At 43.7% G+C, this 144,179-nt stretch overlaps 4 protein-coding genes across 5 annotated transcripts in view; 2 read left to right on the forward strand and 2 right to left on the reverse strand.

Annotated features, from left to right (window-relative positions):
- HMGN5 (high mobility group nucleosome binding domain 5) overlaps nucleotides 1-1,781 on the reverse strand; it is a 10,452-nt gene extending 8,671 nt beyond the window's left edge. The window contains exon 1 of one of the 2 annotated variants that reach the window (XM_065410840.1): nucleotides 1,519-1,781. In XM_065410840.1, coding sequence (XP_065266912.1) covers nucleotides 1,519-1,533 — 15 coding nt within the window. In that variant the 5' untranslated portion in view covers nucleotides 1,534-1,781. Of the gene's footprint in view, nucleotides 165-1,518 lie in introns of those variants that run through there. The other variant, XM_065410839.1, reaches the window with a different exon arrangement.
- A 28,756-nt stretch (nucleotides 1,782-30,537) lies between these two features.
- Nucleotides 30,538-102,526, forward strand: SH3BGRL (SH3 domain binding glutamate rich protein like). The gene is made up of 5 exons (XM_065410768.1): nucleotides 30,538-30,672; nucleotides 75,680-75,865; nucleotides 88,909-88,989; nucleotides 97,535-98,805; nucleotides 100,303-102,526. Exons 1-4 carry the CDS (start codon nucleotides 30,628-30,630, stop codon nucleotides 97,565-97,567), a joined length of 345 nt encoding a protein of 114 aa, XP_065266840.1. The 5' UTR covers nucleotides 30,538-30,627; the 3' UTR covers nucleotides 97,568-98,805; nucleotides 100,303-102,526.
- A 2,602-nt stretch (nucleotides 102,527-105,128) lies between these two features.
- LOC135883848 (SH3 domain-binding glutamic acid-rich-like protein 3) lies at nucleotides 105,129-107,920 on the reverse strand. The gene is made up of 3 exons (XM_065411106.1): nucleotides 107,827-107,920; nucleotides 106,774-106,941; nucleotides 105,129-105,660 (listed from the first exon to the last, which is right to left on the reverse strand). The coding sequence occupies exons 1-3, from the start codon at nucleotides 107,872-107,874 to the stop codon at nucleotides 105,559-105,561; spliced, it is 318 nt and encodes a 105-aa protein (XP_065267178.1). The 5' UTR covers nucleotides 107,875-107,920; the 3' UTR covers nucleotides 105,129-105,558.
- A 10,479-nt stretch (nucleotides 107,921-118,399) lies between these two features.
- LOC135883705 (TLR adapter interacting with SLC15A4 on the lysosome-like) lies at nucleotides 118,400-119,323 on the forward strand. Its single transcript, XM_065410941.1, has one exon. The coding sequence runs from the start codon at nucleotides 118,400-118,402 to the stop codon at nucleotides 119,321-119,323; it is 924 nt and encodes a 307-aa protein (XP_065267013.1).
- Nucleotides 119,324-144,179: the final 24,856 nt, after the last annotated feature.

The following is a 144,179-nucleotide window of genomic DNA, read 5'->3' on the forward strand; positions in this document are numbered from 1 at the left end:
CACAGTCAATTTTATCTTCATGTCTTAGTTCACCAGTTAAAACAGCTCTCCTTGGTTTCATATCCTTGCAGTTTCTCATATTTACCAGCTCTTCTCATTGCCCTTCTACCTTGTGCACTTTTTAGTCATACTATCCCTGGCAGTAAATAAAGTTTGCAAAGTGATCAAGCAAAAAAAAAAAAAAAAAAAAAATTGTGTAACTTCTCCTCCACCCCTCCCCCTTCCAACAGCTAAAAATGTGCAGCTGTGCTTACAAGTCAGATCAGTGCAAGAGCCTAAGCTCACTTCAAAGTTCCCAGACAAAAGACTACAAGTCCCAGAATGCCTCGGACTCCCACTTTTGTTTAACGTCATTGCGTCAAAGCGTCCCCACATTTAAAAAGTTCCCGCCAAATTACCTGCAACAACAAGGTCGTTGTCAGCGCTATGCAAGGACAAGGCTGTACTAGCTTCGCCCAGAGGCATCTCACTTACACTAGGGGGAAGAGACAGCAGCAGTTGGATGGATGGGGACCTGCTTTAGTGCCCTCAGGATTAGTGGGAGGAAGGGAGGCGTTTCAGACATTGCAGCACAGGCTACACCCAATTCCAGCACACCCAGGGAAATAAGAGCCCCCAGCAAGTGTATTTCTCAGAGGGCAGGAAATGCCCGTGTCGTCACTTAATAGCAGAATGCCTTCAAAATGCAAACATGCAACACAGATAAATGAAGGGGAGATGCTGAGATAACCAAGTGTTTGACCCTTAAAATGCACACCCAGGCAAAGCTGTACTGGCGTCTGCTAGGCAGCAGCATTTTAGCTGTTGGAATTTCGGGGGCAGGCTGCCCCTTTGCAAACAGCTCTGGGCTCGCTGAAGAGCGAGCTAGGAAAGACCAGCTGCTGAGCAGAGCCAAAGTTACTAATTCTGGTTGTGAATCCTTCCCAGCCCCTCTTCCCTTCAAGGACAGTTTCAAACTCTGCGCCGCCTAATGGCTCCAAATTACCATTGCACAACCATCTGGTATGACAAGAAGTGGGAGAGAAAAAAAAGGGAGAACAAAGGCAAACGCAGGAGAAAGAGGCACCGTTTAGACTCAAATTCTCCCAGGCAATGGCCCAATCAACACTAAAATGCCCCCGGCGATTAATGGGAAGGTTCTGGCTGTCCAGCCGTGCGCTTTTCGGGGCGCTTGGAGAAGCACAGCCTTCCGTGGCTAGCTCTGCCTGCCTGTATTCTCCATAGGGGCAGCAGCAGCACTATGGCTGTTTGTAATCCAGCATGGAGACACTGCTTAGCCTTCTCCTTGCAAACAAAACAGCCCAAAGTGAACTCAGACGCTCCCCTGCTCCCACAGATGAGCCCGACCGCACATTCTAATAATCGCCCTTCAGTTCCAGCTCCACTTTAGGACATGCACAAAAATTAATATGCAAAAACTCTACATACACACGCATAAATTATAGATATTTTTGCAAACGCTCCTCTAATCTCTCCCCTTCATTCCCCATTTCTCTCCCCCCTATTTTTTGTACTTACCTTTCTTTTGGGCATAGTTGCACCTTAATAGTTGATTGCAAAATAGATAAGAGATCTATTAAAAAATAAATGCAATCACAAAACAAAAAACTGTTTCAACCGTTCTGCAAAATTGCCAAAAAAATTTATAAGGGACCAAGAGTTAATTGCAGCAGAAACTGAACAAAAAAAAAATCCCCCCCTCTTTATTGCAAACAGTAAAATACACCAACACGCAACCAAACTGCATGAATGGGGAGCGCGAGATGGGTCCAGCCTGAGAGTGACGCACCAGCTGGCCAATGGGAGACTCAGGCAAGAGCAAGGGAGGCGGGGCCGGAGCCTTAGCCCGAGAGAGACTCGCAGCGCACGCAAGGGGAAGCTGCTGGCTTTACGCTGTCTGCGCAGGGGAGCCGGCCTAAAGCGCTCGCTGAATAAGGCTCCCGTCCCCAGCCCGGTGGGGGAAGTAGCGCAGTGGTGGCGTGCCTGCCTGTGCTGACGGGGGTGCCTGGTGTCGGCAGACAGGGGCTCGCTGGGCAGCGGGAAGGGGTCTCCAGGCCGTGTGCGCCGCGCTGGGCAGCCGCTGCGGGTCCCTTCCCTCCTCCCCCTCGCCCACATCCCCCCAGAGGCTGTGACAGAAACTTCCCTGAAAGTTACCACGGGCAGCAGGACTGTGTCTGCTCGTCCCTGAGCCCAACAACATGGCTGCCTAGCCAGCTGCACCTTCCCTCCCCCCGCAGGGCCTGGAGCCCAGCAGAGGGGGGGCAGCCAGGGAGAAAGCAGGGCCCCTCTCACTCCGTGCCATGGGCTTGGGAGTCATGGGGGGAAGAGAAATAATGGGCTGTCTCATGCCGTTGGTTTTGAGGCAGGGCTCCCTCCACACCAGCTCCCATGGGGGCTTCTGCTTCCACCCTCCTGGCACGACATGGCAGGACTCCCCTGCCAATTTGCAATACTCAACACAGCCCGTTTATGACTATTATGTGTTACTAGGATGGAGGCAGCCTGTGGCTTTGCACACGGTGCTTTATGCTGGTAGAATGAACCCTGGTGACCCTGCCCTGCCAGCCTAATAAGCCTACCTGTTGAAAAGCACTGTTACAGTTTAATTGCTGCATGAATAGGTATATAGTGCATGCCATACCCTCCTGCAGGTATGTTGAATCCTTTTCAGGTCCAGGACTGGCACCAGTTACATTAGTAAGGTGTTTGGGGGGGGATTAATTATATTTTAAGGTGTGCTTTCTAGATCACAAGAAATTGCATATTAAGTTGATAAGTGCCTATATTTGGGGTGTGGCAAGTCCCCTGCCTCTCCTCTGACTCCTGAAAAAAGCAGTCGCTTTCTTTAAGACATGCGAAATCTTTCTGTATCTTCCTCTAATGTTGGAGAGCATGGTAGAGCAGATGTTGTCCTGAAGGATTCAAAAGCAATTCACAAACTACTGAAATTTGGAATATTGTTCCAACCACACTTCTGGAGTGGGAGGGCCAGGTATTTAGGGTGGGTCCTGTGGTGAAGTCTCAGATACAGGTTGCTGCTGTGGTTAAATTCCACTGATTCCACAATAGCTAATTGACACCATTCACTTCAGGATTTCTGCCCATCCAACCTGCATCCTTCAATGGTAAAAGCACGCAGGCGCAGATCTTCAAATGTATTTAGGCTCCTAACTTCCATTGAAACCAACCTAAGATCCTCTGGGGTAGCTTGTGAACATCCTAATAACTTTAATCTGGGACCCAAGATCATATGAGGCTTCCTGTGAACATCTTTGTGTGGTTGAGTGTTTTAGAAACTATAACACATGGGGTTAGTTCCACAACTAACTTTTACATTATGTTTATTACGCTTTTCTTTTCACCTTGTTGTTTTACAAAAATATTTTGATTTTTCTGAAAATGTTCATGGAACAAATTGATTTTAATAATCACTAGGAAATTACTTTTTCCTAGATACTTCTGCAGTATATTGTTATGCTGGAACGTGTTAATGGCTGTCATGAAATGGGTCTTTGATCTATAGACAATCACAGACCTCATTAATGCTGATGGGTATGCTAAGCACCCTTCCTTCAAACTAAATAAAAAGAACAATTAAATATCTCTTGAAGATAGTGATAGCTGCAAACAATCAGAAGCCACCTCCCAAGGCAATGGACAGCATAAGCAGTGTGGGCTAAGGGGTTTCCCTGAGACTAGTTGCAAGTGCACAGGTGAGGGGATTGATTGGTAGTAGCAGTATGCATCTTTGTGTGCTAGAGACAGAAAGTGAGGCTATTGTAGTTGGAGTCGACGTACCTTAGCTCGAGTTACTGCGGGGGGGGGGGGTGTCGATGGGAGAAAATCTCCCATCGATTTACATTACTCTTCTCGTCGGGTAGAGTACAGGGGTCGACTGGAGAACAATCTGCACTCTATTTGGCGGGTCTTTACTAGAGCCACTAAATTGACTGCCGGTGGCTCAATCTTAGACCCTGGATCCCTTCTGTAGTGTAGATCTGCCCTGAGAGAAGCAATTGTGAGTGTTGTGACAGACATTGCAACCACATGCAATATCTTTGTGGATTGTATTGTATTAAGTGTATGAGTGTTTTTATGTATCACTGTGGGCCAGGGATTGTATACAGCTCTGGAGGGGTGGGGGGATTGCCACAGCTTTGCTAAGAGCCAAGAAAAATGGGGGGTGATTAAGATGAATCACTTGGATTATAAACAGAGAGGTATCACCTCTGGAGGAGGCTTTCATAAACTGATTTCTCCAGAAACCAACAGACCAAGAAAGGGCTTTTGATATAAAAACGCTGAGTTTAAGCTGACTTCAGTCTTCTCTCCGATCCAGCAAACAAATGGGATCTCCTTGCCAAGGGCCCCAAGCCTTGCCGTAAGGTTGGAAAGACTTTGTCTTACCAGGGTCCCGTAAGACTGATAGGTGACCTTTGGTAAGCTTTTAGCATGTGTATTGTTTTTATTTATTTGTGTATGTTTTCTCTTTGGTAATGCTTTTACCTTAAGAATAAATAGGCTTGCTTAGAAAGCGCTGTGTGGTAATTTGTAACTGCTGGCAATACACTGTTCATAGCCTTTTGAGAGAAAGTGCTGGCCTTTAGGCAGACTGGCTTGCTGGAGGTATTGCAGTATAAGGCAGGGAGCAGTGCAGGTGTAAAACCTACCAGTCAGAAGAGTCCCTGCCCAGAGACGGGTGACAGCTGGAGACCTGAGACCAAACTAGAAACTCCTGGAGTGGACCATGGAGGAAAGGGATACAGGTGCAATTACCCTGAAATTGTGACAAAGCGTGTCCCTGGGAGGAAGATGAGACAGAGCTTCTTTTGGACACACTACTTGTGGGAAAAGCAGACTTGGGCTGTCTGCTGTTATTTATTTCTATGATCATGGAAAGAGGACTTTCTGTACATTCTTTGTAAATAAACACATTTGCACCAAAGAAGTACCTGAGTTGTACTGTCAATTTCTCCTTCCAGTGGAAGCAGCCTGGCAAGTCCCCAAATATTGCCTGCCCACTTGGGCCAAAAGGGGCAACAATATGATTGTGCCATACTCAACGCATTTTGATTCAGCCATTGGCCAAAGACGGTTTCAGATTAAAGAGTGCTAGGTGTAAGAATAAGTGTCCCAACACACTCAGGCCCTGATTCACAAAGGGACTTTGGTGTTGTGACTCTCAGCATTGCAACGCCTAATTTTTAGGCATCCAAAAAATCACAGGAACAATTCTGTGATCCACAAAGGCACCCTATACAATGGAAAGAGATAGGTGTCTTACAATGTGATTCACAAAGCCAGCATATTAGGTGGGGAGCTAGCTAATGGGAGATGCCGATGACAGGAGCGTGTGCTAAGCTCTGCCCCTCTCTCATACGTGCTTCCCTGCAGTCCAACTTAGGTGCCTATCTCTGCTAACGATTCATGAACTGGGGAAAGATAGGTGCTACTCCATCTAACTCGTGTGTGGGGCCCAATCTGGTAGGCATGCTGTCAGACCAACTAACTCCACACGCAACAGCTGTGGCAGTGGTAGATCCCCCTTACAAACTTTAGTCTGGAGTAAGAGCTCTCAACCAGAATGCAGGAAACTACTGGTTTGAGTTCCCCCCTCTGATGATGAGGACGAAAGCATTTGAACAAGGATCTGCCACCTCTCAGGAGAGTGCCCTAACCCCTGAGCTAAAGAATGAACTGATGTGGGGTTCCCTCAATCTTGCCTATTGAAGATGTTTCACTTTAATTAAATGTTAATTGGGCCAGAAAGAATGAGACTGATTCTAATCAAGTGGTTAGAGCACTCTTCCAGGAGGTGGTAGATCCCTGTTCAAATCCCTTCTTCTCATGGGGAAGAGGAGGACTTGAAGCAGTGGTCTCCCACAGACTGGGTGAGTGCACAAACCCCAGGACTAAAGGAATGACTTGTTGTGGTGAGGAGTTAGCTTCTAAGCAAGCCTACCATATCAGGCCCCATATGTGAGACGAGTGTCTATCTTCACCTGGTTCGTGAATCGCTCTGGAGCATAGGCAGGAGCGAGGTGTTCGGGCGCCTACAGTGAGAGAGCAGTGTGTATGCTCAGAGGCAGAAACATGGGTGCCTTTGTTGCAAAAATTTAGGCTCTGACCAAGTTTAGGTGTCTGCAGAGTTAGGCCGCAACTGAACGGGAGTTTTACGAATCGCAGTGGTGCCCTAAGAATGAGATTTAGACACCTGATTGTAGAGATTAGTCATCAAAGTACTGTTGTGAATCTGTCCCTCAGAGATTGTTCATAGACTGTAGAGCCAGAAGGACCATTATGATTATAAAATCTAATCTGTCCTCCTGTATTTTAGGAATGTTGTGCTGCCCACATCTTCTTTCTGGCAAAGGCCCCTACTAAGTCTAGTCATTCCCGTAGACTGAGGACATACAGAGTTACATTCTGGGCCTCAGTACTTTGGTCATGCCAGGATTCTTGCGAGAGGTCTAAGAAACCCCTGGCCCTGGGCTGTCTCCCATATAGTAACTTGAATGGTGAGAACCCCATAGAAGATCGTGGGACTTCTCAGACTGCAAACAATAGGTACAATAGCATCTTATCCCAATTTCAGGATTCAGTAGTCACAAATGTTCATAGCATTCCCTTAAGTTCCCTGCTAAAGCATTCTACTATCCTGTCTGCCTGTGGGTGGTAAACAGAGGTTCTTACTAATCATATATTAAGGGGAGAACATACCTCCTGGATTAGCTGGGACATGAATGCACCCCCCATATGAATTAATATCATATACAGGATCCCTGATCTGGAAAATAATTTAAATAGCTCATTAGTTATGGCCTGTGACATTGCCAAGTGCAATGGCACAACTTCCAGGTATCAAGTGGCATTGTCCACAATTACTAAAATAAACCCACAGCTACTGGAATTTGGATCTCTGTGTCGCAACCAGCCCTACCTCAATCCATTTGATTAGAGCATCCAATAGCAGGAGAGGGACTAATGGAGACTTGTGACAGGCCTATAATTACCCAGATTGTCCCATTTACCCTTTTTAAATATTGGCACAACATTAGCTTTCTTCCAGTACCCAGGAACTCCCTCAGTGTTCCAAGACTCAACAAAATCAACATTAACAGTCCAGAAAGCTCCTCAGCCAGCTCTTGGAAAACTCTTGGATGCAAGTTATCTAGACCTGCTGATTTTAAAATGTCATTTTTTAGTCATTGCTGTTTAACATCCTTAGGGTATGTCTACACTACGAGGGTATTTCGATTTCACTTAAATCGAATATGTGGAATCGATATTGCAAATTCGAACGTGTGTGTCCACACTAAGGACAGTAATTCGACTTTGTGAGTCCACACTAACAGGGAAAGCGTCGACATTGGAAGCGGTGCACTGTGGGCAGCTATCCCACAGTTCCCGCAGTCCCCGCTGCCCATTGGAATTCTGGGTCGAGCCGCCAATGCCTTCTGGGTAAAAAAAAAGGGTCGAGGGTGCTTTTGGTAATTGTCGTCATCCGTCTGTCACTACCGCCCTCCCTCCCTCCCTGAAAGCGCCGGCGGGAAATCAGTTCGCGCACTTTTCGGGTCAGTGACAGCGCGGACCCCACAGCACTGCGAGCATGGATCCCGCTGCGACCATCGCTGCAGTTGTGGCCGTTGTCAACGCCTCGCAGGTTATCATCCACCTTTCCCAGAGGCAGATGCAGATAAACCAGGCGAGGAGGCTACGGCACCGCGGTGAGGGCCTGAAGTCTGAGAGTAGCACAGGCCTGTCAGAAAGTACGGGACCCAGCTCCGAGGACATCACGGTGACAATGGGTCATGTGGATGTTGTGGAACGGCGATTCTGGGCACGGGAAACAAGCACGGACTGGTGGGACCGCATAGTGCTGCAGGTCTGGGACGAATCCCAGTGGCTGCTAAACTTTCGCATGCGGAAGGGGACTTTCCTTGAACTTTGTGAGTTGCTGTCCCCTGCCCTGAAGCGCAATGACACCCGGATGCGAGCAGCCCTGACTGTCCAGAAGCGAGTGGCCATAGCCCTCTGGAAGCTTGCAACGCCGGACAGCTACCGGTCTGTCGCGAACCAGTTTGGCGTGGGCAAATCTACCGTGGGGGTTGTTGTGATGCAAGTAGCCAACGCAATCGTCAAGGTACTGCTCTCAAAGGTAGTGACCCTGGGAAACGTGGAGGTCATCATAGATGGCTTCGCCGCGATGGGATTCCCAAACTGCGGTGGGGCTATAGATGGAACTCACATCCCTATCCTGGGACCGGACCACCAGGCCAGCCAGTACATTAACGGAAAGGGATACTTTTCAATGGTGCTGCAAGCACTGGTGGACCATCGGGGACGTTTTACAAACATCAACGTCGGATGGCTGGGCAAGGTTCATGACGCTCGCGTCTTCAGGAACTCTGGTCTGTTTAGACGGCTGCAGGAAGGTATTTACTTCCCGGACCACAAAATAAGTCTTAGGGATGTGGAGATGCCTACAGTGATCCTTGGGGACCCAGCCTACCCGCTAATGCCCTGGCTCATGAAGTCCTACACTGGCGCCCTGGAGACTGAAAAAGAACTGTTCAACTACCGGCTGAGCAAGTGCAGAATGGTGGTGGAGTGTGCTTTTGGACGTCTGAAGGGGAGATGGAGAAGCTTACTGACTCGCTGTGATCTCAGTGAAACCAATATCCCCATTGTTATAGCTGCTTGCTGTGTGCTCCACAATCTGTGTGAGAGCAAGGGGGAAACCTTTTTGGCGGGGTGGGAGGTTGAGGCAAATAGCCTGGCATCTGATTACGCCCAGCCAGACAGCCGGGTGATTAGAAGAGCCCAGCGGGACGCGCTGTGCATCCGGGAGGCTTTGAAAGCTAGGTTCCACAGTGAGCAGGGTAACCAGTGACTTTTAAGTTTCTGTACAGAGAAGCTGAACCTGCCCCCGTTTCTTTACCCAGTTAAGGATGACTATCCTCTCCAGTTACAGACCCCCTCCACCCCCTTCCAAAAAAATAAAGTCAGTTTTATTTTGTTATTGAACACCATTGTCTTTAGTACTGTTTTCGCGGGAATGTTTGAAACCTGGGACGCAGACTGTGGTGGGGAGCGGGTGTAGTGTACTGATGCAAATGATCCTTCTAAACTCCAGGAATGACAGGATTCGCAGTGGCGGACTGGTTGTTTCAACGGAGCCTGCCAGCCCTCCTGAGCGGGACTGCGTGTATGTGGGGGCTATGTGACTTTATGGCAGGGGGAGGAGGGTTACAGATCCCCTGCTGCGTGGCTCTGTGATCCAGGACAAGGACCGCTGCATAAGATCTGTAACTGCCCTCCCCCGCCACAAAGTCACAGAGCAACCAACCCCCCCCCCCCGCCCCCCACAGAACATGAAAACCACCTCCCAGACTGACCAGGGTAACTAGTCACTGCACTGTGTATGTGCCCTGCTGCTGGACCTGCCCCCGCCTCTGTACCCTGCTAAAGGTGACTGTCCTGTCCAATTACCAAGCCCCTTCCCCCCCTTCAGACAGACTCTCCCTCAAAAGAACCTGACTGAAACAGTAATGAACAGAAACGTATTTTTTATTAACAACCAGACAGGAAACTGGGGGGTGAAAGTTGGACGGGGGCTTGGGTGAGGCGGGCAGGAAAGGACTTTTCAAATTTTGGGGAATGACAGCCTTCTGGTGCTTGAGCAGTCTGCAGGGGTGGAGTGAGAGTTTTCACGGACTCTGCCGCCCCTCCTTCTTTGGACTTTGGGCGAGGGGGGTATGGGACTTGGTGGCGGGGGAGTGCGGCTCCTGATAGACTGCAGCGGGGCTCTGTCCTCCTGCCTCCGTTCCTGCAGAACATCAACAAGGCGCCGGAGCGTGTCCGTTTGCTCCCTCAGAAGTCCAAGCAGTGTTTGAGTCGCCTGCTGGTCTTCCTGCCGCCACCTCTCCTCACGTTCCATGTGTGTCCGGTGCATTTGGGACAAATTCTCCCTCCACTGGTTCTGCTGTGCTGCCTGGGCTCGGGAGCAGCCCATTAGTTCTGAGAACATGTCCTCTCGCGTCTTCTTCTTCCTCTGCCTAATGTGCGCTAGCCTCTGGGAGTGTGATGCCAGGCTGGGTTGGGAGACAGTTGCAGATGTGGCTGTGGGAATGAGGAAAAGGCAGTGAATTCCTCCGAAAGATAAATGTAGTTGTGAACCAAGAACATAGTCTTTCTCTGTGAACAGGACCATGAACCACACCTATCACATGCGCACTCAGGACAAGGTCGAATTTTCGAACCTTGCCTTCAGTGCCTGGGCTTTTGCACTGCCGATCTGGGAAGCGGGGCAGGACACGGTACTCTCTGTAGCAGGCAAACATGGTAAGCCGTAGACTTGTGGCTGCTTAAAACTTTAGGAGTACCACTGGCCTCCTTTCACATTGAAAGCACTGCCAGTCTCTGCTGCCAGCAATCGGCCAAGCAGGAACTCTGGCCCTGTCCCACCCCCTCGCGGATGTCCCAGGGAAAGATCCCTGTATGCTGCCCCTCTCCCGCCCCCACCGCGTGGCTGTAAACCAGCGGTCACAGTTCTGTAAAGGAACTTGTTGCAAGCAGTCCCAATACTAACAGTCCCCTACCTAATTCAAAGCAGGTCATCATGAGCGACATAACTCTCATGAGGATCCCGGACACCGAGAAGCAACGGATGCTTCGAGAAAGCCTGCAGAGACCGGGGCCCTATGCCGCCATGCTATGCAAGGCAATGATACCGGAGTACTTGCTTGTCTCCTGGCGCGGGAACGTCTCGTACTTCGGAGGACCCAGTAAGACCGCTCTCCCCAGGAACCTGATGAACAGGCTTTCCCATTACCTGCAGGAGAGCTTTGTGGAGATGTCCGTGGAGGATTACTGCTCTATCCCCGGACATATAGACAGGATTCTAATATAGCTGCAGTAGCAGGGACTAAAGAGTGGAGCAGCTTGGGCAGCAGAATCATGCACAACCGGACACTGTTTGATTTTTTTTAAATAGTTGTTACTGATTACTTAAGCGCCCAGGGGGAAGAAATCATGAATCACACATTGTTCTTAGTGTTAATATTCCAGTTTTGTAAAAAATAAAGGTTTATATGTTTAAAGCACTTACCGCTTGATCCTTCCCCTGAATCTGTGTCCGGGTTACATGCTGGGGAGGGTTGGTAGGGGATCTCTGTAAGGGTGATGAAGAGCTCCTGGCTGTCGGGGAAATCAGCTTGGTAAGCGCTGTCGACTGCCTCATCCTCCTCATCTTCCCCGTCCGCTACCATGTCCGAGGAACCGGCCGTGGACAATATCCCATCCTCAGAGTCCACGGTCAGTGGTGGGGTAGTGGTGGCAGCCGCACCTAGGATGGAATGCAGTGCCTCGTAGAAACGGGATCTGTGGGGCTGGGATCCGGAGCGTCCGTTTGCCTCTTTGGTCTTCTGGTAGCCTTGTCTCAGCTCCTTGATTTTCACGCGGCACTGCGTTGCATCCCGGCTGTATCCTCTCTCTGCCATGGCTTTAGAGATCTTCTCATAGATCTTTGCGTTCCGTCTTTTGGAGTGCAGCTCGGAAAGCACGGACTCATCGCCCCACACAGCGATGAGATCCAAGACTTCCCGATCAGTCCATGCTGGGGCCCTCTTTCTATTCTGGGATTGCACGGCCATCTCTGCTGGAGAGCTCTGCATCGTTGCCAGTGCTGCTGAGCTCGCCACGCTGTCCAAACAGGAAATGAGATTCAAACTGCCCAGACAGGAAAAGGAATTCAAATTTTCCCGGGGCTTTTCCTGTGTGGCTGGTCAGAGCATCCGAACTCGGACTGCTGTCCAGAGCGTCAACAGAGTGGTGCACTGTGGGATAGCTCCCGGAGCTATTACCGTCGATTTCCATCCACACCAAGCCTAATTCGATATGGCCATGTCAAATTTAGCGCTACTCCCCTCGTTGGGGAGGAGTACAGAAGTCGAATTTAAGAGCCCTCTATGTCGAACTAAATAGCCTCGTGGTGTGGACGGGTGCAGGGTTAATTCAATTTAACGGCGCTAAATTCGACATAAACGCCTAGTGTAGACCAGGCCTTAGGTATTGTTGGAATGGAAAGTAATCAACATGATATGGCTGCATCGCCTGGGTTTATCCCAAATACAGAACAGAAATATTTTTGAATACTTCTGTCTTTTGTGCATTTTTATTGAGAATTGTACCATTTCCATCTATTAATGGACCAATACCATTGTTAGAATTCCTAATATATTTAAACTCCTTATTATTATCCTTAACTTTACTGACCACAGATTTCCTCTTGTGTCCTTTTACTTCCCTTATCAATTGTCTACAATCCCTAGCTTTTAATTTTATATTTATTACTATCAGCTTTCCATTTCTTACATTTGTTATATATATATTTATAGCTGTTTTCACTTCCCATCTAAGCCAGGTTGGGTTTTTTTAAATCAGTGTGGTCTTCTTTCTAGATTGTGGGCTTTTGGGCATCTACTAAAATGTTCCTAAACAGCAGGGCCGGCTCCAGGCACCAGCCTGGCAAGCAGGTGCTTGGGGCGGCCGCTCCGGAGGGGGGCGGCACCTCCAGGTATTCGGCGGCAATTCGGCGGATGGTCCCTCACTCCCGCTGGGTGCAAAGGACCTCCCGCCGAATTGCCGCTGCAGATCGCGATCGCGGCTTTTTTTTTTTTTTTTTTTTTTGGCTGCTTGGGGCGGCCAAAACCCTGGAGCCAGCCCTGCTAAACAGTTACTATTATCATTCACATTCTTCTGTTTAAAATTCTTTCTCCCAGCTCATTTGGCTCATAATTCTTTTCACCTTTGAGAAACTGGCTGTTTTAAAGTGCCAAGTACATATATTACTGTTTGTTTGCACACAACAAATGTAATCACATCATGATTATTGTATCTCATGTGAACTAGGAACATTAACCACATTTTCTGTTGACTAATACATGCTGGTTAGCATAATATCATATTACTAATATGTATTATCCACACACACACACTAATATATATATATATAAGTATGATTAAGCACCAATAACATTAAGCACAAATATTGTAACAGTAATATAGCCTAAACTGGCCTATACCATTACACAGACCTTTGACATAAATCATGTTCACTTATGCTATGTATCCCAACACCTTGCATTTTTTGAAGTAAACATTTGGCATAAACAGGAAACTTGTCAAAATCAAGATATGTTCATTCTATGACTTAACACAAATGAGGTAAGTATCTTCATGGACCAGTACCTGTAATGCTAGTATCCCAAACAAAGAAAAGGAAGATTAGGGAACTGGGACAAGCTGATGGGCTGGATGTTAATGATGTGTAAAGAGATGTGTAATTTGTTAAATCTCATAAATGATACCAGCTGAAGTGTGTAACTTTGGGAGCGCACATTCTGTGTAAGGTGAATGTAACATCGCTGTGTGAGACGACTTCCCAGAGACTGGTATCACATTGAACCTTTTTCCTGCACTATATTATTAAACCTGACTGACATTGATTATTTGGCCTCTTGAATATATTTCATAACAAACCAAAGTGTGGTCAGGCAACTGACTATACAATTTATCATCAAACCATTGTTTGAATAAACAATGGACAGGTCACGGATTATGTGCTTTTGTCCCACGTTTCAATGCATTTTCTCCTGAGCGGCTTGCTCTTTATCCAGCTCTAATTGACATCCTGGTCGTGACCCCTCATGGACATACACTTTGCAATGTCCACAAAAAGACCTTGATTCTGGTGGCTGGACACAGGAGTTTCATGAACCGATGCTTCTCCCCAGATGGTGATGAGATCCAGGGTCTCATCACTGCTCCAGGCGGCTGCATGAGGCATGTTGTGGGGCTTCCGGGATGCAATTGTGGTTGTATTGCAAAGAACGATGCACTGGGATCCAGAAGCAAATGGGAAAATCTGGCTCTGTGTCAGATTTTAAAGGGGTGAGGGTGTCATTCCGTAGTGATGACTCGAACCCAATCCATCAAACACATTTTTGTCAGCTTTCCATCTGAGCAGTTCTGAAGCTAAGAGGATGCAGAACGTAAACTTTTGTAGCAAGGCAATCGCCCACGATCCTAACCTCTGCTACCTAGGAGTCACCCTCAGTTGCATAAACAACATCTGAAGCAGGTGAGCCATAAAATAAAGAGTTGCATCAATATCATCCAAAAGCTAGCAAGCTCTAGCTGGGCTCAAATGCTATGAATGGCAACGTTGGCTTTAGTTTATTCCATGGCTGAGCACTGCACACCTATCTGGGGAAGAAGTTTGTACACTGTCCATTGATATTCAATTAATTGCAGTTTTTTGACTTTTGACTGGTACCCTGAAGTCCACTCCACTGCCTTGGCTTCCAGTCCTCGCAAACATCCTTCCTCCAACATCCTTGCTAACCAAAACCTCCCACGCCAAGAGAAACTTGTTAATCTGCCTTATACTCACCTTACGTTCCACTGACCTTTCTGGGCAGCTGGACAAGGTGTTTTGTCATCCAACTTCAACCCAGAAAACACTTACTGGATGCCTTATAGATTATCCCACCATCAAACTACCTGGTTTCTTGCTCTGCCGAAGACAGCGGATGACCATAACTGTATTAGGACATTACATGGAAGATGCATGCATTTAATGCACAAATGGAGAATCAAGGATTCACCACAGTGTGAAAATGGAGACCTCCAAACTTTCAAACATCTTATGAACAAGTACCCCATCTTTTCATTTTCATGAGCATAGCAAAGCTGACTGCTGCATCCTCCTGAAGCCCACAAATGGATTTCAAACCTTTCCATGAACCTGTAAATGTTGCTACTTCCATAGGAAAGAAGAAGGATATTGTATCTAATGAGAACATGGAAATTAGTTGTTTCAGTCAGAATACTATCTGTACTATATACATTGGAGTTTAATTATTTGACAATTGCTTAATATACCAGGCAAATGGGGCAAAAACATAGCTCCAATTCTGTCCAAGACACCTCAGCAAATCTCAAGGAAACAAGGATTAGTTCCATCTCTGGTAGGACTCCATACCAGTTATGAACAGCCAGGACAATGTCCATAGAAAAACTGACAAGCTGGTTTCTCACTTGAGCTGCCGTTTTCACTATCATGAGGCATAGTACCTGTTTATTTACAAAGAATGTACAAACTCCTGTTTCCGTGAATACAGGAGGAAACAAACACAGGAGATAGTTTCTTAGCTTGCAGCTTCAAGCCCCCTTCAGCCAACACACGGCCCAATAAGCTCTGTCTCTAGGCTTTCCTCAGGGCAATGTTACCTGTGCTTGTTCAGGCTGTGTCTGGTCCTTCTATCCTATTCTCAGTTCTTATACCGCACTCATCACCATAGTATCTGACCACCTTCCTTGCTGCATTGCCTCTCAGCATCTCTGGTCTTTCTACTGTCTCTCACAGACACATGAACCTTCACAAAACAATAGCTAGCAAAACCCGTCCTGAGATGGGGCTTTGTTTTTGGCAGTGACATGCCTGTGGTTGGGCTGGAGGCTGCTATTGTCTCACCACCTGGTTCCACAAAGAAGCTTAATGGCATCTTACAACTCTCTTAAATGAAGAGTGGTGGTTACACACTGTGAAGTGGTCAGATAGGCCATAGCAGTCTCCATTCTTTCCTGGTGCCCCCAATTGACAGTCATTCCGGCCCTGCAGTAGTCTGCCCTTTCCATGATTCAGCCCTACAACCAGGTCACACATTGATGTCCACCCCTTTCACGTTATATAAGAAGGCCAATAATGGGGTAGCCCTCTGGATTAGGTGAGGGGCTCTGGGCCTTCCTATGGTCAGAGGTCTCAGGATCTTGACCCTTCTGTTTTCAGGGCTTTCTCTCATCTACATTCCCCATATCATGGGTTGACTTATGCCTTTGGCAACCCTAGGGGCACATAGGGGGACCAGGGCCCACCCTCTCCACTAGGTTCCAATCTAGGGCCCAGTGGTAAGCAGCCACGTTTTGCACCCAAAGTGCTATACTTCTGCCTCCCTGGATCGTTTCCTACCAGTCCCTTCTTTTCACAATGGATAAAGTTAAGCCCTTAAATAACTGAAATCAAAGATAAACAGCCAGTCCTTCCGAGAGTCACCAGTCTCTTCTCTGTGGGTTTGGCGAAGTCACTATAGCCAGGTCTCAAGCAACAGGAGCTCCTGTAGTGCTCCTTCCCAGGGCTCAGAGTGTAGGTCAGTACGCGTACACTGTCTGTCAGCTACTCAGCTGTTCCGCTTTCCTTTTAAGCTCCTTCTCCATCCCATACATGCTTTGCAGGTGTGTCAGGATGAGACTGCCTGGGTCCAAAGTAACTATTTAACCCCTTCCTTTCTAGTTTGGGGTTTGTACACCCCATTTCTCTCTCTCTCTCTCTCTCTCTTTCTTTCTCTGTCTCTCTCACACATACCGGTTTCAAAGCAGTTTAATCCAACTCATACCTGTACCAGCACTGAATGGTGCTCAGTTGGCACCTCCCCCACAAAAAGAGAATCCCTCCACCTGTTGTGTTTAAAAGAATTCTGTTATTTTGAACTATGAAGAAGGGAATGCACCAGGCCAGCATGGCACAACTGGCCTCAAGTTGTGGTGGGTTTTTTTCAAATTTAAATGACCAAGCTCCAGATTAATAGCAACATAAGCCTCATGCCTCACAACGCATTCAAGGTATTCACCAATAATCTATTATTGCACACCAGAAAGTGCCCAGTTAAGGTCTCCCCATATATCCCCGAAAGGAATTTTAGTGTTACAAAAACAGGAAATGCATGGTTAAGGTGATGCTTCACACACAACACAGCAACATCCAGGTCTTGGCTAATGTGCTCAAGTGTGCCAATCAGTTTAGTGGGTAATCAAGCAAATTAATTAAACAATGATGTTATAAATATGCAGATTAAAATCTGTAAATCACCTTTGTGCAAAAAAAAAGTTATAATCTTGCAATTCTTCTAAAATGATAAAACTTTCTGACATTTTTAATGTACTTTGACAGTCGGTCCTGAATCTAGGCTAACACATAAATTCTTAAGAAAAACAGCCATGATGACTATCAAAAGGTAATGAGCACAGAGCGTAATAATGAATTAAAATACCAAAATGAAATTAAGTTCTGTCGGTATTTTCATTTTTTAAAAATTCAGTGACAATAACAAATTCATGGCTAGAAGACGCAAAGGTATACCTCAAAGCACTGAAAGGTGAAATGTTGCACCAGTGGTAAGCATGTCTATCGAAAGTCACAAAATGGTGGGTAGTCCAAGCAAGATGGCCTACTCAGAAGATTGTAGTGGTGAAGGGTAAAGAGGATAATTGGAGCAGAGACTCTGTTATTGCTTTATGAAGTACTAGCACTTTCTCAAGGAGAGTAGTTTGAAAAGGACTCTGTGATGAGTCAAGGAAATGAGATGGTGAAGTGACAAGGCTGCCCCAGCCTCTTTACAAGTCAATTAACATTGATAACCTCTTTCCACTCATTCAGTAACCTGAACTAGTCTTAAAATATTGTAAATTATAAAAAATAACTAGCTAAGTATATCCCACAGGTATTGTATTAATAATTATCGTTTCATACATTCAGCATAATTGCATATATATAATATATATAAAAATAAAATTACCCTGTCATATGTAGAGCTGAACAAATAAGTATTGTGAATTATTTATTTACATAATTGTACCTCTTTTCCTTATCTTGGATATTCCATAATCTTATAGTTTTCTAAAATTTATTTCACATTTGATCGTTTGCTCAATAATTCCTACAAATAATTCTTGTGGTCCACAGATTGTGTGTGAGCAGTTCATTATGAGTACAGTATTCAAAATTTGAGCTGTTTTGATTAGCTATTAGTTGGACATAGTCACATGGTTTGTTCCTGTTCCCAGATTGGATTAATTTAACTCTGAGAATCAGGAAGGATCCTTGCGTTTATGAATTCAGGATTCACTTTTGGTGAATATTTTCTGATATTGGCTTAAAATTAATTGTTTCCATGATCATCCCTGTAGTGTTAGGATATAAACACAAAGAAGAGCCATGCTTTAAGCCCCAAGTAGAGAACTCCCTAACCAGAAAGTTCCTATGTTTATTAAGCTTCCTGCTGCAACACATCCTGTTCTCTCCTTACTGATAATTGTAGAGGATCAGGAACTCTATAACCACTCCACATTTCCCTTTCTTTACAATAAAAGATTTAAACTTAAATTATAAACCAATGTATATAAGCACAACAGTTCAAAATACATTTCAAATTCCTTAGAACTATTTACAGTTTTTACACTATGTCTCCTTATCAAGTCTGTAGCCTTCCAAACCATGTTCTCATTTTTGCACTTCTGATACCATGTAGTGTGAAGACATAGACACAAAGAGCCATGCTGTAAGCAGCAACTTGAGAGCTCCCTAACCAGGAAGTTCCTTCGTTGATTAAGCTCCCCACTGCAACACTCTGGTAACTGTAGTTGACCAGGAACTCCATAACCACTCCACAATTCCTGTTAGTAAACTAATCTTCTAGTATATTTGTGGACATCAAACCCAAAATGGGAATGAACACATTTGGAGTAAATTTGTGTAAATATTAGAACAAGTATTTTCAGAATTTATTTGCAGTATTCACCTTGCTCTAGTATATTACACATTTTAAATAAAATTAGAGTTAAAAGAAGTCTTTCAACGTACAACTATTGATAATATCACAACTACAAAAAACAGTACAGGGAATACTGCAAAGGAGGTTCAGATGCCATGATTGTTTGAAGGATACAGACAAAATTTTGAACTCATATCTTGTCAGGCAAGAAACACAGAAATTGATTTTTTCTTTTTAAAAAATGTAATCATATAGTCATAATTCAGCACTTATAGGGCCAAAATTCAGCCCTGGTGCAATTACACTGGGAAGTAATTTGGCCTGTATGGATTATGGGCCAGTCCTATCCTTCTCTTGAGTTAGTCTACCTGGAGTGAAAGTGGCCGCACTGCAAAATAACATTATCAGCATGTCTGAAAATCATGAGCTCCCATTAATAATCACTGAAAAGTATGAAATTTCACCACAGTGTTCAGCTATGCAGTCATTTGACTCCCATTAACATTGGAACAGCAAGGGCTAAAAACTGCTTTGCATCTCTGGTCATCCAAGGGTAAGTCATGCCCACCTGTCGGCATGGAAGGGATAGGATTGGCCCATAACCGAATACAGGCCAAATTACCTCCGAGTGTGATTGCACCAAGGATGAACTCAAGTCTTGGCAGATAAGTGAAGGAGGAAGTGCTTTTTAAATATATTTTAAATGTCCTTGTGATTTTTACCTTGGCATGCCCATTCTATTAGCTGTGTGGGTTTTTTTCTCTTTTTCTTTTTCTTTGTAAAACCTTTGCAGTTCACCTTCAGTGTCAGCTGTCTGGCTGAAACTCTGTGCAGCAAGTCAAAAATATTCCCATCATAATTTGTAGGAACTCAAGATAGGCTGAAGTCGACCCTGGCTAGCAAAATGATGGCTTGATACTAGTTGCAATGAAGACTCATCAGTTTTTAAGAGTATACTACCTAGCTTTTCTATTTTGAATTAAAGTGCAATTAAACTGTTTTCCTTGCCTAGAAGTTTTTGAAGGTCTCTATCTGCTCCAGTAGGTGTCTCTGTTTAGTTGTAAAGTTTTTCCTCTACTGTAATGATCAAATCCACAAATTTCTGACTTCAACTATTCACAATTTTATTTCACTCCAAACTAGATATTGCGGCCTGATTCACTCCTTGGGCTGTGACAGACCATCAACCTTTCCCTCTAGTCCCTTTAAAAGATTTAGAATAGAGGCAGAACTTCATTCTGCTTTCCTCAACTATCAACCTGCCAGCCAAGAGTGACAGTTCAGTGATCCTTTCTGCTTCTTTATTACAGTAAGGGGAGAGAAACGTAAATTAGTATATTGGGTCATCAACTTCAAAGGAACTACTCTAGTGTACATCAGGATTTCTGGTCAGCTTTCTATATTAGCTGCTTGCACCAGTGACTCCGGTTAAACCACTGTTTAATAAAATTTGAACATACTTTACAACAGCTTTAAAATTCTCCTTTATGCCAATGTGTTTTGAATTCCCTGAGTTCTGCTCTACATCATGAGATTGGGCCTCTTGCTCAGAAGACACAGAAGTGACAACTTCAGCTGAGAGACCATGCATATTAGTAGAGGTCTGAAACAATGACAGGGATATCTCAAAACTGATTTGAATATTAATTTGAACATATATTTATTTTTATGTAATAAATGCTTAATTATCTAATGTATTCATACTGGGTCACTGCAGTTTTCATGAGTATTTGGAATTAACTTATTTTGGGAGGAAAAAGGAATTGTCACAAAAGCCACAAAAAGCTATTTCTCCAAGATTTTTTCTCATATGGTCTGCTTCATTTCCAAAGAGAGCACTTCCTTCTCTTTAGAGGTGTGACCAAGTTTTGCAAAGGTGTCTGATATTGGTCTCCCCCTTAAACTCTTAGGGCAAATATCATGCCCTTCAGTGGAGTGGCATTAGAGATGAATTTGGCACAGTAAACTTGTTATATAAATTCATACTAGCTCAGGTTGTAACACAATATTATTTATGGTACTTTTGTTGGTTTTATGTCATATCTAAATCCAGCTTTATATTCCGAAGAGTCAAATTCAGACCCACTGTAAGCAGGGCTAACTCCTTTTATCCTATGATTGTAAAACAAATAATCAGAGGCAAGGAAACACAAAATGAAGATAGCACTCTGTTCTGCATGGTTCCCAACCTCATATAGGGACAGGCTGTGAGCTGTCTTACCCAGCCACACAAGGGAATAAAGGGATATAAAGAACTTCCTTATTTCTTTGCTCCAGCTACATGAAATGCAGACAGCAGTGCAGGGGGGAGAGCCTAACCTTTTGTACAAGATGAAGTCCACCGGTGTTCAAACAAATATTTAGTCCCCAGATCTTAATACATCTGTTTTTTAGATAGAGACGCAGTTTAACTGGTCTGTGCTCAGAGACCATCACCACTCTCTAGCTTCAGAAAAGGGAAGATTTTTTCTTCTGTCTCTCACTAGATGCAAAATTCTTCTCTGAGGCCTGCCTAGATTCACAAACCTACTTCAGCACCTAACTTCCTTTGAAATCAATGAGAGTTAAGCACCTAAGTTGCTGTGTGAATCTGGCCTTTAGATTCACAGGCAACCAGCAAACCATATAGGAAGAGCAAAAGATTTATGTCAAGATCCAGGGCACACTTAAAACCACTCCTGCTCCCACAGAAGGCAGTGGGAGTGTTGCCATTGACCTTAATGAGAGTAAGGGTACGTCTATACCCAGCCGCTAGTTCGGTGGCTGGCAATCGAACTTCTGGGTTCGACTTATCGCGTCTTGTCTGGACGCGATAAGTCGAACCCGGAAGTGCTCGCCGTCGACTGCGGTACTCCTGCTCGGCGAGAGGAGTACCGCGGAGTCGACGGGGGAGCCTGCCTGCCGCGTGTGGACCGAGGTAAGATCGAACTAAGGTACTTCGAACTTCAGCTACGTTATTCACGTAGCTGAAGTTGCGTACCTTAGTTCGATTTGGGGGGTTAGTGTAGACCAAGCCTAAGATCAAGTCCTTGGTTTATGATTATAGACCTACATATATATAACATAAACGAAAACTGAATGCAACTATTTTAATTTTCCTTTATTTTGTGTCTGCAGTTTGTTGTGAAATGCACAGTAAATGATGAAGGGAGGGAAATAGCCTAACATGAAGACCCCATATGTATATATATGACATTAGCAGCACAGAGATAACTCTTAGCTCTGAGCGCTTTATACAAATAAAATAGGTGTTGCTTTGGTGGCAGCATAAAACATTTACCTTCCCCCCTAGAATGAAAATACTGATTCCCTTGTTTTGGCTGCGGTTTTGGTCTTCCGTGAGAAGGATAATTAAGCACTTCAACAACTGATTAGTAGTGAAAACAAAAATAGCATGGATTTTAGATGAATGATATGGGAATAGATAATAGGTAATATTCTGCCAACAGTTGTAGAAAATTTAGTATTATGAGTCAGGAAAACTTAGTTATTATAATAATACCCAGCACATTTATTGCTGTTAACTTAATACATTTTCCTTCATGAAGCTAAACTGCTTGTTAAAGTGCACTTTGGAGATTGATGATTAGAATAGGTTTTTTAGTAGGCAAGGAAGAGAGGGTACAGCTTGAGTCACTAGAGTGTCAACACAGAAAAATCACAGTTTTTATGAGGGAGAGAAGAGCTGATGAATAGATATTCAACTAACTCTCTCCTTATGTTCCATTCAAAACTGCCAACTTCCATCTTGTCTCTGCTTCACTTTCTTCTGCCACTCTTTGGTCTCCTAGCCCATTGAGAATGGTTTATTTCAGTGTTTCGCTGTGAGTACAAGTGCTAGCTGTTAGAATTGGAGCAAAAGGTCTAAAGGAAACCTACAGGCTATAATGTGTCACAATTTAACTGCATAGTACTTAATACTTACCTTAAAAAGAACAGGAGTACTTGTGGCACCTTAGAGACTAACAAATTTATTAGAGCATAAGCTTTCATGCATATGCATCCGAAGAAGTGGGCTGTAGCCCACGAAAGCTTATGCTCTAATAAATTTGTTAGTCTCTAAGGTGCCACAAGTACTCCTGTTCTTTTTGCGGATACAGACTAACACGGCTGCTACTCTGAATACTTACCTTGTTATTTTGATTATTTCCATTGCAGTAGTATCCAGAGGCCTCTTCTCCTGCTAGACAAATATATAATCAAAGACAATCCCTGCCCCAAAGAGCTTACAACGTACGACCCCCATGCAAGGTAGTCCATGTGGCTGTAGTGTTCTGTCCATGTAGATGGAGCTCCTTGCATGATTGGTGCCTAATTTAACAACTCAAAGCAAACTGTGTTGTAGCTAAAAAGTTTCCATAATGCAGACACTTTTAATGGTGACTGGCTTACACAATAAATCTCCATGTTCCCAGTGAGCTAGAATCTTGAAATTTGGAACATTTACTCATTATGGAACTGAAATTTGAATTTTCTATAATAAATCAGCAAAAAGTTATCAGACTAACCATTTAATAAATTATATTAATTTCTTCTATGAGGTGGCCATATTGGGTATGTGTCCTCAGATGACGGAAATTAAGGTAATCTGAGGTCATCAGGGCCGGATTAACTTTTTGTGGGCCCCGTTTTTTCATTCTTTTTTTCTTCATCCACCTCCTATAAGTAATAGCAAGTAAATGAAAATAAAGTAAGGTACCTTGATTGTTCTTGTAGTCTAACTTATGTTTCCACAGACCACTTGAAAATTGCGGAGGGTCTCGACGGACCACTTAATGATCTTTCCAAATATTGTAAAAAAAGTTGGGGTGCGGGGTCTGGCCAGGAGCTAGGGTCAGGGAGGGGGCTCAGGGCTGGGCAGGAGGTTGGGGTGTGGAGCGCTTACCTGGGGCAGCTCCTGTTTGGTGCAAGGGGTGCAGGTGGGAATGTGGGGGGTGCAGGAGCTCATGTTTGGTGCTCAGGATGGGGGTGGGGATGTGGGGCGGTTCAGGAGTCAGGGCATGGGATGTGGGGGGGCCTGGGGATGTGTGGGGGGTGCAGGAGTCAGGGCAGGGGGCTGGATGTGTGGGGGGAGGTGCAGGGGGCTGGGTGTGTGGGGGGTGCAGGGGTCAGGGCAGGGAGCTGGATGTGTGTGTGAGGGGGTGCAGGAGTCAGGACGGGGCTGGGTGTGTGTATGAGGGGGGTGCAGGGGTCAGGGTGGGCAGAGGGCTGTGGGTGTGGGCTGGGGTCGTGGGGGTGCTCACGGCAGGGGGCTGGAGGGGGTATGCCCTGATTCCAGCCCCTTCCCCAAGGCCCCGCCCCTGCCTCTGCTCCTCCTCCCAGGAGCAGCGAGCCTGCTGAGGCTCCGCTCCTCCTCCTCCCTCCTGCCGGCAAACAGCTGATCCAGCTGATCCGCAGCGGGGGGGGGGGGGGAGGAAGGTAGCACACTGGGGAAAGAGGCGGGGGAGGAGCTTGGCTGCCGGCAGCACTAAGCTTCTGCCCCCATGGGGGGGCGGAGAAGAGCGGGCCGGGCCGGGGTCCCTTTGGACCGTGGGCCCGGCGCCATGGTAAATCCAGTACTGGAGGTCATCAGTTCTGTTTATCAGATTTTAGCTATGAACGTTGTTGATGCTGATAGACACATTCTCCCAATGGGTGGACTGCTCCCAAATAGTATTTTCATATTGATGCATTACTTGTTGGGATTTGTACTCATTCTGTACATTCCACTCACCTCTTTGAAAATGTACAACTAAAGTTATTATTTCATACCATCTGGAATACATTTTGTTATTAGATATTGTAGCAACTCCATGGTTAATGTAAGACAGTTACCATTATAAACATTATGAGCCTCAATTTTCCTCCTCCCTCAAGTTAAAGAACATCTTTTTGGGCTGATTGGGAAATAAATTTTTCAGGGAGTGTTTCTTCAGATGTGTTTGTACAGATCCCTTCACAATGGGACCCTGACTTGGATTGGGGCTTTGAGTATTCCTGCAATAATAATAATAATTAATCATAATTAATAACAACAATAATAAATTAATAATTACAGTTTCTGCAGAGTCCTGGTAAAGCACCATGGTATTGGATGGCATTATATAAACTACTGATTATTAATAACAACAATAATAATAATTAATAAGCATACAGCCCTTAGAAAGAATGTGAAAGAACAGGTAGAGAACCTGTGATATGTGTTTCCCTGAACACTGGGATTAAGTGATTGCCATTAACTCTGTACAGAGCAGCTGTTGGGTGGGAGGCCCTAGGAACAGCTATGAAGAAAGAGAATGAATTCCTTTGTAGTACAATTGTTTAGATTGATATTCTATCATTTTAAAACTGTTTATACAGAACTTCTTTAATTGGCTTGATGTATTTTTCCAGAGGGTGATTGTTTTAGTGGCATTGATGTGTATTCTATTGATATTTAATTGTGTATAAACTACATTCATATAACTGAGAGTAGCCTAAGGATGGGGGCCTTTTAACTCTTTATGAAATATGCAAGTAGCAAGTATATTTTTGACCAGGAGCAACATCTGTTAATTTAAAAAGAAACTGTCACACTGGAGTACATTTTAAAAGAAAGCACTTACAAGGTGTAAATCCTGTTGCTTCTTCCTTTGCAACATCCGTAAAATCCCCACTTTCTTTTCCATCCCTCCTGCTGAAATCCTCATCCATTCTTTAGTTCTATCTCCTCTCAACTCCTGTAACTTCTTCCTGTCTGGACTCCCCAGTTCTTTCCCCTCCATTCTAATCTCAATACTACTGCCAAGAGCAGCTTTCAGTCTTTCTGCCCTACCGATCTTCCTTCATTTCTCATTCCCCATTGCCATTCCTCAAATCTCTGCTCTGGGATACTTTCAGTCAGCATCAGATTTAAGCCGTCTTTATGTACCCAGCTTGTAGGATCTGCACCACTACATCTCTGTTCCCGTCTGTTACTGGACACCCCAGCCCACTCCTTATGCTCTCTTTGAGTTTTTTGGGGTCTGATCCTGCTCCATAGAAATCAATGGGAGTTTTTGCCATTAACTGAAATGGAAATAGGAGTAGAAGGCCCTTTATCTCCCTCACCCATTCCTGAATTTGTGCCTTCTTTTATGCCATGTCTTATGGTTGAAAGAGCCACCTCATTCACCTTTCCCAGTCTCCTTTCTTAAAAAGTTCTGGAGACCCATCTGTTCATGAAACATTCCTAATACAGAGATGAGCCCTGCTGTGCGTCTGTTCTGTATTTTATTTTCCTCTCTTTACACCTGTGCTTTATTGTAAGTTGTTTGGAGCCGGGAGCCCCCTTTGAATAGCACTTATCAATTAGCAATTATCTTCAACAACAGCAAAGGGGAAACAGAAAATTACTGACTGCAAAACTGATGTAATGCAATGCAACAACTGTATACAAAAGCAGTGTAACACAATGACTGTATACAAAAGAAATACACACTCTCTCCCTTCTTGTTGTTGAAGATATATGTGCCTGAGTAAGAGCCCATTCCTGCAAGGTGCTGCGCATCAAAGGGGCGGGGGCAGGGGGGGAGGCGAGCCTCCTAACTCCTATTGGCTTCAATTTGGAGCTGAGGGCACTCAGCCCTTCCCAAGAAGAACTAGTATCTTGCAGAATCGGGTCCTAGGATTCTTCCTCTCACAGCTCTTCTTTCAGCTGAACACTGTAATTAATTTATAATTCAATGTTGATTGTGCTGTATTACTGGGCGTTGTGAAACGATTACAATGTAACAAGTCCTGACTTTACTTAAGGATGATGAAGTAGGAGTGGCTGTAAAGAAGAAAGACCTATTTAAACAAGCATATATACTTAAAAATGAATCCACTTGGGGTTCAGTTTTCATTTCTGTTACTCACACGTGCATCATGGTGCATTTTACAAAATCTGCTCCTGTGCATCCAAAGCTAGGAATTGTAGTGGTTAGGTTTCAAGATTCATGCCATATTTTTAAAAAGGATGTGGTCTCAATTTAGAAAATATGTCTGTGGGTTTTGTTCTTTTTTTGAGTTTTGTTTACAAGTAGGGCTGGGGCACTGGGGATTTGTCCTATTTTGTGGCTGCTGCATTGTTAATTAGTGGGGGTAATTTGTGGCTGCAACAAAGGGTTTAGATTTTTTTTTAAACATGGTCTCTGCGTGCAAAATGTGCCCGGTTATCACTGCTAGTTGGCAGGGCTGATTGCCTGGCATTAATGCTGTTGCCTGATGCCATGTTTGCCTTAGTGCATGTCAGTTCCTTTCCACAGTTTCTGGAACGTGCTCTCAGGTCTAAGTATCCAGGAGCTGTTAGCAAACCCTGGACTGATTTTTATACCAGTTTCTGTTTACAGAATGGAGAGGGCTTCAGGTATCCTCCTAGGTACATTACTGATCCTACTAGCAACTAGACATCACCCTTCCAGGAGACAAGCTGCAGGAAAACATACCGCCATGGCTTTTCTTTTCCTTATTTGTTACTTAGGTGTGGCATTTTAATAGCTAACCCTTAATGGGCTTGGAGGATTGTTTCCTGTACGATCCTGTGCTGAAAGGTGCAGAGGGCAGGGAAGAGGCACACCTCAGCCACCCATCTCTCCACATATCTTGCAGTGCTAGTCGAGAATTCCCTGCACCTTTTCACCATTTACACACTATGAAAATCTCCTTGCCTCTTCCAGGATCTGGAGCGCTGAGTGCCACACTGCCTGGCCAGTGAGAGAAAGCGAGCTGACTGATATAGTGTTAAAAGCCCACTACCGACACATTTTGCTATAAAACCTGCATTACGATGCAATCCCACCAGTTGGAGGTTGTTTCTCGGGCCCAGAACTGGTACTCCACCATCTGCAGCTGCTCCATGAATGCCACCAACAGTTTTGAATTGGTTGTCGCTATGTCCCACAGCAATCTGTTCTGCATGGAATCATTATGCCCCAGGGGTGAAAGTAACTTAAAGGACTTACCGGTATGCCGGAGTCCGGAGCAGGGGACGTGGCCTCAACCGGAAGGGGCGTAGCCTCAACCAGAAGGGGCGGGGCCTTTAGAGCCCTGGGCCCTTTAAATCGAGATTTAAAGGGCCCCAGGCTCTGGCTGCAGTAGTGGCAGCTGGAAGCCCCGGGCCCTTTAAATCACTGCCAAAGCTACCGGCAGCAGAGGCGGCTGGGAGCCTGGGGACTCAGGGGCCATTTAAAGGGACCAGGGCTCCGGCCGCCGCTACCACAGTGGAACCCCGGGCCCTTTAAATCGCCGCCTGAGCCCTGCTGCCAGAGCCCTGGGGTAGCAGCGGAGGCTGGGGGCTCCAGCGGTGATTTAAAGGGCCAGGGGCTCCCAGCCGCCGCTACCGCAGTGGAACCCCGGGCCCTTTAAATTGCCGAAGGAGTCCCGGGGGTCCCGGCTGCCGCCACTACCCCGGGGCTCCAGCAGCGGGGCTCGGGCGGCGAATTAAAGGGCCCGGGGCGCCCAGCCGCCGCTACCGCAGCGGGGCCCTGGGCCCTTTAAATAGCCGCCGGAGCCCCGGGGGTCCTGGCCACCTCCGCTACCCAGGGGCTCTGGCAGCAGGGCTCTGGCGGCAATTTAAAGGGCCTGGGGCTCCAGCCGCTGCTGAGAGCCCCACGCTCTTTAAATTGCCGCCTGGGGAAGCTGGTCCGGTACACCGTACCGGCTTACTTTCACCTCTGTCATGCCCCCACTTCTATTCTGCAGCTCTGCAAATACAGCAGGATTGTGTACCCTGGGCTTGCAATGCTAGTCATGACAATAGTGCAGAGCCATGCAGACTCCATGCTTCTGTCAGAGATGGCAGACAGTGAGAAGGACCATACGGGTTTGTGAGATTTAGGAAAAAAGTGCAAAAATTATGTATAATTTTACATTTGGGATACGTATAAAATTAGGGGAGGGTGAACACTGCACTATGTGAAGTTGATTCCTGTGCATCCCATTTTAACCTCAGCAAAAATACAGTATGGTGGACGGTGGCAAGTTGCACAGTGGGATACCCCTCCATGGTGCACCACACTCTGGATCGATACAAGCATTTCTGGTGAGTACGCTCAGCACCGACACAAGGAGTCTAGTAGGCATGTGCACATGACATACTAACTGTGGTGATTTCTATGATGACATAACTTGAATTAACATAAGTTTGAAGTGTAGATATGGCCTTAGGTATATGAAATGTGTCATAGTGGTAACAGGAAAAGTATGAGAATAGGCCAAGATTCATACAGGTGTTTAGGCTCCTGTTTTTGTGGAACCAGGCCTACTACACTCTAAAGGCTCAGGAACAAATTAGCACATAAGAAGAACCCAATATCATTTATTTATTTTTTAAAAAATTCATGACTTGAGGGTGTATAACTCATGATTTTGGAATTCTTGTGGTTGTCAATCTTGGGATTGTAGATGTGTGTTCATTATGTTGTGAAGGCCAAAACAATAATTTAGTTCAAAAAAGAATTAGATAAGTTCATGGAGGATAGGTCCATCAATGGCTATTAGCCAAGATGATCAGGGATGCAATCCTTGGTCTGGATGTTCCTAAACTTCTGACTGCCAGATGCTGGGAGTGGACAGCAGGGGACGGATCACTGAAAGATTTCCTGTTCTGTTCATTCCCTCTGAAGCACCTGGCACTGGCCAGTGTTGGAAGATGGGATACTGGGCTAGATGGACCATTGGTCTGACCCACTATGGCTATTCTTATGTTCAGCAAAAATTACAGAAGATTTTTGCCCTTGAGAAGGATGTAATATGAGATAGTACACTGCCCTTATTGAATATTTGAGAATCAAGTTCTACGCACAATCAATGACATGTGAAAAATCACTAAGGGCTGGATTGAGAGGCAAAATAACAGTTGCAAAAGGCAATCCCCATTGGTGGATCAAATGCAAACGAAGTTTTGACACCAGGCTAGGAAATCAGTCAGACTGGAAGTCACATGAGCCAACAGAATAAACGTGTACTATAAAAATAAGAAGAAAAAAGTTAGAATTAAAAATTCCAAATTAAAAATCACAGTAAAAAACATAGCAAGTGCGCTACTAGAAACACGTCATTGCTAAAACTACTAGCAACTATTTACTTATAAATATTTGATGAGTGTTTGTTATTAAAATAGAAATTAAATGGCACAATAATATGCATCTGCACAATGATAACAAAGGCAAATGATGAAGTGGAAAGAGTAATAAAAGTAACATTTTAAAAGGAGCAAAACGGTGTTTAAATGGATTACATTTAAGGAAGGGAGTGCAACTCAGGGACTCACAGCAGCTGATAAGGCAAATTTGTGAACTGTTATGAGACTTTGTGTAGATTTATAATCTCATAAGGGATTCTTTTAAATACCCAAAATGTGTGACACATAGTTCTTGAGGGGGAATATGTAAAATATTTTGCTGGCTCAAGTCTCCTGTAGCCCCTCAGCACGTTATAACAGATAGAGAGGAGCTGCCATGCCTAGAGAGTGGCATGCCTTTAAGAACCCAGTCCTGGGAAGCCCATGCTGAGAGGTACTGTCCTGTGAGAGGGGAAATAAAAAAGCCCCTCTGCACCCCCCCTTTTTTTTGCAAACTCGGCACCGGATAACTGTTACCCCCTCCCTGTGCCCCTGGGCTTAACCCCAGCTCCTACCCCCCATCCCTGATTTTGCCCCTCAGCTGCCTCTGCCTTCAGCTGCTTGACCCCCCCCAGTAAATTTCCGCCCCCTGCTCAGACCCTGCCCACCCCCCGTCCGATTTGCCACCTTTGAACCCCTCTAAAGCAGCAGAATCTGATTCCAAGGAAGGGCAGAGTGAGGGCAGCGGCTTCAGCAGATGTTACTGAGCATGCCCAGTGGTGTGAGCATGCCCAGTACACCCTAAGCGGCACATTGGGACAGGGATCAGTTTCTGACGCTAGCCGGGTAGGCGGGGCTGAGCGGCCCCTCCCCCTCGCGCTGCCCGGGGGCCGGGCTGCCTGTGCTCACTACTCCGGCTGCTCCGCCAGCGCACACCCAGCACGAGGCGCCCGCGTCCCAGCAGCTCCGCTCAGGATGGTCATCCGCGTCTACATCGCCTCCTCCTCCGGCTCCACGGCGGTAAGGAGCAGCCCGCGGGGAGCCGTGCCCGGTGCCCCTCGCTGTCCCCGGCCGCGGGGGGCGGCGGAGGAGCCGGGCGAAGTTGCAAATGTTCCTTCAGCAAAATCCCTCTTCGCTCCCCTCCGCAAGGGCGGCGAGTTGGGGCACTGCGGGCAGTTTGGGGACGTTTTCTGCTGGTGGTGTTAGTGCCTGTGGGTTGAGCCCGGATTGTACATCTGTCTGCAGGGGCGGGGAGGCGAGGAGAGGGTTATACATCTGGCTGGGGGTAGGGGGTTATTACACATCTGTACAGGGGTGTTGGAAAAAATTGTATGGGGGGGGTGTGGAGAGCCATTGAACCAAACTGTAAAGCCTGTATATGATGGAAACAACTTCAAGTCGGGGGCGGGCGGCAGCAGCAGCACCCCCAGCACCTATGCAGGCTGGGGGGAAGAGGAGAGGGTTACACATCTGGCTGGGGGAAGTGGAGAGGAGAGGATTACACATGTGTCTGCGGTCTGCGGAGGGAGGAGAGGGTTACACATCTGGCTGGGGGGAGGAGGAGAGGGTTCTATTTTGAGACTGGGGGCCAAATCATGAGAAACCCACAGCAAAACTCCAGTTGGCTTCAGTGGGACCAGGGTTTGGTCTATGTGTGCCCAACTTCTGCTGCGGAGGTGGCCCTGAGTCTTTGTGATGCCTGAGTTCCTTTCTCTCTGGTTGCTTGCTCTGGGTGTTTTCCTCTTCTAGAGAGATCCGAAGACTTGCAATCCAAATGCGTCAGTGAAAGAGGAAACACAGTTGCACAAGTGGCTTCCGTGTTTGTTTGTGTATGTGTGAGAGGGAGGGAGGGAGAGAGAGAGAGATGAAGCTGTTGCTGAAAGTGCTCTCGATATTTTAATACATACTAACAGCTTAGGGTGACCAGACAGCAAGTGTGAAAAATGGGGACAGGGGTGGGGGGTAATAGGAGCCTATATAAGAAAAATACCCCAAAAGTGGGACTGTCCCTATAAAATTGGGACATCTGGTCACCCTATAACAGCTACTTCAAGCTGCTCATCTGGAAACATGATAAAGAGGGTGAAACCTGAATGGTGGCTATGATAAATGTGCAAATGTATGTTACCTTCCCTGAGAGGCAGAGTTGGGAAAGCTGAGGTCTTATAAGGGTAAATACCTACTTCCCGGTTTCTTTCTCTACCCTCCCAGCCATCCATCTGTGTTTGCTTCCTCATTCATCTCACTGGACCTTTCCTCACAAGCCCCAGGCCAGTGGCAGCACATCTCCTGTTTTATACCTGAAAAAAGATCCTGGGTGAAGTTGATACCTTTGTTTTTTGAAAGTGCTGTTACTTCCTAAAACTAAATCCTTTCCATCTTAAAAGAGATGTATTTTTTTTCCGTTTATGGAGAGAGAATCTAAAAGGTTAGTGGATTTTATCAAAGAGATAAAATTATACACATTTAGCAATATTTCCCCCTTTTCTTCTCTCAACCTTCCTAGGAAATCCAAATATCTGCTGCTTAGTCCAGCAGCAGTTTTGCATTGTTGAAATTCCTGTAATGTAATCATAGTGGAGCTTCTAAGTCCTTTTAAGCATTATAATAAACTCTGTATGAGACTCGAGGAGAGAGAGGGGGATCAGACAGTGGATTGTTTTTTTATTCTGGCCATGAAATGGAATACTCCTTTCCCCTTTTCTGCCACATTCCAGGCTTATCCCTCAGGACAAGTCCAGTTATTTATAAGTGGGTAAACTATGCCTGCAGGCAGGTCCCCTTCTAAGCAGGAGTCACCTCACTCACCACTCTGGAGTATGGAATGCTTGATTAATAATTAAACATTTTCAGACCACCACCACCCCAGGTATTGTTCTAAATGGGAGGAGCACCCTGTGCTTGAAGGTGTCCTGTGTTTACTGTTGCTGGTCACTGACAATAAAGCATTATTTCCTTTGCGATTTAGGAGTTTGCTACATGACTTTTAATCTGACTTTCCACCACTCGCTCCCAAATACTCTTCTTAAAGAATTTCAGTGGAATAGCACATTTTCACAGGCAGCCTCCTGCTGCTGGAATGTTTAGGCAAACCACAATGTTTATTCCTAAAGCTAGAGACAGTTGATCGTGTCAGCGTTCTGTTTCAATTACTTTATTTCTGCTATGCCAAGTGATTAATGCTGATGCTGGAAATATGTCTGGCTGCTGCTGTAGTGGTTTGAGTTTATTACTGTACTACTATGGAAACATTGCATTTTGAATCCTACACACTGAAACTTGTTCTATGATCAATCGCAAACAAACAAAGTTTAAAAACAAATACACAAAACTTTTTGTGCTTTGGGATGGGTAGTTATTGGTTCAAATCTTCCTGAAGCTGGTAGTGACTAAAAGATGTGGACACTGTTTTGATTGTCTCTGTTAAAGATAGCCTGTCTCAGTCCAGATCATAATGGACTTCACAAAAATGATCAACATACTTAGGCCTGATCTACACTTGGAAGGTTTTGCCGGTATATCTATACCAGTATACTGTACTGGCAAAGCGCTCCTAGTGTGGATGCAGTTTATACAAGCAAACCTGTGCTTTTGCTGGTATGGCTTATTCCAGCTCCCCCTCCCCTCTCTTCTCCCGCCCCCCCCCCCCCCCCAGTGCAGCTAAAGCACAGTTGTGCTGGTATAACTGCATCTACACAAGAGGCCTTGGTGACTTTTGCAGTCTGATGATTGAAGCCAAAAGGCAAGGAGACTAAACTAAACTAATCTTTCCTTGTCATTGTTGGGCAGTGTAGTTTGGTTTGCAGTGCTGTCAAGCTAGATGGAAATCATTTTCAGAGGAGGACTATGCAAAATATACAGTATATGTGGAAATAACATCCCTGTTCCACTGAATTTTGCCTCTCCAGTTCCATGGATTATATACAAATACTAGAAATCTAAATACTAAGATGGGTGAACTAGAGCAGTGCTTCTCAACCAGGGGTGCATGTACTCCTGGGGGAACACTAAGGTCTTCCAGGAGGCACATCAACTCATCTAGACATTTGCCTAGTTTTACAACAGGCTACATAAAAAGCATTAGCGAAGTCAGTACAACCTAAAATGTCATACAATCACTTGTTTATACTGCTCTGTATAGTATACACTGAAATATATGTACAGTATTTATATTCCAATTGATTTATTTTATAATTATATGGGACAAATGAGAAAGTAAGCAATTTTTTAGTAATCGTGTGTAGTGACACTTGTGTATTTTTGTCTGATTTTGAAAGCAAGTAGTTTTTAAGTGAGGTGAAACTTGGGGGTACTCAAGACAAATCAGACTCCTGAAAGGGGTACAGTAGCCTGGAAAAGTTGAGAGCCATTGAACGAGAGAGCCTGGCATTAAATGAGGATATTGATATAACAGGCATCATGGAAACTGGGAATGAGGATATTCGATGGGACATAGTAACACCAGGGTACAAAATACACCGCTACCTCAATATAACGCGACCCGATATAACATGAATTCGGATATAACGCGGTAAAGCAGTGCTCCGAGGGGGCGGGGCTCTGCACTCCGGTGGATCAAAGCAAGTTCAATATAACGCGGTTTCACCTATAACGCGGCAAGATTTTTTGGCTCCCGAGGACAGCGTTATATCGAGGTAGAGGTGTATATAGCAGAGGTGGCCAAGCTTACAGCTCTGAGCCGCATATGACAATCTTCAGAAGTTCAAAAGTTGAGGGGCACTTGCCAGGGCTCGGGGCTTCTGCCCCATGGGAGGCACTTGCTGGGGCTCGGGGCTTCAGCCCGGCTCCGGCTGAAGCCCTGAACCCCAGCAGGTGCACCCTGCGGGGCTGAATCCCTGAGGACTCCCCCCCCCCCCCCCTCCCATTGGGCAGAAGCCCCTCCCCCATCGCCCCACTGCAAGGCAGAGGTCCTGAGCCCTCCTCTCCCCCCCCCCCCCCCAGTGTGGTAGGTGGAGAATGGGAAGGGTTGTGGGGGGCTCCGCGAGCTGCACTTTAACTGTAAAAGAGTCACGTGCGGCTTGTGAGTCAGTTTGGCCACACTTGATATATAGGAATGACACAGTAGGGTGTGCTGTTGGGGGTTTGGCACTGTATGTTAAAAAAAGCATAGAATCAAATAAAGTGAAAGTTTTAAATGAACAAAACTGTACTGTGGAATTTCTATCCATAGAGATTCTATGCTTGAATAAAGGGGGTAGAGCAGTACGAGTATGCTACTGAACACCTGACCAGGATGGTGACTGTAATGCTAAGGGATGTTAGAGAAATGCAATAATAATGGGTGATTTTAACTATCCTCATACTGACTGGGTAAATGTCAAGGCATGATACAGAGATAACATTTCTAGATGCCATAAATGCCTGATTCTTGGAGCTAGTTTTGGAACCCATAAGGGGAGAGGCAATTTGTGATTTAGTCCTAAATGGAGCACAGGATCTGGTCCAAGAGGAACTTATAGTTGAACCACTCGGTAATAATGACCATAATGTAATTAAATGTAGCATCCTTGCAAGGGGGAAGATACTAAAAAAATCCCACCACAGTAACATTTAACTTGAAAAGGGGGAGCTACACAAGAATGAGGACACTAGTTAGACTGAAAGTAAAAAGAGCAGGCCCAAGGCTGAAGGGCCTACAAGCAGCATGGAGACTACTTAAAAACAGCAGAATAGAGGCTTAGACTTTAATGTATAAACCAAATAAAAAAAGACAGTCAAAGGACCAAATGAATGCCACCATGTCTAAACAGCAGAGTAAATAGGTCATTAGAGGCACAGAGGCATCTTTTTAAAATTTGGAAGTAGATGCTAATGTGGAATGTAGAAAGATGCACAAACTCTGTCAAGTAAAATGTAAAATAATAAGGCAGGCCAGGAAAGAATTTGAGAAGCAACTTAAAGATGCAAAAACTAACAGTAAAATATTTTTAAGTACATCAGAAGCAAGAAACTTGACAGGCAGGGGAGACTCTAGATGACAAAGGTACTAAAGGAGCACTCAAGGCAGATAAGACCATTGCGGAGAAGATAAATGAATTATTTTTGTTGGTCTTCACTGCAGAGGATGGCTGGAAGATACCCACATCAGATCTATTCTTTTTGGGTGACAAACCTGAAGTACTGTCCCAAATGGATGCCTCAGTAGAAGAGGTTTTAGAACAAATTGATAACTTAAACAGTAGTAAGTTACCAGGACTTGATAGTATTCACCCAAGAGTTCTGAAGGAATTCAAATATGAAATTGCAGAACTACAAACTGTACTGTGTAACCTATCACTGAAATCAGCCTCTGTACCAGATGACTTGAAGGCAGCTAATGTAATGACAATTTTTAAAAAGAGCGCCAGAGGAGATCCTAGCAATTACAGGCCAATAAGCCTAACTTCAGAACTGGGCAATTTGGTAGAAAGTACACCTCTACCCTGATATAATGCTGTCCTCGGGAGCCAAAAAATCTTACCACGTTATAGGTGAAACCGCGTTATATCGAACTTGCTTTGATCCGCCGGAGTGCGTAGCCCTGCCCCCCCGGAGCGCTGCTTTACTGCGTTCTATCCGAATTCGTGTTATATCGGGTCATGTTATATCGGGGTAGAGGTGTATAGTAAAGAACAGAATGATCAGTCACATAGATAAACAAGAGTTTTTAGGGGAAGAGTCAGCTCAGCTTTTGTAAAGGGAAATCATGCCTCACCAATCTATTAGAATTTTTTGAGGGAGTCAGCAAGCATGTGGATAAGGGTGATCTAGTGGATATAGTGTACTTCAGTGGTTCTCAAGCTTTTGTACTGGTGATCCCTTTCACATAGCAAGCCTCTGAGTGTGACCTCCCCCCCTTATAAATTAAAAACACTTTTAAATATATTTAACACCATTATAAATGCTGGAGGCAAAGCAGAGTTTGGAGTGGAGGCTGACAGCTCGTGACTCCCCATGTAATAACCTCCTGACCCCCAGTTTGAGAACCCCTGGTGTACTTGAATTTTCAGAAAGCCTTTGACTAGGTACCTCACAAAAGGGTCTTAAGGAAACTAAGTAGCTATGGTATAAGAGGGAGGGTCCTCTCATGGATTGGTTCTAAATTGGCTATTACCATGGTAAGTGTTATGGACTTCAAATGACTGTACTGAACAATGTGCCATGCAAGAATGGACTTTTGGAACAAACAGTGTCAAGCGATTTGCTTGGGGGCTCTCTAGAGGAAAGTGAATGTAAATTTCTCCCCGCCCCCTGGTTATGCAAAAATCCAGCCTTTTGAAGCTATGTCCTGAGGAGGAGGGGACCATTGTCTTCTGATTACCTGTTCCAGGAGTCTGAAGATCAAAGGCCCAAGCAGTATAAAAGAAAGACTAGACTGTGCATGGGTTTGCTTGTTTTGGGCTAAGGCTCTTAGGAACTTGTAACCCCAGAAAAACCTCTTTGTGGAGTTTGAAGGACTGACTGCTGGAATTAGCGGGTATCTCTGGTAAACTTATTAGTGTGTGTAGGTTCTTTTATTGTTTTTAACATGTTTTCTCTGTAATGCTTTTTTCACCTTAAGAATACATGTATATAATTACCTTATAATTGCTGGCAGTTGTATTGTTCATAGCCTTCAAAGAGAATGCAAAGTGCAGACACTGGCTTGTCTAAGCAGTCTGGCTTGCTGAAAGTATCGCAGTATAGGCAGGGAACTTTGCAGCCTGGAAAAACCTCAGTCAGGAGCGAGAGAAACGTAGTCTCCACCCAAGAGAGGTGATGGTTGAGGAACCGTGACTCGAGTGGTTCTCGGTGGATAACGGAGGGGTTATACAGGTGCAATTTCTGGGACAACGTTGATCTCTTGTGAAAGGAAATTCTATAGGTGTGAGCCAGCCACACAGGAAACCGGTGTCCCTACTTCTGAGAGTCCAGACTGTTTCTGACAATTGAACGGTTCCTGATAACAAAAGCCTTGTCTTCACTAGTGAATTGCACTGTTGCAACTTGCACCTGAGTATCTGAATCAATGCAAGTTGAAAGGGTGCAGTGTGTTGGTGTTTCTTATCTTATTTTAGGTGCAGATGGTGCACTAAGTCCTCCCAGAACACTGCCTGCCAGCATTGGAGGGCATTTGGAATCATTGCCTCTATCCTACAATGCCCAGCAGAGTTCTCTCAAGCCAGGTGTTATGTAGCACCAGAGGCGGATTAAGATTTATTGGGGCCCTGGGCACCAAGTAGGGTTGCCAACTTTCTAATTTCAGAAAACTGAACACCCTTGCCCTGCCCCCAGTCCTGGTCCTTCCCTGAGACCCTGCCCCTTCTACAAGGCCATAGCCCCATTCACTCCATCTGCTCTCCCTCCATCACTCATTCTCCCCCACCCTCCCTCACTTGCTCATTTTCACCGGGCTGTGGCAGGGAGTTGGGGTGCAGGCTCCAGGATGGGACCAGAAATGAGGGGTTCAGGGTGCAGGAGAAGGCTGGGGGTTGGGGCCGAGCAGTTTGGAGTGTGGGAGGGGCTCTGGGCTGGGACGGGGATTGGGGTTTGGGAGGGAGGGAGTACGGGCTCTGAGCTGGGGGTGTCGGCTCCGGAGTGAGGCCAGAAATGTGGGGTTCAGGGTGCGGGACGGGGTGGAGGCTCTGGGAGGGAGTTTGGGTGTGGGAGGGGGTTTAGGGCTGGGGCAGGGGTGTGGGGGGAGAGGGATGCAGTCTCCGGGCAGTGCTTACCTCAGGCAGCTCCTGGGAAGCGGCTGGCATGTCCCTCTGGCTCCTAGGAGCTCAGTAGGGACCCTGCCAGCCCTGCTGCGCCACCAACCGGACGTTTAACGGCCCCGTCAGCAGTGCTGACCAGAGCCGCCAGGGTCCCTTTTTGACCGGGTGTTCCGGTCAAAAACCGGACACCTGGCAACCTTAGCATCAAGAACATTTGGGTCCCCCACATACCCCTCGCCACAGGGCTCCACTCCCTGCTCCTCCCCTTCCCCCCAAAGCCCCACATCCCTGGCCAGGTCTAGAAGCTGGAGCTGGGTCATGGTAAGGGCTGCCCAGGAACCCTGGGCTGCTATGGGGCGGGGACATGTGGTGGCCCGTGCATTGATCTGCCACTGTGTAGCACACATTTCCACCTCTTCACATTTTTTTGTTTGTTCCGACGGATTCTTGGAATAGTTCTTTTGCAGGATGATGTGCACATGTGCCATGAGGTGCAAGTGATATGCCCTGTTATGCCCTCATGCTACCAGTGCCGATGCCATGGTAGAGAATGACAAGCCTTCGCCTGAGCCAGTGCCAGATACACTGTGTGCTGGCATATCTGGCTATTAGGAAGAGCCCGTCACCATTTTAAGGGTGGATCTCAAGGAGGTGAGGACCTAGATTTCATTATTTTCACTTATATATTCAGTGTTTTATTAAAAACAGAGTTTTTGTTTTTTGCTGCTCTTTTTGGTTTGGAGCGGAACTAATTCTTTCCTCCTTTCCCCTTTAGGAGCCAGACATAGGATTTAGTCCTGGTCTGGAGAGAGGACATCTCTAGTGAGTAACCCCATCTCTCTCCCCCCACATAATGTAGTGGAGTTCACAGGGGAATATATTGCGTCTTGGTGATGGCTGGAGGAAGGAGACAGCAGCAAGTGGCTTCTGGAGCAACACGGGATGGTAAGTGGATTTACTTTGGTAAAGGGGCATGAGAGCTAAGGGGTGGGTAGACTTGCTCTGATTCCTGTAACTCATGGTCCTTTTCTGTATTCTCTTTTCCGCATATTAGGGCTGTGGGAGAGGCTGATGAGGCATCAGCCAGACTTGTGATAGCAATCCCAATAAAGTAAGTAGATTAGTGGAGTTTGTGTGTCTACCAAGTAACCATGATTCTTGCGTTTTGTATTTTTGCAAGTGAATTCCTGTAGGACATTCCTTCGCCTGACCCCATCCCCCCCAAATTAGAAAGTGTTAGCTTAAAAGAAAAAAACGAATAAACTTTTTTTCCCCATTCTATTTGTGTGTCCTGCTGTGTTCCTTTTAGGTTTTGGTGGAGGTTTGGGTGGTTCTGTCTGCACAAGCAATGCAGAGTGACACAGCATAAGGTGACATGGTGCTTAGCCTTGCTGAGCAAATGTAGTGACACTTTGGTCTGTGGATTTACAGTGTTTTACAGGCATCCTTCGAGATGCAATGGTGGAAGTAAAGCCAAAATGCACTGGTGTGGACAAAGCTGAATAGTATTCACTGACGCTTGTAATTCCAAAAGCCTTAAATAGATGAAGCATCCCTATCTGAACTGTGTATATCTTCTTTTCTAATTGTGTTTAGTACAAATCAGTCCTGCAAAATATATATGAAGAAGGAAATACTGGTAGACATCTCATTTTATTTTTAGTCTTACTGTGACTAATCTGGTGCAGGCTTCCATTGAACTGCATAATTTGGGGGAAATCAGATGGATGTGTAGTTTAAGAACAAACATTCATTTTTGAAAATATATTTATATTTTATTGAACATATACAACCTAATATGATTGAGCGGTGACTTTTTAATGGCCACAATACTGAGTTTAGTTGCACATCTTCTGTAAACAAGATCTGCATGAAGTGTTCCTTTATATTTTTAGTAGCTCCCACGCTGTCTCTCTTGATAGAATAATATTAATTATACTAAATAAGGGCTTTCAGATGGTGGAAAATGAAATGTTACATGAATATGTCTGAATGGTTAACCTGGGATGCATACTCCTTTTTTTTTTTTTTTTAATTTATTTATTTTTTAAATAGCTCTTCTGATTTCTTAAAACAAAACAAAAAACCACAAACCACTATTCCAAACCCTGGAAGGGAAGATGGAATGATTTAAAACATTACATTCAGATTTTCAATGGAAATCCAAAGATTAAACTGATTGCAGTTGTTGCAAAAGCTAATCACAACAAATTCAAATAAAAACCACAGTGGCAGGCATTCTACTGTTTTTAAATAGAAAGGATTTACTAAATAAATGAGTAATATATACACAGATATGGGGAATTATACTGCAGAAAGAAGGTTGAAAAGGACTTTCTGTTAAGAGTATTTATATACTGCATGTATAATTATAGGAAATACCTGCTTTACAGGGTGTATGTTTTCATAGTGCTTTGATGAAGTAGGGCCCAATCCTGCAAGGAAATGAGTGGATGCCACTCACTTTGACTTCAATTAACAGTAGATGCTCACCACTTTGCACGCTCTGACCCATACATCGGCATGTAAGTGCTAAGTATTTATTGTATTAATAAATATTTACAGAGTTAAAGCAAATACATTTATTTTCCCTGAGGCAGTGACTGAAGTATTAAGATTACACTCGCCAAACTCCCATAGAAATTAGTGGAGCTGCACATATGAATGAGGGTGGAGGGTGCCAAAAACAGGGCTGCATGCAAGGTTGGTGTAGCAATTTATTATGTTGCTTGTCCCAGTTTCTCCTTTTTTCTTTTTCTTTCTTTCTTTCTTTTTTTGTTTTTTGTTTTGTTTAGGGTCGTGTGTGTGGGGGAAGAGAATCACGATTGAGACCAGCACTGTAAGGAAAACACAGAGCTAGCAGAAATGTCTCCCTGTATTTTAAGTGGGAAATTCAAGACTTTGACTCTGATTATAGCAAGGATATTTATTATCCTTACCATAGCCTTATGAGGTTACTGCTCTTTTTCCAGGTGCATTATCTAGATTAGTGATGGTTTTCCATAGATTCTGAGGCCAGAAGAGACCATTGTGATCATTTAGCTTGACTTCCTGTGTAATACAGGACAGAGAACTTGCCCCAAATAATTCGTAGAGCAGATTTAACACAATTTTAAAATCAAGATTGGATTTTTTTTTTTTAAGTGATGGAGAATCCACCACAACTCTGGGCAAATTGTTCCAATGATAATTGCTCTCACTGTTAAAACATTTATGCCTTATTTCCAGTCTGAATTTGTCTAGCTTCAACTCACAGCCAGTGTTACTTTCCTAGATGACTGTATTAGTCAGTGAGCTGGAAAATTAAATTATCTCTAGAACCTATAGAACTGTTACATTATTAAAAAATGTTTATACTTAAACACGAAGATGTTTCAAGAATGTTATTTGCAGCACTGGATATAGTCCTGTTTGCGGTGCGTGCACCAATATTTTGGACAAAGGCTAAAAGAGAAGGCTTAAAAAAGGCTGTAGGACCTAGCTGAACGTATCAGAAGAATACCAACAGTGAAGAGTAAAACACAAAGGAGTTATATCAAGAAGTCTTGGATACCGAATGCACCTCGGCCCTGATTCAGGAAAGGTCTTAACTCCATCCCTGTTCAAGTCTGCCACTTCAGAGCATGCTTGGTCTCATGGACTTAAATGGGACTTCAGTGCATGCTTACGTGTTGTCCTGAATAGGGGTGTGTTTTTGAATTGTCTCTGGTGCTGGAACATTTAAAGGTCTGTCAGCATTACCATTAGAAACACAGTTTTTCATCATGGCTTTGTGATTGTAAAAATTAACTAAGACTGAAACTTGGCAGATACTTCTTGGTTTAGGAATATTTAAAAAGCTGCCAAGCAATTTAAATTTATACAGTTCACTTGACAACCTGGAGAACTTAAACAGCTTCTATTTTCATATGTAATAAATAAATTACAGGTAGAAGGAATCATGGTTTAAACCACCAGAAAACTTAATGGGGGAAAAGTCAAGTGTTTTACTCCCACAATTGCAATAAGAGTATTTTTAGGCAATACTTAAACATGAAACTTAAACACAGCAGTTTTCTACCAGGGATACTCTGAATGTGGCTCATTGCTGTGCTTAGAATCACAGTAGAAATGTTCACAGCAGCTAAGTTTTCCGGAAAGTTGTTTGAGCATGCTCTCCCATAGTGAGAAAAATTAGGAATGCAGAAAATAGAGCTGGAATTGATTACTCTTGATATCATAATTCAGAGGTCATTCTACAAGAAACACTCTAATCTATAAGAAATGGGTGTGATGGTGCTTTTAAAAGGCCATCAGAAGTATTTGGTTTTAATGGACTTCTTTTACTTAAAGTGAAGTAGCTAGTTGCACTAATAAAATTGTGATGTTGATCCAAGTTAAAATGGTTCATAACTAACATACTGGCCTGAAAAGAAACCAGGAAAGACATTAGTTCCCCAAGATATTTATAACTTGTATAACAGATTAAACATTTTCTTGACACCTGTTAAACTTGCCTGAAATTTTGATCAGCTGTGTGGAGCTGACTTTTCTGGGAGAATTCTAGCTGGAAGTTAGATTTTATAGAACATATGGAGTCAAAAATACTTTTTTGCTTTTTATCCTATTTTCAGCAGATGACTAAATTTTCCGGTAATCAATCAAACGTAGAGTCTCTTGGCTTTTTGTCCCCCAGATTCACTAGCGCCGCAGTAATGTTGCAGATCTTACTTTCTTCTTTTCTTTTGCAAACCCCACCCATTGCTTTGAGAAGCAGCAGAGGAGGAAAATGGGGTGGACGTGGGGAGTGGGAGGAGCCATTGACTGTACTTACTGTATTTTAGGAATCAGCAATAGAAAATATCAGTTAATAATAATCTGTCCTCCTGGTTTCCATCCCAACAGCAGCAGCTCAGTTCTGAAGCTGAGAGCAAAACTAAGGGGTGATGGTTCAATTTTTTCACTAATACATGGAAGTTACTTATATAATAGGAACTGATAGACCCCCCAAATAGACCCTCAGAACTTTTGGTGGCAGATAAGATCTTAAATCTCAGGAGAAATTGATTTGATCTACCTAATCCAAAAGCAGATTGATCTTTAGAGCTTTTGTTCTACAGTTATAGTGTAGTACTAATCCTTAGGGGCCAGGATCCTGGCTTCGGTTATGGCCCTGAGGGGCAAGACAGCAGGTCTAGCTGTCCAGCTGAGGGTTTCTGCAATATGGTGGGATCCCTAGGTGGCATAGAATTAGCAGGCCCTATGCCAGGGGTGGGCAAACTAAGGCCTGCGGGCTGGATTCGGCCCATGCTTTGGATCCGGCCCATGGGACTGCTACCCCCGTGGCGCCGCGGGGCCCTGGCCACTCTCAGAAGCGGCTGGCACCATGTCCCTGCGGCCCCTGGGGGAGGGAGGGCAGAGGGCTTCGCGTGCTGCCCTCGCCTGCAGGCACCACCCCCCGCAGCTCCCATTGGCCGGGAACAGGGAACCGTGGCCAACGGGTGCTTCGGGGGAGGTACCCACGGGCTAGGGCAGCTCGTGGAGCCCTCTGCCCCCGCCCCCACGCCCCTGCAGAGACACGGTGCAGGCCACTTCTGGGAGTGGCACGAGGCCAGGGCAGGCAGGGAGCCCGCCTTAGCGCCGCTGCCGCCACGGAGCTGCTCTAGGGAAGTGGCGCCGGGCCGGAGCCCGCACCCCAAACCCCTCCTGCACCCCACACCCCTCCTGCCCTGAGCCTCCTCCCGCACTTCGCACACCTCCCTGCACCCCTGCCCTGAGCCCCCTCCTGCACACCGCACCCCAAACCCCTGCCCAGCCCTACATTCATGGCCCTGCATCCAATTTCCCCACCCAGATGTGACCTTCGGGCCAAAAAGTTTGTCCCCCTCCGCCCTATGCTATCCTTCTCACAACATCCAGCATAGACAGTTTTGCTGGGGGAAAAGGGAAAATACTGGAGCACTACTGCAATTTGCCATTCCCTGATGTAATGGCCTCTTGGAGACTGTTACCAGCCGGTAAGACTCGTAGAAACCTCAGGCGTCTCCACGTTGAACCAGGTTACAAAGTGGTTCCAAGCTGACTCCAGGATTGGGACTGTGCAAAGGAGGCATACTTTTGCCTTTGCTCCAGCACTTGGGTCCTGCACAGAGTACAGCTGATCTAGACCCACGGACTGCATCCTCCATGTCTAACATTGGTGATAGTGCTGCTAGATTACTGGGATCTAGCTGTTTACCTACAAAACTGAAATTTCAAACTTGTGTCTGCTTTGATCTTGGATGGCAATGAGGTGGAGGGATAAGTGTGTATATCACATTCAGACATCAGACCTAGACACTACAGTAGGTTTATTGAAAACATCCATTGCCTTAAACTTAAGTCAAAATAAATTGGCAGAAGCCTCATAGAAACACAAAAAAAGCAGCCTCAAGGGAAAAATAACAATAGTTTTCACCTAATAGCACATTTGTATGCGTTTAATGGTTTCCAGGCTGCATTAAATTCCTGGGATGAGCTCCCAGCCCCACTGAAGTCAATGGGAATTTTGCCATTGACTCAGTGAGGCCGAAATTTCATAGTGGTATGCAGGACTTCGTCATGCCATTGATCTATACTTACATATTGTAGGCCAGAGCATCTGACAATGTGACCACAGCTGCAAATGTATTTAGAAGAACAGAGTAAATGTAAGGGGAAAATCCAGACTTTCTCAGCTGGCTTGAATGGCAGCAAAGCTCATGTTAACTTGTTCCTTCAGGAAGAATGACCACAGATTTTTCCAGATAGGAAATAGAGGCAACATAAGTGACTAGAAATAAATATGGTGAACAAGCTACTCTGAGAGTGTTGGTGAATCACTTCTTGTTAATGTGTATTGAAAGTCCTGATTATATTCTGGAATCACCTTTCTGGCCTATATGGCAGATATGCAAGTAGTCTGGGGGCATAAATTCATATACAACCTTTGTACTTGATTCGTTTTTTCTTATCTCTGCTTCCTTTCATCTTGGTAGCTTGCTCAGGAGTTAGCAGGCAGATGCCCATGTATTACACACAGAGGACTGAGGTTTGTGTGTGTGCATGCTGTGTGAAGATCAAACAAACTCCATAAAGCCATTGTGGTGTATGTTTCTTCTAGCAAGTAAATGGAGAAGGGATTGTATTGAACACAGGATGCCTAAATATGCGTCAAAGAAAATGATGTTTTGGGGCCATAATTAGCAGCAAGGAAACTAGAACAGCCAATACTTGATGCTACTAATAGAGTCAAACCAGCAGGGTGAGACTTGTGAGCATGGGGGACTGGACTTTCTTGGCTGCTGGCTCACTTCTACAATGAATAAGAGTGGCTATGGGCCATAGTTCTTTAAGAGCAAAATGCAGAACTCAACGTGGCTTAGCTAATGCACATGAAGTACATAATCATTTTTAAACTGGGGGGGCGTGGGAGAAAAACATAAGTAATAGAATAAAATCAAGTATTGAAATGGTGAAGAGCATGGTCTAAAAATATGGAAGAGATGGGAGCGGAGCTTCAGAAGTGACCCTCAGATTGCAGCATTGTCCTTGATCTTGTCGGCAGTTTGAGTCATCATGGGACACCAATAATGGCGTGTTATTCGGGACAGGGTAGAAATTAGCTGTTATGCTAAAGGCATGAATAGATGCAGAAAGAAAATGATGGAAATGGATGAGAGACCACTGCTCTTGCATTATTGGTGAGGACGACTCTGCTGTACAGGCCAAATGCTTCTTGCCTTATTCATGCAAATAGTGACTTCAGGGGAACTGTTTGTGGGCCAAGTACTTCAAATGGAATAAGAACCTCAGAGGTTTTGTCCCTGTGTGACTAGGGTAAGCAGGATTTGGCCATATGACTGTGGCTATAGAAAATAGTTATTCTAAAACTTGCAGTGTTGCCTGCTCTCACAAGTCTTAATGCTAGTTGGTGTTTTTCTTAAAGCCCCAGCGCCTCAATTCATGCTATGTCATAAGAATCTTTTTCATTTTTAAAAAATAAGTTTTTCTAGCCCTCATGATTATCAAGAAAAGAGCTGAAGATATCCTATAGATTAAAAATCCAGAACACAATTAAAAGACAATTTAAAAAAAAAACAAGGATTTTTGAAAGCCTGGGGTTCGCTATACTGGACTCGAAGTTTCAACAATATTGATTTTGTCTAGAATGACTTCTTTGTATTACTTTCTTGGTTATCTCTTCAAACCATTTACTCTTTAAATTGAGCTAGTCCTGTATCTCCATTTAAAAAAATAAAAAGTAACTTTCTTTTCTGGATATTTATAGAGAAAAATGGCTAATACAGGCTCACATTGGTGACTTTTCAATACTGAAGACGTTATTTTAAGTCCTATATAATATGAATGCGTTAAAGATGGAAAGTAACAGATCAGCAACAGTTTGATTTACATTAGGTTCCTATAGGTTATATTACACTTTTCCTTAAAAGAGATTCAATTTTAAAGATGAGTTAAATACAAATATGTTCAGTAAAGCAAAAATTAGTATTGTAAACTGCAGATCTTTCAGTCTTACTGGAACATTCATTCTCTGTGTTTACTTGCTCTAAAAATATCCTTTTTCTTACTTAGCACTTGTGGTTTGTAAGAAACTTGGCTACATTTTTTTAACTCCATTGTTAACCATAGCAAAGTTATTCTTTCATCACGTCCCCCAAAAACAAACATCCCAATCCCTTTCTGTCCCCCTGAACACAAAGCTCATCATCACCACTGCAAAGTCACAGATACCACATTCTTTGCAGCTGTTTCCAATAAATAAATCTAAACTTTAGCCTCCTACTGTCAATCTGTTTATGGAGACTCCTGATTTAAGGTTGACTGCTGCAGCTGCTTTTCAAGGAAGCAATAGCCATCGCTGTGCAGTCTGGGGTAACTGAAATTTCAGAGTGGAGTGAATTTGACCTACTCCTATGTTTTTACTACGGCTCCAACATTATGGCAGTTAACCCTCTCCCAGATTTCAGCTGCTACCAATTTTTCATAGGCTCAGATTCAATCTAAGAGCCTTCTTGGAGACCCTTGCCGAATGTAAATGTATGGAAAGAAAGATAATCTTGGCTTTCAGAATTAGACTCACTGAAATCATGATTTTGAAAAGTGCTCGACAGCCACAATCTAGTCCAGATTTTCAGAAACTCAATTCCCACTTAGGCATGTAAATAAAGTGGCTGTGTTTTCACTAATGCACAGCACCTAAATCACTCCCATTGCTCTCAGTAGGAGCTGCTGGGTGCTGAGCACTTTTGAATATCTAAACCTTAATTTTTGTCATGTCCCAAAAGAATCTTGGCTCTGGGAGGTGGCTAAAATCCCACAGCACCTAAGTGTCTGCCCCTGAGCATGAGCATTGCTGCCTTGGTCTAGGTGCATGGGCGCCTATCTCTCAACTGATAATCCCCAGAGTGATTCTCACACCAGGTGAAACTAGGCATGGGCCCACCTGTCTCATCTGCAGGGCCCAATCCAGTTAGGTCTTCTCAGAGCACGCCTAACTCTACACAAACTCCTCCCCCCTCGACCTTTTAGTTAGGCATGGACCGCTGTCATTCTTGCAAGAAACAACTTAGGCATCTGGCTACAGGAGAGGGTTGCCAGCTGTGAGTCGGCAGCAGAGATATTCACCTCCCTCCAGCATGGATTTAGATGCCTAAGTCCCGGACGGAGGGGGAGAGCCTTAGGATCTGCTCAGCATCTGCTATTGGCTAGCTTAAGCGGCCCCTCGCCTAATGTGCTGGCTTTTGTGAACCCTATTCTTAGGCGCCTGACTCTCCTCAGGCATTGTATAGGGAGCCTGGGTGCCTAATTCAGGGTTGTAAATTCACTAGGCTGCTGCATGCCTAAAAACTAGGCACAGCAATACTCACCATTGCTGCACCTAAGAGTCTCTGTGAATATAGTCCTAAGTGACTTGTTCTAAATCACAGGAAACCTGTGGGTAATAGAGGTGGGTTGGGAGCTCAGGAGCTGCTTGCCCTGTGTTCACTCCATTAGACTGCATTGCCTCTCCCATATAACAAACATTCACTACTTAAGCCTTGCAATCCCCCCTGTGAGGTAGTTAAATATTATGCTTATTTCAGAAGATGGGAGGAGGAGAAACTGAGGCATGAAAGGGGGTCTTTTACCTGGGCCAGATACTGAGTCACTAGATGAGAACCAGTCTTAGAACTCTGAACTTCCTGACCATCAGCATTTATTCTGCACAGCCATGGCACCTCCCACAGAATAATAATCAGAAAAATTTGACCATGATAAAATCTGAAATGCAGTACAAAGGCTTAGGGTACGTCTTCACTACCCACCGGATTGGCGGGTAGTAATCGATCTATCGGGGATCGATTTATCGCGTCTCATCTAGACGCGATAAATCGATCCCCGATCGCGCTCCCCGACTCCGGAACTCCACCAGAGTGAGAGGCGGAAGCGGAGTCAACGGGGGAGCCGCGGCCGTCGATCCCGCGCCGTGAGGACGCGAGGTAAATTGATCTAAGAGACGTCGACTTCAGCTATGCTATTCTCGTAGCTGAAGTTGTGTATCTTAGATCGATTCTCCCCCCCCCCCCCCCCGTGTAGACCAGCCCTTAGAGTTGAAAAGTGTAGTGCAATTCACTGATCCAGGTTTTAAGCTTAGAGCAACAGACAACAAAATCTAAGAACCAAATGATGAAGAGTGAAAATTCAGAGGAGGTTGTTGCACCAGTTTTCCTATACGTCTGGCTAAAGGGCTCCCGTGAATTCAATTAAGGGGCTACTCCTGGAACCCCTGCCTTTCTTGCTTGCCTTACATCCTGTACTGGCAGTTAAGACTGGCTAGGGTGTTTGCAGTCAGTACCTGGAATTGAGCTCTCCTGGCTTGTGGCAGAGCTATTTCAGCTGTGGGCCCCTGACTTGCCAGCTTGTTCTCCTTGGCAGTCTGCCACGGTCTGGCAGCCTTGGGAGCATGGCAGTCTTCAAAGCATAATGTAGTGTGTATATATTTAGTTAAATGTATGTGTTGTTCCTGGCATTCTGATGGCTTCTTATATTCTGACTTACAGCAATTAAGGTAGTTTTGTGCTACTTGCGGGAAGCTGGCATAATTTGTTCTTAATTTAATGTGATATAGTACTTAGATGCTATGACAAGAAGTGCTTTAAAAATAAGTAAAATAAAATGTACCTAGCCAAAATGGAAGTAGGTCTGTGTGTGTGTGTGTGTGTGTGTGTGTGTGTGTGTGTGACACAAGAACAGCTGTAAGTGTGGACGTGATTGGGTTCATATTCTTCTACTGGCTGCGTTTGTTAGTTGATAGTCCCACAATGGGGAGGTTTCCTCTGTGTTAGTTTTGGACCAGACAAAGGCAGTTTTGAGGCTTGTAAAAGTCAAATGTCACTCGGCTGATTTGTGAAAGGGGACAGGCTCTTTCATACTGTAAGGAAGTAATTTGTGTTTGACCGTGATAAGTTTGGGTGTTGCTCTGTTCTGTCAAAAGGCAGAACACAGACGCCGGAAGGCATGGTTTGGCAATCTGACAGTATTTGTTTGGGTTCTAGTCTTAACCGACATTGTCAGAGTTTTAGGCCCGGAAGTTTGGTTAGTAAAATGTATGTATATTTTTATAAAAACTAATAGGAATAGAAACCTTACAAAGGGCTCTTTTGTTTTGTATTTCAGTATTCCCTTCCCCCCCACAGAGCTCACCCACAGGCTGTGTGAGGAAAAGAACACAAATGGGAGAGGTGACTGCATGTAGCAGAGGAAGAGTGACACTGACTCTGTACAAAGTGCTGTCAAATGCACAAAATAAACAGTGGAAGGAGAAAGTAACTTTAGTCCGTCAGTTTTAGCAATTTTAGGGGTTACTTGTAATAGAAGGTAAATACATTCAGACTGGAGTGTGCATTGTTTTTAAGGTGAACACTATCCCTTGAACACAAGCAAAACAAAAACCCAGTTACAGACAACTCCCTCAAAGCCTGTGGACCATTCCACAGGTAGTCTTTCTCCTCTCTGTCTGCCAAACATTTGGCCCTGGTCTACACTATGAGTTTAGGTCGAATTTAGCAGCGTTAGATCGATTTAACCCTGCACCCGTCCACATGACGAAGCCATTTTTGTCGACTTAAAGGGCTCTTAAAATCGATTTCTGTACTCCTCCCCGACGAGGGGATTAGCGCTGAAATCGACATCGCCGGGTCGAATTTGGGGTAGTGTGGATGCAATTCGACGATATTGGCCTCCAGGAGCTATCCCAGAGTGCTCCATTGTGACCGCTCTGGACAGCACTTTGAACTCAGATTCACTAGCCAGGTACATAGGAAAAGCCCCGGGAACTTCTGAATTTCATTTCCTGTTTGGCCAGCGTGGCAAACTCAGCAGCACAGGTGACATTGCATTAGGTAGCTTCTGTAGCTAGAGAAAATATTCCTGTGCATTCGGCAAAGTCTGTGGCAAAAAAAGAGAAGCCCTGTAGTGTAGTGGTTATCACGTTCACCTAACATGCAAAACGTCCCCGGTTCGAAACTGGGTGGAAACAGGTCACTGTTCCTTTTTCTGACTCCCCTCCTGCATTTTTAGTCTTAGAACAGACTGCGCTGTGAAATTTTACTTTGAATTATATCAATTATGAGTTAAATAATATGGAAGCTCTCTCTGTTATAGTCCTGGGTTCCTTACCCTTTCAGCTGCTCTGATAAATTAACATTTTTGTTATGGGGCGGGGGGAAATTTTCATGAAGCCTTTTATAGGGACTAAATGCTATCTAGGACTCTGAAATAATCTTAACGTGGCCCATAGAGTGCAATCCTTCGTTCTGGATTTGTCATTCCACAAGTTGAACTGCTCCTTACTACTGTCCAGGCTTCATGAGCCGTGGGAGCAAGGGGCAGGCTGGGGTAGGTGCGACCGCGCGGTGCTGCCGGCTGGGAGAGCAGCCTGAGGCAGAAGCCTCCAACTCGCATGATATTCCAGGCAGGACTGAATCTCCTTGAGATGAAACTTAAAGAAGAGAATGACCTGGAGTCACTCCCATTCAGTGCTCTAAGAGGAGGATAGCCCTGATTGTCCTCACCGAGGTCTGCCAGCTGAGCGGGAGCCAGCGGACAGAGCCCCAGACCGGCAGCGGGCTAAGCCGCTCAGCCCGCTGCCGGTCTGGGGCTCCGTCCGCCAGCCCCCCTCAGCCCTCTGCCTGCTTGGGGTTCCGATCATCCAGGCAGGCAGCGGGCTGAGCGGGTCCGGCGGACGGGACCCCGGAAAAAAGGTGCGAAACGATTGTCTGCCGTTGCTTTCACGGAAGGAGGGAGGGAGGGGGGCCTGACGACATGTACCCAAAACCACCCTCGACAAAGTTTTTGCCCCATCAGGCATTGGGAACTTAACCCAGTATTCCAATGGAGACTGCAGGAACTGTGGGATAGCTACCCACAGTGCACCACTCTGTAAGTCGATGCTAGCCGCAGTAGTGAGGACGCACTCCGCCGACTTAATGCGCTTTGGACATAGGCAATAGACTATAAAATCGACTTCTAAAAAATCGACTTCTATAAAATCGACCTAATTTCGTCGTGTAGACATACCCTTAGTTTATAATCTTTCTTTTGGTCACCTGTGCAAGGGGAGAAGAAACTAAAGCTGGGGTTAGCCCTCTTGCACTCTTATCACAGGAGTACTTAGATTTCATTACTTCATGTTGATATTTGCAGTTTGGAAACACCCCGGCTTCTCAAATAATCATCTTTGGTACTAAGAGGCAATAGGCTCTATTAAAGTATAAAGTTCAGACTAATAGAACAGTGGTCCCCCTGAGGTTGTTTGCAGGAGTCACAAAATGGGAGGTGTGGAAAGAAGGGCTAATGCTGCCAATCTCATTTCACAAGATGATACTTGAAGCTCATGAAGTTATAACCCACGTAATTAGCGCAAGCGACACATTTGTTTTCTCTACATGAATTAGTTCTTAAATCATTCTCTCTGGCTAGGAAAAGGAGAAGTTGCATGTTTAGAAAGAGTTGGCTATGTAACTCCAAGGGGAAGATACAGATAGTCTGGAAGCTATTTTTTTGTACTTTACTCCAATTTTTGCTTGTTAATGTCTATAAAACTTTGGTGAATTGTTTTACATTGCCCTGACACCTTTCTGACTGACCTTCAGCCTCCCGTCCCACAAAATAAGTGTAAAGTCACCTCAATCCTTGGTAACGTGATAAGAGCTGAAGAAGATATCATTAGACTTTTAAGGAGAATACTGGGGACTGAAATTTATAACAGTCTTAGTAACATCCATGACCACGTGGTATCCCTCCCTCCTACCCCACTGCCAATTCAACCTTTAAAAGGTTGCATATGTTTAAATTATGCTGCTAGTGCAGGGGGGAGCAAACTTTTTGGCCCGAGGGCCACATCTGGGTATGGAAATGGTATAGCGGGCCATGAAGGCTCACGAAATTGGGGGTTGGGGTGTGGGAGGGGGTGAGGGCTCCGCCTGGGGATATGGGCTCTGGGGTGAGGCCAGAAATGAGGAGTTCAGGGTGTGGGATGGGGCTCTGGGCTAGGGCAGGGGGTTGGGGTGTGTGTGTGGGGGGGGTGAGGGCTCTGGGGTGGGGCTGGGGATGAGGGGTTGGGGGTGCAGGAGGGTGCTCTGGGCTGGGACAGAGGGGTTTGGAGGGTGGGAGGGGGATCAGGGTTGGGTCAGGGGGTTGGGGTGCAGGAGGGGGTCAGGGATGCAGGCTCCGGGCGGTGCCTACCTCAAGCGGCTCCCAGAAGCAGCGGCATGTCCCCCTTCTGGCTCCTACGCAGAGGCGCGGCCAGGCGGCTCTGCGTGCTGCCCTGTCCGCGGGAGCTGCGGGGGCGGCGCTTGGGGCGGGGGCAGCGTGCGGAACACGTAGGAGCCGGAGGAGGGACATGCCACTGCTTCTGGGAGCCTCGCGGAGCGGGGCAAGCCCCCAACCCCGCTCCCCGGTGGGAGCTCGAGGGCCGGATTAAAATGTCTGGAGGGCCAGATGCAGCCCCCGGGCCGTACTTTGCCCACCCCTGTGCTAGTGTGAAAGGTGTATAATAAAATATCTGACATGCACAGATCCTTACTTGAAAGGGGAAATGTGGGTCCAGCAGTTTTCAACAGTCATCAGGACGGAAGGCCCAATATGTATGTGATTTTAAATGTTTGGTTGTATTTCTTGTTTTTGCCCTCAAACATGTTTAGACCGCTATGTTTGCTATAAAAAGTGTGTGTGTAATGATATTTACTGTTATCTGTAGCAGTAATTCTAATGTTAACATACCTTACTTTCGTGGATTTAAGTCTTTATTATGGCTTCTGGTAGGGTTTTAACTTCTCACTATTGCATGGGTATGAGATCACTGAGGGACCTGATGTATTGTGTGTCGTAAAATACATAGCACAACTGGGTGAGCTACCATCCTGAGACCAAATTTCTGTATCATTAACCCAAAATATATATTTAAAGTTCTGCATTTAGATCCCTGAAAATAATTTTTTGACGTCTGGACCCTAAACTATAACAGTCCCATCAGGCACTGCTGTCTTTATCTGCATGACAAAAAGTGTCTTTCTTGATACATGGAAGGAATATATGTTAGAGCTGTGACTTATGGGCCCCATGTGCACTGTACGTCAACCACGGCTATAAAGTGTACTGGAATATTGATGTATCAGGAACATCAGTGCTTAAAAATCCAGATTATTTACTGTCAATGCATTCACTGTCTAAACCACACCTCTGGGAATATTTGTTCTTATTCAAACATATGGCAGTTCTGGGATTATTTGTTGCATTTTAGTGATTAATATCTGATGTTTGCCAACCTAGAACCTGTAGATTGAATTCCATTTAAAAATCAGTTTAGCAATGGGGCCTAATGCAGGCTTTCTGTCAATAAGGATTTGACCCTGCAAGGTTTTGAGCAGTCTTGTGAAATGCGGAGCATCCTCAAGTCCCATTGTCTGCAAGGGCGCTCAGCTCCTTGCAGGATTGAGCCCTTAATTAACAATCCTGAAAGTGTACCTCAGAAGCCCCACAGGGATCTTCATTGCTGATGCCATTCCTCTCCAGTTCAATTTCATTTCATTTTTTGAGGCAGGACTCCCTTGTCCCCGCCACATACACCTATCATATAAATCTTTCTGCAATGTCTGTTTCAGCTTCTAAAGCTGCTTGACTCCCAGCTAACCTCGGGGGCTTGATTCTGTGTGTTGAATGTGCACGAAGCTTGAAACTTGTCAGCTGGGAGTCTCAGCTAACATCTTTGCCTCCCTGAAGAAAACCAGCTACCTCTTATTTTACCTTTCATTCGGTCATCAGAAAAAATGTGGTATTTTGGTCTGTGATTGATGGACTAAACGGGGCGGCTACTTTTTTCGCCCCCTTGGCTCTAGAAATAAATCATATCTGAATGTTAAACAATTTGTCCATTATAATTAACAATCTTATTGTGAAGGGCTCATTGTTTTTAGTTTATTAATGTTGGACATGATGTTTAAAAGCATGGAGCCAAGAATAGTTGAATATAATGAATAGAGAGTTGAGCCTCTTGAGTGTTTATCCAGACTACCACCCAAATTAATCTCTTTGTTGGGCCTCAGGCTGTTTAGCAATTCAACTCTTTCCTACAGAGTAGTCTGACCATATCACTTATGGACCCCCAGCCTGAATGCAGGGAAGCCATTATTTTTTGTACCCTGGGCTCTTGGAGAAATGTGTGTGTAATGATAGTGAGCCTTTGCCTGTTTTGGTAATAAAACACTGAAATAAAATAAAATTTTTATGTTTGTGATCTTTTAATTAATGTTATGGCACTTTGAGCTGCTACAGAGAGGAGCGTTTAGTAATTAGAAAATGCAATGAATAAATATTACTACTGTTTTGCTGTGAGAGGCCTGGTCCACACTACCCCCCCACTTCGGACTAAGGTACGCAAATTCAGCTACGTTAATAACGTAGCTGAATTCGAAGTACCTTAGTCCGAACTTACCGCGGGTCCAGACGCGGCAGGCAGGCTCCCCCGTCGATGCCGCGTACTCCTCTCGCTGAGCTGGAGTACCGGCGTCGACGGCGAGCACTTCCGGGATCGATCCCAGAACATCGATTGCCTGCCGTCGGACCCGGAGGTAAGTGTAGACGTACCCTAAGGCATAGGAGGAGAACCAAATCCATCCAGAATGTTACATTATAAGCGCATGCTGTAGAATTCTGGTTCTACACCCTTGGCTTCTGTTTCCTTCTCAGTTTTTGGCAGGCACTTGTTAATTCTTTAGTCTGCATATTTTTTCAGCAAAGAAACAGGAGCGTACATGAAGAAATTCTCACTGAAGAGAAGGCACCAGAGTAGTCATGCACAACTTACAGCATGCAGACTGCATCTAGTCTGGATGGCCATATGTGTTCCTTTCATGGGTTTTGTGCACCTGACTGGCACACTGCTCAGTGAATCTGAGTGTTGCGCAAAGCAGACAGAACGCTGTTCTTGTGAATTGGCAGCTTAGGGAATATTGTGCGAGTGGAGTTGCCTCAGTGCTCACATAAGAGGGGCAGGCAAAGGGATGGGAAAAGGAGTAAACAGGAACTTCAGCAGGTGAGAAAGGAGCATCCCCTCTTTTTCTCTGCAGCCAGGAGCAGGGCTGCAAGAGAGGGAGTAAACAAAATACAAACAAACAAAAGTCTTCCCAAACTGGCTTGAGTTGAGAAAGAACTTGCTGTTGAGTTGTGATGATGCATTATTGTCATGTCGTGTATCAGAGCAACACCAGGAATTTAGTAAACAGCTCTGTTTATTGAAAAAATGCCTCTCTGTATGTTAAAAGCCCCGTACCTCTGCAATAGCCTTTTGAAAGACTAGTATCAAAGGACAAATTCTTCTCTCAGTTGGACTGCTGCATCTCCCATTGACTTAGGGTGGGTTTTGTGCATGTGTTTAAGGGCAGAATTTGGCCCAAGCTTTAGTTGTGTACTGAACCTGAAGGAAGATGCCTTCATATTCAGTAGATTTAAAATATATTAAAAATGAACTCAACCTTAATTATGCAGGTGCTGCCACAATTAAAGTTCTGCTTTTGTACTTTAGAAGCACTGTAAATATAAATACTGATCAACCTTACATATGTTTAAAATTTGAGTTTGAAACTGTAACAGCGGCAATAACTTTTTAAAATATGTGGTATGTACATTATCTGTGAATGTCTCCAAGAGAGCCTGTTTCCTTAGCTTTAAAGAGGTAATGGGCACAAATTGCAGCTAAAAGAGGCTAGGCAGTGAGATTTTGATTCTGCTTATTAATTAATGGACTGTCAAAGGAAGCAACACTAAATGCAGCTGAACATAATCAGAAATGAATTGGACTGGAAAATGCTACGGGCAGGGGGACAGAGGGAGACATGAAAGCTTGCAGGGATAAGTAGACTAAACTCGATACAGATGGATCTTGACCCATTGGAAGCCTTTTAGATTATGTCCACGTTATTGAATTGGTGCTAGGAGAGCCAATGGTGTGATGTGTTTTCAGTGTTGCATCCCAGTAAGGAGCTGGTTTGCTGCACAGTGCATAGGCTGGAGCACCTTTTTTGCTTCCACCTTAAATCCCAGACAAAGCATATGGCAGTAATGCAGCATGGAGGTGACAATTGCTCGGATCACGGTGGCACGATCAACATTGAAAATACATGATCCAGAAAAAAAAAAAAAGGGCATTTGAAAGCAGCTTCTTTGCTAGCAGAGGACAACTTCAACAAGATTTCATTACTGTAGCAGGTATGCAGGATACTTGTCAATGTGCCTTAGACTTCCAGAAGAGCCATGGAGGGAAAAAATGGGTGCATATGGTATCCATCTGAACACTGACTATCATGCAGAAATAAGAACAAATGTATGCAGCTTCTGCAGCTCTGCTGAGATGAGCTTTTCAAATCCTCAGCACTTGGTTTAGTTCACGTGCTTTCTTTCGTGGTTGCCTAGAAGGTTGTACCTTATGGCAGTGAAACCAAGCATTAGAGGAGATAAGGGTAGCACTGGTATGTGTAATAGTTGTCTTAAAATAGCCATTCCAAAGAAGTAGTTAAAGTTCTGTAATGATAATTGTCCAGTTCTAAAAATAGCTGTGTGTTCTATCAGACAGTGAAATAGAATACTGAGATTTATGGAATAATGGGCTAGACCTGCTGGGGCCAGTCCTGCAAAGTTCTGAGCTCCTCCTTGGGGGCTAACGAGGACCTGCTGCACCGCTTTCATTCATGGAAGTTGTGGGTGGTCAGCATCTGCAAAATTGTGGTCCTTATGTTTGAGAACTACATTGTAAATATTTCATGGTATCTGGCATAGATGTTGTATATAAAAGCTGGTTCTTCGAGTGATTGCTCATGTCCATTCAACTTAGGTGTGTGTGCTCGCCACATGCACCGGTGCCAGAAGTTTTTTTTCCTCAGCAGTATCCATAGGGGACTGGCTCTGGCGCCCCCTGGAGTGGCACACATATGCCGCAGCATATAGGGTGCTGCCGCCGCCGCGCCCCCCCCCCCCACCCTCAGTAGCTTCTTGCCGCCAGTGACAGTGCATGGAACTGTTGCTGCTTCAGCTAGCGCTGTTTCTCGTTCGTTCAAAGTCATTTACCTCTTGTATATTATTGTATATAGTGTCCCTTTAGTTTTAGTTTCCCTATCTGTTATTTAGGTCCCAAACTGGACTTTGCCTCGGGATGGGGCATGCCCCGGTCCCCAGGCTTTAAGCCCTGTGATCGCTGTAAAAGGCCCATTAGCGATCCACATAACAGTTGTTTACCATGCGTGGGCAAAGGTCACATTACTGATAAGTGCAGAATTTGCAAGTCCTTCAAGCCCAGGATGAAGGAGTGTGACATTCGCTTGAAAGCGCTCCTTATGAAGTCTGGCCTTACCCTGATGCCTGAGCAGCGCTCCGATTTAGTGCCGAGCACCGTGACCTAAGTGCACAGTGTCCTGCTGGTGCCATCTGCGAGCTGGCACCAGTACCCTTCCATGGCTCCAGCCAAGGAGCCCAGGAAGATGGGGTGAGGAAGGTTTCCAGCTTCCCGCAAGGGAAAGAACGAGTCTGGGGTGGACCAAGGCCTATCTCAGGCACCTTTTCACCCCTTTCGGGATCTTGGACCCCAGCTCAGGTTGAGCAGTATAGCCCAGCCTGCTCCCCACTGGCTGCCCTGGATAGTGACAGAGGTCCTCGTCAGCTCCGGGAACCGTCCACGCCGAAGGCCCTGCAAGCAGCGCAAGAGATGATGTCCCTCCCAGTGCTGCCTATTCCGGCCCCTGAGAGGTCCCAGTCATGGGATAAACCCGTGTTTGGACCACCACAGTCTCCACCTCTACGGCAATGCTCCTCGTCGCGGGGGAAGTCCCACCAACGATCACCCTCTCGCAGCCGACCTGCTTCTGACCAGGATAGGCAGAAGCTTCACAGCCCCATCTGGTCTCTGGACCTCGGACAAGGGCAGAGAGGCCTGAGGCGCGGCTTGCTAGTGACTGGGCGCAGACCTCTGGAGGCATGCGCCCCCCAGCAGGAGTTTCGGAGTCAGCGCCTGGAATTTCTGTGGCACTAGTACCGCTCCAGGGACAGGTCGAGGGACCGATGGTACTGTTCTCCGGACCGTTGCCGATCTCCCAGGACGGCATCACCGCATGCGGGTGCATCTTCGCTACACCAAGCCCGCTCTGGTTCCCAGTCCCGCTCCACATCCCGGTACCGCCTGTCAAGCATGAGGCGTAGATCGCTGGCCTGGGGCCATCGCGGATCCGCCGAGCGCTGTCGGTCGCCGAGACCCTGATCCAGGCGCATGTCGAGGTCATTCAGATCCAACTCCAGGAGGAGCAATGGGTACTGATTGGAACAGAGCTACCACTCAGCCCCGTCTTGCTCGCAGGGGAGCGATGTTCTCTGCCCTGTAGCCCCAGCCAGGGTAGCTTTGCCCCTACATGAGGGGAAGAAGAAAAGACAGTTACCTGTTTCCGTAACTGGTGTTCTTCAAGATGTGTTGCTCATGTCCATTCAACGACCCACCCTCCTTCCCACTGTCAGAGTTTCCGACAAGAAGGAACTGAGGATGCGGGGGGCTGGCGGCGCCCTATATGCTGCGGCATATGCACGCCACTCCAGGGGGCGCCAGAGCTGGTCCCCTACGGATACTGATGAGGGAAAAACTTCTGGCACTGGTGCATGTGGCTAGCGCACACACCTAAGTTGAATGGACATGAGCAACATATCTCGAAGAACACCAGTTACGGAAACAGGTAACTGTCTTTTCCTTGACTATTATAGCAATAAAGTGGAGAAAATTGTAATGCAGCCAAGGAATGGATTCTGCTTACAAATATTCCGTCTCAGAAGGGAGTCTCAGAGTTATGTTATCACTGGTGGAGGACAGACTTGAGGGGACCTCTAGGAATCCATGACCTTTAATTGCTTAACTTAGTTGCCATGCTACTGAACTCTCACACTTGTGAGACAAAATTATAAATTTCCATCTACCTTTTCAGCAACTGATTTGCAAGTATTAGCTTCTGCTTTAGCAACCCACATGATGGGAGCAGGAGGACACTAGTGTATCAGAAACAGGATGCAAAGCACAAAAAGCAGATTTTTTTCCCTATCGAAATATGGGTTTGAATAGTCATGTTGCTAACTAGTTAGAGCAGCATTCACTGTGCAACATGGGCAGCCAAATCTGACAAATTGTCGCCAGTGACACTAGAAAATCAGTATGAACTTCTTTAATAAGAATATTTGGCTTTATTGGTTATTGTCATGCTGCTTAACTTCTTGGACTACGTAGTGCTGCCCTTGTTTAACCATTGAAGTAAGACTGAAACACAGCAGTTGTTCTCAGCTGGACAGTTTGCAGTGTGTATTATTGACTTGGATCTGTAAGTACATTTGTAGTGTTCTTTGGAATGTTAGTCTAATGCACAACACACAGTTAAAACCTCAGTCTGGCAGGATTCCCTGTGGCAGATTAATTTGTCTTGGCACTGGTACAGTATTCTTTGTATCATAATTTTCCTTTTCAAGGAACAGGGTTTTTCAGTATTATCACCTCAATTGCAGCGATTGAAAGGGCAGTGCTGTAGCACGGAGGATTTACTTGAAGATCTTTTCTTGCTGTAATTTCCCTTCTTATATGTTGAAATAAATGGGTTCACTTATTTTATATATTTTAGAGCTGTCGATTAATCACAGTTAACTCACTTTTAATTTTAATTTTTTAAATCGTGATTAATTGCAGTCTTAATAGCACTGTTAAACAATAGAATACGGATTGAAATTTAATACATATTTTGGATGTTTTTCTACATTTTCATAGATATTGTATTCTGTTTTGTAATTGAAATCAGTGTATATTTATTACAAATATTTGCACAGTAATAATAAACAAAAGAAATAGTAGTTTTCAATTCACCTCATACAAATACTGTAGTTCAGTCTTTGTCATGAAAGTGTAACTCACAAATGTACATTTTTTTTTGTTACATAACTACACTCAAAAGCAAAACAATGTAAAACTTTTGAGCAAACAAGTCCACTCAGTCCTACTTCTTGTTCAGTCAATTGCTAAGACAAACAGGTTTGTTTACATTTACAGGAGACAATGCTGCCCTCTTCTTATTTACAATGTCACCAGAAAGTGAGAACAGGCATTTGCATGGGACTTTTGTAGCGAGCATTGCAAGGTATTTACGTGCTAGATACGCTAAACATTCATATGCCCCTTCATGCTTCAGCCACCATTCCAGAAGACATGCTTCCATGCTGATGATGCTCGTTAAAAAAATAATGCGTTAATTACATTTGTGACTGAACTCCTTGGAGGAGAATTGTATGTCCCCTGCTCTGTTTTGCCCATATTCTGCCGTATATTTCATGTTATAGCAGTCTCCGATGATGACCCAGCACATGTTCATGTTGTCCGCACTGCTTTGGATTGTTATCGAGCAGAACTCGTCATCAGCATGGACGCATGTACCCTGGAATGGTGGTTAAAGCATGAAGGGACATATGAATCTTTAGTACATCAGGCATGTAAATATCTTGCGACGCCGGCTACAACAGTGCCATGAGAACGCCTGTTCTCACTTTCAGGTGGCACTGTAAACGAGAAGCAGGCAGCATTATCTCCTGCAAATGTAAACAAACTTGTTTGTCTAAGCTATTGGCTGAACAAGAAGTAGGACTGAGTGGACTTGCAGGCTCTAAAATTTTACACTGTTTTATTTTTGACTGCAGTTTTTTTGTACATAATTCTACATTTGTAAGTTCAATTTCATGATAAAGAGATTGCACTATAGTACTTGTATTGAAATACTATTTCTTTTGTTTTTTTTACAGTGCAAATATTTGTAATAAAAAATAAAGTGAGCACTGTACACTTTGTATTCTGTTGTAATTTAAATCAATATATTTGAAAATGTAGAAAACATCCAAAATATTTAAATAAATGGTATTCTATTATTGTTTAACAGTGCAATTAATCGCTTGACAGCCCTTATATAAAAATTTAAAGGATCAACAGTTGGGAGCTATTGAATTTTGTATAAATGTTAACTTCATCTGACGACTTTTTTGCCTTCCTATATAAATCAGATCTCATGCTATTTAAAACCTCTTTATCAAAAAAATGTTCTAAAATATTATCAAATCCTACAGGAGGCATCATTCATTAAAAATATGACACTGAAAAAGCTGAATGAGTGACATGTTTCAAGTTATCAGTGATGATAAAATTAAAATCAAATGTATTACATTAGAGGGTCTTGCATGTAGTTATGGATGAACCTTTTAAGGTTTTGGAGTGCATGGGAATCTGCAATTTTAGAAGCCTATTCAAGTCCCTGTGCTCCTGAAACACTGGTCTACAATTTTTGAGAAGTCGTCTGCTTCGGAAATAAAATGTGCTATTTATTATGTATTTTGATGTGCTGAATTCAAATATGACAATTAAAACAACTGATTGGCTACTGTTTCTAAGATATTTAAATTTTTACATTTTATGTCTATGTATATTGTGTAGATAGTGGAGTTTTAATCATAAATTGTAAACCTAGGTCATTTCATGTGTTTATGGTTGCTTTACATGATAATATTTCACCTGTCCTGTTTATGTAACACTTTAAAAATCAGCCAAAGGGTTATATAAATAAAATTTATTATGAAACAAAAGGCAAAAAACTATTATGTACATAGTTTAGTCCTATTCAGTGTCTACTCGGCGCTTCTTGGCTTGTCGCTTGTATTCATTAAATGGAGCATCTCTTGTCACTGTCCAGCAATAGTCTGCAAGCATTGATGGGCTCCATTTGCCCTGATAGCGTTTCTCCATTGTTGCAATGTCCTGGTGAAATCGCTCTCCGTGCTCGTCGCTCACTGCTCCGCAGTTCGGTGGGAAAAAATCTAGACGAGAGTGCAAAAAATGTATCTTTAGTGACATGTTGCAACCAAGGCTTTTGTATGCCTTGAGGAGGTTTTCCACCAACAACCTGTAGTTGTCTGCCTTGTTGTTTCCGAGAAAATTGATTGCCACTAACTGGAAGGCTTTCCATGCCATCTTTTCCTTGCCATGCAGTGCATGGTCAAATGCATCATCTCAAAGAAGTTCACGAATCTGAGGACCAACAAAGACACCTTCCTTTATCTTAGCTTCACTTAACCTTGGAAATTTTCCACGGAGGTACTTGAAAGCTGCTTGTGTTTTGTCAGTGGCCTTGACAAAGTTCTTCATCAGACCCAGCTTGATGTGTAAGGGTGGTAACAAAATCTTCCTTGATTCAACAAGTGGTGGATGCTGAACACTTTTCCTCCCAGGCTCCAATGACTGTCGGAGTGGCCAGTCTTTCTTGATGTAGTGGGAATCTCTTGCACGACTATCCCATTCGCAGAGAAAACAGCAGTACTTTGTGTATCCAGTCTGCAGACCAAGCAAGAGAGCAACAACCTTCAAATCGCCACAAAGCTGCCACTGATGTTGGTCATAGTTTATGCACCTCAAAAGTTGTTTCATCTTGTCATAGGTTTCCTTCATATGGACTGCATGACCAACTGGAATTGATGGCAAAACATTGCCATTATGCAGTAAAACAGCTTTAAGACTCGTCTTCGATGAATCAATGAACAGTCTCCACGCATCTGGATCATGAACGATGTTGAGGGCTGCCATCACACCATCAATGTTGTTGCAGGCTACAAGATCACCTTCCATGAAGAAGAATGGGACAAGATCCTTTTGACGGTCACGGAACATGGAAACCCTAACATCACCTGCCAGGAGATTCCACTGCTGTAGTCTGGAGCCGAACAGCTCTGCCTTACTCTTGGGTAGTTCCAAATCCCTGACAAGGTCATTCAGTTCACCTTGTGTTATGAGGTGTGGTTCAGAGGAGGAGGATGGGAGAAAATGTGGGTCCTGTGACATCGATGGTTCAGGACCAGAAGTTTCATCCTTTTCCTCTTCCTCGTCTGACTCAAGTGAGAATGATTCTGGTGCATCAGGAACCGGCAGTCCTTCTCTGTGGGGTACTGGGCGTATAGCTGATGGGATGTTTGGATAATGCACAGTCCTCTTTTTCTTCTTTGACACACCTTTCCCAACTGGAGGCACCATGCAGAAGTAACAATTGCTGGTATGATCTGTTGGCTCTCTCCAAATCATTGGCACTGCAAAAGGCATAGATTTCCTTTTCCTGTTCAACCACTGGCGAAGATTGGTTGCACAAGTGTTGCAGCATATGTGTGGGGCCCACCTCATGTCCTGATCTCCAATTTTGCAGCCAAAAGAAAGGTGATAGGCTTTCTTAACCATAGTGGTTATACTGCGCTTTTGTGATGCAAAAGTCACTTCACCACAAACATAGCAGAAGTTATCTGCACTGTTCACACAAGTACGAGGCATCTCTGCTCACTTTGGCTAAACAGAAATGTGTCCCTTTGCAAAATCAAACACTGACAAATAAGAGAGCACGACACTGTATGATTTCTAGAGCTGATATAGGGCAATTTGTTCAGCAGAGTGATGTAAGCTTCGTTATGATTGCATCATCCATGACTTCTAGGAATAACATGATGCAATTCATATCATGTATGACGCAATACTAGCTTCAGATTGCATCATTGATTGTTTTGCCTAAAAAGCAAGTACTGTCCAAACCCAGTCATAGATTTATTCATAGATCCAGTCAAAATGTATTTTAGTCATTTCTGGTTTAAATTGAGATCCCTTCCCTTTATAACTCACTTATCCTCCGCCATTCCCAAGTCAAGGGTCGTATATACTGACCCAATAGCATATCTTGAAAACTAGAGCCAATCAACAATTTTAAGCATCATTTTCGTTCTCAGTGACCCAGAATTAGTAAAGTTTGACTACATTTATTTCAGAAGCATTTTGGCTGTAGAGCAGTGAAATCAGTCGGGGAATTGTGTGAATTCAGAGCAGTGTATCCAGTTCTATATCCTCTGTTTCATGATGCTTGCAGAAAAGTAATAAAATGTAGGATGCTGTCAAATGTATTGGGTAGAAGAAAATGGAGTTAATCATGAGACATTCTAGGCCAGATTCTTAGAGCCCTGCAAATCCACGGCTATCTGCTGTATATTCGTGGACCATTTTTGCGGCTCATGGATGGATGTGGATCCAGATTTTATATCTAAAGCCCTGCAAATCCATGGATCATTTTTGCGGATCATGGTTTGGATGCGGACACAAATTTTGTATCAATGCAGAGCTCTACAGATCTTCATCTGGTGTAAATTGACAAAGTGCCAAAGTGGCACAGAAGTGGAAGGTTAATTTTCAGTGTTAATTTTATATGTATGTAATCTTTTTCTAATCAAATTATTTTAAATCCTCACACAAGGTGAGCCAATTTTATCAATAGTTACAAATATGGCCTTGGGTCACTTCCATTCACAGAGATCGGGATACATCACCCTTAACTAATGGAACAGAATAATGTATGCTAACTGCACCTGATATAACCAAAGCTCCAATCCTGCAGATACTTATGCATGAGAGGAACTTTATGGACATAAGCGGTCTCATTGAGTTATCCAAACCTGAGTTCAGTGGCACCACTCAATCCAGAAAATTACTCAAGGTTCGGCTAGCTCAGTGGTTTGAGCATTGGCCTGCTAAACCCAGGGTTGAGTTCAATCCTTGAGGGGGCCATTTAGGGAATTGGTTTTTTTAAAAAAAAATTGTCTGGGGATTTGTTCTGCTTTGAGCAGGGAGTTGGACTAGATGATCTCCTGAGGTCCCTTCCAACCCTGATATTCTATGATTGTTTCATGAATTGATTTACAGTGTGTGCTGTGAATTGGTTTATAAACAGAGAAATAGGGAGACTTGAAAAAAATGGAATCCTTATACAAAGGTACAAAATAGACTGTTCTTTTCTTCGTATTCCCTGGATGTGTCAAAGTCCTACTAGATATAACAGGAATCTCTCTCAAGCTCTCTTCAATAAATGAATAATTAACAAATAGAAAATAAACCTTTTCTTGCAGCAAAATACTGTTAGGAATGGCCCCCTGTTCCTTCCAGGGAACAAAACTGGTTGTGGAATTGTAATCCATCATTTTCCCATTTGCTAAACAGAAATATTCTGCAGTCATTCCTTTGCTATTCTGGGGCTGTGCTCCTTCATAGTTATGGTTTTCCTGTGGCTTTGACAGCATCTGCAGTGGTGTAAAGGTGACCAGAACTGAGCAGTCCTAAACAGTGTCAGACTGTAGCTATCCCCCAAGGTCATCATCTCTCCTCTGTACTGGCAAATGTACCCCTAATACATGGATTTATCACAGGCCAAGGGAACTTTTTTGTGTGGAGGCAGCACGACAGTGCTTTGTTCCAACTCTTTCAAGTCTGCCACTTCGCCCAGCTCTTTCAAACAGAGGTGCTTCTCTCCAATGAACTGCAATACTTGCTTCACTTGACAAATGACTGATCAAATATAGGTGTAGACTTAAATTGTGAATAAATCCATTTACAAGATGGTCTTGTCAGGCTTTTTGCCTGCTGAAATCTGGGTTTTTCTTGCTTCAATGAAATCAGCTGTTGCAGAGTAAAATTCAGAATCATTAGTTTAGGGCAGGGGTCGGCAACCTCTGGCACGCGGCTCGCCAGGGTAAATACCCTGGCGGGCCGGGCCAGTTTGTTTACCTGCCGCGTCCACAGGTTCGGCTGATAGCGGCTCCCACTGGCTGCGGTTCGCCGTCCCAGGCCAATGGGGGTGGCAGGAAGCGGCGCGGGCCGAGGGATGTGCTGGCTGCGGCTTCCCGCCGCCCCCATTGGCCTGGAGCGGCAAACCGCGGCCAGTGGGAGCCGCGATCGGCTGAACCTGCGGACAGGGCAGGTAAACAAACTGGCCCGACCCACCAGGGTGCTTACCCTAGTGAGCCGCATGCCAGAGGTTGCCTACCCCTGGTTTAGGGTCTTGCAAGTAGTCAAATGAGGGGCTGGTATTTTCATAGTGAATAGCTCTCAAACGTAATGTTTGTCTATGCATGTGTTATGTTAAAAGCTTAAGATGTCTTAACCAGTTTTTAGTATGTATATCATTTTAATTTCACTCTGTGTGTGAGTGTGTGTATTCATCACAGGAATGAGATTATAGTAGATTACCAAATCATAAAAAATGCTCTGGAGAAGTATGAAGTTTTTTTTTTTTTTTTTTTTTAAAGTGAATTAGAGAACAGGCTATTTAAACATCATCCCGGAGCACAGTAACAAAGGGTCCTTGTGCTCCAAAAACTCTCATTAACTTGAGTGAGTGGTCTGAATGGACTAGGAATGAAGAATTGGTGGGACCCTCGCTTGTAATGTTTTTAATGCAGATTTTGATTTCCAAAGGTTCCAATTTCATAATAACAGTAGTTTGCTTAGCATCCAACTATTTTTAAATAAGACCTAATGTAAGGGTATTTCGTTCATTAGAATGGAAAATGAAAGATAAATTAATGTGGTTAAATTATTCCTTTCAACACTGTCAAGGCTGCTTCCCCACTTTGAACTTTAGGGTACAAATGTGGGGGCCTGCATGAAAACTTCTTAGCTTAACTACCAGCTTAGATCTGGTCCGCTGCCACCACTCCCAAAGCTAATTCCCTTCCCTGGGTAGCCTTGAGAGACTCTTCACCAATTCCCTGGTGAATACAGATCCAAACCCCTTGGATCTTAAAACAAGGAGAAATTAACCATCCCCCCTCCTTCCTCCCACCAACTCCTGGTGGATCAAGATCCAACCCCCTTGGATCTAAAAACAAGGAAAAATCAATCAGGTTCTTAAAAAGAAGGCTTTTAATTAAAGAAAAAGGTAAAAATCATCTCTGTAAAATCAGGATGGAAAATAACTTTACAGGGTAATCAAACTTAAAGAGCTCAGAGGACCCCCCTCTAGCCTTAGGTTCAAAGTACAGCAAACAGAGATAAACACTCTAGCAAAAGGTACATTTACAAGTTGAGAAAACAAAGGTAAACTAACACGCCTTGCCTGGCTGTTTACTTACAAGTTTGAAATATGAGAGACTTGTTCAGAAAGATGTGGAGAGCCTGGATTGATGTCTGGTCCCTCTTAGTCCCAAGAGCGAACAACCCCCAAAACAAAGAGCACAAACAAAAGCCTCCCCCCCCCCCCAAGATTTGAAAGTATCTTGTCCCCTTATTGGTCCTTTGGGTCAGGTGTCAGCCAGATTACCTGAGCTTCTTAACCCTTTACAGGTAAAAGGATTTTGGAGTCTCTGGCCAGGAGGGATTTTATAGTACTGTACACAGGAGAGCTGTTACCCTTCCCTTTATAGTTATGACAAACACTGTCTTAGGAACATGAGCAACAAGTGTAGGATCTCCTCTAAGTTCTGTAATTCTAGATATTTTGCAGAATGAATGGCACACTGAAAAGCAGAAGCAGTGGTGTTTTTCAGATCAGGCAACTACGTGTTTTAATGGGGAAGAAAAGTAAAATCACCTAGATAGGAAATACTAAGGAAAAAACATGGCTTTTGTGAGAGCAGTATTGTCAGCAGTCATTAACTGTGAGTCTGGCTTAAAAATGGAGATTAAAAAAGCATAATAAATCACTTTTCATTCTGTTCTGCCCAGTGACTGTTTGATTGTTTCGGCAAAGACCACTGCCCCCACTTTGTGATAATTTAAATTGACTATTCATCCTTCAGGAGCATACACAAATGCAGGCTTTCCTCATGGCTACTTCAGATGGGGACTTCAGTTACTGTCATTTTTCCTCTCCACATCAATTTTCTGTGTCCAACTTGCATGCAACATTCACTCAGCCCCCACCTTTACTCCAGCTTCACCTTCCGCTTTCCCCCCCATGACTGTCCCACAATCTCCCTCCCACCTTATATTTCTCTTATCTCCTCAGTCTCTGTGCTCCTGCCCCACATTTATCTCTCCTCAGCCTCCCTCTTCCACTCCATGTTTTCACGGCCACCCCATCGCTTTAGTATCTCTCTTCAGTCTCTACTGTCTCTACCTTTCCACACCCATTCCCATGCATCCTCTGGGTTGGGAAAGTGTAAACATGTCTTCACACTCGTTTTAGACAAGGACAGTTGTGTTTAAAATCATATTAGCAGGTTGTGCTTAACCATGACATCTAACACGATTTAAAACATGACAGCCATTGACTATACTAAGCCCAACAATTTCAAAAGTGACAGGTGATTTTGGGTGCCTCAATTTTTTGCATGTCCAACTTGAAACACCTGGAAAAAGAGCTGATTTTCAGAGTGTATTTTCCCAGTGCCTCAGGCTTTTGTCTCCTGCGTGGTCCACATGTGGATATTAGGACTGTCATCTTTATTGAAGGAAACCTGTCTTTTGGCCTACTGAAAACAATAGAAGACTGTAGCCCTTTAGAATAAGTAAAAACTTGGTGCAGTGGTATATTGGTATAGCTAGGTGATTACATTGCTGTAGTATTTGAGCATCTGAAATCAAGAGAATCTTCTTCTTTTTTTAAAGCACATAAAATGATGTGATAACATAATGAAAGTTGGCAGCTCTGCAAAACTGTACCCAGCCATTGAGATGATCTCGATCAGGAATAATTCTGGCATTCATACAGTTGTGCAAACATCCTGTCACTGTGGTTGAAATGTTTGTTTTAGGAACTGAGAAGAAGGTGTTAACTGTTCTGATCAGACAGAGTAAAATGAGTTGGGTCCTGACAGCTTAGATTACACCCTAATATTCCACAGTGGCAAACCACCAACCACTCCAGCACCAGTCACTTGCTTTTGTTTAAGGGGAACTCTTATGGTCAGCTGCCTTGGAAATAGAACTGCTTCCCATCTCAAGAGGGGTGACTGACAGCAGTGCTGAGCCTATTACTCTCTGACTACCTTCACCACCACACCTGACCTAGCCTAATAGACACTTTTCCCCCTCCCAGCAGCTGCAATTTTTTAACCTTCATAGATAAGGCAAAAGAAATCAGAGTATTGTTGTTTTTGTATTGCAGTAACACCTGTGAGCCTCAGCCATGGACCAAGACTCTATTGTGCTAGGTGCGGTACAAACACAGAATAAAGAGATAGTCCCTGCCCTAAAGAGTTTACAATCTAAGTATAGGATGAGAGACAACAGGTGAATACAGACAGACATGGGAGCACAAGGAAACACTGAGACAATAGACAGGGAAGCAGACAGGTGTATCTCACAGACACATAATATGAATAAAATCTTCCCCTTAAATATTGGAAACATGTCATCTTTATGGGCCAGGTACTGCGGGGTGCTGGGCACCTACAACTTCCATTGACTTCAATGGGTGATTCATAGCTGAACTTTGAAGTCGGTGGGAGCTGTAGGCATTTAGCACCTCTGCCGATTGTGCTGTCTATATGATTTACAGATCTAGTGAAGAGTATTGGATGCCTAATATAAAGAATGGTACTTAGGGACAATTGGAGGACATTTTATTATTTATATTGCATATCCTTGATGGCCCCAGGCAGGGATCAAGACCCCATTATGCTAGGCACTGTACAAAAGAGTTAAAGACAGTCCCCGTGCCAGAGAGCTCACAATCTAGGATTGTGACAAGATACTACTGGGGGGTAAACCGGCAAAGCGGGGTTTTGGGGTGATGAGGTAATCATACAGGTGGGCATGATTGCATAAACCAGAGGTAGCAGTTTGTCACAATCTTAAAAGCCTCCAGATGGTAAAGATTTGTTGTCATTTATGGCAGAGGTAGGTTTTAACAGGAGATTGGTAAGAGGGTAGGGTGGTGGCTTTGTGAATTTTTACTGAAAGATTTTAAAGTTCTCCAATTAGGGTCTGTTTATATTCGTTCTTGTTGAAGATGAAGGAACTGAGGCTATTGGAAATTATCTAGATCAGTTTTTGTAAGCTGTTAATGGCTAAGCCTATGAAGAATCCAGGGTTTTTTGTTTTTGTTAAAGTAAGCAAATGCCCTGATCTTCCACCCAGGCCAGTACAGTGCATTAGGTACTCTTCTCAGCCCACAGTTATAAAGACCACTCTCCTGTTCATGGTTGGCATTTGTCAAGATTCCCTTCAGAACAGAGGTGGCTAAACTACGGCCCGGGTGTCACATCCAGCCCTCCAGATGTTTTAATGCAGCCCTCGAGCTCCCACTGGGGAGCAGGGTTGGGGGCTAGCCCCGCTCCGGTGCTCCAGCCGGGAGCAGGGTTGGGGGCTTGCCCCGCTCCGCACGGCTCCTGGAAGCAGCGGCATATCCCCCCTCCGGCTCCTACGGGTAGGGCACCCAGGGGGCTCTGCATGCTGCCCCTGCCCCAAGCGCCACCCCTGCAGCTCCCATTGGCCAGGAAACGCGGCCAATAGGAGCTGCAGAGGCGGCGCCTGCAGACGGGGCAGCATGCAGAGCTGCCTGGCCACGCCTCCGTGTAGGAGCCGGAGGGGGGGACATTGCCGTTGCTTCTGGGAGCTGCTTGAGGTAGGCGCTGCCTGGAGCCTGCACCCGTGACCGCGTCCTGCGCCCCAACCCCTGCCCTAGCCCTGATTCCCCTCCCGCCCTCCAAACCCCTCGGTCCCAGCCCAGAGCACCCTCCTGCACCCCCAACCCCTCCACGCCAGAGCCCGCACCCCCAGCCAGAGCCCTCACCCACTCCTACACCCCAACCCCTATTTCGTGAGCATTCATGGCCCGCCATAAAATTTCCATACCCAGATGTGGCCCTTGCCCACCCCTGCTTTAGAACATTTATGGAGAAAGTGCATCACTTAAAAACTTTTTTTTAGGCCTTTATAACTTGGCTGAGAAGAATCTCCTCTCTGCCTCCCTTTTTCCCCTTCCATTATCTTCTAGAGGCAGATGCGAGCCTGGTGAAAAATGCTTTTGTGCTTAGCCTATAATGTGAACTACTTCCGCCAGGTGGTATTAACCTGTCCATTTTATTTATTTTTTAGCAGTGATTTTTCAGCTAATGCACAGCAACATTCTCATATTTAGTCTTCGCATCCGGATTTTAATCCTGTCTATGAACTACTCCACTGACTCAATATTCTGAGCCATAATTATTGCTTTCGATCTTGCAGTCTCCAGGCAAGCTGCTCTCCTGATGAAGTCAGGGTAACATTATTGCCTTCTTCAAGACTACCGCAGTGGGCGCCCTAACACTAAGCCCTCTGATGATTTTAAAGTGATGTTATAAATAAACTGTTGGGATTTTTAAATGATATCTAGCTAAACATAGAACTGCACCATATTATGGATTGACATACAATGAATTTTAATGGCTACAAAGGAACCACTAAAATCTGAGTAAATAGATGCTTTAGAATTGTCTAGATATGAATTTACACAACAGAGTTCAATGGCATCTTTTGAGATGCTGTATTCTGATGGCTAGACTTCTATATATTTCGGTGGTAGCTATTTTCCCTTTAAATACCTCAGAAACTCAACCCTGTGCGCTTAAAGGGTCAAACTTTTACTCCCCAAAGCAAACTATAAAATGTACAAACCCTGCTCTAAAGTAAATGGTCTAATAGGCATTATGTTCTGATCTGAGATCTTACAGTCAGCTAGGGTTTGTGGCTGTTGCTTTCTTTTTAAACGTCCTATTGCAAGCCGGGGAGCTCAGCTACCATATTTGGAGCTCATATGCCTGTCCACTGACCTCATATCTGCTTGTTTGAGGGTTTGTGTGTTTTTACTTGTCCATATATGGAAAGGCTGCTTGGGGAGTCTGGTATCTGACCTGAATTAGAAGTAATTCAACATCTATATGGAGTTCAGCTTTTGTCAGGATGCACTAATTAGGCTAAAGTCAGGACTTCAGCTGCTTTCACTGGGAAGGAGGCAGTCTGAAGAAAGCAAATTTACTGTTGAATCCTGCTTTTTCATTATAAACCATACCTACCCTTGCAAACAATCTCCTTCATCCTGGTATAGTCATAAAGAAGCAAACCAGAGTGTAAACAGAAGACGTCTCTCGATCAGGAAACTAATATTTTATGAATGACAATAATCAAAGCCAACTTTCATGTGAAGCCATCAAAATCTTTTGCAGTAGAGATCCCTGTTTCCACTTGGTGTCATGTGGGAGCATAGAGGAGGCACTGGATTGAATGTGAATGGGTCTTGTTCACTCCATACACTTCCTTTAAGGTTTTCCCTTGAAATGAAGGTGGGGATGAAAAGCCCAGCTCTGATTAAATCACAACAGACAGACGGAAAAAATAATTGTGAAAAGTAGTGGAAGTTTGTAACCCTCTTCCCCCACCACGTACATGGACGTGCTCCCATTGCTTGTGTGGATGCAATATCAGTATATTTCCTGGGAATAAGGACTATTGTAGAATACTTGAACAATGATGATAAACATGGTGGGTAAAATCGTGGCTTCACTGAAGTCCATGGAAAACTTCCACTGATTTCCCTAAGGCCAGGATTTCGCCGAGTATCTGATGTGTAGCACCGCTCATTCTAATGTGTGTCACAAAGCCCTTCCCAATTGACACCTTTATAGCACTGCTGAAACTTGGCCAACTCTGGGGTGGAGGGACAGCAGCCAGTCATCACACTGCACAGAAGTGGTGGGAGGAGAGGTTTTAGGCCAAAAACAATTGAGCAAGCCTCATATCTTATGGAAATTGCCAAGAGGTCTTCAGTGTAACCGCTGAGCAAACAGGACCCCTATGTTGTAGGGTCTTAGCTGAAAGATCCACACATAGTAAGCTGTATGGCCCTCAGTTTGTCTGTTTCAGAAGGATGAAAGACTGAGTCAGTCCTTCTGGAACTTGAACCTATGATTCCCATGGGTGTATGTATTTTAAGTCAGAGGTTTGCACCATGAACTACTTCCTCCAGCAAACTTAACTGTAGTTAATAAACTACAGTTACCTGGATAATCGTTAGACATATAGGTATGGCCTCCGCAAGACCACTGACCTCCCTTTGTCTTTGAACAGATATAATTGACTAAAATGTGAAATAAAAAAGTCATTCTCAGTGTAACCTCCTAATTTAAGAATATGCCTTGGTATATTGGTGCATACATCTTTTACAGTAAGAATCTCTTCTAGCTCAAGAGCCAGAGGGAATATTTTGGTTGTCCGTTTGTGTTTAGAATACTCACGTGTGTACATGTACAATGCCTTTTAAAGTATGTCTTGTAAATCATATGGGGAGTCAAACCAAGTAATTTCTTTGAAAGAGACTCAACTCTTGGTGTAACAGGCAAGGGGCTTAATCAGGCTTGCTGGGAAGCAACTCTTCACTATAGGCAATGATTGTTAAATCACTCTGCATTATGTGATGGTGAGGCGTATATCTTGAGTCTGCAACTTTTGAAGTACAGAAGAAAAATGGGTTTTGAATTTTCTGAGCTTGTGGCCCTTTGAAAGCCTTGTTTGATTTACATTCCAGTAATCCTCCATGTTGACTCAAACACACGTGTGTTGAATACAATACAAATATCTAGCATTTGGATTCAGCTCTTCTTTGGACAATATTTGATTTCTCTGAGGGACTATTCTGATTCCTGTCTGTAATCCCTGGAGTGTTAGAAACAATAGGTTACAATTTTGTAGTGCTCCATTTATTTTCAAGGGAATTAAGAGGAAATTCAAATGATACCTGCTTTTGAAGGATGGGTATGATATACCTGTGCCTACAGATATAGCAGTGGGCTGCACACATGCACCATTTAGTCCTGAGGGAATTCTGCGCCAAAAAAATAAAAATTATGCGCACAATATTTTAAAATTCTTCAAATTTTATTTATCAATAAATGTTGCTCCAGCATGGCAGTGGGAGCACAGGCCCCTGGCTGCATTGAGGTGGGAGATCACCCTAACTCCCTCACATCCTCCCGGTACAGGAACTCGACAGGAAGGCTGCACCCGACCCTGACACAGTGCAAGGGCTGGGCCTACCCCAGAAACACCCGGGGGCCCTGCCTCTGCACCAGGTGTGGGCAGGCAGGCTCAGCTCAGCAGGATCCAAGTGTGGAGGGGGCTTAGTGTGGGGTGAGAGGTTTCTGTGTGGGGCAGTTTGGGTGCGGGTGGCTCAGTGGTAGATTTGGATGCACAGGAGTTCGTTGTGGGGTTCCGGGTGCAGGGGCAATAGGACTCTGCAGGGGATCCAGGTGAAGGTGTGTGGGGGGGGTCTGATGGCCACTCACTGCTGTATGTGAAATGGTTTGGTGAGTGGAGAGAAGTCGCAGCGTTCTTCCTAGAGGGCAGGTGTCCACAATACACGTAGCTTGCATCTGAAGAAGTGAGGTTCTTACCCACGAAAGCTTATGCTCCCAATACTTCTGTTAGTCTTAAAGGTGCCACAGGACCCTCTGTTGCTTTTTACAGATTCAGACTAACACGGCTACCCCTCTGATACTTGACACAATACACAAGTTACCATCACATTTGGAACACTAATAGGCAGCCTCATCAGAGGAGTTGCAGATTCAGTGGACATAGAGACTAAACTGCTCTGCCTCCACTAGAAGTTGTCCCTCTACTACAGGGCTTGCAGCACCATGCTGGGCACTAGGGAATGTTTGAGTAGCAGTTACCCACATTTTACATTTTCTGTGCAGGATCTGGTCTCCTGGGTTGTCATTGTGGCACTTTGTACTAATTAATGTACACCAAAAAGAATATTAAGGGGGAGTGAGAGATGTACAATGGACTATTTCTCTTAAAGGCAGTAACCAGGCCTAGAGAGAGAATTTGTAACAGCGCTGAGTGACCTGCACCCTTGGACTTGCACAGATAGATTGCTCTGCCTTTGAGCTTCTATTTGATCACTGACTGGTTTATTTCCCTCTCTTCCTTCGCACATCTTTTATTGTAGATCAAAAAACAGCAGCAAGATGTGTTAGGCTTCTTGGAAGTCAACAAGATTGAATTTGAAGAAAAAGATATTGCAGCCAATGAGGAGAACCGGAAATGGATGAGAGAGAATGTCCCGGAAGAGAGCCGACCAGTGAGTGGAAACCCATTGCCCCCTCGAATCTTCAATGATAGCCGATATCTTGGGGTAAGAAACCATTTTAAGCTTCTCCTTGGCCTCCTCTTTCTGACTTTCCTAGACTTTATCCTGCTGCCAACTACAATATTGCTCTGATGATGGCATATGCCAGATGCAACAGAAAAGGCATAGGTTATCAATTATGTGGTGACTGTGAGAGGTGGCTTTTTGTCTATGAAGAGAAAGGGAATTTCCTTGTAACTAAGGCCTGGTCTACACTAACCCCCAACTTCGAACTAAAGTATGCAACTTCAGCTACGTGAATAACGTAGCTGAAGTCGACATACCTTAGTTCGAACTTAGCGCGGTTCAGACGCGGTCCACACGCGGCAGGCAGGCTCCCCGTCGACTCCGCGGTACTCCTCTCGCCGAGCTGGAGTACCGCAGTCGACGGCGAGCGCTTCCGGGATCGATATATCGCGTCCAGACCAGACGCGATAAATCGAACCCGGAACTTCGATTCCCAGCCGCCGAACTAGCGGCTGGGTGTAGACATACCCTAAGTCAAAATTTGAACCTAAATCTTCAGTATACTAACTATGTGCCATGTGGCCCTCAGACAGAACATGAAAAACGTTCTGCACTGTGTTGCATGAAATGATTAATAACTGAGGGACTGATGGTTGAGAAAGAGCTAGTAATGAAGAGGTGCATGTATCTAGTAACTAACTATTGACATATATATGGATAACTCTTGTAGAAACAACGAGGAGTCCTCGAGGCACCTAAGCCCTGGTCTACACTACAGGGTTAGGTCGAATATTGATAGTACCCTGTAGAAACAGCCAACGTAACCTGGAGGAAAAAATCCATTTGCTTTAATTTCTTCACACACTGGTCTACACTACGGGGTTAGGTCAAATTTAGCCGCGTTAGGTCAATTTAAAAATGAATGTGTCCACACAACCAACCCCGTTCCATCGACTTACAGGGCTCTTAAAATCGACTGCTGTACTCCTCCCTGGTGAGGGGAGTAGTGCTAAAATCGACCTTGCTGGGTTGAATTTGGGGTAGTGCGGCTGCAAATCGATGGTATTGGCCTCCGGGAGCTATCCCAGAGTGCTCCATTGTGACCGCTCTGGACAGCACTTTGAACTCCGATGCACTAGCCAGGTACACAGGAAAAGCCCCGGGAACTTTTGAATTTCATTTCATGTTTGGTCAGCGTGGCAAACTCAGCAGCACAGGTGACCATGCAGTCCCCCCAGAATCGTAGAGCGTAGAATGTTTCTACGCTCTCCCTATCATCTCCATCCCTGAGGTTATCGCAGATTAGAAGGCGAAAAAAATGCACTCGCGATGACATGTTTTCTGAGCTCATGCAGTCCTCCTGCACTGATAGGGCACAGCTTAATGCATGGAGGCATTCAGTGGCAGAGGCCAGGAATGAATGAAATGAGCACGAAGAGCGGAGGCAGGACACGATGCTGAGGCTAATGGGGGAGCAAATGGACATGATGAAGCGTCTGTTGGGGGAGCAAATGGACATGATGAAGCGTCTGTTGGGGGAGCAAAAGGACATGATGAAGCGTCTGTTGGAGCTGCAGGAAAGCCAACAAGAGCACAGACCCCCGCTGCATCCCCTGTATAACCGCCTACCCTCCTCCCCATGTTCCATAGCCTCCTCACCCAGACGTCCAAGAACATGAGGGAGGAGAGGGGGGGCAGGGCTCCGGGCAGCCAGCTGCTCCACTCCAGAGGATGGCCCAAGCAACAGAAGGCTGTCATTCAAACAGTTTGATTTTTAGTGTGGCTACAATAAGCAATGTGGCCTTGTCCTCCCCTCCTCCAACACCCCACCCGGGCTACCTTGTCCGTTATCTCATTTTTTTTTTAAATTAATAATGAAAGAATGCATGGTTTTAAAACAATAGTTACTTTATTTCAAAGGGTGGAGGGTGGTTGGCTTACAGGGAATTAAAATCAACAAAGGGGGCGGGTTTGCATCAAGGGGAAACACACACAACTGTCACACCGAAGCCTGGCCAGTCATGAAACTGGTTTTCAAAGCCTCTCTGATGCGCAGCACGCCTTGCTGTGTTCTTCTAATCGCCCTGGTGTCTGGCTGCTCAAAATCGGACACCAGGCGATTTGCCACAATCTCCCACCCCGCCATAAACGTCTCCCCCTTACTCTCTCAGATATTATGGAGCACACAGCAAGCAGCAGTAACGATGGGAATGTTGGTTGCGCTGAACTCTGACCAACAGCATCAGTGAGCTTTTAAACGTCCAAAGGCACATTCTACCACCATTCTGCACTTGCTCATGCTTGCTGTGGTATGGCGTCTGCATGGGTAACCCAGGAAAAAAGGCGCGAAATGATTCTGCCGTTGCTTTCACGGAGGGAGGGTCGACTGATGACATGTACCCAAAACCACCTGCAACAATGTTTTTGCCCCATCAGGCATTGGGAGCTTAACCCAGAATTCCAATGGGTGGCGGAGACTGGAGGAACTGTGGGATAGCTACCCACAGTGCACTGCTCCGTAAGTCAATGCTAGCCACGGTAGTGAGGACGTACTCCGCCGACTTAATGTGCTTAGTGTGGACATACGGAATCGACTGTATAAAATCGACCTAATTTCATAGTGTAGACATACCATTAGAGACTAACAAATGTATTTGGGCATAAGCTTTCGTGGGCTATAACCCACTTCATCAGATGCATGGAGTGAAAAATAAATAGGCAGGTATAAATATACAGCACATGAAAAGATGGGAGTTGCCTTACCAAGTGGGGGGTCAGTGCTAATGAGGCCAATTCAATCAGGGTGGATGTGGCCTATCCCCAACAGTTGACAAGAAGGTGTGAGTATCAACAGAGGGAAAATTACTTTTTGTAGAGACCCAGCCACTCCCAGTCTTTATTCAGGCCTAATTTGATGGTGTCAAGTTTGCAAATAAGTTCCAGTTCTGCAGTTTCTCGTTAAAGTCTGTTTTTCAAATGTTTTTTTTGTTGAAGAATGGCCACTTTTAAGTCTGTTACTGAGTGTCCAAGGAGATTGAAGTGCTCTCCTACTGGTTTTTGAATGTTACAATTCTTGATGTCTGATTTGTGTCCATTTATTCTTTTGTGTAGAGACTGTCCAGTTTGGCCAATGTTTATGGCAGAGGGGCATTGCTGGCACATGATGGCATATATCACATTGGTAGATGTGCAGATGAATGAGCCCCTGATGGTGTGGCTGATGTGGTTAGGTCCTATGATGGTGTCTCTTGAACAGATATGCGGACAGAGTTGGCAACGGGGTTTGTTGCAGGATTTGGTTCCTGGGTTGGTGTTTTTGTTGTGTGGTGTGTGGTTGCTGGTGAGTATTTGCTTCAGCTTGGGGGGCTGTCTATAAGCGAGGACTGGCCTGTCTCCTAAGGTCTGTGAGAGTGAGGTATCATCCTCCAGGATAGGTTGTAGATCCTTGATGATGCACTGGAGAGGTTTTAGTTGGGGACTGTAGGTGATGGCTAGTGGCGTTCTGTTACTTTCTTTGTTGGGCCTGTCCTGGAGTAGGTGACCTCTGGGTACCCTTCTGGCTCTATCAATCTGTTTCTTCACTTCCCCAGATGGGTATTGTAGTTTTAAGAACGCTTGATAGAGATCCTGTAGGTGTTTGTCTCTGTCTGAGGGATTAGAGTAAATGCCCAAATAAATTCATTAGTCTCTAAGGTGCCACAAGGACTCCTCGTTGTTTTTGCTGATACGGACTAACACGGCTACCCCTCTGAAATATTTTTTGTAGAGCTCTCCTATAACATTCATAATAGCATTCAATTATATACAGTGTCACCTTCTTTCCTACAGCACTCCAGAGCCCATGTGTATACCTGCAGGGTCACTTCACAGATGTCCTTTACCAATTAAATGCAGCCACCTTTACATTGCAGAGCTGTAGCTGTCAAATGAAGCATGACAATGTTACACAGTGGTTTAGCACAGGGAATGAAGAAAACTGTGCAACTGTAATGACAGGGGATGCCTCTCTATCATACGTTTTTCTAGGGCACCCATCACCATAGAATTGGAGTTCCATATACAGTAATAAGGATTAGCACAGAATTATAGAGTAGTTGATAATAGACTGTTCTTTGCTTCTCCCTGGTTTGGTGGCATTTGCTTATATTGTATTTTGTTGTAATTTGTTGGTGTGACGGGTTGGATCACAGAAACCCCCTTGGGGCTGCCAACTGATGTGCGAAGACTACTTCTGCTCCTGCTTTCCTGCCCTGTCAGCTTGAGACTCCAGAGCCCTGCCTGGTTTGAGCCAGACCCACTAGCCTGCTGCAAACCCAGACCCAGGTCTGAACCACATTCCCTAACAGCTGTAGGCTTAATTGAAAACAGCTTAAGAAGTGTTCCTGTCTCCAACACTCAGATGCCCAACTCCCAATGGGGTCCAAACCCCAAATAAATCCGTTTTACCCTGTATAAAGCTTTTACAGGGTAAACTCATAAATTGTTCACCCTCTATAACACTGATAGAGAGGTATGCACAGCTGTTTGCCCCCTCAGGTATTAATACATACCCTGGGTTAATTAATAAGTAAAAAATGATTTTATTAAATACAGAAAGTAGGACTTAAGTGGTTCCAAGTAGTAACAGACAGAATAAAGTGAATTACCAAGCAAAATAAAATAAAACGCACAAGTCTGAGCCTAATACAGTAAGAAAACTGAATACAGATAAAACCTCACCCTCAGTGGTGTTCCAGTAAGCTTCTTTTTACAGACTAGTCTCCTCTAGTCTGGGTCCAGCAATCACTCATATCCCCTGTAGTTACTGTCCTTCATTCTAGTTTCTTGAAGGTAGCCTCTCTACTCCCCAAGGATATCTTTTGAGCCAGCTGAAGACAAAATGGAGGGGTCTCCAAGGGGTTTAAATAGACTTTCTCTTGTGGGTGGATACCCCCTCCTCTCTCCTATGCAAAGTCCAGCTCCAAGATGGAGTTTTGGAGTCACATGGGTAAGTCACATGTCCATGCATGACTCAGAACTTACAGGTAGCAGCCATGGTTCACATGCTGCCTTGAACGTCATCAAGTAGACTTCTTATGTGGATTGGAGCCTTCCAAGATCCCTTAAGTGCTTCTTGATTGGGCACTTAACTTGCACATTTCTTTCTTAAGAAGCTGACCAAATGCTTTGCTAAGGCTACTTAGAAATCAAGCAAGTACACAGCCAATATTCATAACTTCGAACACAAAAATGAGACATGCATACAAATAGGATGAATAGATTCAGTAGATCATAACCTTTACATAGATATGTTACATGGTATATGTAGCATAAAACATATTCCTGTTATGTCATATATACATTCATAAGCATATTTCCATAAAGCCTTATGGGGTGCAATGTCACAGTTGGGTACTGAGCAAAGGTTTTTTCAGGACACTGAGTCTGTCAGTGTCCTCTGCAAATGACCAGCTGAGCGTTCTGTTCTCTCTCTTCTGATAAGTTGCCCATAGTTGAGCTTTGGATCTGCCACAGGAGCACAGCCGTGCTGAGTCCAGTTTGGTCTTTAGCTGCCAGAACCTTGGAGAGAAGGACTGAAGAAAAGTGTGATATATGTAGCCTGAAGAGAGCAAGAGTGAGCCTGAAACAACAAGGGAGAAGGCGTTACTGGCAACTACATGGATTGCTCTAGAAAAAATATTAAATAAAAAACAAAACCCCATCTCCAAGAGAATAGGAGGAGATTCCCCTCCAGGCTAGAATGAAATTAAAGCCCTCAGCCATCTCTTCCTTAACCTTTAATTGCTAGTCCTCCTGAATAACTGGTTGCCTGGATCCTAAAACCTCAGGGATATCACAACATGAGTTTTTCCTCTTTCATCACTTCTGTGGCAGGCAATGGAAATACTACATTAGAGGGACTCTCTGGCTGGGAGCGCCCAAACTGACAGGGGTGTGTGTGCTGCACTGAAGTTGTACAGTGTTTGATACATGCAAGGGCCCTGACCCTTGAGGCTCTCAAGTTTTGTAATGCAATGAGAAGTCTGGGAACTATGGACCTGCTCCTTCAAGGTGCTGAGCTCTCCTGGAACTGTTGAGTGCCCTCAGCTCCCACTGAGCGAGATGAGTTCACTTGGCACCTTACAGTATAGGCCCCTATGTTCTCCAGGAGAAATGGTTTCAAATATCATTGTGTATAGGACTAAGCTGAAGATCCCAGAGATTGCTCCTCCTTACAAGGAGATTTTTAAAGCTTTGTAGCACAGCCGTGCAAAGCAGTTATGTGTATGTGTCCTTCTTCTTAGTTCATTACTAATTAGATTTTAGAGGCACCTGCTGACGTAGCTTTCGGTGTATGTGAATGCAGCAGATCAAGAAGAAAGTGGTATGTTATCCAGAGAGGCTCTGGCATTGCTGCATTCCTCAGTCAGTCCTATATTTAGGGACATAGGACTGGAAGGGACTGCGTGGGTCATCACTTCCCATCCCGCTCCTATCGCAGGCAACACAGTCGTATAAACACCTTCATAAATGTATCAAGCTCCATCTTAAAACTAGGTTGGTTCTTTATCCTCACTATTCTCTTTGGGAGGCTGTTCCAGAACCTCACTCCTCTGATGGTTAGAAACCTTTTTCTAAAGTCCAGCCTAAATTTATTCATGGTCAGTTTATACTCATTTGTTCTCATGCCAATGTTGTCCTTGAGCTTAAATAAGCTCCTCTTCTTCCCTAGTGTTTACCCCCCTGATGTATTTATAGAGAGCCATTGTATTCTCTCTCAGCCTTCATTTTGCTGGGTCAAACAAGTCAAGCTCTCCATTCCCCTGATCATCCTAGTAGCTTTCTTTGACCCTGTTCTACTTTGAATTCATCTTTCTTGAACATGGGTGACCAGAATTGTAGATAGTTTTCCAGATGAGGGCTTACCAGTGACCTGTGTAATGGCATTAATACTTGCCTATCACTACTGAAAATAGCTTGCCTGGTACATCCAAGGATTGCATCACATTGGTTGTTCATAGTCATCCTGTGGTCAACTAATATACCCAGATCTTTCTCCTACTCTATCATTTCCAACTGATGAGCACCCAGCTTATATTAGAAGTTCTTATTAGTCCCTAAGTGCATGGCCTTGTACTTTGTACTATTAAATTTCATCCTATTTCTGTTACTCAAGCGCTCAAAGGTCTTCCTGTATAATATTCCGATCCTCCTCTGTGTTGACGACACCTCCCAACTTTTTGTCATCTGCAGATTTCATTAGCACACGTTTACTTTTTGTGCCATGATCATTCCTGAAAATATTAAATAAGATCAGTCTCAAGACTGATCCTTGAGGAACCCCAGTAGTACTACCTCCAGCCCGATAGTTCTCTCTTCAACACAACCCATTTTTGTTTCCCATTTACCCAATTACTTACTTTACAATTCTTGTACTAATCCCCAGCTTCACTAATGATTTCCCATATTAAATGCTTTACTGAAGTCCAGATAAATGAGATCTGCTGCATTTCTCTTATCTAAATGATTTAATGGATCAAGTGGCAGAGAGGCAGATTTTCCTAACCATCATACAGGAGATTTTTGGTACTCTAATCTATTGGTCTAGAGTATGGTTCCCATAGGTTCTAATCCTGCCAGGTGATGAGATCCCCAACTTCCATTGACGTTAACGGGAGATGAAGCTACTTGCTCAGGCCCTAATAGGCTAAGATAGATGTCATTTCTTTTTATGTGTAAAGAATCATCAGCTGGAGGAGGAATGCCAAGAGAGCAGCACTCTGTTGCTGCAAAAATTCTCATGAGTGATGATTCTACTTGGCAGTTGTTAGGAAAGATGCCATCAGTTTGGAAAGCTGGATCCAAATCACAGGAATTCAGCTTGCAGGAACTTAAATTATACATGGACCCCCACCTTTCTATTTTTATCAGTTCCACTGTAAACATGAATTGGTACCTGCTTGTTTTATCTGGGGATGCATGTTCTGTGTGTACACGTGCAACATGCACAGCAGAGAGAATCATAGAATATCACGGTTGGAGGGGACCTCAGGAGGTCATCTAGTCCAACCCCCTGCTCAAAGCAGGACCAATCCCCAACTAAATCATCCCAGCCAGGACTTTGTCAAGCCTGACCTAATCATTTTTGTTGCCCTCCGCTGTACTCTTTCCAATTTTTCCACATCCTTCTTGTAGTGTGGGGCCCAAAACTGGACACAGTACTCCAGATGAGGCCTCACCAATGTCGAATAGAGGGGAATGATCACGTCCCTCAATCTGCTGGCAATGCTCCTACTTATACAGCCCAAAATGCTATTAGCCTTCAAGGGCACACTGTCAACTCGTATCCAGCTTCTCGTCCACTGTAACCCCTAGGTCCTTTTCTGCAGAACTGCTGCCTAGCCATTCGGTCCCTAGTCTGTAGCAGTGCATGGGCTTCTTCCGTCCTAACTGCAGGACTCTGCACTTGTCCTTGTTGAACCTAATCAGATTTCTTTTGGCCCAATCCTCTAATTTGTCTAGGTCCCTCTGTATCCTATCCCTCCCCTCCAGCATATCTACCACTCCTCCCAGTATAGTGTCATCTGCAGACTTGCTGAGGGTGCAATCCATGCCATCCTCCAGATCATTAATGAAGATATTGAACAAAACCGGCCCCAGGACTGACCCTTGAGGCACTCCGCTTGATACCGGCTGCCAACTAGACATGCAGCCATTGATCACTACCCGTTGAGCCCGACGATCTAGCCAGATTTCTATTCACCTTATGGTCCATTCATCAGCCCATACTACTTAAACTTGCTGGCAAGAATACTGTGGGAGACTGTATCAAAAGCTTTGCTAAAGTCAAGGAATAACACATCCTCTGCTTTCCCTCATCCACAGAGCCGTTATCTTGTCATAGAAGGCAATTAGGTTAGTGAGGCATGACTTGCCCTTGGTGAATCCATGCTAACTGTTCCTGATCACTTTCCTCTCCTCTAAGTGCTTCAGAATTGATTCCTTGAGGACCTGCTCCATGATTTTTCCAGGGACTGAGATGAGGCTGACTGGCCTGTAGTTCCCTGGATTCTCCTCCTTCCCTTTTTTAAAGATGGGCACTCTGTTAGCCTTTTTCTAGTCATCCGGGACCTCCCCGGATCGCCATGAGTTTTCAGAGATAATGGCCAATGGCTCTGCAATCACATCCGCCAACTCCTTTAGCACCCTCGGATGCAGCGCATCCGGCCCCATGGACGTGTGCTCGTCCAGCTTTTCTAAATAGTCCTGAATCACTTCTTTCTCCACAGGAGGTCACCTCCTCCCCATGCTGTGCTGCCCAGTGCAGTAGTCTGGGAGCTGACCTTGTTTGTGAAGACAAAGGCAAAAAAAGCATCGAGTACATTAGCTTTTTCCACATCCTCTGTCACTAGGTTGCCTCCCTCATTCAGTAAGAGGCCCACACTTTTTCCTTGACTTTCTTCTTGTTGCTAACATACCTGAAGAAACCCTTCTTGTTACTCTTAACATCCCTTGCTAGCTACAACTCCAAATGTGATTTTGGCCTTCCTGATTACACTCCTGCCTGCCTGAACAATATTTTTATACATCTCCCTGGTCATTTGTCCAATCTTCCACTTCTTGTAAGCTGCTTTTTTGTGTTTAAGATCAGCAAGGATTTCACTGTTTAGCCAAGCTGGTCGTCTGCCATATTTACTATTCTTACTACATAAGAACATAAGAACATAAGAAAGGCCGTACTGGGTCAGACCAAAGGTCCATCTAGCCCAGTATCTGTCTACCGACAGTGGCCAATGCCAGGTGCCCCAGAGGGAGTGAACCTAACAGGCAATGATCAAGTGATCTCTCTCCTGCCATCCATCTCCATCCTCTGACGAACAGAGGCTAGGGACACCATTCTTACCCATCCTGGCTAATAGCCATTTATGGACTTAGCCACCATGAATTTATCCAGTCCCCTTTTAAACATTGTTATAGTCCTAGCCTTCACAACCTCCTCAGGTAAGGAGTTCCACAAGTTGACTGTGCGCTGCGTGAAGAAGAACTTCCTTTTATTTGTTTTAAACCTGCTGCCTATTAATTTCTTTTGGTGACCCCTAGTTCTTGTATTATGGGAATAAGTAAATAACTTTTCCTTATCCACTTTCTCAACATCACTCATGATTTTATATACCTCTATCATGTCCCCCCTTAGTCTTCTCTTTTCCAAACTGAAGAGTCCTAGCCTCTTTAATCTTTCCTCATATGGGACCCTCTCTAAACCCTTAATCATTTTAGTTGCTCTTTTCTGAACCTTTTCTAGTGCTAGAATATCTTTTTTGAGGTGAGGAGACCACATCTGTACACAGTATTCGAGATGTGGGCGAACCATGGATTTATATAAGGGCAATAATATATTCTCAGTCTTATTCTCTATCCCCTTTTTAATGATTCCTAACATCCTGTTTGCTTTTTTGACCGCCTCTGCACACTGCGTGGACATCTTTAGAGAACTATCCACGATGACGCCAAGATCTTTTTCCTGACTCGTTGTAGCTAAATTAGCCCCCATCATGTTGTATGTATAGTTGGGGTTATTTTTTCCAATGTGCATTACTTTACATTTATCCACATTAAATTTCATTTGCCATTTTGTTGCCCAATCACTTAGTTTTGTGAGATCTTTTTGAAGTTCTTCACAATCTGCTTTGGTCTTAACTATCTTGAGTAGTTTAGTATCATCTGCAAACTTTGCCACCTCACTGTTTACCCCTTTCTCCAGATCATTTATGAATAAATTGAATAGGATAGGTCCTAGGACTGACCCTTGGGGAACACCACTAGTTACCCCTCTCCATTCTGAGAATTTACCATTAATTCCTACCCTTTGTTCCCTGTCACATCGGAATGGTTTGTTCCTGCAACCTCAATAAGGATTCTTTAAAATACAGCCAGCTCTCCTGGACTCCTTTCCCCCTCATGTTATTCTCCAAGGGGATCCTGCTCATCAGTTCCCTGAGGGAGTCAAAGTCTGCTTTTCTGAAGTCTAGGGTCCGTATTCTGCTGCTCTCCTTTCTTCCTTGTGTCAGGATCCTGAACTCGACCATCTCATGGTCACTGCCTCCCAGGTTCCCATCCACTTTTGCTTCCCCTACTAATTCTTCCCAGTTTGTAAGCAGCAGGTCAGGAAGAGCTCTGCCCCTAGTTGGTTCCTCCAGCACTTGCACCAGGAAATTGTCCCCTACACTTTCCAAAAACTTCCTGGATTGTCTGTGCACCGCTGTATTGCTCTCCCAGCAGATATCAGGGTGATTGAAGTCTCCCATGAGAACCAGGGCTTGTGATCTAGTAACGTCTGTTAGTTGCCGGAAGAAAGCCTCGTCCACCTCATCCCCCTGGTCTGGTGGTCTATAGCAGACTCCCACCACGACATCACCCTTGTTGTTCACACTTCTAAACTGTGATTATAAACTCTATGCATCAATAACTTGCCATGCAAGGGTCACCCTCTTCTGTAGCTGACAGGGTTGCTTTCCTAGTAGTTGTGCTAGGAATCAGGTTGCTGGACCATGCAGAAGCAGGACAGTCAAAACACTTATCAAATGACTCCAGCGTGTATTAGCCTAAGGGCTTCAGGGAGGATTTAACAAATCTGTACACATTATTAAAAAAACTAAAACCTGAAAGTTACACGTTCAAATTTAACAACAATCGAACATCTCCGATCTCCAGTTCACACAAACTGGCAGTTCCTTGTTTTGCCCTCTCTTCCCAACTGCCACAGAGCCTCACGGGATATTGCTCCTGCCCACAGCATTCCCCTGCAGATTCCAGTCTACAGCATTCTGATTCATCTCATTTCTCATGCTTCTGCCTGTAGATGGAGGGGCGTGTGAAACAGCCTGCCCTCAATGGCAGCTCCCTCACTAACTTCAACCCACAACTCAGCATTCTCCGTATTACTGGCATTCCACACTTAGATGGTTCGCCAGGATTCTTGCATCAAAAGCATCCCCATCAGATGCAGAGAAAACCAGTGTTACAGCTTCAGTGAAAAGGGGGAGAAAGGGTAGGAAAAAAGCCTACATTAGGTCTGTAATGTGACTTTGGAAATCTGAGCTAGGGATGTGTGTGGTAATCGAAATGACGGGTGGCTTATGCAAGCCTCCTAAGCGTGATTAGCCAGTGTTTCGCAACTGTTTGTCAAAACCAGTTTCATTGTGTAGCTCTTTCCACACTTATCAGAGCCATGAGCATAGAGTCTCTGTGCTCAGGGCAGACTTGCATTCTCTGTGTTAGAAAATATACAGAAAGCAGGGTGTGTGTGGTGGTGGTTTCTCCCTCATTCTCCACCTCCCCTTTCCTCCCGAGAAGTGGCTGTGTATGTTAGTGCTGCAGTTCTGTAACTTTAATTGAGCACCAAACATTATGAGGCAGAGACCTCTAGTGTTTACTGGGCTAGTGCATTAACTGAGCTTACCTCAAAGCAGTGTGTAAAGGCAGATGTTGGCCTTTAGAGTGAGGAGAACCACTTGCTTTTGTGCATTCACATACACAAAAGCATTGAAAACAATGCCAGTGTAATGGCAAGGCTGTGACTTGAGGATTAGTAACATGAAGAAGTGTAGCTTTTCATTTTCAGATAATAGGTTTGAATCTGACTCAGATTAGTAGCAACACTTTGACATCTCCCCTGATGAAACAAGTTAGGGGGCTCAGCTCTGTCCTTGTGGAGAGGCGTCCATGCCACAGCATTTGCTGCCTCCATCTGGCGCAATTATCAGCAGTAACAGCAGAGACCAAGGACTGAATTGCCATGAATGTGGTGCTTCCCAGTCAAAGTCGAGGCATACTGGTGAAGCTGTCACTGCTTGTGGTTTACCTGTTGCCATCCTGGCCCCTTTCTCAAGTACTAAATTTTAAATTTATGGATACCAGAATTAGTGCTAGAAATATGAATTGACCTCTGAATTGTGCTTTAGGCCACATAAGTCCTGAAAAGTTTTAGTTTGCTCAGTGTGGGCTTCGGGAGAGGTGTATCGAACTAATACTTTATTATTTTTGGATGGCTCATAATCTCTCTCTCTCTCTCTCTCTCCGCCCCCCCCCCCCCCTCCATGAAGGATTATGAAGCTTTCTTCGAAGCTAGAGAGAATAATGCAGTGTATGCTTTTTTAGGCTTGACTGCTCCTCCTGGTTCAAAGGTAGGTGGTATTCTGTATTGTTTCAGACTAACGTGTACAACTTGTATTTACACTCTTGTAACAGGGTGGCTGACCCTGTTTATAGGCTAGAGGCCCCGGGGGGGGCGGGGGCAGCAAATCCTAGTTACTAGGGCTGTCGATTAATCACAGTTAACTCACGCAATTAACTCAAAGAAATTAATCACAATAAAAAAAATTAATCATGATTAATCACAGTTTAATCGCGCTGTTAAACAATAGAATCACAGTTTTAATATTTAAATACTTGGGGATTTTTTTGGATGTTTGGATGTTTTTTATGTTTTCAAATATATTGACTTCAATTACAACACAAAATACAAAATGTACAGTGCTCACTGTATATTATTTTTATTACAAATATTTGCACTGTAAAAATGATAAACAAAAGAAATAGTATTTTTCAATTCACCTCCTACAAGTACTGTAGTGCCATCGCTTTTATCGTGAAAGTGCAATTTACAAATGTAGATTATTTTTTGTTATATAATTGCATTCAAAAACAAAACAATGTAAAACTTTTAGACCCTAGAAGTCCACTCAGTCCTACTTCTTGTTCAGCCAACGGCCAAGACAAACAAGTTTGTTTACGTTTATGGGAGATAATGCTTCCCTCTTCTTATTTACAATGTCACTAGTAAGTGAGAACAGGCATTTGCATGGGACTTTTGTAGTCGGCATTGCAAGGTATTTACTTGCCAGATATGCTAAACATTCATATGCCCCTTCATGCTTCGGCCACCATTCCAGAGGACATGCTTCCATGCTGATGACGCTCGTTAAAAAAATAATGCGTTAATTACATTTGTGACTGAACTCCTTGGGGGAGAATTCTGTGTCACCTTGTGGCGGGGTGACGACTCACCGGCACGGCGCTTCCTGCTGGTCATCTAGGGAATTAGCTCTTCCCAGCCCGGAGCACGCTCTGCAGGCCGGTGTCCCGCCTGCCGCTGGCCCCATGTCCCTCCCAGACCCCAGTGCCCCTCTGTCAGGGTCCTGCCCCCAGCAGAAACCCGCAATTTGGGTCTCCCCACCCCAGGGAACCCCCAACTTCCTATCCCCATCTTGCCTCAGTGGCTACTGCCAGTCATCATCTAGCCCCCGCTCCCTGGGGCAGACTGCAGTCTATAAACCACTCATCATTGCCAAGGGGGGTTGGACCAGCTGCCTCTGTCTATATCTGGACTGCCCCTCTGCAGCCCCAGTACCTTTGTGGGCCCTTAACTCGGCCTGCAGCCTGGGGCTTTGCTAGGCTGGAGCTCCCCAGCTCCCTCTGCCCTTCCCCAGCACTGCTCCACCCTAGGTACCCTCCTCAGCTTCCCAGGCAGCCAGGTCCTTCTCTCACTGAAGCTAGAGAGAGAGTGTCTTTTTCTGGCCCACAGCCCTCTTATAAGGGCCAGCTGGGCCCTGATTGCACTGGCTATAGCTGTGGCTGCTTTCCCAATCAGCCTAGCTTCTCCGCCACAGCCCTCTCCAGGGCTGCTTTAACCCCTTCAGGGCCGGAACGGGGTGACTACCCCGCTACACCCCTGCTCTGTTTTACCCACATTCTGCCATATATTTCATGTTATAGCAGTCTCGGGTGATGACCCAGCACGTTTGTTTTAAGAACACTTCCACTGTAGATTTGACAAAAGAAGGTACTAATGTGAGACTTCTAATGATAGATACAGCATTTGACCCAAGGTTTAAGAATCTGAAGTACCTTCCAAAATCTGAGAGGGACGAATTGTGTAGCATGCTTTTAGATGTCTTAAAAGAGCAACATTCTGATGCGGAAACTACAGAACCTGAACCACCAAAAAAGAAAATCAATCTTTTGCTGGTGGCATCTGACTCAGATGATGAAAATGAACATGCATTGGTCTGCCTTGTTTTGAATCGTTATCGAGCAGAACCCATTATAGCATGGATGCGTGTCCTCTGGAAAGGTGGTTGAAGCATGAAGGGACATCTGAATCTTTAGCGCATCTGGCATTAGGATGACCAGACGTCCCGATTTTATCGGGACTGTCCCGATATTTACTTGTTTGTCCCGCGTCCCGACCAATGTTTGGTCGAGACACTGGACAAAGAAGCAATTTTTGCCCTCCGCTCTGGCTCGCGCCCCCCCTCCCGCCCCAACTCCGCTCCCTCCTTCCCCCATTGGATTGCTCCCCAAATCCCTACCCTGGCCCCGCCTCTTCCCCACGCACGCCGCTTGCGCACCGATCAGCTGTATGGCGGCGGTGCAAGCGCTGGAGGGAGGCCAGACACCAGCGTGTGTGGCGCGGCCGCCATGAAGATTAAGAAGGTGGTGCGGTGCAGCAGCTGCGCATGGAGGCCAGCGGAGGAGGGATGTGTGGAGGGGGGATGGAGGGAGGAGGGTCGGGCAGTTGCTCCGAGTCCTCGCCTCTCTCTTGGTGCGGCGGCTGTGGGGGGTCCAGGGTGCAGGCACTGTAACCCGAAACCACCTGCCCGTGAGTGGAGCGGAGGCGGCGGGGGAAGAAGGAAGTGGCTCGGCAGTCCCACACACACCAAGGGGGGAGCGCTCCGGTTTGTTCACTGGAGCTTATGGCAGCTACAGGGTGGGGAAGGGGGGGGTCTGTGCCTCCTTTTCGGGGCTCTCCCGTCCCCAGGTGGGTTCTCGCTGCCCCCATGCTCCTGCGGCCTTCACGGCCCCACCCCCCCCGGGACTTTGCCTCCTGCACCAGCCTTTGTGTGCGGAGGAGGGACAAGCCTGTGCCGGGAGGGAGGCTGGCTTTTAGGGCAGAGGAGCAGCCGAGCGCTGCATCTCTGATTGCAGAGCCGGGGGCCCAGCCAGCGGCTGCAGAGGGTTGCGGCGGGGAGGCGTGCTCTGGCAGCTTTTTTTTTTTTTTTTTTTTTTGCTCCGCCCCCTGGCATCCCGATATTTCATCTTTGGCATCTGGTCACCCTATCTGGCATGTAAATATCTTGTGACGCTGGCTATGACCGTGCCATGCGAACGTCTGTTCTCACTTTCAGGTGACGTAAACCAGAAGGGGGCAGGATTATCTCCTTAAATGTAAACAAACTTGTTTGTCTGAGCGATTGACTGAACAAGAAGTAGGACTGAGTGGACTTGTAGGCTCTAAAGTTTTACATTTTTACTTTTGAATGCAGGTTTTTTGTACCTAATTCTACATTTTTAAGTTCAACTTTCATGGTAAAGAGATTTGACTACAGTACTTGTAATGGGGGAATTGAAAAATACTATTTTTTTTTTTGGTTTTTTTACATTGCAAATATTTGTAATAAAAAATAGAAAGTGAGCACTGTACATTTTGTATTCTGTTGTAAGTGAAATCAATATATTTGAAAATGTAGAAAGCATCCAAAAATATTTAATTAAATGGTATTATTATTGTTTAACGGCATGATTAGTCATTTATTTGCACAATTAATCGGGATTAATTTTTTTAATCACTTGACAGCCCTACTAATTACTAAATAGGCATACTTCAGAAGGGATGAGATGATTCCCTTGTAAAGTGCAGCAGGAAGCTGCAGGGAGTGGGGAGTGTTTGAGGAGGCAGAACTGAAGGAAGCTATGGCAGAGGAAATGCAATGAGCCAGAAGCTCTTGCAGGAAACCCTTTGCTAGTGGGCAAAAGTTTGGGCCTGGAAGTCAGAGGGCTAGGGAGAGCAGACGCCAGAGAAGTATGAGGAGTTGCCCCAGCAATGAAGGACTGGGCGTGGCTTGCTAAAGCAGGAAAGTTCCTGAGACACCTGGGGAGTTTTGAGACAGTACTTAAGAGAGGAGGTGCTGTACTTAGTTTAAGGCTATGGATAGACTTTTTGTATCTGTTTATTTTGAATGTCATGCCCATGAAACCAGACCCTAAGAAGGGGTATTTCTGAACAGACAGAATCCTTTTGTGAGTCATTGAGGGGAAACTGAGGCAGACTACCTGTAGTGTGTAGCAACCTACAGGTCACAAAGGGGTGCTTGCGAAGCAGCAAGCCTGTTCATAGCGCTCTTGTCCTTGTCCAGTCACAACAGGTAATATCATGTTTTGTCTGTTAATGTGTTGTGGTTGCTGTGTGTATGTATTCCAGTGGATCTGACATTCACTTTCTAAAGACTTTTGCTTTGAGCATGGGCGTTACTGCTCCATTTATTTGGAGGATGCAGCATTCACCAAAAGGCTTGTAGAATGTAGAAAACATTCTCTTCCCCCACACACACACACCTCTACCTTGAGACCAGGATGATTCAGTGTGCAGACTTGTTACTGTAATAGTTCACATTGGTTTTGTAACTTCACGGTGGCCCCCCAATCCTGATTCCATTTAAGTTAATGGCAAAGCCCCTGTTGACTGAAATAGGAGCTAGATCAGGCCCTGCATTAGTATTTGATGTCTGTTGACTTTGGACAGTGTCCTCTGTACAGACCCATAGGCAGACACAATCCCTGCTCAGAGGAACTTCCATTCTAGTACATTTCACTAGAAATCCTGGGAAAAAGAAATTGAAAGAGAGGCCAAAAAAAAAAAGAAAAGAAAAGAAAGAAATTCAAATAAACAAGACACTAAGATTTTGCAATGGAACATGTCTTGAATATGCTGCTCAGGTTTTTTGCAACCGATTTGCCATAAATAGATCAATCTTAGAATGTTCTTTTCTTCCACACCCTCCATTACCTGAAGCTGTGTCTTTTCTTTACCATTTATAAAGTGGATTGCTGTAATACAGATCCACCAAACTGAATTCCTCCCTTGATTTTGATGCGATAGGACATGAATGCTTTATGCATTTTACTGGAGGTCATTAGGATCCCTGAGTCACTGTTAAGGTTTTCAGTACCAGCCCTTTTGTTCACATGGATAAACTTTATTTATTTAAGAATTAGGAGGCGACTTGAAACGCTCCATTCTGCATACAGTTCATCCAGACACCTGAGCTAAGAGAGTCTGTGAGCAGTTAGTATTAACAGGTGCAGTTGCAGGTCAGGTTGAGGCTCAAAATTCTGGGGGCCAGATTAATCTCCTGAGGTAACTCCATTGATATCAGTGGAGTTACACTAGTGATGAATATGGCCCATTCTTTCTGTGTCTCAGATCTACAAAGTTCCAGAGTAACAAAAGACAGTGGTACATGCCCATATTAATGTTTAATGGGGTCAAAAGGCCAATTGCACACAATGCAATACTTATTTAAATTCCTTAGGGATATTTTAAATGCACCCATGTCAGGTTTTGGGAGCATCTGCAGAATATTGAACAGAATCTGTACAAATTGGACAAATGCACAAAAACTAGCCCCAATCACTCATACCTGCAATCACTTTTTGCTCATGCAAAAAAATCTCTGGGGGCAAATCCTAGCCCCAGCCTTCCAGGCATTGAGGTCCCTGCGTGCAGTGCAACCAGTGCATTTCTACCACGTAGGAGGGCCCGATTTATAGAGCAAAGACTTCGGCTTTGTGAGCGATGTCATTCACAGAGCTTTTGGGAGCAGGCCAGACCAGGAGCTGCTGCAGTAGGAGCTGTGGAGCAGCCCCACAGCTGTGGCAAGAGAATTCCTACCCACCCACATACACACCATGTGCTCAGGATTCTCTCCGCACACAGCCTGCCTACTTGGGCTCCGCACTCGATGTTCCCCCAAAGGAGTTCAGTCAGACTGAAAGACAAAAACATGCTGGGTCAGATTCTGTTCTGTTCCAGCCATGCAGCCCCACTGAAGTCAGTGAATTGTATATCTATCAATAGAAGCAGATTGCTGAATCTGAGTCTGATCCTGGAAGGTGCTGAGCATGCTCCCCTCCCACTGAAGTCAATGTGGTTCAGTGGGACTGGTGGGCACTGAGAGGGCTGGATCCTGTAAGGGGCTATCACTGATGTCCCATGTAGAAACATCACAGCTGACATAACCAACTTGATTAATTCTTTGACCGACACTTAATAACTGCAGTGAAGGAAAACACACTCTCCTGGTGGGCGCGGCCATTTGTCAGCCTGATTAAGGGTGACTGGAAGGAAAAGAGCATTGTAAAAAAGAGAAACAGGTGCAGTAGCATTATTTATTTAATCCCTATATTGCCTTCTAAGTTTTAGGGGACCATTTAGTAAATGGGAGATAACCCTATACTATGTGACTTGTACCCACAGAGATCTATTATTTTTGCTATCAGCCTAACTTCTGGCAAGTGTGCTCCCACTAAATGCTAGCAGATCAAACTGATTGGCTGTTAGTTAAAATGAGAAATTTACCTTAAAATGTTTGGATATCAGTGTATGGCAGATAAGGAAAACATCCTTGCAGCTGGAGGGACCATGCTTGGCTACATTATATAATAGCTATCTACATAATCCCTTTGAACAGTGTTATGTAAAATGGAAGGAGGTATCAGAGCAGCTGCATACCACACATCTGGGAGAGATGAGTTTTGACAGCACGCCCTCTGTGTTCCATGAGAGGTTCAGAGAATTTGTTTGACAGCAGTACAGAGGTGTTATGTAAAGTGAATAGCATTAGGAGCCAAGCCTCTACAACATTATTAGAGATACAAATAGCTATTTATTGAGCATCAATGGTTTGTTCAATGCTCTGCACACTTAGGGGGGAAATACATGATCCTATAGATAACACTGGAATAAAGTAAATACAGACAGCTTGATACATTAATTGTCCAGGCTTCAAGGGATGCTGGTCTCTTCCATGCATGCATGGCTTGAGGAGTTAAAGCTTATGACTCATTGTTTGTTAAGGGCTGACAGTGTGCTCAGTGAAAGGTGTCATGGGAGAAATTAGCTTTAAGGAAGGATTTGAAAGGGGAGAGTAGCAAGGGGCCCGATCCTCTGGAGATCTGAGCCCTTCGTAAATATCTTGCAGCATTGGGTCTGAGAAAGGAGAGGAAGTTGATTGACCTTTGAGAGAAATAGGGCAATGTGTTTACTATGGAGTGCACTTTGTGATGGGAGGGGTGTTCTGAGCTCCCTGCTCCCAAAGGCCTGGACTGTGGTGCCTTTCCCTCAGGCATAGCAGGCTGGCATCTGGCCAGAGGGAGCTGCTAGAAGCTGACAAGAAGCACAACACCTTTCATCTGTTCCATGCTGCCGTGTGAGATACTGCTACTCTCTGGAAAACATAGGGCATCTTTTTTCTCCCCTGTCCTATTGCCCCTCTTTCCTCTCTGCTCCTTTCCCACCCTCCTTCTCTACCACCTCCCCATTGAATAAACTTTGTGTGGATGCCTCCCATACCACCAGGTGATTGAGTAAGATATGATACACTGGCACATGGCCAAAAAACAACAACAACCAGAATCACCCACCAATTCTAAGATAACGGAAATATGCAGGGCATGTACTCCCCTTTGGCTGAGGTCATTCACGGTGCCTCTTCTCTTCTCCTTCACGTGAGGAATTTTGTAAAAATTTTGCATAGATTTCCCTTTTCTGAGTATCGTTTTACTTATATTGCATATTTTTAAAACAGACATAACTGTTCACGCTCATGATGTAGTGCCAGAGTTTCAAAAGAGCTCTGCTCCCATTTAAGCACCAAAATAAATGGCCAGATTTTCAGAAAAGCTCAGCACATTGTGTAATGGTCTCTTTTTGAAATTCTGCCCATAAGTCCCACAGTGGAAGATCCTGAGTGCTGAGCTCTTGGCAATCTGGCTCTTAGTGTGAAGACACTTACAGTGGATCTAGTTGGCATTAAAATCTAATTAAATTTAATCTTCATTTTTATTAAGAAATAAGGAGGACAATAGCAAAAGTGATTTTGAGAAAAGTAAGTCTCCTTTTGCTTTCCCTCCATTTTGTCAATCTATTCCCTTTCCTTCTGAAAACTGAAGACCAGAAGGTGTGGGGTATTTTTTTTTTTTTAACCATTTCTTCTGAAAATTCTCATTACTAAGCAATTCTAGAGCTTAGTTGACATGTCTGTTACATTGTTTCTGTTATGACAAAGTTAATTAGCCACTTCTCACTGCATCATAGTATTAATTTAGATGGTAGATTAAATCTCTCCAAGAACCTGTTTTATATTTCCATAGTGAAATTGCTTCATGCTTTTTTATACAAAGTCCCCCCCTCTCCCCATCTTACCTAGCAGTCATGCTTCAAAAAGTCTGTCATTCTCTAGGCTTTAACAATGTTTTAATCATTTTTTTGTAGCCTAACATGAATAATGAAAGAAAATATTAAATCTGATTGTTTACTTTTAACACACTTTGGATAGCAAACATGAACTATCATGGTCTGGAAAACCTAGCAGCTAGTGGAGAGAACATGCATTCTTTGGTTACACCTGCAACTCCCATTTGAATTCAGTGGAAGTTGAGGATACTTAGCACTTTAGGGGAGTGGGCCCTTATCAATGTATGGCAGGACCTTGCCCCAGAGAAGTAAATGGGAGATCTTCATTTGACTTGAAGGCTCAGGGCGACTTGCTTTTTTGGCTATGTATCACTGGAATTTTTTTATCATGTAGTACAGATGTCCACTCGTAACAAAAAATATACAGATTGTTACCTTTGATAAAGTACTTATTAATCCTTATTTTATTATTTCAGGAAGCTGAAGCACTGGCGAAGCAGCAAGCATGAATTTCAACTGCCTTAAATGTTCTGTAAAGGGAACTTCCACAGCTTTTTATAAAATAGAAAATTGTCTCTGCTTCAAGAAAAATAGATTTAATTTCTAACGTTTTGATTGGTGCTTGCAGCATCCACGGTACATGAATATAAATTTGAACACGGTGAATATGGGAACATTAGGGTAGAGAGCATGGAAGACACTATTGCAAAGCTGGAAGCATAGGTAACTGAATCAATTAGAAATGATTGATTTAAAGTGGTTTAAACTATGTCTGGGCAATTGCGTCCATTTTTGTAAACTTAAAGAAAACCTATTTTAGTACTAATTATGCAGATAAACTTACACCTAGAGATCCAGCTATTTAAACATAGGAGAAAATGAGCAACAACATAAAACCTTATCAAATAACTCTAGTGCCTGAATTGCCTCAAATGTTATTGAACAATACAAAAATACAGTAACTTCTCAATGTCTTTTTAAATTGTGGCTTAAAATGAAATTCTAAGTGTGGTGTAGCGTAGTAACCATTGTAATCGCTTATGGAAATTATGACATTTGTTCTTTTGTAGAATGAAGATTTAAAATTGTATTGTAACACATTGTACAGATCTTTAAAAAAAAATTTTGCCATGTATATCTCATTTAAGCGACCAATGTGGGCCTTTTCCACAAAAAAGAGATTGAGCAGTGGATAACATTTCCATTGGCACGTTCACCACATAGCTCTCTAACCATGACTTGATTACATGTTTGTGTGCTAGATTTAGTGCACTTCAATGAAATACAGTATGGACTAATTCCTAGGCAGTATCACAAATAAGCCAAAATGGCATTTCCTTACATGTGTAAGAGCTAAAGCCTTTAATGCAATATTCTATAAGGTCACATTGTTTATAGTTTTAGGCATTTGGTTGCATGTTCTAGAGGTTACTAGTTGCATATAGTAGTTTTTCATATGGGGATCTAAAAGTAAATGTTTGAGTTGTAACAAGTATTGTAATTGAGTGTGGGGGGTTTCTTTCAAGTTTTAAAAGTTGATTTGTATTGCCATGGAATTAGTGAATCCTATTAAAGAACAGCATTCTGTATCAGTGAATTCACCAAGTGCAATATTAATCCATTCCATGCCTTAGGTATACATCAGTTATTTGGCAAAGGGGAATTCACGTAGCCTGCATATTATGGCCATCCACTGGAAAATCATGAAGACTGATTTAAAATCCTAATCATAGGTGCACCTGATGTGGTAAGGAGTAGTTTTAAAATTTACATGTGTGATTTTTAAATAACTTGCACAGTATAAACCACTCTTACTTCCTGAATGCATCGACACCATAAAACCTGTAGTTGCGGGGGCATTCTACAAGCACAGCACACAAATTTTATTTTCATCTGCTTTATAACAACATAGAAACAGGTGGTATAGATCAGCAAAAGACTTATAAAGGTTTTATGCCGCTTGCAAACTGTAGCATATCATGGCCATGCAGTTACTTATATTGATGCAATAAAAGTTATGTAGTGCTTTAAAATGCTTCCTGAGACATTTATAATTCTAAGATCCAAAATTAGTGACAGGATAGAAGTAAAGACTTAATTATACTCTACAACAGAATAATTAAATATTTTCCTCTTGCCAACATATTTCTTTTGGGCTGTGCATTTCCCCAGCTGCAAGAAGTGTCTTCATCAACAACTAAATAAGTAGCAGAGAAATGTTTTTCCTTGCACAGTTGTGAGAGCAGTCTGGCTCCCACACAGTCAATGGCAAAATTCCCATAGATTTCAGCATGAGCAGGACTGTGCCTGTAATGGTGTTTGGAACCTGGCTAGTTACATTAGCATTTAGTCCATGGTTTTTCTAATTTTGAACCTGGGAATAGACATTTTGTAGTTTCTGCTTACAGATGCCTGACCCTTGTCCCTGTGTATATGAAAGTAGGACAGTTAAATGTTGCCTAATCTTCAGGATGAACACATCGCATATTTTATGCTTTCTCTCTAGAAGGCTTACTATTAATTGCTGGGGAGGGGAGGAGACTATTTTTGGGTTTTTAATTTTTGTTGTTTTAAATCAAGTGTCTGCCTTTCATGATTCAGCATGACTTAGTCTTTTTATATAAGATCTCTGGTATTATTGGCAGTATCTCTTCTATCCCTAGACCTACTAGACGAGTTTGAGGAAATGAATAAGAATATTGAAAGGAGTTTTGTGAAGAAAATGGAATTTGACACACAGGTTGCTATACTCCTGCTGATTCGCTGTGTTTCCTGTGTAAACAAAATGTGGCATTACTTTTTGTGAATAGCATCCATTATTTGAAGAAGCTATAACTGAAAATTATTGCCAAATTTTGTCAGCTCAGTGACACAAAACATTCTGAAACAAGGTCATCTCTATTTCTGATCTTTGAGAAAGTTGCCAAGTTTTAAGAAAGCAATGTCCGTTCCCCCTTCCAGACCCTCTTCTTTGCCAGGTGGTAACACTCAAACTGCATCTGCATTCCTGAGGAAGCAGTATGAAGACAGGGATTGGCTTATTTTTTCTGGTGTCTGGGGGACAAAGCATGAACATAAACTGAAAAATATCTAAGTGGTGTGTTCTTGTTTTGGCCTGTATGTAGAACTCACAGTAGTATTAATGTAGATTTCATGCATGTGTTTAGGAGTGACAGAGGTGAGAATATACCTGTGTGGTGTTCTCAACACATTGGTTCTGTGGTTCACATTACTATGTTTTTAGGTCAAACATGGATGTTGCATCTTAAGAAGAAATTGTTCATTTCTTCCTGCCCCGTCTTTTTTTCTATATAGAAGGTAAGGTGACGAGGCATCAAACTCTTTCTTTCTTACTAATTATTATGTATCATTCCAATAAAATTGTTTTAGAATGTTTTCTCATTATATTAGTTTGATTTTTGTTGGGTGTTTTTGGCTTGGTATTTTCAGTGTTGGAAAGGAGCCTCTGTTTAGCTTGCAAAGCAACTCTGAGGATATTCAACCAAAAGAGTTGCTTTAAAATTTCAGTATCTGTAGCAGCCACAAAATTAATGCAGTGAATTCATTCCCCTCCCCTCCCCACTATTACTATTAATTCATGTTAATAGTTTCGTGCCCTGTTGCTGGAATTAAGCTTATTAGTCTCATCGATGTATTCACACCACTTAAATGATCTGGGTTAGAAAATGTGTGTCAAATATAGTTTTTACCCCACATCTACACTCCCTCCTCAAACTGATGTTGAACCTAATTGATCTAGATCAATGGTTCTCAACCGGGGGTACGCATACCCCTCGAGGTACACAGATTTTTGAGGGGGTACATAAGCTCATCTAGATATTTGCCAAGTTTTACAACAGGCTATATAAAAAGCACTAGCGAAGTCAGTACAAACTAAAATTTCATACAATGACTTGTTTATAGTTCTCTGTATATTGAAATATAAGTACAATATTTACATTCCAATTGATTTATTAATTATATGGTAAAAATGAGTGTGTCAGCAATGTTTCAGTAATAGTGTGCTGTTACACTTTTGTCTTTTTATGTCTGATTTTGTAAGCAAGTAGTTTTTAAGTGAGGTGAATCTTGGGACGGTATGAAAGACAAATCAGACCCCTGAAAGGGGTACAGTAGCCTGGAAAGGTTGAGCACCACTGATCTAGAGTGTATGGATAAGTCAACCAGCTTCAGCACCTTTTGTAGTAAAGCTTGTTAGACAACCTAGCCTGCTTTGCCACAGTGGATATTGAACTCGGTTGAACCTATCTATAAGAGTGGGACATGTTCATACTGGTTGCAGGAGGGACAGTGGGTCACATGTTTGATGTTACATTAAACTAAAACATAGTTCATTTTTGTAATGTGGCGATTGCTGCAGTGATACTAAGTAGGTGGGACAGAAATCTAATATTCACCTTTATTTAGAAGTTCTGTATTTATATCAGCTCTGTAAGATAATAAAAAAAAATTTGTCTTGGGGCCCAATCCTGCTATCTTTATACATGTGAAAGTCCTGTTGAGTTCAGTGGCAGTTTTGAGTTTGAATCCGACAAGATCAGGCTATATAGATGCAGCTTCAGAATGAAGTTCCCTGGTAAAAGAATCCTTCTTCAGCAGATCAGGAAACAACATATTAAGGGCCTGGTCCTGCAATCCTTACTTATGTGAGTAACCCTGACTCATAAAAGAGTACTAATAGGAGTAAGGATTTCCAGGATTGAGTCCTAACTCACTGCAGTTCTAATATCTGATCTGGCTGGTTGATTCAGTAGCCAAATGATAGCTCTCAGAGGGTCTATGTGCTTTGCGTGTTCAGTTATTAAACCAGCTAGCAATCTTTCTACTGGATGCTATAGAAGCACTAAACTGAATTCCCAACCATAAATTGTACTGTACATTGTCACCAGAATTCCAGACTATATTCACGTGTTTTCAGTTGAACTATTATTTGTATGTGTGTGTTTAGGTTTTTAAAGAATGTTTTTGAATGAGGAAAGGGCATATTTACTTACCTATTTATAGGATGAACTTTTTTCTTGTTTCTAAAACAGAATAAAGCAGAATTGGGAGCAGTTATCACAGTTACTGTCATGTCTTTGAATAGTGTCTTAGTTCTGTTGTATCTTCTACTCTCACTTGCTATTATTTGGTATTTTAATAAATGGTCCATAATGTCATTTAGGAAGAGTGCCTTTTGTGGTCTCTCATCACAAGGAATCCCATTTGCTTTTACCTTATATGTTTCACTTGTATAACACAGATTCATTTCATGTTTTGTTTACTGTTTTAAAAATTTAGTCTTAAAAGCAAAGAATATTGTTACTCAGAAATGCAAAGCTCTTCAATAAAAAATGAATTCCAAAAATCTGCAATAAAAACTGCATGTCTGCATTTAATGTTTACTTAGCTTGCTGTTTCAGGTTACAGTGGTGTGCACTGTAATAATAAATTTTTACTATACACAGTTCTGTTCATTTTTTTTATTTTTTCCATATTTTGTTGTTGTTGAAGCATTTCAGTGTCATGTACTCATTACTCAGTTATTTGGAAATATACTGGGAACTGGAATGCCTCTGCAGTATTTATTGCTAATTTAATCCATGTTTAACTTGGATGTAGAGGAGTCCTTGCTAGCAATTTATTAGGGGTTATGAATTTTGTGGCTATGGTTTCACTGCAGAGTTAACTTGAGTTATCTACACTCAAGTTACTTCTCTCAAGTTAGTCTACTTTGAGTGAAAGTGGTCACTCTGCAAAATAACAGTTGAGCTGCTGTGTCCACACTGGCGCTGCAGTCCCTCGGGTGTGGCACTAAGACTTCTGGGGGAATATCCCAGAGCCTTTCAGTAAACTGAGCTGATCTATGAATACTTTCCCAGTGAAGTGTGGGAGAACTTGTCTGTCATTTCTGGGTACACTTGGGGAACAGTGGGAAAGCATTGGAGGTCTAATAGCACTCCAGTGGAAGCAGCCTGTATCCACACTACACAGTGGCTATGTTAGCAGCTGAGCAGTACTAACTCAAGCTTTAGACTACAATCCTCTTTATAACAGAAGAGTTATCCGATTCCCCCGTCACTCTTCTTTTCTCAAGATTTAACATGCCAAGGTTTTTTTTAACTTTCCTCATATGACAAGATTTCTAAACCTTTTATCATTTTTGTTACTCTGCTCCGGTCTCTAATTTGTCCACATCTTTCCTGAATTGGACACAGTACCCCCACTGAAGCCTCACCCATGCCAATTTGACAATTAAATTACCTCCTATCGTACTTACAACACTCCTGTTTATACAGGGGGTAGCTATGTTAGTCTGTATCCACAAAAACAACAGGGAGTCTGGTGGCACCTTAAAGACTGACCGATTTATTTGGGCATAAGCTTTCGTGGGTAAAAAACCCATTTCTTCAGATGTATGGAGTGAAAATTACAGAAGCAGGCATTATTATACAGTATAATAATGCCTGCTTCTGTAATTTTCACTCCATGCATCTGAGGAAGTGGGTTTTTTACCCACGAAAGCTTATGCCCAAATAAATGTTAGTCTTTAAGATGTCACTGAACTCCCTGTTGTTTTTGTGGCTACACCTCATGTTAGCCTTCTCTGCAACTGCATCATATTGACTCAATTGGTGATCCACTATAGCTCCCAGATCCTTTTCAGCAGTACTACCATCTAGTCAATTATTCCCAATTTTGTAGTTATGCATTTGATTTTTCCTTCCTAAGTGAAGCACTGTGCACTTGTCTTTATTGATTTCCATCTTCTTGATTTCAGATCAATTCTCCAATTTGTCAAGGACATTTTGGATTAGTTCTCTCGTCCAAAGTGCTTGCAACCCCTCCCTGCTTGGTGTCATCCACAAATTTTATAAGCATACTTTCCACTCTACTATCCAAGACATTAATGAAAATATTGAACTGTACTGGACTTAGGACTGACCCACATGGGGTCACAGTAGATATGTCCTCCCAGTTTGACAGCAAGCCACTGATAACTACTCTTTCAGTACGGTCTTTCAACCAGCTGTGCACCCACTTTATAGTAATTTAATCTAGACCACATTTTCCTAGTTTGTTTGAGAATGTCATGTGGGATTGTGTCAAAAGCCTTACTAAAATCAAGATATATCATATCTACTGCTTTTCCCCTACCCCCATCCAGTGGACTAATACCTCTGACAAAGAAGGAAATTAGGTTGGCTTGGCATGATTTGTTTGATAGCTTTTCCTTATAATTCATCATGCTGTTCCCTAATTTAAGGGAGACCTCCAAAGAGAGGGGAAAGTAGGTTTTACCCTTTTTTGGCTTAATATATATATAGAGAGAGAGAGAGAGAGAAAAGTTTATTTTGTGTTTGTTTGTTTCAGCATTAGTACCCTGATGAATGGACAACTATGAGGTTTGACATAAATACCAAGGAAATTAAATCTGATTAATTGAGAGGAGAAGTGATTTTTATTCAGATTATTTAAAGCCTCTTTAACTAAAACACTTAATGGAAAGGCTCGTTGTAAGGATTCAGCACCATGCCTGTTAAACTCTTAGTTCCACTACAGCTGGCTCTGCATTGTGGCCTCATGCCCACACCCCTTTCAAGTTTGAGATAAAGTCACAGGTTTGGTTCTGCTGTGATCCACAAAACTCCTGACAAACCCAGCAGGCACTTAAACTCACTGGACTACAGAGTCATTCTCTCTCTCTCTCTGTGGTCCAATGACTGTTCCACTCTGGATATATATTTAAATAGGCACTGGACCAGAGAGCAAGTGTGGGAGGAGAGAATGACCTTATGGTTTAGTGGTTAGGGCACATACATGGGAGTTAGGAGACCCCAGCTCCAGTCCCCCTGCTCCAATCACTCATCATCTATCCACAGTGGAACAGCTTCAACTAGTGAGATTAATGTTTTCCAAGAAAGGGAATATATTGAATATGAAAGTAATTCTATGTGTCGTAATAGTAGGATGCAGTATTGTCCCATGGTGGAAGAAAGATGATATGAGGTAGTACTACCAATAGAAAAGAATTACAGTTAAACCAAAAACAATGAATAATTACTATACTCATTGCCTTTTATTGAATGTCCCACATAAATAAAACTGCTCAATGAATATAACAATATAATCTTTCTACGTATGCTGTATTAGAAAAAAAGATCGCCTCATGCCAAAGGTCTAAAGAAGATATGTATGAACTACTTTGTTTAATAAGAGCCCTGAGAAATATGGAAAACAATGTAAGTTGGCTTTCAGAACAAAAGAGGTTTAGAAGCCTTTAGGACATCTATCTTCTAGTTTGGTTGAAAAACTGCTTTTGAATGGTACAATGTGTAGTCTATCAAAGAAGACCTGAATCTGCTATACTTTAATATTAAAACACAAAAATACATAAGATTTATTTACCCTGAATAATGAACAAAACAATTAAGAAATAAATATATTTAGTAGATTTGGTTCCTGAAGCATTGTTGGAGTTCAGATCTGGATACACCCATTAGACAGTAATTTCCTGTCTTGCAGGCTTGTCTATTGATGCCATCTTCAGAAACTTCCAAACTTCTTCATTTTCAGTTGCTTCATATAACATCTCAAAGTCCTAAAAGAAATGCAAATATATGTGCTAATGGCATTAAATTCCAATTCTGTTTTTGTAAAACCTGATATGTATGTGAACTTTCCCAGCAGCAACACCTGCACACACTACCCTCTGGCAAGATTGTTTTTGTCTTGCACAAACAACATTCTAACATATTCCAATTCATAACTGTGATATGAAGATTTCAAAAAGTGTGACCATCTGCGTTTAGTGCACACACAAATACCTAATGCCAAATCCATGGTCAGTAAATACTAGCCATCTCCTTATTCCCAACAAATTACAAGATAACTTGAAGGAAATGGAACTTTTGGACTGACAATTAACAGTGTCGTGTCCATGTTAAAAGCCTACCGCATAAAAAAACATATTACAATTTGTTTTGTATAGCATCTTTCATACAGCAGTATCGCTAAATACTTCAGGCCAAATCTTTCCTCTGTTACAGCTGTGTAACTCCCAATGAACAGAGTTGGAGTTTCACCCACCTAAATAAGGGTAGAACTTAGTTTCTATGGCTTAATCTTGTTTCTGATTGTACAAGAAGGAAAAAGTATGTAGAGAGCCACTAAGGCCTTGTCTACACTGGAATTTAGTCATTGATATAGATTCACTGATAACGAACCTCTAGTGAGATTTACACTGCGGAAACTTACCCTGTCTGAAACTCGGTACAATGTATTTGCAGAAATCATCTACACTGGTGCCTATCCCACTGTAGACCAGACCCAAAGCTAGCACAAGCAACCTTGTATGTGATATAACTGGCCAGAAAGAAGCCCAATTAATATTCTGAGGCATGCACTATGGCTTAAGGGATTTGGTTTGCTGAAAAATGACATGGCTAGCAACTCCTGCAGAACTCCTTGTGAACAAGGTGCTCTCAGTAGTATCTGTGCTGCCCTTCACTGTGCTTACTGGAGGAGGCAGTATTCAGTCCCTAAAATGCATGGTCATAAAAGTTTGTCTTTTTAAAATACTGTTGTTGTATTTATCTGATAGCTGAAGTGAGTTAGCATGCAAAATTCATTCAAGGCATGCAAAATTCTCCACAAACATACTTATTGTATACCTTATTGTTTAAAAACAAAATCTAGATTTTTTTTTTCTTACTCCGCAGTAGTCATCACCATTGAATATCTGAGGAGGTACTGCATTAGGATTACCAGCCTTCGCCCTCATCTCTTGAAGCAGATGTTCACTGATGGATACATCTATTAACTCATACTTTGTTTTGTTAATGTCCAAAATTCGAGTAACTTCTGCCTGTTTCTGCTTCACCTAGATAAAAAAGACAAATTTTAAAAACAGGCTATTATTCCTGTTAACGGCTCCATTTGTTTTAATTTTTTTTAAATAACCCCCTCACACTGAAATATTCTACCTAAATAGCTAATCAAAAATAAATTAGGAAAGCTCATGTGCAGTATATATTGCTCAGATTTTTCCCTTTTAAGTTGTTTTATTCAGACTGGAACTTGGCACGCATGCTCTCAGCCTGCGAAAGATTTGTATCCAAATATTTTTAACAAAATTAGTTGAATATTTTCAGGTTTCAAGAATCATTTAAGAACCTTATGGGGGTCAGAGATCCCATCTCTTCATGGTGGATGGGTGGTGAGGGTGCAGCCTTTGTAGGTGGGAGGATCCTATTTCACTGCTCACCATGTGGGGGTGGGGGAAAGACATGTTCAAGTTGGGTGGGAGGTTAGGGTGGTGCTGCCTTATGTGGGTGCTGGAGCCATGTTTGATGCTAGCAGTGACTATGAAGTTGGAAGGAGGACCCCTCTTGGTTGTGGTGGGTGGATGGCAAAGTACCTCTTGGTGCTGGTGGGTGGGTGGAGGTGCAGCCTCTCGTGTGGAACTGGGACCTTTCTTGGTGGTGGAGGTGTAGCCCCATGTGGGTGAAACTCAGGTCCCTGTTGGTACTGGGGGTGCAGGCCCGTGGGGGAGGTGCTGGGCCCCAGGGTGTTGGGGAAGGGCGCTGAAGACCCGTGGGGGTGGCGCTGAGCCCCAGGGTTCTGTGAGGGGGTGCAGCCCCATGGTGGGGCGCTGGGTCCCGGAGTGATGGTGGGGGAAGGGGGGGTGCAGCCCCATGGTGGGGCGCTGGGTCCCGGGGAGCTGGAGGAAGATGCGGCGGGGGAGGGGGGGGCTTGCCTCGCTCACCTGCCTGGATCCGGTGACGCTGGTGTAATAGACCCTAATGGTCCCCATGGTGAGCGGGCCGAGCCGAGCCGCTCCCTCCCCGCCCGGCCCCTCCTCACTCACAGGCCGTCCGCCAGACGCCGTTGCTAAGGCAACGAACTGCCAACGGCTCGGAAGGGCCAGGCTCGTTTCTTGCTTCTGATTGGCCGATCCGGGCTGTCAGTGAAAGTCAGCCACGCCCCTCAGCTTCTGGCCTGCTGCTCAGGTCTGCGGGCTGGTGGTAGGGTCGCGGAGGAATTCTGGGCGGACGGGCGGGCGCGTGCCTCCAGCCCTGCCCGATGTCTTCTGGACTCCCAGCAGCTGCCTTTCCTGCCCGACCCGCCACGCCTCCATGGCTGTGGGGCTCCCGCCCCTGAGAATTGCGAGCTTCAAGGAAGAAAAGGGCTGCCCCCATTGCCAGCCCTGTCATTTGTGGGCCCCACCACACCAGCAAGTGTGGCGCCCTCCCCCCAAGTCCTCCTGTGCACACCAGGGCCCCAGGGAGGAGCTGAACCCCTTCAGCCCCCCCCCTCATGTCCCCATTCCCAAGCAAGAAGAGGGCAGCCCCAGATGTGGCCCTACAATTCACAGGGCTACTAAGCCTGAGTGGGGCTCCTCTTGGGGCTCAGATTTCAGCAGCCCCTGTCTGGGCCCATGTCTCACAGATACAACATTGAGCCTGAAGATCTGTGACATCCCACAAACTCTCAGTGTCCCAGCAAAGCCAGCCTGGTGATTTGTGAGGCCCTATTTGTGTGTCTTTGTTTTTTTTTAAGACATATGGGAATGTCACTCCAGCAAAAGAGTTTAGGTGCTAAAGAGATCTGGGTTCCTTTCCCAGCTGTGCACTATGGACTTCAGAGCAAAATATCTGCTGACGTAACGCCAGTGGCTGTAATTGCTTCATCTCTGACTTTGGGCAATTTGTGTGACTTTTCCCCCATCTCTGAAATGGAGTAACAGTGCCTGCCTCACAAGGAGTATTGTGAAGTTTAATTTGGTAATGTGCTTTGAGATCCCAAATGGAAGAGGGCTATTATAATTCAAAATGGTACTACCGTATAAATCCAAACTAATTTGTGCCTACTATATCTTTCTGATTTGCTACAACTTATAAAAAGGGAAGAGACAAGTGGGTTTTGAAGAAGTATAAGAGTAAGCACTAAAGAAATTTGTCATTTTTGTGTATGAAAAATGCAACTAGGCCTCAAAGGTAATGAGCAATTGTAGGAGTTGAAACAATACAGTCAAGCAGGTGGTGCAAGAGAGACGTGACTGTAGCACAACTAAAAATCTCATGAGGAAAGTATAGTTATGTTTACACTACTGGAACAAGAGGGGGCATCTGCATAGATTTATTTTATGAAAGATAGTTCATAGAATATCAGGGTTAGAAGGGACCTCAGGCGGTCATCTAGTCTAACCCCCTGTTCAAAGCAGGACCAATCCCCAGACAGGTTTTTACCCCAGTTCCCTAACTGGCCCCCTCAAGGATTGAGGTCACAACCCTGGGTTTAGTAGGCCAATGCTCAAACCACTGAGTTGTAGTAGTCATATTATTAGCCTTGTAGAAGTAATGGACTCAGTTCTTTTAAAACACAGCTCCATATTGGGGGATAGTGCAGAGGCATATAGCCTCCAGTGGAAATCCTGGAACAGTTGTGCCTCAGCTAGGCCTGATGCCTCCAGGAGTGTAGAAGAAGTTTCACCAAAGCACAATCCTTCAACAGGCTGTAGGACACGCTCCTGTTCTGCATGTGGCCAGCTCAGCTGGCTTGTGTGGAGAGCACTGGGGCGTTGACAGATCACTACATTGGGGCACTAGGTCCCATATGGTAGCCTCCTCCCCATAGTCCGGTGGGCTTGAGAAAGAAAGAAAGAAATTTCAGTGAGGAGCCAGCCCAGGAGCCAAAGAAACTGAAGCCACAGGCATGAGCAGCACCAAGAAGATATTGCAGCTGGGGGGATTGGGGGAGAGACACCACCCTTCCCCCTAGCACCCTCTGGACCCAAGACTATGCAGAGGAACTCCCTTTTGGGGGCCCATAATAAACACAAGGATTCTGATTGTTCCAACCTGACAAAAGAAAGGTGGAAGGCTTCTTGCACCTTTCTGCCTTTCATGCAGGGGCATGTCAAGCCACAAGCCTGGTATGATTTAGGGCTCAATCCTGTTTCAGTGGGGGAAAGGATCGGGCCCTTAGTGATTTTTATAGAAATGTGTGTGTTTGTTAATAACATATACACTTTCACAATAAACAGGTAAACAGAAAAGGCCTCACTGAGAAATTGGAACACATGGTCAGGTGAGCATGCTTCAGGAACTGAGATGTATTTGAGGAGTTGAAAGAGATTAGGGTTGCAAAAAATGCAGTGTTGCTGGAGTGGGTTAAAGAGACAGATAGACCTACACCAGCTAAGTTTGAAAAATCAATCAGTGTAATCAATTTCTATTTCATATTCGTGTGTGTATAAAAGATATAGTCTTAGCTGAAATATGGGATATATTTTGATTTTTTGGAAAAGATTATGTTAAATCTCACCCTGAGCTGCTACTAATTATAATTTATTTTTAAGGCAGCACCATAGGTGTGCATGGCACTTTACAAGTAAATAAAAATGAGAGGTCTCTGCCTCAAGTAGCTTACAATCTGAAAAAGTCATAATACTGCAGGAGATGACAATAAACAATGGGTGAAGACAGAGATATGGGAGAATGAGTCGCAACAGAGGAAGATCATAAGATATGCCTGTTTTTACCTGTTCATCATCTTGGCATGGGACCAGAATGAAGGCTTCATTCTGTGTTTGCATTTTTCTTACCTGAGTTTCTAGAATCAGATATCTTCAGATACCGCTTTCCTTATAAATTCTGTTTAACATTTTAGACTTGTAATTCAAAGACCTACACTAACACATTTATGTGACTTTATCACTGTTTACACTTCCACTTGTAATCTGCATTCACCTTCTCAGCTACCTTTGGTGTCTCCTTTACTACATTTTGTTAGTTTAAATATTGGGTCTTTGTGGAGGCTGACACATTCCGGTGGAAAGATCTTCTTCCTCCCTCTTTGTGCTGCTGACTCCTTAGCACACTTTAATAGAAAGTTTAATTGTTGTTATCCTCCAAATTATTATTTTACTTAATCTGGTTGTGTGTTATCCCTGAATTGCATGGCTCTAATTCATAAACAACAGTACTGCAATTGACACTAATTTAGTAGTCTCAGTAGAGGAGCCCTGGAGTGAGTTGTATGGAATTTGAACTACCCCATCTGCTCTCAAAGTTGATTCCTCCAGGTCAGGGTTGAGGCATGTTAATGAAGGTGGAGAAATGCTTAATTATTATCAGCACTGAATCTGTTGTGTAGAAAGAGAATTTCACTCACGATGATGTAGTGGAGGAAATAGTTATTTCAAATAACCTTTAAATATTAGATTATTTTTATGAGTTCAGTTGGACTCAGCTCTGTATTAAATCTGTTTCTTATATATTTGGTCCTGCCATGAGGGCAGGGGACTGGACTCGATGACCTCTCAAGGTCCCTTCCAGTCCTAGAGTCTATGAATCTATGAATCTGTTCACTTAGAACACAGTATGGGTGTATAAGAGAATAAATAATACAGCAGAAAGTATGCATTTCTGCTAGTTGGGGGTAAAGCAGTGGAGGATCTACACAGAACGCTTTCAAATCCGCATGCAAGCAGTGCACATGACAGGTAGTGAAACTCTTCAGAGGAATTTAGAAAGAGGAAATGGACAAGTCACTGACAAAGGAACATGATTGATTATTTGGGTCATGCAAATGCAGATTCGCATAGCCAAAACTGGACTATGTCTGTTTCTCCCCCTATATCCAGCAGTAACTGGTAGTGGACAGATACAAGGATGCCGGGATTCTGGAACATATGTTGGAGAATTCTTTACGTTAGCTGTGCTATTTTGAAGATCGTTTCCTCCCAAAGCACTTTTTCATGATAAGGTCCTATGAGATATTGTAGTTGCCATATAGTTTACATGCTCTGATTTTTGGAGCCTGGATTAATTTGGACTTTAATATTTGTAATGCATAATCCCATCTGTGTTAAAAATCCACATCATAGTCCAGTTTCTCACATAACCAACTTCACTTTGCACAAGAGGAGAGCTGGAATGTGTTTGGTTTAGCTATCTCTAATTTCATTCAAATAAATGTTTACATACAAGCGCATTATTATTTTGTATCACCTCAAAGTGTGCTAGTTGCTTTATCAAATACACGAAAAGACACGGTCTTTTCCTAGAAGAGTTTACATAAAGGATAATGTCTTTGCTGAAGAGGGGACAACAGTCATTCTAACAAGATTAGATTGGACAAATAGGGAGGGCCAAAGTTATATAGGACCTTGCTTCTAGTTTATTTTAATTCATAGTTAGGATACATTGTCTGTAGTACTTTACTACTGAGGAATCAATAAATTGGTGGTTGTTATTGAAATGTAAAAAGAGGGTACCACATTCACGATATCCCATGTATTACACATCATTTGTGTGTTTTATTTGTACATTTTCCCTCCATCAGCATATGGGTAGTACTCTAGTATTCTAGTACTTGCAAGACAATTAAATTCTTATTATCTGCCAAAGAGTAGGAAACTTGATAAGGGAACCAACCGAAAATTCTTTCAGTGCCTGTGTATCTATTAACTAGTACTTGAGAGTATTGTACAATGTTAACAAACTGCTTTCCCACTTGGAAATCCACATGACTTGTCAGTCATATCAGCTGGTCACTGACTGATCTGAAAACCAAAACCACATTTGTCTTCTGCAGTTCATGAGTTCTTGTTTGTTCTACAACTTGGGACTAGTGGCACTTTATATTTTGTTCTGTACTATCTCATTGGAAGGATTATGTTTTGTTAGTTTTTTCGCATTTACCTGTGTAACCCACACACCTTCTGGGTATGGTGTTCTGTCCCATCTAGTGGCACCAACATCAGAGAGCAAGGGAGAGAGAGAGAGAGAGAGAGACTGCTAACAGCCAGTTGGCTTTTAGTTCATGCGGTAGAGGCTCATGCACTAAGCTCTAGAGGTCCCTAGTTCAATCCCGTCCGCTGACAACCGGCGTCTGTTGGCGTTAAACCTGATTAAACATATGTCACAATATAATCTTAGTTCTGCAACTAAAGAAAGTACCACTGTGTTCTTGTAAAACAGCACTTTTTTAATTTAAAGAAAAGGGAAGTAACTAAGATAGTGAAGGATAGACATTTCCCAATTTGCTGTCTCATTTTTCTATATCTGGAGACTCCTTGTAATGTATGTCAATGGAAAAAGATGTGAGGAGCTGAGGCACCCATGAGTTTATTAAAATTTTAGTTTTGGAGAGTTTGCTATCCTGATTATGCCAAATGAATCTTTTGTGTACTTTAAGATACACAACATACTACACAGTCCATTCAGTGATAGGGCACTTGTCTGAAACTATAAATTAGCTTCATATGTCCAATAATCCAGTTACAAATGGAAATGCTGCAGGAAGAAGAAGCCTTCTATTTTCCACAAAAGGAACTTCATTTCCAAGAAAATTTGAAGTTATCAATTTAACACTTGGCTATTCAGTTTCATACAGCAAATTACAGTCTCTGCCCCTGCTGAATGAAACCTAATGGAGAATTGTAAACTAATCCCCTGATTTTATATTTTCATTTTATCTACTGAAAAAATTAACTGCACAAGCAATATAAAATGGTAGAAAACAATACTGATTGCCTTGTCTGTGTATAATATATTACAACATAATCCTGTAGGCTTCTGAGGCTTCCTGCAGATATCTCAGAGGTTTCTGGGAGTTTTTACTGTGGGCCAGATTCTGATAACTTTACTCGCATTCAATTTTAGTACTATACTCAACAAATAGTCCCAATGGGACTATTCATTGGGTAAGAGTTTCAGAAATTGACATTCTTACTATTAGAATATATTAATTGTATTATGGTAGCACATTGGCGCCCCAGTCATGAAGCAAGACTCCATTTTGCTAGGCCCTGTGCAAATGCAGAGCAAAAAGAAACTTTCTTAACCAAAAGAATTTGTAGTCTGAGTAGATTGTAAGGACTTGGGAAAAGATTGTCAAAGATATTTAGGTGCCTGAAGATGCAGATAAGTGCCTAGTGGGATTTTCAAAAGCATCTAAGCTATTTAGGCCCTTGTATCTATCCTTAGAAGAACCCTGTATTTTAAGAAATTAGTTCACCAAGTCCTTATGTGAAAAAGAGAAAACATATGCAATGTATCTTTAGTGATAGTGGATCTGTCAAAGGATCAGACGAATATCCATATATATTTAACTGTGGCCTTAATTTTATTCTTTAGGAGATGGGGTGAAATAGTTTAATAATTAGGATCTTGGAACTTTACATTCTAAAGAAGCCAATAGTGAAGAAAAAACACTGATTTTTTAAAACATTAATTCTTCATAGAATATTCTAGTTAGTATATTTTAACCCACTTAATATGCAAGCCATTATGATTATTTGATTGTCCATTTGATCTGCCTGATACCCTTTCATCCTTTGCATATGCACAGAGTCATGAGGGACTGACCTTCAGTAATGCTGAATAACCTCTGCTTGAACTGAAGTCACTCGGAACTGCAAGATCTCAGCACCTCTGAAAATCCATCCTTGAAGCAATATGCTCTTGCCATCAGCAAGTGCAGGCAAACTTCTGAAAGTTCTCAGCTTTACTGCTCTTCATTGTAAATCCACATGCACAGATTAGGCCTTCTATTATCATAGACTTTTTATTTTTCTTAAAGAAGGTACAATTATTAAAATAACAAAGAAACAATGTAAGGGGTCAATGCCTCCTGCTGCCCCCATGCGACAGATATTCACCCTTGAAGGTCTCTCAAATCACTACAAAGAAAACCCTCTTTCAATGGGAAAACCTTGTTGGGGCTCTGTTATTGGTTTAGAAGATTCCAGTGTGACCCCACTGCACGTCTTAACGTAAAGTCCTACAGAGTCAACTTAAATCGATCTCACATGACTTCTCATCACTGTCTGTTTGTCCAGATTCTTCCTAAGCCTCATGCCACTCTCATTCTTGGTGCTAGACCACCAGATTCTCCCCCTTCCCAGTGTCCCCTGACTAATGAAGGGCTTACACAGTCCTTACCATCCTGAGGTTAAACCCTAGTCCCAAACAATTATAAACCACTCTGCCTGAATTTTTGTCTCTTCCAGGAGATTCTGGCAACCGTTTTCAGCCACAGCTTCCTCTGCCTGAGTCTCTGCTCCTGTCAGTTCTGCCTCTTTAACCCCAGTTCATTGGTGTGTGGCTCTTGAAGTCTGATAGACAAAGACACATTTTTAAACAGCCTTCAACCCAATTTGCAAGTCATCCCACAGAAATGATAGTATTTAAATATTTAACTATATGATTGTAGTACAGATCAGATATTTAGATGTCTAAATGCTATAATATGTCATGGCAATTCATCGGAGTGCAGAATTGGTCTGCAAATTGGGAGGCTAGTTTTGAAATTCAACCTTTAATTTGAGCTGCTGTTGCTAATCAATGAAGCTCACAATTACCGCTTCCCCCCGACTTGGAGGAAAGAGAAATGAGAAGGTGAGAGTTAGTTTTAATTTTAAAACAAAAGTTTCTAACCTTTTTCCTTGCAAAGAAAACCTAAGCAAACCAATCATGAGTTTTGAAAGCTTGTCACTGATTTTTTTCTAAAGATGGTATGTTATCCACAGTGCCTTGGCTTCCAGTCACCCATGGTTGGCCTTTAGGGTCTGGAGAAGCCGTAACCATGGGTTGTTTGATTATTGCGATGATCCCAGATCATGTCACAGCTGAGGTAGTCAGTGGTGCCCAGGTTACAGTTGATAGGACTAGGACACTGCAAACTGCCAGCTGTGTGCACTCTGGCTACAAGGAGGGACATAGCAGCGTGATCTACTGGCTCTGTTCTGAGCATTACATTTTAAAAAACAAACTTGATACTTTTACCCTCACTTATGCATGTTCTGTACCTGCAAATGAAGAAACTTGTACCTACAAACATTTGCCTCTGCAAATCAGAGAGACATCTAATTCAATAACTAAATTCAGTTGTTTGTAGATGGAAATGAGCAATAGAATGCTTGATTGCGTCCTTGCATTTTGAAATGTACTACGGGCATGGCCAAAGGTATTGAACGGAAATCTACTAGACACACTAATCTTTTAGTAATCTTAGTTATTTTTAGTTGACATATTGCAAAATTAAAAAGCAGTCATGCTAGTTGTGAACATTACACCAGAATCAGTCCCATCCAGACTCATTTTTTACATCCTCTTTTGGATTTGGTGTCACTGCTTGTTTACAGACCACACAGTTTTCCACTGGTGACGGCACTTCTGTTTTAAAAATTGCACAAAAAGAGGAACAAAATTGTGTGTGCTCCAGTTATTGCTCACACTGTCTGAAGTGAATAAAGAGAATTTATTCTAAGGTTGCTGCAGCTGTAGTCATGGAATGTTAGGTTATGTGACTATCCACATCTTATACTGATTCTGAAAGGGTAAGTCTGGTTTTCTTTAGTTTGTCTCAGCTTATCTTTTGTTACGGAATTTAGAGTCCCACTTATTTTGCTTAAAATAACTGAAAGTATATGTATTTATTTTTAAAGTATACTTGCTAAGGTTCCCATATTTTTGACAACTTGCTCTAACACTTTGAACCAAGTGTTAGAGGCAAACTTTTCATAAGTAACTAAGGCCCAGCTCCTCAAAACTATTTTGGCACATATCTCCAATTGATTTCAATAGGAGTTAGGCACCTAAATACCTTTGCACATCTGGGCTTAACTCCCATTTTCAAAAGTGAGTCAGGCACGTAGTTGCCTAAGTCCCATTGACTTTCAATGAGATTTAGGCTCATAAGTGCCTGTGTCTCTTTTGAAAATGGCACTTGGGCACTTTTAAAATTTTTATCCTGCACCTTTGCTTGTGTGAGAGGTATTAAAAATAAAGTAAAATGGTTACATTATTTTAACTGCTGAAGGATCTGTGTATTGTGCTTTTTCTGAGCACTGGTGTCATTCTTATGACATTTGAATTAGAGTGTGCTTATTAATATTTGGAGTACTTAAAATCAATTCTGCTTTGGAAAGAGTTATTTTAAGGGTTGGTTCTGGTATCACACCTGCTCTACAGAGGTGTCACTTTATATTAAACAATTATCCCCTTATTTAAACAGATTTTAAAGTGCTGATGTGAGCCCTGCTTGCCCAAGTCTGTCAATTCTGGGCTGTGAGGCTGTGTAGACATATCCTGAGTGCTTCAGAGATGCCCAAAGGGAGCAGACCCCCTGTGCTGGGACAACATTGCAAAGGCATTCAAAGTGAAGAGGAGACTTTTGGTGTTCTCCTGCTTCATTTTCCCACATAAGGGTCAGCCACAATGTGGTCCTCAGTGAGTGTGGGTCAGAGCCAACTCCCCCCACTGAAGTCAATGGAAAGACTCTTATTCATTTCAATAGGAGATGGATTGAGTCCTAAAGGCTTGCTCCATCTAAGTCAATTGGAGTTTGACCACTGACTTCAAAGGGTGCAGGATCAAGCCCTGTGTGAGCAAATACAATTAAAAGGCAAAGCCAAGGAATCACAAAATGTAGTAGCTAACTATTTTGAGATGTGTAGTTTAGTTTTTAATTATACATGATACATTTCATAATGTATTAGTGAACGAATGCAGTGAATTTAGTAAAATTATGGACTCTTAGTAATACAAGAGCTCATTACAGTATCTGCTTAAATTTTGGCGAATAGTTCGGCAATATACCCAACATTTTTATGTAAATAAGCAAGATATTGCTGCAATTAGGGCTCAGTCCTGCAAGGTGCTGAGCATTCTTGGGAAGTGATGAACATCCTCAGCTCACACTGAAGGCAGTGGAAGTTGTGGCCACTCGGTATCTCACAGGCGAGCTCAACACCTTGCATGATTAGCCCCTTAGTTTACTAAAAAAAAGTGTGTAGAGGATTATCATCAGTCAGAACTTCAGCTGCTGAAATCAGTTGTTGCGCTGTTTCTTTCAGTAGCACTATGTCAATTTTACACCAGCTGAAGATCTGGCACAGTCACCAATGAAAAAGACTTCATTGATTAAATCTTTCTAAGAACAAGTCATGTGCATAATGTAGCACAATTGTCACAATTCAGAAGAAGGGTCCAAGACTGAGCTGATATGGAAAATGAAGGATCAAATTATTGGCCTAACTCTTTTCTTTTTCTTTTTCAGAATGATTTTTATTGACATGATGGCTTTACTTTATCTGGCTATAAAAATGAAATTGGTGAAAAAGCAATTAAGTTACTGTTTGTTAAAATAAAAAATGCCCCACACATTGCAGTCTGCATGAAGCATACATTTAAAAAAAAACTTTTTATCAATTAAGGATAAAATAGCCCTTACTGTTATGCTTATTTTGCATTACCTTACATGGCTTCTTTGTATTTGCAGGAATATAGTGAACTCTGCTGGTTAGTGAGTCTCTAGCACTGATCAACATGTTGGCAGAAGGCATCCTAACTGGAATCATATACAAAGAAAGAAAACAGAACATAGATAAACCCCACAAATGTCACAGAAAAGATGAAAGGGAAACCTGGAAAGATCACCTTATAGATACACCAGCAATTAAAGATTTTGCTTCAGAATCTGAGAAGCAGAATGAGATCATTGCAAAAGGTAGCAAAATTGAAAATAATAAAGAGCTTCAATGGAAATCTAAAGAAGAGCTACCTGCAAAAGAACATAATGCACACGTTAAAGGAACAATATCTGAAGCTTTACATATACCAGGAAGAGAACAAATTCATGAAAACCAGGTGGATTTGTATAGATCCTGGTCATGCCACAATATTTATCAAAACTATCCTGACTTACATATTGGAGGAGACCATGTAGGAGGTTATATGCGGGATTCAGGTTGCATTATGGACCACATAAGTGATGAACTTGTTGATGGCCCGGTTTTATTGTCAGGAGATATTCTATTGGGTCATTCCCCTCAAAATGAGCCTCTTGAAAAAACAGCTACAAAGTCCTTGAATGGTGATGAAGGTGGAGAAAGGAGTATGACACTCCACAAGCAGCCTCTTTCGAATTCTGTGCTGAATAACTACATGGATACAAAGGTGGAAGAGCTCTATAAACAGTTTTTTGAAGAGAACCTGACCAGGTGTGGTTCTGTAACAAACCTCCTGACTTCCAGTTTGATCATGAATAACCTAAAACAGATAAACCTTCAGATCTCCCAAGAACAGACTATAGAAACATGTAAAGCTAGAGAAGTGCTTTTACATTCTCTAGCTTTGTTTAGTTTCCGCAATGCTGCCAGTGGAAACAGCTCTGAATTTAGCACTCCAAATTTACAGTTCTCAAACTCACTAAGCAAGAGAAAGAGCTCCCGGGTACAGTTTACATCATGATTGAACTGTTTGGTTACAGCAGTGGTTCTCAAACTTTTGTACTGGTGACCCCTTTCACACACAAGCCTCTGAGTGCCATCCCCTTATAAATTAAAACATTTTAAAATATATTTAACACCATTATCAATGCTGGAGGGAAAGCAGGGTTTGAAGTGGAGGCTCACAGCTCGCAACCCCCCATGTAATAACCTCGGGACCCCCTGAGGGGTACTGACCCTCAGTTTGAGAACCCCTGGGTTACAGCCTATTTTTCAGCTGCGGTCTCTTTTCTTTCAGGATTACTTTGTGAAATGTACCAAATTAGACACTACTGACTTCTTAAAATAAATTTTGACATTTAAACCACACTTTGTCTGTGGTGCCACTCCATTGCTTGTTACCGGACTAAGATAAAGATCATGTGTCTTTGTGTGGTTGAATGTAATCCAAATGAAATTTTTATACAAAATCCTATTGAGCTAAATTTTCAAAGTGGCCTAAGACCAGCTTCTAAGAGTCCAGCCCCGCCAACACCTAGTGTGTGACTAATTATACATAGGACTAGTACTTATGCAGTCAAAGTTAGTCACGTGCATTAATGTTGGTAAGATTTTGCCCTAAGAAATTAATCCAGAACCCAATGAAGTTGATGGTTAGACTCACATTGATTTCAGTGGTCTTTGGATCAGGCCATAAATTTGAACCCATAATTTTGTGCATTTAAATTTAGAGGTTGCTATTGCAGATTTCACCCATTATGTCTGAGAAAATGGCCTTCTGTTTTGAAAATCCTGTTTAACAATTTGGTTTATTTTGCATAGCATCTTACATATATCAAATGTATATAAAAATGTTTATCGGAGAGGAAAATCAATGACAATACTCTATAGAAGGATGATATGTGCATTTATATGAGGGTAATAAATGTTTTGTATTATACAGGTAGAGTACATTACAATGGAAAACTACAGATACATCAGCTTCTAAAAATTTAAATAACAGGTCAAGTTTATAAAATGTTAAAAGTATTTCAGTTACTGTAAAGGTGACATTTCTATTCATTTAAAATGTCATTTACTTAAATAAAAGTTTCCATATATTAGACAACAAAATCCACTCAGATTCCCAGAATATATAAAATGATTACTTCTGCCTACCATTTGCATTTTAAAAATAGGACTCCTTGTTGTGTTTTTCTGAAAAATACACCCTTATGACCTCAGCAAGTTAAGAGTGTGTTGCAATGTTACTGAAAGGCAAAGATATTGCAAGTTTTGTTCCTATTACCCTAAATCAGTAGTTCTCAAAGTTTTGTACTGATGACCCCTTTCACACAGCAAGCCTCTGAGTGCAACCCCCCCCCCTATAAATTAAAAACACTTTTTTATATATTTAACACCATTATAAATACTGGAGGCAAAGTGGGGTTTGGAATGGAGGCTGACAGTTCGTGACCCCCCATGTAATAACCTCGTGATCTCCTGAGGGATCCTGACCCCCAGTTTGAGAACCCCTGCCCTAAATGTTACATGCAGATTTCATTAGGAAAATTTGTTCACTTTGCCTGCAGCCATCATTTCCTCCCTGCTGGAAATGTCTTTTGTTGTAAATTATCACTATGTTGATATTATACTGTGATGAATGAACGGAAGTTTGATATCTCAATTGTACAAGCAAGTTTTCTCTCAATGGGTAAGCTACTGCTCTGACTCACACCAAAACCAATGAGGTAATTTGAGGCACCTGCAGTTCTGTGCCTCCAGTCCTGAACTCAGTGGATTTACCAGTGTAAATGCTAGCAGAAAAATGTATTTAACCTTTCTGCCTAATGATAAACTTTCAGAATGCATGCTGTACTGGTAGTTAAATAATTTTATTCAGAGTTACTGATGTCAAGCAACACCCAGGTATGGGACACTGTTTTATAAATTAGTGCTTCTCAGTGAAATTTAATATGTAGTAGTCGATGTAAAAGTATTTTTTTCTTCTAAAACATCTGCTAAACAGTGTAACACACAGATTCTAAATCTGTCAATTCTCAAAGGGAATGTGAAGGATCTTGTGACGTTTAAGTAATAATATATCAAATGCTAATATCTTTGTGTTTATAAATCAAGATCCTTTCCATCTGATTGGTACTTTGCAAAGAGCAAAGTGTTTCTTATTTGGCATCTTTATTTATTTTAAAAAAATCATTCGTGATTTTGTTGCAAGTCACAATAAAAATATCAGCAGGCTTGAAAGAACAATATCAGATGAGAGACACTTGAATTCATAAAGGGTCCAGTCGCTTACTCAAGTGAGTTATCTTCATTGGTACTATTCACATTAATTCAGGCTTCAGGACTGGGCTATAATTTGAGATTGTCAATCCCTTGGCCTGCAGGAATCAGGTAACTTGCAGAAATAGTGTAGCTGAGTTTCAGTGGAGCAGAATGAGAGCCATATCTTCTTAAGTATCTCTTTTTAAAACTGGTTCACCGCACAGCATGGCATGATGGTACTAGAGATGGAATTAGCTGGCTGAAAAGTGCAGTTTTGGGGGCAAGTTCATATTGTATTCAGCAAATAGCTTTGGTTGAAAAAAATGATTTTTTAAAAAAGTCTAACCATTTCATTTTGGCATTTCTGGAATGAAGCATTTTGACTTTTCATTCCAAATTAAGTTTTTGTTTTGAAAATTGCCAATTTTTTAAAAGACTTTAAAAAGGGGCTAAAACCCCCAAAGTGAAACTAAATGTTTGTTTTGCTGAGAAACCTAAAAAAATTCCATTTTGAATCAACCCAAAACAATTTTATTTTTAAAAAAATTGGTTCAGTCAGTATTTGCCCAGTTCTAGATGGTACAATTGGAGGATTCTGCACCAACTTTCTCTTATAGGACATGGTTTCAAATAATCTGCTAACTATATAGCTGGTCAAATAGTGGGACAGAAAGCATGAATATTTTGTAGATTTTTAAGGCCAGAAGGGATCATCTAGTCTGACCTCCTGCACACCACAGGCCACAGAACATCACCCACCCACTCCTAGAGTACCCCTCAACTTCTGGAGGATGGATAGCTCAGTGGTTTGAGCATTAGTCTGCTAAACTCAGGGTTGTGAGTTCAATCCTTGAGAGGGCCATTTAGGGATCGGGGGCAAAAAACTGTCTGGGGATTGCCCCTGCTTTGAGCAGGGGGTTGGACTAGATGACTGCCTGAGGTCCCTTCTAACCCTCATATTCTATGATTCTGGCTGAGTTACTAAAGTCCTCAAATCTTGATTTAAAAACTTCAAGTTAAAGAGACTCCACCATTTACCCTAGTTCAAACCAGCAAGTGACCTGTGTCCCATGCTGCAGAGAATGGTGAAAATCCCAGGGTCTCTGCCAGCCTGACCTGTGGGGAAATGGTGATCAGTTAGACTCTGAGTAAAATGCACCACCCAGAGACCTGGGAAAGAATTTTCTGTAGTAACTCAGGGTCCCCATCTCTGGCTGTCAGACATATTTGCTAATTGCAGTTATGGATGGGCCATATGCCATTGTAGGCAATCTTATCATACCATTCATTCCATAAACTTTATCAAGCTCAGTCTTGAAACAAGTGAGGTTTTTTACCTCCACTACTCCCCTTGGAAGGCTGTTCCAGAACTTCACTCCCCTGATGGTTAGAAACCTTCATCTAACTTCAAGCCTAAAGTTATTGATGGCTATTTTATATCAATTTGTTCATATGCCAGCATTGGCCCTTAATTTAAAGAAGTCCTCTCCCCCGCCCCCTCTGATGCATAAGCGCCGATTTCCCCTTTGCCCGGTGGGTGCTCGACCCCTCCCTGCCCCGGCCCCGCCCCTCCACCGCCTCTTTCCACCCCTGCACCACCCTTGTCCCTCCCCCATTCCACCCCTTCCCCAAAGTCCCTGCCCCCATTCCACCCCCATCCCCCAAGTCCCCGCCCCTGTCCTGCCTCTTCTCCGCCTCGTCCCCTGAGCATACCATGTCTCCGCTCCTCCTCCTCCCTCCCGGAAAGTCCAAAGCGCTACCAAACAGCTGTTAGGCGGCAGGGCAGCAGGAAGCGGAAGGGGTGGGGGGAGCTTGGCTGCCGGTGGGTGCAGATCACCCGCTAATTTTTCCCTGTGGGTGCTCCAGCCCCAGAGCACCCACGGAGTCGGCGCCTATGCTCTGATGTATTTATAAAGATTTCATTTCACTGAGTCTCTTCAAGTCATCAAAACTAGTCTGGATGATTCAGCTGAATGCATGTATTTGATGTCTAATGCTCGTTTCAGTTGCAAATACATGTATTTGACATCCAATATGTATATTCAAACTACTCACTTTGAGATCAAATTTCAAACCTCAAACACTGAATACATCAGGAACTGTGCAGAAACTTCAGAGCTATTATTTGTTAATTTAATAGATTCCCATGTTATTGGATTGATTTATAAAGGGTTTGTGAAGCAAAAAAAGAAAAGAAAAGCTACAATTCACTCAATTTTGTGTTTAGGAACTACTGTTTGACCAGGTGAAACTGGGGCAGGTGACAATAAAGAGATAGGCATATAAAAATATAAAAACAGCCACATTATTAAATTAACTATGTGTATGGTGAGATTATTCAAAACAATTAGGTTGCAATTTCCTCCATGCTCACTTTGGAGGTCTCGTGTTTGAGAATCTTAGGAGAAAGGCCAGGTTAACATTAGGTGTAGTTTTTGGTTTCATTTTACATCTGATGATGTTTTTGAACACTTTTTTTCACTGAAGATATTAAAATTTGTGGGTGAGATCATAACGCCCAAGTCATTGGACTTGAAGTCAAAGGAGCTATGCTAATTTACCTCAGGTGAGGATTTGGCCCACTCATCTTTCTGTCACTCAGTTTATTCAATTTAGGTGTTTTCTTTTTTAATTTCTTAATTATACTGATTTAATTTTTTTTTAAATGAAGCTCTACGGCTTAGGGGCAAATTTTCACAAGAGTTCATCCAAGCCTAATGAATTGCCCCACAATTTTATGAATGTAAAAAATAATCTACTGATCTCTCTTATACTGTCACCCATCACTGTAGTATCTGAGCACCTTCCACATGTGATTAGTAGCAATATTAAATTCTGTAGTGAACTTCCTGGAGAAGTAATAGAACCTAGGTGCCTGACAGTCTGATCAATTCAGGTATTCAGGTGTCTGCATTTTATTATTTGTGTTTGTAAGTGATTGCACTTAAAATTGCAGGCACAAAACAGCAGGTGCCATTGTAGAGGCTGTTTTTGAAAATATGACCCAAATGTTTATAGGTTGAAGTAGATCTGAGCTCTCACTTTTATAGGTTGAAGTAGATCTGAGCGCTCACTTAAAATATGATATGAAAGGCTTGAGACATCTCTTAGCCAATCACATTGAGTAATTTGTTGCCTTATTACAAAACTAAATAATGGCCTTATTGCTAAATGGTATGACAGAATCCTCTTTTAAGAAATACCCCATTACATTTGATATGATGGTGAAAAAAACATCTGTAAAAACTGCATGATTAAGGTAGGAAAATATTAACCTAGCAGCTTTCCCTAGTAAATAATTCCTTGTGTACTAGTGCTGCTTTTTTCAAATGTCCCACCTACCTCTTTTCTATTTATAACTAAAATAAGCATCTGATCTTGACAGAATTGCAGCTGGGTTCTGTTTTCTTATTTCCTGGAAGGGAAGTAAACCAGTTTCTTGCACAGCAAAATCAATTTGGGGAAATGAAGATATCCAAATAAAAATATAAGAATGGCCATACTGGGTCAGACCATCTAGCCCAGTATCCTGTCTTCCAACAGTGGCCAATGCCAGGTGCCCCAGAGGGAATGAACAGAACAGGTGATCATCAAGTGATCCATCCACTGTCACCCATTCCCAGCTTCTGGCAAACAGAGGCTAGGGACACCCTCCCTGCCCATCCTGGCTAATAGCCATTGATGGACCTATCCTCCATTAACTTATCTAGTTCTTTTTGAACCCTGCTATAGTCTAGGCCTTCACAACATCCTCTGGCAAGGAGTTCCACAGGTTGACTGTGCATTGTGTGAAAAACTACTTCCTTTTGTTTGTTTTAAACCTGCCTATTAATTTCATTTGGTGAGATCCTTTTGTAACTCTTCACAGTCTGCCTGGGACGTAATTATCTTGAGTAGTTTTGTATCATCTGCAAATTTTATCACCTCACTGTTTACCCCTTTTTCCAGATCATTTATGAATATATTGAATAGGACTGATCCCAGTACAGACCCCCCGGGGACACCACTATTTACCGCTCTCCATTCTGAAAACTGACCATTTATTCCTACCCTTTGTTTCCTATCTTTTAACCAGTTACTAGTCCATGAAATGACCTTCCCTCTTATCCCATGACAGCTTACTTTGCTTAAGAACCTTTGGTGAGGAACCTTGTCAAAGGCTTTCTGAAAATCAAAGTACACTGTATCCCCTTGTCCACATGCTTGTTGACCCCCTCACAGAATTCTAGTAGATTGGTGAGGCATGATTTCCCTTTACAAATACCATGTTGACAGGTTTCAGAGTAGCACCCATGTTAGTCTGTATCTGCAAAAAGAACAGGAGTACTTGTGGCACCTTAGAGACTAACAAATTTATTTGTGAAAGCTTATGCTCAAATAAATTTGTTAGTCTCTAAGGTGCCACAAGTACTCCTGTTCTTTTTGCAAATACCATGTTGACTCTTCCCCAACAAATTATGTTCATCTATGTGTCTGACAATTTTGTTCTTTACTATAGTTTCAATCAGTTTGCCCGGTACTGAAGTCAGGCTTACCAGCCTGTAATTGCCGGGATCACCTCTGGAGCCCTTTTAAAAATTGGCATCACATTAGCTATCCTCCAGTCATTTGGTACAGAAGCTGATTTAAATGATAGGTTACAAACTAGGGTGACCAGATGTCCCGATTTTATCGGGACTGTCCCGATATTTGCTTGTTTGTCCCGCGTCCCGACCGATGTGCGGTCGGGACACTGGACAAACAAGCAATTTTGCCCTCCCGGAAGGGCTCTCGCCCCACCCCCACCCCAACTCCGCCCCTTCCTTCCCCCATTGGCTCCCTTCCCAAATCCCCACCCTGGCCCCGCCTCTTCCCCAAGCACGTGGCATTCCTCCTCCCTCCCAGGCTTGCCGCTGTAATGGCGGCAAGCCTGGAGGGAGGGGGTAATGGCCGACTTCCAGTTTCTGGAGCTGGTGAGTACGGGCACCGGGTGGGCAAGGGGGCTGCTCCCCCAGGAGGGAGACGGGGGCTCCGGACCCCGGCAGCGGCAGGGGAGAGCGGCTCGGGGTCGCACGAGTGGCCATGTAAAGTTTATCAGCTCGGGGTGGACCCCGGCCGCTCGTCGCCCCTGTTGTGGGGTGGTAAGGAGCCGAGTCCCCCACTCCCCCCTCATCCTGGCTCCTCAGCTGAGCCCCCCCGTCTCCCTCCTGGGGGAGCAGCCCCCTTGCCTGCCCGCCCAATGCTTCCAGCTCCAGGAACTGGAAGCCGGCCACCACCCCCTCCCTCCAGGTTTGCACCAGCATTACAGCTGCAAGCCTGGGAGGGAGGAGGAATGCCGCTCAGCTGAGGAGCCAGGGGGAGGGGGGACTCGGCTCCTTACCTGGCCTGCGGCGGCTGGCGGGACATGCTGGTGCGGGGCGGGGACGCTACCCCCCTACAGGGCAGGGCGAGGAGCCGGCCCTGAGCCCCCCCAGCCAATAAACTTTACGTGGCCACTCGCGCGGCCCTGAGCCGCTCTCCCCCGCCGCTGCCGGGGTCCAGAGCCCCGCGCCTCTCCCGCTTGGCTGCGCTCCAGCGGCTCCTTCCCCGCGGGGCAGCGGGACGCGCTGCATGTGCATGGGGCCCCGGGGTGGGGGGGGAGCAGCGTACGTGGCCGCGGCGTGGCCGGGGCCCGCTAATTCCCCAGGCACCTGCAAAATGGCTTTTTTTGGGGGTGTTTTTTTTTTTTTGCTCCGCCCCCTCCCCCCCCCGCGTCCCGATATTTCATGTCAGTGATCTGGTCACCCTAATACAAACTACAGTTAGTAGTTCTGCAATTTCACATTTGAGTTCCTTCAGAACTTTTGGATGAATTCCATCTGGTCCTGGTGACTTATTACTGTTTAGTTTATCAATTTGTTCCAAAACCGAACCTCAATCTATGACAGTTGCTCAGATTGTCACCTAAAAAGAATGGCTCAGGTTTGGGAATTTCCCTCACATCCTCAGCCATGAAGACCGATGCAAAGAATTTGTTTAGTTTCTCCGCAATGGCCTTATCATTCTTGAGTGCTCCTTTAGCATCTCGATTGTCCAGTAGCCCCAGGGGTTGTTTAGCAGGCTTCCTGCTTCTGATATACTTAAAAAAATTTTTGCTGTTACTTTTTGAGTCTTTGGCTAACTGTTCTTCAAAAAAATTTTTGGCCTTCCTAATTACATTTTTACACTTCATTTGCCAGAGTTTATGCTCCTTTCTATTTTCCTCAATATGATTTAATTTCCACTTTTTTAAAGGATGCCTTTTTGCCTCTCACTGCTTCTTTTACTTTGTTGTTTAGCCACAGTGGCACTTTTTTGGTTCTCTTACTTTTTTTTTTTAATTTGGGGGTATTCATTTAAATTGAGCCTCTGTTTCCATGCAGCTTGCAGGGATTTCACTTTTGGCACTGTACCTTTTAATTAACTTCCTCATTTTTGTGTAATCCCCCTGTCTGAAATTAAATGCTACCGTGTTAGGCTGCTGTGGTGTTTTCCCCTCCACAGGGATGTTAAATTTAATTATATTATGGTCACTATTACCAAGCGGTCCAGCTCTATTCATCTCTTGGACCAGATCCTGTGCCGCACTTAGGACTAAATCAAAATTGCCTCTCCTCTTGTGGGTTCCAGGACTAGCTGCTCCAAGAAGCAGTCATTTAAGGTGTCAAGAAACTTTATTTCTGCATCCCGTCCTGAGGTGACATGTACCCAGTCACTATGGGGAGAGTTGACATTCCCCATTATTATTGAGTTTTTTATTTTTATAGCCTCTCTAATCTTCCTGAGCATTTCACAGTTACTATCACCATCCTGGTTAGTTGGTTGGTAATATATCCCTACTGCTATATTCTTATTATTAGAGCATGGAATTACTATCCTTAGAGATTCTATGGTACAGTTTGGTTCATTTAAGACTTTTACTTCATTTGATTCTAAGCTTTCTTTCACATATAATGCCATTCACCCACCAGCACGACCTGGTCTGTCCTTCCGATATATTTTGTACCCTGGTATTACTGTGTCCCATTGATTATCCTCATTCCACCAAGTTTCTGTGATGCCTATTATATCAATATCCTCATTTAATACGAGGCACTCTAGTTCACCCATTTTATTATTTAGACTTCTAGCATTTGTATACAAGGACTTTAAAAACTTGTCACTTTTTAGCAGTCTGCCATTACATGATGTAATTGAATGGGATTCTTTTTCATTTGACTGTTTCTCATCAGATCCTACCTATATTTTATCATCTTCCATTCTCTCCTCTTTACTAGGACATAGAGAATCTCCATTAATAAATCCTCCCCTAAGGGATGCCTCTGTCCAAACCACCGTGCTCCTCCGCACCTATCGGCTTTCCCCCAGCCCTTAGTTTAAAAACTGCTCTATGACCTTTTTTTATTTTAAGTGCCAGCAATCTGGTTCCATTTTGGTTTAGGTGGAGCCCATCCTTCCTGTATACCAGGGATGGCCAACCTGAGCCTGAGAAGGAGCCAGAATTTACCAATGTACATTGCCAAAGAGCCACAGTAATATGTCAGCAGCCCCCTATCAGCTCCCCCCCCACTCCCAGCGCCTCACACCCACCAGCAGCCCCACCGATCAGTGCCTCCTTCTCCCTCCTGATCAGCTGTTTCATGGCGTGCAGGAGACTTGGGGGAGGGAGGAATTGAGGGCACGGCAAACTCAGGGGAGGGGATGGGAAGGGGTGGAGTGGGGGCAGGGTCTGTGGCAGAGCCAGGGGTTAAGCAGTGAGCACCCCCCGGCACATTGGAAAGTTGGCACCTGTAGCTCCAGCCCCAGAGTCGGTGCCAATACAAGGAGACGCATATTAACTTCTGAAGAGCCACATGTGGCTCCGGAGCCACAGGTTGGCCACCCCTGCTGTATAGGCTCCCCCTTTCCCAAAAATTTCCCCAGTTCCTACTAAATCTAACCCCCTCCTCCCTACATCATTGTCTCATCCACGCATTGAGACCCTGCAGTTCTGCCTGTCTAACTGGCCCTGCGCGTGGAACTGGAAGCATTTCAGAGAATGCTACCAAAAAGGTCCTGGACTTCAATCTCTTACCTAGCAGCCTACATTTTGCCTCCAGGACCTCTCTCCTATCCTTACCTATGTCATTGTTACATACATGTATCACGACCACCAGCTGCTCCCCAGCACTACACATAAGTCTATCTAGATGTCTTGAGAGATCCGCAACCTTTGCACGAGGCAGGTGAGTCGCCATGCGGTTCTCCCAGTCATCGCAAACCCAGCTATCTATGTTTCTAATGATCAAATCCCCCATAAATATTACCTTTCGCCAATTCTTTGATCAGAACCTTTTCTCAGGCTTAATGGGTATTCTTTTCTAGTGGAAAGGACCTTAGAAACTGGGAAAACAGCAGTGCCTGGAGGATAGCAGCATATAGCAGTGAGGTTTTGAAAGTGATCCGGTCTCCAGCTGGTACCTGAGGGTCTAGACATCTTGGACACTAAGTTCTGAGAGCATATTTGGAAAGAACACATCACAATCTGCTTTGACAATTCCCTTTCTGAGTACCCACAACTTGCTGGCAAACACAATGCAGAGCTTCCAACGGAGGCACTTTGAAATTTCCCCTGAAGGGGACTTGCCCAAGGTCATACAGGAAGTCTGTAGCTTCAGCCAGGAATAGCATTCTGGTCTTCAGGCTTCTAGTACTGTGCTTTATCCACAAGATCCTCCTCCTCCTCTAGGTCATCTTAAATAAATACAAATACAGTCTGATAGTAGAACAACAATGGCTAACTGGAGATATGCATGTCTATTAATTGAACCTTTCTGTACATAAATATTGCCTATTCTACCATCTATCTTCTAAATTTTATTGTTATTTTCTCATTCAATGTACATGTACAGAAAAAGCTTGGCAAGTGTACAATTAATTAGGTATATTTTTAAAGGTAAAATGCAAGTCTAAGATGAAGAGATCTATTTCCCTCTAGATACACAAGGATGTATATGTAGCTTCCTGCATGTTGAGATCATGTGTATATGCCTAAATGAGAACAACAGTATTTCTTGTACAATCCACATTTCTAAATGCACTGTTCAAGGGAGGTCTAAGGGCAACAGACATATTAGTCCAGCTCCACTGACATCAACAGAGCTTTAGTGATTTACACCGGCTGAGTATCTCTCCCTATATGTGAAAACACACCAGGAAAGATAATTTCTTTGGGGGAAAAAACAGGGGTGGGCAGGGGCAGATAAAGTATTCCACCAAGAATTTGTAAAATATATATTTTTAAAGTGTTTCGGCCTGGTTGCCTGAGTTCCTCCTGTCAAGTGATAAACAGCCTTGATTCCCATTAACTTCAGCTGAATCTCATGGTGGTCAGCACCTTATGAAGGTGCTCAATATCTTGCAGCATTGGGCCATTATAGATTGTGCCTATAGCAATATTTATAGTTAAGGATGTCCGACAACTTCCATTATAAAACCCTGTTTTCAATTACTTCTAATATTGCCAGATGTTACCCATTGGGGCTTAAATTTGACATGCTAGGTGTATGTTTCCAGCTGACTTCTAGAAAACTTCTGCAAAAACAATTTAGGCATTTCTCAGAATGAGGCTAGGGAAAAATACATTCTTTTTGCCCATGTTAAAAAAATTCTTATATCCTTTTAATTGAGAAGATCTATGCATGCCCCAGACATTGGAATAGGAAGGTGACCTTTGGCAGGGGGATTGCTCTGATGTTAGGGATGACCTTCTGCGGTCTCCATGAAAATCTGATGAAATTTGGTCAAGGTCTGAGCTTCTGAAAATCTCAGTTTGCACATGCTCAGAAGAAACTTTCTAGTTTGGCAGCTAAATTCTCTGAAGATTCTGTTTGAACTGAGACTGCTCCTTCTGAAGGTTGTGGGGGCTGAGCAGGATTTTCCCTGCTGTGGCACTGGGCACAGGAGCTGAGTGCAGGAAGATTCTCTCTCTTGTGCTCTCACTGCTTCTGCTGCTGGTGCCCAGGCAGTGGGGAGGAGAAGGAGGAAGCGGCTTGACTGGAATACAGAATGGTGAGGAGCCAGGACGGGGGGACTGCAAAGGGGATGTGACGGGATCCCGGGGTACAACCTGGAACTGGGGTACTGCTCTGCCCTTTTAACTCTCCAGCCTGGGCTGTCTCTCTCAATCTTTTGCTAGTGACAAACAGCAAATCCCTCCAGGTGCTGTTATCACTCATGTGGAGCCCCACGCCCAGCTAAATTGCATGAATGCTCCCTGAGCCACTCATGAATCACACGGAGAAAGGTACCAGTAAATCTCCCCAGCTCTGTACCCCAGAAGCCTGGCCAGTGTGAGTTAATTACCCAGTCTGCCCCTCCCTCGATGTGGAGAGGACACATGCTAGTCTTTGTAAACCGAGCAGAGATTTCCTAAGCATTTCAACCAAAACACACTGTTTTAGGTTAAATATATAACAGATTTATTAACTACAGAAAGATAGATTTTAAGTGGTTATAAGTGGTAGGCATAAAAGGTCAGAGATAGGTACCAAAGAAAATAAAAAGGTAAGCGTGCAGTCTAAATCTTAAACTTTATTAGTCTAGGCAGTATTTGGGCCAAGCAGTTTTTCTCACCCCACTGGATGTTTCAGGTAGTTACAATTCCTAATACACAGGCTTCCCCTTTAAGCCTGGGACCAGTCTCCTCAGTTCAAGTCTCTGTTTTCCAGCGTTCTTGTTGCTTCCAGTGTAGGGGGGGGGAAGAGAAAGGTAAAAACCTGATGCCGCTGTACCTTATTTTATATCCTCAGTCCATGTGCCTGGAAAACACTAGCCCAGACATAGAATCATAGAATATCAGAGTTAGAAGGGACCTCAGGAGATCATCTAGTCCAACCACCTGCTCAAAGCAGGACCAATCCCCAACTAAATAATCCCAGCCAGGGCTTTGTCAAGCCTGACCTTAAAAACCTCCAAGGAAGGAGATTCCACCACCTCCCTAGGTAACCCATTCCAGTGCTTCACCACCCTCCTAGTGAAAAAGTTTTTCCTAATATCCAACCTAAACCTACCCCACTGCAACTTGAGACCATTACTCCTTGTTCTGTCATCTGCTACCACTGAGAACAATCTAGATCCAGCCTCTTTGGAACCTCCTTTCAGGTAGTTGAAAGCAGCTATCAAATCCCCCCTCATTCTTCTCTTCTGCAGACTAAATAAGCCCAGTTCCCTCAGCCAATCCTCATAAGTCATGTGCTCCAGCCCTCTAATAATTTTTGTTGCCCTCCGCTGGAGGTGTGCTCTGCTGAGTCACAGGGTTGAGCAATCCCCCATTGTGTGATGCTTGCACAACTCTTTTACAGCATTGTAAATCCCTTGATTACAACTCCCCTGCTGATTAATGATCATTTAACACCCTCCTGAGAGTGGGTTACTTCCTTTGTTGTCACTGGAGAACTAGCAGTGGAGACTCTCAAACTACAACATATTTCAGTAACAACCATACAGCAAAATCTGATAACTTCCTACACACTAATGATATGCATATTTTGACAGAACAATGGGTTTCAGCAGATCATGACTTTTCATTTGATATCTTACATGGCATGCTTTGTATAAAATATATCATAATTATATGAAGGGTGAATATGGGGGTTCCAGGGTACAGCTTTGAGGTACAGAGTGCCACAGGGGGAGACTGGGATGAGGAACTGGGAGGTAGGGTATCTGAGACAAGGAGCTGGGGAATTGTGTCAAGGCGCCGAGGGGGTTGTAGATTGGGATTTGGACATGGAGAGGCAGGACAAGCCAGGGGCAGAAGAGGTCAGGCATTGAGGGTATAGGGGTAGAAGGATCTGTAACCAGTAGAGCACCTCCCCTCAGAACCTGTAATAAAACCCAGTATTCCTGGGCCTCAACATTCATCTGTTGTCAGCAAACAGCTGTGAAACCAACTGGCAAGTTGGTCCTTCATTTTCCTCTAGTGGTTGGCCCATACACAGGATGGCAACCTACTACTGATATCAGTTACTCCACTACCTCAAGTGACAGAGGTCTGTGTGGTGGATCCAAAGGTTCTAAACTTGCTGATGAAATGTGTGAGCATCAGTACAGTTCTACATAATAGATTTTTTTTTTCAGTTTGCTTTTCTAAACCTAGAAAATTACACACAAAATATGACATTTAAAGAATATTAAGGTTGCAAAGTCAAGCACTAAAAAGTTAGGAAATGGCAGAATTAAGGTTGCCTGTGCATATACATTACAATACAGTCTTTAATCACATGATCAAATATTATTTTTTCCACAGGACCTTGCCTGTCATTAAGATTCCTTCTCTTTTTAATGAAAATCAATTACTGATTTGTCTATGCTCCCAGAATAACCAAGGCATTCTTAAGTTCCCTTCTGTATATTGGCTATCCTTCTCACTCAACAAATGCTATTCCCTTGGTGGGCATTCCATCTTCCATATCACTTAGATATGTGATAAAGTGAACTGCTGTTACATGCCCTTCTTTCATTCTAGTTTTTATACCCTGCCTCATCCTGAGCCATTTCTTCTTTCAAAGTACACCCTGGTTTTGATATCCCAGCCAGAAACCTAAGGCAGTTAGATACTCAACTTCCACTGAATTCCAGTGACAGTTGGGCACCTGTTTCCTTTAGGTGTCTTGAAAACCTCAGTCCCGCTGTTTATGTTCCTCACCTTAATACCATACTTTCTGTCTTAGGTATGTCTACATTGAAATTAAAGGTGTGATTGCCACGTGGGTAGACGTGTGTGACAGATATTAAAACCACCTGCAGTATTTTTTGGGGAACATATTGTATGAAGTTTATGTATCACAGTGGGCCAGGGATTGTACGTATGGTTGTGTTCTGTTCCATGGGGGAGGGTTATCACAACTCCTTCAGGAATCAAAAACAGTAGGGGATGCTCAAGGTGAATCACTTAGGTTTTAAACACCTCCAGAGAAGTACCACCCCCAGAGAGTCTTGTATATACTTGTTCAAACTGGGTTTTCCAGAGACCAACAGACAAAGAAAGGGCTTTGGCATAAAAAGGCTTCATTCAAATTGACTCAGGACCTTCTTTCTGATCCAGAAAACAGACAGGACCTTCTGTCTAAGCGGGGTCACAACCCTTGCAGAAGGATTGGAAAGACTTTGGCCTATTAGGGCCCCATAAGATTGATGGGTGACCTCTGGTAAGCTGCTTGCATGCATATAGGAACTTCTGGTTTTTTACATGTTTTCTCTATAATACTTTTGCCTTAAGAATAAATGGGCTTGCTTAGAAAGAGCTGTGTGGTAATTTGTGACTACTGGCAATAACCTCAGAGAGAAAGCACAGCACAGGCCTGGCCTTTTGGCAGACTGGCTTGCTTGGGATATCACAGTGTAAGGCTGGGAGATGTGCAGCCTTAAAACCTACTCAGAAAGGAGGCAGACCCGGGTCTCTGCCCAAGAGAGGTGACATCTGGGAACCAGAAATCTTATGTGGGTGCCCTTGAGTGACCATGTAGAGGGAAGACTTGTGCAGTTAGCCTGAAACTGTGACAATATATATATTAGTCTTGCTGGTAATACTGAATCTCAGCTGAACTGATCAATGTGGTGTAATGGGGTATCCAAACCCCACACTGGGCTGAAAGAGGTTAAAGGACAGTACTGGGCCCAGGTAGCCCCACCCCTCCATCCCTGCAGATCATGCTCGAACTGGAGAAGAGGTTGAAAAGGGAGCAACCCCATTCAGAAAGGGGAGGCTGAGGAACAGGACAGACCTATCCTGAAGGCTCCTGAGAAGGGTGCTGGAGAAGCTTCCCTGAGGGAGTATGACTGTATGCTGAGTCCGTTTGGGGTAATGGTTTGGTTACCTTTTCCTTTTCTTTTCACTGTATCTGGGACTGACCACTGAGAGAGGAAAGCAGCAGCAAGAAGTGACCCAGGGGAGGTAACTCAGAGGGCACCTTTGGGGGCCAGGCACTGTTGACCCTCTTAGGGCCCTGGGTCGGAGCCTAGTGGAGTGGGTGGGCTCAGGCTCCCCTACCACTGCCCTTACTACAGGAGGGACTTGAACCACCTGTACTGCTCACTGTACTTCCGAGTAGAAGTGAGCCAGCACTGTAAGAGCGACCCTCTGGGAGAGGGTAGTAGGTGCGCTAGCCACTAGGCCATCTTAACACACAAGGACCCTATTACAGGGGGGTGTTATGGGGCCCTGAAAGAGGGTAGACGTTTAGCAGTAAAGTCACAGCAATATGGTAAGTGACTGACTGTATGTACAGAATTCAGTTCTTACCGAGGAAAGGTAGTGAGTGGGCTGTGACTAAAAAGCAAGAAACCTTCTATCTTCTATGAAGAAACTGACAGCAAAGACAACTGATAGAATCTAGCAAATTAATATCTCCTGGAATTATATTATATATGGAATCATATCTATCTATCTATCTATCTATCTATCTTTCTATCTTTCTATCTAATATATATATATAAATAAAATCAACAAGTAGACTCATACACATCAAGGGCCTAGTCAAGCACTCCTTGCCTACTCAAAACTCCCACTGACTCTATTTGGAGTTCAGGGAGCACAAGAAATGTAGGATCAGGCCCCTAGCTTCTTAGCGCCTAACAGAAGAGGACATTGCTCTTCCTGTACATTGTCCCTAAATTCACACACCCTCACAATCACTTTCTCAACATGAATAGTTAAATCCCATCAGGGGTCTGGTGAGAGTGAGAGGTATAATTAAATTCTTGCAGAGTCCAGATGTATTCTGGGAAATTGTTAGGTACAGGTGCAGAGATAAGAGTAGTGGGAAAGTCACCCACGTCTGCAGTCAACCTTGTGAAGGGCTGTCCCGTGCCATTTGTGCAGCCACGATCTAGCCTTTTACTTGTGTAGTTATAGTTCAAACCAAGGACTTAAAAGAAATTAATTGGATACAGTTCTAGCTCAGGACACTGGGAATATGAAGACTGGGGGCCAGATTCTGATCTTTTACATCCTTATAAATTCAGAACAAGCTCATTGACTTCAAGCACAAATGAAATTAGAATTTGACCCTCAGAAATGCAAAGGGAGAAACCTATGGAGAAACCCACCCTAAAGGATAAATAAAGCTCTGTGGTCCTGCTTCTGCGCACTGAAGTTGATGGGAATTTTAACACTGATGTTAATGGGAGCAGAAGCATCCACTAAATGCATTGAGCTGTAACAGACTGAGAAATCTGCATATGCCTGCCTACTCTGATAATTATTCAAGGAATCAGGTAGAAGAAGAGTAGCTAATCTGGGAGTTACTATACTCAAGCGGAAAATATTTTTTTCTGCTAATCTATTTTGCTTCTTTTCACAATGCATATTTTAGTAATGTAAGCAAGGGGCTGTATAAATGCATATTCTTACTTCTTATGACTGTGGAGTGTATGTTCTGTGACACCGTACCCCATAATGCTTTATGGGAATATGACATAACTGGAATATGTTTTATGATACCTGTGCTCTGTAAAGGTTATGGTCTACTATATCTATTCATCCTATTTGTACCCATATATCATTTTTGAACTTGAAGTTAAGAATATTGGCTGTATACTTGCTTGATTTCTAAGTAAACTTTGTGAGGCATTTGATCAGCTTCTTTAGAAAGGAATTCGCAAAGTTTAGTGCCCAATCAAGAAGCACTTAAGGAACAATGCATCTTGGAATGCTCCAATCCACATAAGAAGTCTTCCTGGAGACATACAAGATACCATGTGGCCAATGGCTTCTGCCTGTAAAGACTGTGAGTCATGCATGGACATGTGACTTGCTCAGGTGACTCCAAAACTCCATCTTGGAGCTGGACTTTGCATAGAAGAGAGGAGGGGGTCTCCACCCACAAGAGAAAGTCTATTTAAGCCCGTGGGAGACCCCTCCAAGTAGTCTTGAGATGGCTAAAGAGAGAGCCTCTCCACCCCAAGGATATCTGAAAGAAACTGGAACAAAGGACAATAACCACAGGGGGTGTGAGTGATTGCTGGACCCAGACTAGAAGGAGACTAGTCTGTAAAAGGAAGCTTACTGGTGAGGTTTTTATCTGTACTCAGTTGTATTACTGTATTAGACTTAAATTTGCATGTTTTATTTTATTTTACTTGGTAATTCTCTTTGGTCTGTCTGTTACTATTTGGAATCACTTAAACCCTACTTTCTGTATTTAATAAAATCACTTTTTACTTATTAATTAACTCAGAGTATGTATTAATACCTGGGGGAGGAGGGGCAAACAGCTGTGCATATCTCTCTATCAGTTTTATAGAGGGTGAACAATTTATGAGTTTACCCTGTATAAGCTTTATACAGGGTAAAACGGATTTATTTGGGTTTAGACCCCACTGGGAGTTGGGCATCTGAGTGTTAAAGATAAGAACATGTCTGTAAGCTGCTTTCAGTCAAACCTACAGCTGTTAGGGGATGTGGTTCAGACCTGGGGTCTGGGTTTGCAGCAGGCTAGTGAGTCTGGCTCAAACCAGGCAGGGCACTGAAGTCCTAAGCTGCCAGGGCAGGAAAGCAGGGGCAGAAGTAGTCTTGGAACATCAGGTGGCAGCTCCCAAGGGGGTTTCTGTGATCTAACCCGTCACATGTTCCACTTTGATTCTATGCATTTTGACATGTGGCAAAGGATTATCTGTACTGTTTTTTCCCCAGTATGCGTTAAACTACATTTAATCCAAATTTTCAACTGAAAACTCACCTCCGTGCTTAGGAAGTGCATCCTCACAGCAGAATATTTTTAGTGGGGGAAAAAACAGTATTTCTTGACTGGCAATTATGCACAGGCCAGAAAATCTGAAACCCAATGGGAAATGCAGGAGAGAATTTTTCCACTTGTCGTCCAGTCCTCACGCCAAAGCCAATCCAGAAACACTTCTAGGACACTGTGACCTGAACCATGGAGGATGTTAGGTGCTAAGGCACTTTCGGAAATCCCACGCAGTGTCTATCTGCAGCTTTCAGCACCTACATACCCTTAAAAATCAGGCCCATAGTGGCTGCTCTGGTCCCAACACCAACAAGGGCCTGTGTCCAAAAGATCTTCATGTCGTATTGTTTCCATAATGTTACATGTTCTGAATAGATTTTGTAAGCTTCAAGTCGCTGTATGCAATTGGAATTCCTTGACTGGTATTCATTCGGTGCTTTGTTTTTACCTATTGTATCTGCTTTATAAATTATTATATTGATCCCTGGAAAATTATTAACAATTAAACTAGTTTGAGTGTGAGTGCTCGGAAGATGTGGTAGTTCACTGTTCTCAGAGGTTGGAAGGTGAGGTCCTAACACTGGTTACAGAAGTATGGCAATTCTTTCTGCTTGTTCTGTTTTGCATTAGGGGATTTACCAGTGTTTCCTCTGGAATGTGGAAGTTCACTCATTATGTAAAGCTGCTACTAATGCAATCTTTGACTTTCTCTGCAAAGAACCTTGAAATCCCACTTTGAAAACTTTTTTATTTTGTGCAACAGTATGATTACCTAATATCCTGTGCTATTATTGTCTAGTGGTTAGAGCAGAGGACTGGAATCTAGCATTCCTGCTTTTCATTGCCAGATTTGCAAATGACACTCTACGACCCTGGACAGTTTATTTATTTAACCTCTTTGCACCTCAGTTTATAGCCTCCTATACAATGGATCTAAAATTACCTGCCTCTCAGTGGTGTGGAGAGACTTAGTAGTACTGGAGGTGCACTTTGAAAACCCCAGGTAAAAGGTGTGTAATGAGGGGGTGTGGTCTCCCTCCCTGATGGAGGGGGAGACAGCCGTGATCGCCCTCTGGTGAGCAGAGCCGGGACACCCACGACCACCCTGCCGGAAGCAGAGGGGTGGGACAGGAAATGGAAATATAAAAGTCAGGCCCTCCAGCTCAGTTGGGGCAGAGTTGCCAGAGGAGCAGGATGTCTCCCCTCTGTTGCTGGAACTCAGACTTGATGGAGGCCACTACAGCGCCAGAGACTAGAGGGACTGCTGGAGCTGCCAGGCACTGGGGACACCGAGGAGCTGTTGGGCTGCCACTAGCCATTTACCCCAGCGAGACTAACGATGACCCTGGAACGCAGGTACTCCCTGACTGGGAGTGTAGGAAGGAGCCCAGGGAAGCTGAATACGGTTCGGCTGTGTTACTGACTGCAAGCCGCCCAGCATGTTGCGGCCGGATTCCCTGCTGACCCAGTGGCGGACCACTCCGCCACTATTAGGGCCATGGGCTGGGACGCAGTGGAATCAGGTGGGCCTGTGTCCGCCTACCTCCCCACCCCTGGGGGTGGCAGCCTCCCCACCTTTAGGCCAAGAGGCCTGCATTGGTCTGTGGTCCACACCAGACGGTTTTGCTGTCTGCCCCGCCAGAAAGCTCACCCCCCTAGACTGCTGTGTTGCTCTGCCTGACTGCAGGCCAGAGCCATTAACTATTTGCTGCCCTGTCCTGATTGAGGGCCCTGGGCCTATAGACTCATTGTTGCTCAGCCTGACTGCAGGCCAGAGCCCTTAATTGTTGGCTGCCCCGCCCTGGTCGAGGGCCAGGGCTCACAGACCCAATTGCTGCCTGGCCTGGACTGCAGGCTTGGGCCTACTAACTGAGTCGCTCCAGAGGCGTTGTAGTGAGGGGGCGTGGTCTCCTCCCTGACGGATGGGGAGAGAGCCGTGACCGCCTTTCAGGTGCCATATAATTGTTACTGTGATGGGGTTAGCTTCCCTCAGGCAAGAGCTTGATCATGGGCAAAGTTATGGTGCTAAGAGTAGTCCCTAAAGTAGTAGCTAAGGGGGTGAGGTGCCTCTGGCTTTCTGAATGACCACTCACTCTTTCTGTGTTTCCTTCTACATCTCCTTTTCTGAGCCTGCCAAACCATCGTCTTTATTTCTCTAGGCCCAAGTCACTATTGTGTTGCACTTTTTTGGGTACGTCCAAGTAATCGATCTATCGGGGATCGATATATCGCATCTTGTCTAGACGCGATATATCAATCCCCGAACGTGTTCCCGTCGACTCCGGAACTCCACCAGGGCGAGTGGCAGTAGCGGAGTTGATGGGGAAGCCGCGGCCATCGATCCCGAGCTGTGAGGACCCGAGGTAAGTCGAAATAAGATACGTCGACTTCAGCTATGCTATTCCCGAGCTGAAGCTGTGTATCTTACATTGACCCCTCCCCCCCCCCCAGTGTAGACCAGCCCTTTGTGTAGTTATTCACAGCAGTTGCAGAGTGGGCGTAAAATGCTACCAGATTAGAATGAGAGAGTTTTACACCTACTTTGCACTCAATTGCAATGGTGTAAATGACACACTCAGGTCTACACTTACAATGCTGCATCGGCGTGGTTGCACCTGCTATAGTGCTTTAATGAAGACACTCTATGCCGACGGGAGAGATCTTCTCCTGTCAGTGTAGTTAATCCATCTCCCTGAGAGACACTCTCCCACTGACATAGCACTGTCTACAGCAGGGGTTAGGTGAGTATAACTATGTAGCTCAGGGGTATGGATTTTTCACACCCCTGAGCAATGCTGTTATACTGATGTAAGCCTATAGTGTAGACCAGATGTTGGGCAATTGTGATTCAAAAACCTCTGTTTCTCCTTTTCATGCCATCTTCTTTCTCTGGTAAAGTTTTACTGGTTATAACAGTATAGTTATGGTTTATTCAGGTATAAGGGAGCTTTTTTTTTTTTTTTAGCTTAAACCCCTTCCTAAGTGTCATAAGCTAAAAAAAAGCCATTCTGATACTGGAATATGAGTATCCACATGGAAGTTATATTGGTATAACATACCAGTTTAAATTCACACCTTAGCTTATCCTGATATAACTTTCCTGTGTAAACAAGCCCCGAGTTCTTTCCTATGTAAGCAGGGTCTGAATGAATACTTCCCTGACAGCTAGCTGGGAGGGGAAGAGACTATGGGCTATCAAGCGATTAAAAAAATTGATCGCGATTAATCACGCGATTAAAAAAAATTAATTGATTAATGACACTGTTAAACAATAGAATGCCAGTTATGTAAATATTTTTGGATGTTTTCTACATTTTCAAATATATTAATTTCAATTACAACACATAATACAAAGTGTACAGTGCTCACTTTATATTTATATTTGCAGTGTAAAAAACAAATGGTATATTTCAATTCACCTAATACAAGTACTGTAGTGCAGTGTTTTTCAACCTTTTTTTGGGCAAAGGCACACTTGTTTCATGAAAAAAATCACGAGGCACACCACCATTAGAAAATGTTAAAAAATTTAACTCTGTGCCTATATTGACTATATATAAAGTAATTCTCTTGAATAGGAATCAAATAAACACAAAGAAAGTATTTTATAATTACTTTATTATGAAATAGTAAGTAAACAGAAATATGAAAAATTATAAAATACTTTATTCAGTGCGCAACCTGGGCCTGTTTGGCTGAACACAAAGCTGATATTCTGGCTGGAATCGAAGAAAGACACACACGTAGCTCTTCGTCAACAGCTCTCAGTCTCTCTCTGTATTTAGTCTGGCACACCAGGCAACATCTCGCGGCACACTAGTGTGCCGCGGAACAGTGGTTGAAAAACACTGCTGTAGTGCAATCTCTTTATAATGAAAGTTGAACTTACAAATGTAGAATTATGTACAAAAAATCACTGCATTCAAAAATAAAACAATGTAAAACTTTAGAACCTACAAGTCCCACTCAGTCCTACTTCAGCCAATCACTCAGACAAACAAGTTTGGTTACAATTTGCAGGAGATAATGCTGTCCACGTCTTGTTTACAATGTCACCTGAAAGTAAAACAGGCGTTCGCATGGCACTGTTGTAGCCGGCATCGCAAAATATTTACATGCCAGATGCGCTAAAGATTCATATGTCCCTTCATGCTTCAACCACCATCCCAGAAGACATGCGTCCATGCTGATGACGGGTTCTGCTCAATAACGATCCAAAGCAGAGCAGACCAACGCATGTTCATTTTCAGCATCTGAGTCAGATGCCACCAGCAGAAGGTTGATTTTCTTTTTTGGTGGTTCAGGTTCTGTAGTTTCCGCATCGGAGTGTTGCTCTTTTAAGACACCTGAAAGCATTCTCCACACCTCACCCCTCTCAGATTTTGGAAGGCACTTCAGATTCTTAAACCTTGGGTCGAGTGCTGTATCTATCCTTTGAAATCTCACATTGGTACCTTCTTTGCGTTTTGTCAAATCTGCTGTGAAAGTGTTCTTAAAACGAACATGTACTGGGTCATCATCCGAGACTGCTATAACATGAAATATATGGCAAAATGTGTGTAAAACAGAACAGGAGACATACTAGTCTCCCCGAAGGAGTTCAGTCACAAATTTAATTAACGCATTATTTTTTTAACGAGCATCATCAGCATGGAAGCATGTCCTCTGGAATGGTGGCCAAAGCATGAAGGGACATATGACTGTTTAGCATATCTGGCACGTAAATACCTTACAATGCTGGCTACAAAGTGCCATGTGAATGCCTGTTCTCACTTTCAGGTGACATTGTAAATAAGAAGCAGTCAGCAGTATCTCCTGTAAAAGTAAACAAACTTATTTGTCTTAGCAATTGGCTGAACAAGAAGTAGGACTGGGTGGACTTGTAGGCTCTAAAGTTTTACATTGTTTTGTTTTTGAGTGCAGTTATGTAAACAAAAAAAAATCTACATTTGTAAGTTACACTTTCACGATAAAGAGATTGCATTACAGTACTTGTATGAGGTGAATTGAAAAATACTATTTATTTTGTTTATCATTTTTACTGTGCAAATATTTGTAATAAAAAATAATAATATAAAATGAGCACTGAACACTTTGTATTCTGTGTTGTAATAGAAATCAATATATTTGAAAATGTAGAAAAAATCCAAAAATATTTAATAAATTTCAATTGGTATTCTATTGTTTAACAGTGCGATTAATCGCGATTAATTTTTTTAATCACAGTTAATTTTTTTGTGCTAATCGCGTGAGTTAACTGCGATTAATCGACCACTCTAGTAAATACAGTTTGCTCCTGCTCTGTTTACATATTCATCATTTACAGCTGTGTCAAAGGATCAACTTTGGCTGGTGTTGGGTACAAATGACCTTAGTACTGATTGCAGGGGTAGTGAAATATGGTTACCAGTGTTGTAATTATTGTAGCAATACAGGAAAGCAGGACTGTGCTTAACCTGTCCCAAATGAGGTGGGGCACCCTCAGTTGAAATAACATCCTTAAGCAGGGGCTTGAATGTCAGAGGCCTGTGAAAGTAAGAAGGGTGGGGACAGAAGTCCTGGTGCCCTGGTCAGGAGGCTGCACAACCTTCCCAGGTCCTCTCTAGACTGGCTTAACCTGTTCTTCCCCAGTGTTCAAAGAATAGAGCTAAGTAGGCTTCATTAGGAGCCTCTTTTGTTATTTTAATTGCTCAATCAGAGCTGAAACCAGTTGTGGTAAGACTGTGTTTATGCCCTGCCTGCAAAAGAGCTGAAAATCAGTGAGAGACAGATGTGCAGAGGTCACAGCAGAGAGGCAGAAGGTGACTGACAGCCAGCAGGGCGGCGGTGGAGAGGCGTGACAAGTGACCAGCAGGGCGGCTGGTGGAGGGGCACCGTGACAGTGGT

The sequence above is a fragment of the Emys orbicularis genome, chromosome 9 (assembly GCF_028017835.1).
Source record: "Emys orbicularis isolate rEmyOrb1 chromosome 9, rEmyOrb1.hap1, whole genome shotgun sequence".
Classification (NCBI taxonomy): domain Eukaryota; kingdom Metazoa; phylum Chordata; order Testudines; family Emydidae; genus Emys; species Emys orbicularis.

What these genes read in the sequence shown, in the direction of transcription:
- LOC135883705 (XM_065410941.1), top strand. Translation starts at nt 118,400, where the DNA reads ATGTTGGCAGAAGGCATCCTAACTGGAATCATATACAAAGAAAGAAAA.
- SH3BGRL (XM_065410768.1), top strand. Translation starts at nt 30,628, where the DNA reads ATGGTCATCCGCGTCTACATCGCCTCCTCCTCCGGCTCCACGGCG. An exon ending in CCTCCTCCGGCTCCACGGCG is followed by an intron (nt 30,673 to 75,679) that starts GTAAGGAGCAGC and finishes CTTTTATTGTAG; the next exon opens with ATCAAAAAACAGCAGCAAGA. An exon ending in ATGATAGCCGATATCTTGGG is followed by an intron (nt 75,866 to 88,908) that starts GTAAGAAACCAT and finishes CCCTCCATGAAG; the next exon opens with GATTATGAAGCTTTCTTCGA.
- LOC135883848 (XM_065411106.1), bottom strand. Translation starts at nt 107,874, where the DNA reads ATGGGGACCATTAGGGTCTATTACACCAGCGTCACCGGATCCAGGCAG. An exon ending in GCGTCACCGGATCCAGGCAG is followed by an intron (nt 106,942 to 107,826) that starts GTGAGCGAGGCA and finishes TTTTTTATCTAG; the next exon opens with GTGAAGCAGAAACAGGCAGA. An exon ending in ATGGTGATGACTACTGCGGA is followed by an intron (nt 105,661 to 106,773) that starts GTAAGAAAAAAA and finishes CATTTCTTTTAG; the next exon opens with GACTTTGAGATGTTATATGA.